At 45.9% G+C, this 121,896-nt stretch overlaps 3 protein-coding genes across 12 annotated transcripts in view; all 3 read left to right on the top strand.

Annotated features, from left to right (window-relative positions):
• The first annotated feature begins 2,540 nt into the window (after positions 1–2,540).
• GRB2 (growth factor receptor bound protein 2) lies at positions 2,541–78,460 on the top strand. Of its 2 annotated transcripts, none has more exons than XM_064582178.1 (6): positions 2,541–2,753; positions 10,350–10,564; positions 66,002–66,099; positions 72,370–72,492; positions 75,371–75,539; positions 76,275–78,460. In XM_064582178.1, exons 2-6 carry the CDS (start codon positions 10,487–10,489, stop codon positions 76,515–76,517), a joined length of 711 nt encoding a protein of 236 aa, XP_064438248.1. In that variant the 5' UTR covers positions 2,541–2,753; positions 10,350–10,486; the 3' UTR covers positions 76,518–78,460. The 2 variants fall into 2 exon arrangements, with proteins under 2 accessions (XP_064438248.1, XP_045744430.1); XM_045888474.2 differs by having other exon boundaries at positions 2,547–2,753; positions 76,332–78,460.
• Positions 78,461–100,495: 22,035 nt separating this feature from the next.
• On the top strand, positions 100,496–119,612 carry SLC25A19 (solute carrier family 25 member 19). Of its 8 annotated transcripts, none has more exons than XR_006793204.2 (9): positions 100,497–100,596; positions 101,081–101,137; positions 103,500–103,669; positions 103,863–104,018; positions 106,018–106,188; positions 114,469–114,652; positions 115,084–115,214; positions 117,557–117,857; positions 119,256–119,602. XR_006793204.2 is itself a non-coding variant. In XM_045888482.2 (9 exons), exons 3-9 carry the CDS (start codon positions 103,538–103,540, stop codon positions 119,281–119,283), a joined length of 933 nt encoding a protein of 310 aa, XP_045744438.1. In that variant the 5' UTR covers positions 100,497–100,596; positions 101,081–101,137; positions 103,500–103,537; the 3' UTR covers positions 119,284–119,601. The 8 variants fall into 8 exon arrangements, 3 of the variants coding, with proteins under 3 accessions (XP_045744438.1, XP_045744435.1, XP_064438247.1); XM_045888482.2 differs by having other exon boundaries at positions 117,557–117,687; positions 119,256–119,601; XR_010408371.1 differs by lacking the exon at positions 100,497–100,596 and adding an exon at positions 100,754–100,772.
• A 71-nt stretch (positions 119,613–119,683) lies between these two features.
• Positions 119,684–121,896, top strand: part of MIF4GD (MIF4G domain containing) — a 4,206-nt gene continuing 1,993 nt past the window's right edge. The window contains exons 1-2 of one of the 2 annotated variants that reach the window (XM_054510709.2): positions 119,684–120,065; positions 120,997–121,128. In XM_054510709.2, the coding sequence (XP_054366684.1) occupies positions 121,041–121,128 (88 nt within the window). In that variant the 5' untranslated portion in view covers positions 119,684–120,065; positions 120,997–121,040. The remainder of the gene's footprint in view (positions 120,066–120,996; positions 121,129–121,896) is intronic. The other variant, XM_045888486.3, reaches the window with a different exon arrangement.

Raw genomic sequence — 121,896 nt, 5'->3', positions numbered from 1 at the left:
CTGACTGTGCCTGCCCCCCTAGCATCCCCCCCTCCCCCATAGGATGGTGTGCCTACAGGATGAAGTGCCTAGTTTTTAGCAGACTGAAAAGGCCCTGCATGAGCCTTTCCAAATGCCTTATCCACTCACCACATTCTTCTTCATCCCAGTTATAAATGGCTTCCTTGAGTCCTTTCTTACTGTCTGGCCTTTGAACATGCTATGCCCTCTCTTAGAACGCTCTTTTCCTCTTGGGCTACCTAGAGTCTCAAACATTCCTCCTCAGACTTCCCTGATCCTGGACTAGGTGAGGTCCCCTGCTGTATGCTCCCAAAGCTGCGAATACAGCAAATGTCATACTCTCAATGGTATGTTCCCCTTTAGGCTGCAAGCTCTGTGACAGGTCATCCTATTCTCTACAAAGTAGATGCTCAGTTGATGTTGTGGGGAGAATGAATGAATACACTGAGCTTTTCAACAGCATACTGATATTTCCACCTGCATGTCTCCTAGAATGATGAACTCTACATGTCCAAAATTGGACATCATCATCTCCTTCCCTGCCTCCTCCCTGCATCACCCCACCCCTGCCCAGTTAGCTACTCCTTTTAGCTGGCAAACTTCTCTGTTGTTCTCCCCACTCAAAACAAAGAAATCCAACTCTTCCCTCACTTCCTCCTCCTCTCTGCTCAGGAGCTAAGTCCTTCCCTTCCATTTCTATTTTTTTCTGGCTACCATTCTAGAATTACAAAGTAATTATAAAGTATCAAAGTGGGAAAAAATGGATTTTAGAACAAGATAGGCCTAGGTTCAAGTCTTGGGTCTACTATACTTGGGTTTCCTTGGGTCAGGTCAGTAAGCTCTCTAAGCCTCAGTTTCTGAATCTGTAAATGGGGATATTTATTATCCACCCTCTAGAAACACTATGCACTTCAGGTGGTAAATAGATAGTCCTCTTATTATTTTCACTACATATTGGACATGTCCTGCTCAAAAACCTTCAGAGGTTGCTAATCACTTGACCATGAACCCTAAGCCATACATCTTGGTCTTATCTCTCATTACTTCCCACCCCACCCCAAATCCTAAAATCTGGGCAATCTGAAATATTGGCTAATTCCGTCACTCTTTCCTCCCTTCTTCCAGGTTGGAGTTCAAATACCAAGTCCTCCCTGATTACCTGAGCACCAAGTAACTGGCTCCCTACTCTGCAGTCCTGTATACAGTTCAGTGGGACTTAAGGCCAACTGTTTTGCCTTGCAGACTAGGCAACTCTCCTCTGGATTACAAACTGCTGACAGCGGAGGCTTTGGTGGGTTCATCTATTACCTTGCATAGTGCCTTCCATGCAGTTGGTGCTCAATAAATGCTTGGTGAAAGAACAACTCATTTTCCTTATTTCAATGGCTTCTTTTCTCTATAGAATCAGATGTTCGGTTATTCTCATCTCAGCACTGTTTTGTTGGCTTCCAGGGAGCACATTACCATTAGATACGTTCTGTTCTCTTTAATTGGAAAGAGCTTTTGGAACTGAAAAATGGGAGTTACATCTTCAAGCCTCATCTACCGCTCCCTCGTACTCACCCGCCTGGTACAGGAATCGAACTACTTAGCATTACACAGAACATGACTCTCTCACACCTCCGTTCCTTTGTACTTGCGTGCCGTTCCCTTCGCCTGGAGAGCCCTTACCCCGACTTCTCTGTCTAGTCGAGTGCACTTCGGCTCCTCTGCAAATCCTACTTTTATAATGACTCCCTAAACAAGCTGTAACTCATGTGGCTTATATGGAGAGCGTTGCAAATGAAAAATACCAGTGCTTTTCTATCCCCTCGCACTGAAATCTTGCCCCGGAGCATTCCAACCAACTGCTCAGAGACTCAGACGTCATCATCACCTTCTCTGGGAAGGCTATTCTGAGATGGGCAGAGTAGCGGTCCTTCCTCCCATCTTTTTTGCTTCCTCAGCATTTTCCCCAAATAATTCTAACATTGCATATGGCTTTTTTTTTTTTTTTTTTTTTTTTTTTTTTACTTTTCTTCCGCTCCTCTAGATCGTGAATTGCTTGAGGGCCAGGATATCTGTTCATTGTATCTTCTATACCCAACACCTATACCTATACCTATGATTAGCACGTATTAGGCACTTGATTAGATCAATGAGCGAATATGTTAATTCCTCTAACAGGGCTGTTTGGACCATATTTTCAAGTATTTCAAAAGCTGGTCCTCTATTTGGAGTGTTTCAGGATGGAGGGAGATTCCCGCACCCCCACCCCCTCCCCCCGCAACTGCCTCGGTTTGGTGGCAGGAGAAGGGAAGTGATTAGGGTGTGGTGAAGAGTTAACTCCTTCAGGGCTAAGCTGTAATTTACCCGCCCTGGCACAGAGAGGGTTACAGCGACCCGGAGGCGGAGCCATGTCGGTGCCACCTGCTCCTGGGCGGTCTGGCGCACGCGCCTTGGCATCTAGATGGTGGCTACCTGCGACGAGGAGGAGCGCTTGCGCTCTGGGCGTTTTCCGCCGGGGGAAGTCTCGCGGGGGCGGGGCGGGGCCGCGCGGGGAAGTTCTCGCGGGACCCCGACGAGGAGCGGAAGCCAGGCGGCTGTGCTGCTTCTGCGAGCGGGCGGCGGCGGCAGCGGCAGAGGCGACGAAGACTGAGGCGGCGACGGCGGCGGGAACAGGCGCTGCCGTCGGGGAGCAGCAGCGCGGTCGGCGGCCGCTCGCACCGCTGCAGAGGGGCCGGCCGGGCGCGGAGCGGAGCAGCTGCGCTACGGTGAGTGCGGCCGGCGGCGGCGGCGCTGCTCCGGTGCCTCTTCCCCCCTCGCTCGGCTGCGGGAGTCGGCCTGCGGGGACCGGGCCCAGCCTACCGAGGGCTGCCGGGGTTCGGGGTCGGGGCGGCGAGGCCTGGGGCGGGGGACGGAGTCCCCGGGGCTCCCGGGCTCCGCGTTTCCCCTTTTGGGGAGCTTTCTTCCTGGGGACCGTCCTCCCCCAGCCCTTAGCTCGGTGCAGAGCCCCGGACCCCAGGGCAGGAGGCCGGTGCTCCTCATTAAGTTTCACGCTTTCTTCCGGAGGGTTTGCGCAGAGGGGTCGGGAGAAGCCCGGGAGCCCTGGGTACTCATTCTGTGAGTCAGTCTGACTTGGCCGGGAGGCGGGGGATTCGCAGCGGCTGCAAATGTGGTGATTGATGCTCTTGCGACCTGCACGGCCACCACGTCACCATCTCCTGGTGTCATTGGGTCGAATTTGGGGAGGGAACCCACCGACCCTATGAATACCGTGAGTTAGAACCTTTGCTGCCGGAGCCAGGCGAGATGTCTAGTTTCTCTTTTTCTTTTTTGAAGCTACTCTGAAAAATACTTGTAAAAGAACAATGAGCAGCAGTTGGTTGGAATGCTCCGGGGCAAGATTTCAGTGCGAGGGGATAGAAAAGCACTGGTATTTTTCATTTGCAACGCTCTCCATATAAGCCACATGAGTTACAGCTTGTTTAGGGAGTCATTATAAAAGTAGGATTTGCAGAGGAGCCGAAGTGCACTCGACATCTATCTTTTGGTACTGTTGACTCAGAAAAGAGTCTAAAAGACACATGAAAGAAGTTAGCGTATCTCTTTGGGTTTCCTGTCTCTCTCTCACTTTATACTTCTCCAGCAGTTGCCTTCCCTTTCTATCTACTTCTATTTTCACTGCGGACACTAAATGCTTACTTGTGTAATGCAAGTCATTTGCCCATCCCTCCCTCCCCCCTTTTTTGCTAATCTACTTCCCCTTCCTCCTTTTTGTCTCTTCTTCGGCATAATTTTTGAGGTTTCTGCCCTTTGGTGCAATTCGTCTTCTCCCTCATTTAAAGATTCCGTTTTCTCTCCGGGGAAGTACCCTCTTTTCTGCTTTATCCTTCACTTTGAAGCGTCCACTGTGTTCCTTCAGTCAGCCAGAAGAGTTGCCAGAGAGCCATGCGAGACTTTAAGTTCTCCCCCTGGGAACTGGGAGGCTCAAAGGATTGAATTCATCCGTAAGTAATCAATACTGCCACTGGGTCACAAGTGTAGCTTGCTTGTGTTATTTGTGTTTTGGTTGTTTTTTTCATTTTAACATTGTGCTTTTGTGTCTGCTTACGCTTTTCTCCCTGTGTCTCTCTTATATTAGTTAAGGAAGATTGGGTCACTTTGGGGCTTGTATGACTTATCTTTTGGCTTTTAGTGGGAGTGGTTCATGTTAAAAAACAAAACCAACCATAGACCTATATTACAATAGAATTAAGATAACATGAAGTATTTGAGGGAATAGAATTTATTTAGACCACTGATGAATTAAAACTTGCCCATTGTGACAGTATGAATTTATTCTTTACCAGGGTTCTTTTTAATCAGGCAACTTTGTTATGTTGTTGGGGTCTTTTCGATAGAAAGAAGTAACTTTATGTGTTCCATTGCTCCTTCCCTTGTTCAAAATTTTCTGAATTCCCAAAAACCAAAGTTAATTCTTATAATCGGCTTTCTTTGATACTAAAAGCAAGCATTTAAATGCTTGAGGCAGTTTACTTCTTTAGCAAGTGTATTCAGATTTGAGGGATTGCTAGGTTTTAAATACTACTAGTTGATGGTACTTAGCAGTTTTTCTGAGAAAAATCCTGTTATGTTGCCTGTTGTGCAGCAGTGGTTCTGATTGTTACCTAGAACAGAAGAGTAATAGATTTTGGAGAAATTAATACAGACTAGAGACCCACCGTGCTCTCCTGAGAGAAATTAATAGTTACTTGCTTAATTAAAAAAAAACTCTCTGGCACTACTGAAAGACTATTGAGAGCCCTTGGTTTTATTTGTCAAAGTTGGCTTTTTCCTAGTTGAGCCAAGTGAATATGCATTATTTTCATTTTATGCAAAGACATTGTAGTGCATTACCTGGAATGCAAAGTTAAAATCTGGTTAAGCACCCTTCCAGTACAGCAGTGATTCTTAAAGTTTAGCATGCATAAGAATTACCTGTGAATCTTATTTCAGGCTCTGGGCCTAAGGCACCCCACAGTGAATCAGTCTCTGAATGGAACGATTTTGATGCAACTAGTCCAAGGACCAAAACTGTTGTTACAGAACAGCTGTAAAATAATGAGGCAGGAATGTGGTTTTAAATTAGTCAACTTAATTTACTTAAATTACACTTTCTGTATGTAGAGTAAATATTTAAAAGCCTAAGAGAATAAGTGACGATACATGTCTTTGTATGTGTAAGTATTTGAGCATTGTTAGGACTCTGATGTGGAGCAATTTAATTTTAAAGTTTATATTTAATAGGGCTGTTAATTTGTCTACCAGAAAGCTCTTCTGAGTTTGCATGTAGATGGAAGAAGATGGACAATGTAGGAACATATGGAACGGTACTTGAAAAGGTGCTGGTAATGCCGGCCAGTTAACACTTCTTAGTACTTTGTGCCAGAGACTCCACGGCCTTTACTCCACTCCAAGGCCTTTATATGTGCTACCTCTTAATCATCAAAATGTCCTATCAGGTACATGCGTTATTATCCCCATTTTCCAGTTGAGGGAAACTAGGATTTAGGGAATATAGGTTCACCCATCTAGTGGTAATGGGACAATTGAATTCAGGTCTAACTCCAGAGCGCCAGTAAGATTTTTTAGTGTTTGTTTTTTCTAACTACAAAAGTAGTGATGAAAATACAATTGAGGTGTGTAGTGCAGAAAGAAAAAATATTGGGGTGCCTGGGGGGCTCGGTTGAGCATCTGCCTTTGGCTCAGGTCATGATCCCAGGGTGCTGGGATCAAGTCCCGGCATCAGGCTCCCTGCTCAGTGGCTTGTGTGTGCACTCTCTCTCTCGCTTACTCTCTCTCTCAAATGAATACAACCTTAAAAAAAAAAAAAAGTGAAAATATTTTGTGATCTTGCTCCTAGAGATAACCTTGTTAACCTTTTGGGTTTTTTCTTTAGCACACACTGATAAATACTATTTTGCTTTATGGAAATGGGATAAACTAATTTTTCGGCATTTTTGTTTTTAATTTGATAGTATCTCTTGGTATTTATATAGGAAGATACTCCATAGATATTCTCATGGATATTGATCAGGTGTATATATATGTATTTGGCACATGGTATTTGTCATTATTTCAGTGAGATAAATCTAGGAATTGGAATTGCTTTTTCAAGGATATGTATTTTAAAATTGTCAACATAAAATTACTATATTATACTACTATAAAATTACTTTCCAGAAAAATTGAACTGATTAATTCCCTGCTACAGTGTGGGCTCTGTGATGGTTTTATTACTATACTACAGTACCAAGCACATTGTCAGGCATATAGTAGCTGCTCAAAATGTTAAATGGATGAACATTGGGTAAAGAATCAGAGTGTGTTCACCCAGAGTATTGCAGAGGCTAAGTATTATAAACCTTTAAAAAATTTGCCAATTAGTAGGTGAAGGAAATCTCGTTTTAATTTGCAGTTTTTAACAGTGAAATTGAACATCTTATGTTTTAAGTAGAATCACATTTTAACTTATCTTGAGTAACTTAATGTCAGGCCCTATTCAAAGCATTTCACGAATATTACCTAATAATGAGTGAATCTTATAAAGTAGGTGATACTATCCCCATTTTACAGATGAGAAATGGGGCTTGTTTAAAAGGCTTGCCCAAAATAATAGCTGGTAAGCATCAAGGTCATTACTTGAACACCGGTCAGCCTGCTTTTTAAAGACCATGCAGACACTAAGCTATATTGCCCAGTGAGTGTTGTGTATTTTATTGTCTGTAAATTTTGGGAAGAAAAGAGTTAAGTGGAAGAAAGAAAATAAAGTCCTACAAATACCTTTAGGGGACTACATTTTAGGATTCAGTGCACATTGCTTGAAATGAACAATTCAGGCTGCGCTTCTGTTCTTTTTTTTTTTTTTTTTAAAGATTTTATTTCTTCACTTGGACAGAGAGAGAGCACAAGCAGGGGGAGTGGCAGGCAGAGGGAGAGGGAGAAGCAGGAGCCCCCAGGAGCAGGGATCCTGATGTGGGGCTTGATCCCACAGGATCAGGACCTGAGCCAAAGCAGATGCTTAGCTCACCGAGCCAGAGCCACCCAGGCACCCCTGCACTTGTGTTCTTCAAATTTGCTGCCTGTGATGGACTGCAGGGTGTATGCTGGAACAGCTTAACCATTCTCATTAGAATTCAGTGTTAAATGTACTCTCAACCCATTTTCTCTGTTAAAATCATTATACATTGCGTCCACTTTCAGTTTTCTTCTTTTGATAATTAGTGTTGTGTATAAGATAGTTTTTTGTGGGTTTGTTGGTTGTTTTTGTTTTTGCCTTTAATGAAACACATCCTTTTGAATTCCTTTAGCCTGTGTGCTCTTTTCTGTGGCTAGCTTGAGAAGCTGAGCCCTTCAGGTTTTCTCCATGAGCTGCTAATTTTTATTTGGCATAGCCAAAGAAGTATCAATTGTGCCTGGTTTTCATTTCTCTCAAACTGTGTCTCACAAAGCAGTAGTTACTTGAAACATGACTTTCAAGAGTGTCTGTTTATGCTTTCTCTAGGAATCCTATGGTAGATGAGTTGGGTCACCGGAGAACCCAGTGTTGAAAACTGTCTTGGTTTTTATGCTGTAGCAGTTCAGTTACACTGCAGTTGTCTGAAATCCTGAATGACCTAGAAATTTATGCCCTGTTACAACATACTACCTTGACAGTGACAATGCTTTGAGTTTCTGATTTTCTGATTTCTGTTTTTCAAAAATGAAACTCCTTATCTTTGTTAGATCTGCTCAGTTCAGCTTCCCGGCATTGATACATAGTCCCAACAATCAGCCCTGGAGACCAATTAAAATAAATGACCTGGTCAGGTAGAAAATATTGAAAGTATTTGCAGGCATGTAGCAGAAATCTTGGAGCATTTGCAACAAATAAAAATAGGTACACACATTGGAAAGAAGGCAAAAAAGGAAAAGCAGTTATTAATGCCAGGAAAAAGTAAAGGATTGTACTAGAGAGGAAGGTTGCTTGTAATATATTTAAATCAGCAGTGAAGAATATTTTGTAATATGAAACTCTGCTTAAACCGGAATAGGTATTACTGGAAGGGGCAAGGGGAAGCTGGCAGGGGTGAATGTCTTGCAAGTGATAGGTCATGGCTGGAATAAACTAAGAAACAGCAGTAAAAGCATATTATTTAGAAATATTGTAAGTAGGGCGCCTGGGTGGCTCAGTTGGTTAAGCGACTGCCTTCGGCTCAGGTCATGATCCCAGGCTCCTGGGATCGAGTCCCACATCGGGCTCCCTGCTCGGCGGGAGGCCTGCTTCTCCCTCTCCCACTCCCCCTGCTTGTGTTCCTGCTCTCGCTGTCTCTGTCAAATAAATAAATAGAATCTTTAAAAAAAAAAAAAAAGAAATATTGTAAGTAAATACAAAGAGAAAGCTAAAAATAAAATTGAGGGTGATTGCTGGTAGGTGTTGGGGTGAGGAACTGCCCCCCCTTTTTTATAAGCCTTTTAAAAGCAGTGACTTTAAAAATTATATACATGGATAAGTTTGATTAAAAAAGCAACTACAGGGAGAATAAGTAAAGGGTGTTTAAGGACACACAAAAATACTCTGAGGGGTGCTTGGCTGGCTCAGTCGAGAGAGCATGGGACTTGATCTTGGGGTTGTGAATTTGAGCCCCATGTTGGGTGTAGAGATCACTTAAAATTTAAAATACTCGAGACTAATCTTCATACATATATGTATATTTTATATTTGCTAGAGCTCTGTCTTCCCTCTTTGCTTTTATATTTGCTAGAGCTCTGTCTTCCCTCTTTTAGAGCCAGCCGCACATGGGATATCGTAGGTATGGCCTGATAGAATAAACATTGGTTTGGTTGATTAGTTTACCTGCAGTAGAATGTTTGGCTTTCAGAATTTGACTGAAGGACTTTTTATTACCAGGTGATTTCTTCCCTCCTTGGTAACACTCATTTCCTTCTTAATATTCCCATCTGGTTTACTGCTTAGTCCATTTGCAGCTATGCTTGATTAATGCCCCAATTGTTAACTTTAGAACAAAAGAATAATCACCCGTGCCCCTCAGATGAGCTTTTTGCTAGATGGTAATTATCCAAGAAGGGTGTCACTATAAATAATCTGTCCCCATTCTGCTACTGTCAATGTTGTTTTCTGCTTTTATTTAGCCTGTATGAAAACACTAACTGAAAACAAGAATGGGACTTTATTTTCCTTTCCTTAGGCAGAGGTCTAGATTATGTCCGTGTTCAGGGCTGGAGATGGTATGCCCACAGCTCACCATCACGTAGTACACTACCTAAGGGTTTTTACAGAATTTTTACCTGCAAAATGCAATTTGGTTCATTTTAGAACCCCTCTGGCTCTGAGAAAAGCAGCTGTTGTCAGGGTAACTGTGAGAGGCTTCTGTTTGATTTACTGGCACCATCTCCCTGCACTTTCTCCAGATAAGGCATCTGGCACCTCAGATTCTGAAAAACGGATTCCTTTCAAGCGTAGTTAGGACTTCAGCTTTGCTCCCTAGGGTAGTTGGAAATAATGTGGAGGCTGCTTCTGGAAATGCTGAACCTCGGACATCTATTTCAAGGGCTATTGGGACTCCGAAGTCTTGGGGGTGTTCAGAGGAGAAGGGTGCCTTAGGCAAGAGCAGGTCTTCACCAACAAAAGGCTCTGACGCTGGATCTCCTTTTTCTGGTTACCTGAGCTTGCTGATCACAGTTTGGAAGTGATAGAGGGAGAGCTGCCTTGCTCAGAATAGCAAATTGAATTTAAAGAAGGAGTTCCGAGGTTCACTTTCTCCTGCTTTCCTAGGAGCAGACCAAGGGTTAGTTTCTGAGAACAGTTCAGGCAGCTCAGAACCAAAGCCGGAATTGCTTGCTTTTGACTGGATAGGGGACCCAACGTTTTCAGAAGACCAGAAAGCTTGGCGGGGAGAAAGGAAGGAAATGGGCCCAGGCTACTGAGAAAAGCGGGGTGCCATCCCCAGGGCGAGGCCTTTCTTTTGAGTGGACTGCATTTCGGGCCGGAGGAGCAGAGAGCGTAAGGGGCGAGGGAGGAAAGGCGGAGACTGAGCGGGTCTCCAGCCGGTTCCTGCACACCGCACACACCCAGCGGGAAGGAAGAGGAAGTGTGTTCTTGGAATAGCTCGAACGGCGGCCGCCATTGGCCGGCGGGGCTGTCAGTCGCCTGGGGGCTGAGACTGCGAAGAGGAAGGAGGCGATCGGGGCTCCTGCCTGCGAGCGAGGGAGGCGGGCCGAGCCAGGCCGAGCCAGGGGGCGTGGGGGCTGGGGCGGCAGGCCGATCGGCAGGGCGGGGCTGCCTTCGGTGCTGGCCGCTTCTCTCACCCATCCCTCTTGTGATTCAGGGTGGCATTGTGTGTCCCGGAGTGCACGAGCGAGTCCCGGGAGAGCGGCGAGGCCGAGCCCAGAGCGCTGGGTGGCTTCGGCAGGGAAGACTCCCTTCCCCCGGCTTCAGGCTGCTGAGCCCTGAGCAGCGCTCAGAATGGAAGCCATCGCCAAATATGACTTCAAAGCTACTGCTGACGACGAGCTGAGCTTCAAAAGGGGGGACATCCTCAAGGTAAGTGTGATGCCACGCAAATGCTGAGATGGCCTCCTCTTGTACTCACCTACCTTCGTTTGCCCTGATAACACACAAAGAAGCCGAGCTCGTCCTTTCTCATTGCCCACTTTTCCCATTTACCGTGGGGCGGGCTCTGGATAGCTGACAGAGATGCTGAGTGGAATATTAAATATGACTTAAGAGGGTTGGTGTGATGTATGGCCTTTAACTGCCTTTGTGTGAATGCCTCGAGTATTTCTATTGCTTGTTGGTTGGTAATTCAAGTAAAGTCAAAGCAGCATGAGTGTATGAGTAGACTGATCTTGTAGTCTTATTAAGCATTGGGGGATTTTTTTTTTTTAAGACTTAAACTTGAAGTATTTATGTAAAAGCACTCAGTCTTACTTTACCTAGTCAAAAGATTTTTGCAATCCAGAACCTGATGCTAGTTGGTTAGAAATGAATTTCCTCTAGTTTAGAGAGGTGGTTAGAAGTATATGCCAAAACTCATTAAAGAACCTCAGTGTCTTTTAATTCTTTGTGAAAAAACTAGTGGAGTTCTAAATCCTAAGGTTCATCTTGCTGTTGTACGAGTCAGATGGCGATTTTCTTAAAAGAAACTTGAGCAATTACCCTGTATTACACTCTAATTGCACAAAAGAAACCTGCTGACAGTTTAAAAATAAGCTGCTTTCCAGTTTGCAGCTCATTCTGAGCCCAAACTATTTACTTGAGGATTCACTTTCCACCTGGCACATGGTAATTATGTTGTTTACCCAATTGACGGCAGCAGCTTGCCCTTTTGGATATGTAATTTATTTTTACAAGGGTGGGTGTTATTGAATAATGTGTCAGCTCTACAGGAGGAGAACCTGAAGTTTAGCGTTTGCATATTCCATGTTCACGGCCTCTCAAGTTCTGACATTTTTTCCTCAGAGGCGTTTGTAGTCTGATGGTTGAGAGTTTGCCACACATTTGTTTACTACCCCTGAGTGAAATTATTAAAATTTTACAAAGAGGAAGAAAGTGGAAACGTAGAAATGTGGTCCCTTATAAAGACCACTGGTTTTTTTTCCCCTTTTTTGAGTCTTGCCGACCTGTGGGTAGTTACTATTTTGCTCTCCTTGCCTGAGACATAGAGTTCCACTCTGGAGTGTGTTGATGTTAGAAATGTAGGTTGTACTTCCTAGAAGGCAATATTCAAGAGTCCTTTAAGGGGAACGAAAGTGTTTTTTTCAGAGCTGTTCTTGTGATGCCAAGCTTCCCGAGGATATTCTCAAAGTCAGCACTGAAGTGTCAGAAAGCAGACAGAACCAGCTGTAGGTTTTAGAGTAACATACGTTTTCTGTTTCTATTTTCTTAGCTAGAAGTCAGAGCAAAGGAGCAAACTTAGACTGTTAAATTACTCTGTATCATTGGTGTACAGAGGAGTAATTTGATGTTTCCATAGGTGATTACTGTTTTCAGCAGATAAACAGTCATGGTATCATCATAAGATTGGCTACTCAAATATTGTACACCTGAAACTAATATAACACTGTATGTTAACTATAATGAAATTTAAAGATTGGCTGCTCAGGTACTCACGTCTGTAGCCTCTACAAAAATCTTGTGGGAACAGTTTCCCCCCCCCCAATGCAAACTTGGGTTTCTCCATTAAGCTCACCCAAGAAACTTGAATCTGGAAGCCTGGTAGTTCATATTTTTCTCTAAGTTTATCCCATTATGTATTTAGCACTAAAGCAACAAAACGAAACTAAGGATTTGAGCTCTATTTTTAATAATTTTTAGGCAAGAACCTTCCCTGTTACCACTGAAGTTTATCCTAGACCTAGACCATGAGCATCTCATAAGTTCTCCAACTTAAATTGGCAAATTCTTGAACAAGTGTGAAACCCTTCTCCCATCCTATAATTAGAGAAGATGATACTGTTTAACATTCCCCCAGAAATTGTTCTGATGGGAGAGTGAGTCAGAGTGTTCACATTTACTTCCAGATTTTCTTTGGGGAGAGAAAAGTGCATATATTTGGTTCTTTCCAATTTGGTAGATAACTGGCATATGAAGTCATAATGTCATTATTACTTTTGAATGGTGACTGACCGTTAGCTATTTATTAGTAATCTTGTGGCTTTACTCCAAAAAAAAAAAAAAAGTGACGATACAGTAGTTGCCCTTTGTCTCGAAATTCTGTGAAACAGCTGAGTGAAAAGGAGGGACATTGCTTTGTCTTAAGAGCTGTTATTTTAAAAAGCAGTGTTTCCTTCATTTGATTGTTCAAGGAGTAACTGGTTTCATTTGAGTGGCTTTGATTTGATTTGATAGCTCTTTAGGATGTTAGCTGTGAGCCAAAACATGTTTAGAAGTGGCTGGCATAGCATTGACCAGTTTGACTTGAATGAAATAGGCCTATATTTGCTCTCTCTCGATAAGGGGGGCCATGTACACGTGGGTACTGAATGCATTTTATTTGAAAGATAATGCAGTAGCAAGGGGCTTGGTGCTCTACCTCTGACTAGAGTTGAGAGGGATTTACTCTTCTCACTGTCTTGGAGCTCCTGGTTAAATTTGGTTAATGTGTACCCCATCTTCCAGCAGGCCACTTGCTTACTTTCCATCTACACATTGACTTGTGCTGCCCTGAGAAAAGAGAGAAAAATAAAAACATTTTACTGGAAGCCTAAAATAGAACTGAATGCTTCAGTATATCTGCTTTTGTTACTGTTCCTCTTATAAAAGCATGTGTTTTTTGGAGGGGAGGAAGAGAAGGGCATTGGGGCAGAGAAATGGAAGGAATTGCTCTTCTGTCAGAGGTTTCAATCTTGCATGGCCAAAATGAACCTAAATTTCCCTGCTGTTGTACTGTAGGCTTCAGATAGTTCCAGGGGTTCTCCACCAAACCAGGCCTCTGAATTCTCTACCCTAGAGCACAGAATACATCTGAACCTACCTTAAAGTTAAATCTGTTTAGGGGTTTATGTACCCATACTTCAGACAATGCTGTGTACAAATTAAGTGACCGTTTTGAGCTCTCAAACCTGTATTCATTGCATTCAAGAGCCGGCAGCTTGTTTTCTATCAAGGCAGACCTTTAATTCTAGAAAAGAACCAACAGTGGATCATCTCAGTGTCTTCTACTTGTCTGGCACTAACTGCCTTTATCAATTTTCAGTACTGATTTAGAATAGGTCTTGGGGGGTCCCTGGCTGGATCATTCGGTGGAGCGTTCGTTCAACTCTTGATCTCGGGGTTGTGAGTTCGGGCCCCATGTTGGGTGTAGAGATTACTTAAAAATCTTAGAAAAGAAGAGAAATAGGTCTTGGGTTCACACTCGGCTCTTTGAAGCTTTCTATCTTGGTGCTGATGACCTGTTTTAATGTCACATTTACTGAGCATCTCCTTGAGCCACATCCTGGGATAAGTTGCTTTGAGAGTTGGGGAAGAAATACTTTCTCCCTTGAGGAACTCTAAAATCAAATAAGAGAAGTGAAATTAACATGTGAAGCAGGATATGGCAGTATACAAAATTAGAGGATTTTTAGAACAGGAGAAGACCTTTTAAAATCTCTTAATTTCAATTTTTATTATTTTTTAGATGAGGAAATGGCCTGTAGAGGTTAAATGATCCATCCAAGATCACAACTATTAGTACTTAGTAAGGAACTGGTATTGCACGGGATGCTGAGTTGTGTCACACACTGTAACTGTCAGAGTAACGTAGGAAGGGCGGTGACTGGTAAGAGCTGACGTCTGAGAGTGCTGTGTGGGGCGTGATTTGAACTGGCCCTTGCCAGAGGGATGGGAGGGGGCGGGGGGGTGCTAGTTTGTTTGAAATAGGAACGCTAGAATGGGGTCATTGACTGTGCCATCGTGGAAAAGAAGGTAGAGTTGGAGTGAGATAAGAAAAACCAGTAAGAATTTGATCTTGTCCTTAGGAAGCCTTTGCAGGCTTTTAGCTGATGATGGAAGTGTTCTGGGATAGGAGGGAAGCCTGGAGCCCCAGCCTGCATAGGTGCTGGAGACTAGGAATGAAGGACGGGAGTGGAGGGTGTTGAGAGATGCTGAATGGACAAATAAGGGGATTTCTGCCTGTCAGCTGGGAACATTGGAATAAATCTGTGTAACTGAGAAACAAATGCCCACTGAGTATGTTCCTGAGAACCAGGAATCGGAACTGGGGTTTGATTGGTAACAGTTTTCATAGCAGCTGGAAGTCCTGAATTTGAGTACAGGAGTCTCCTTTCAGGTGTTTGAATGATTAAACCTAAAAATGGGGTTGGTGTGGGTTGTTTTGTTGTTTTGTTTTTTTCATGATTTCACATTCATTGTACTTGGTAGGAGCATTTCTCTGCCTGTTGATAAGAATTCTTGGAGCGCCTGGGTGGCTTAGTTGGTTAAGCATATGCCTTTGGCTCAGGTTGTGATCCCGGGGTCCTGGGATCAAGCCAGGGACCCTGCTTACCCCACCCCTGCTCATGCTCTCTAATAAATCTTCAAAAAAAAAAAAATTCTTACCGATCTTGACTAAATCCAGAATTTTGCATTTAATCTTTATGAATGAGGATGTTGTTTGAATTCTCTTAGAACAGATAATTTACCTTTCACTATATTCATTTTTTTACCCCTGTCATCTGAATGGACAGTTTCCAAATAGGTGCTAAGAATGAGCTTTCAGTTCCTATACAAGACTCCTTTGGAGGGCCTGGCTAAAGACCAGTCATCCCTGTTAGAGAAAGAAATGAGTAAGGAAATGCAATGTTCCTTTGGGGATCTTTCAGTTTTCACCTCTGTAAGCCATTATAGTTGAAGTCATCCTTGAATAGCTATCATTTATGGAGCATTTACTATGCCACAGAGTTTGACATTATTTCTAATTTGCTTCGTGAAAGGTTGGCCCTCTTTAGCCTCATCCTGTGGCTGCAGAAACAGACACACAAGTTAAGAAATTTGCTCAGATTGACACATGTAGTAAGCGGCGAAGCTGGGCCTTGATCTTAGGTTTGGCTCCCATGCTCCCTCTACAGTACGTTACTGCTCCTCTTAACTGTCAGGTGTGAGGAAACCGGAAATGTGAGGTATCAGTGATCCTGCTCTGCTCACCTGCCAGGCATGGGCAGCTCATTTGTGGTACTCCTTCTACTGAGTGACTGACTGGACATCGAATCTAAAGTAAATTGAGTTCAACAGTGAAAGAAATGGGTAAGATGAGATCATTTTGCCTGTCAGATTGGCAAGAATGATAACAATTGACCCCACCCTGTGTTGGCCAGGATGTGGAGAAATGGACTCTTGTCACTTTCTGCCAGTGGGGGTTGTACCAGTAACACGGTCTTTCAGCATGGTGGCTTGGTGACATGTATCAGAACATAAAACAGCCCAGCAATTCTACTTTAAAAAATTTATTCTTTTTTTTTTTTTTTTTTAAGATTTTATTTATTTGAGAGACAGAGCTAGAGAGCACAAGTTGGGGAGGAGAAGCAGGCTCCCCGCCAAACAGGGAGCCCGACACGGGGCTCGATCCCAGGAGCCTGGGATCATGACCGGAGCTGAAGGCAGCCATTTAACCGACTGAGCCACCCAGGTGCCCCTAAAAATTTATTCTAAGAAAATTCTCATACAAGTTTTTAAAAAATGTAGGCATAAGATACTTACTTCAGTTAATGTATGTACCACCTAGAAAAGAAATTTCTGCTGTTAAATTCTGAAATATGATCATTTGTAAGATGCATTTCAGAGATGTTAAAATGTGTAAAAAGAGGCATCTTTGAATTGATGGAATTACCATATTACCAAAACCCCACCAAAAACCTAAGTAGCCCATAAGTAGGGGGCTACATAAGCAGGTTATGGTGCTTGTCAAATGGAATGCTGTTAAGTTGTTAACATTGGTGTAAATCTGTGTCAACACAGAATAACGTCTACAGTTGGCAGAGAGAAGTGTTTAAATGGATCCTCTTTTTTTTGTTTGTTTTTAATATTTATTTATTTGACAGAGACACAGCGAGAGAGGGAACACAAGCAGGGGGAGTGGGAGAGGGAGAAGCAGGCTTCCCGCGGAGCAGGGAGCCCGATGCCAGGCTCGATCCCAGGACCCTGGGACCATGACCTGAGCCGAAGGCAGACGCTTAACGACCGAGCCACCCAGGCGCCCCATAAATGGATCCTCTTTTAAAAAGTAATGTAACATGTTGAATGTTCAGGATGTCCTTGCACTAAGCTAAATATTTTATTTCCATTCCCTTTTAATCCCCGCAAGAATCCTAACAAAGATGCTGTTATCCCCATTTTACTGATCAGGAACGTGAGGCTTAGGTTAAGTAACTGGCCCAAGTTTACAAGTTAGCATTTGAATCCAGGCCGGTTTGAGTCCAGATTCTGTATTCTTAACCGCCACCCTGCAGGGCCTTTTCATACCCAAATGAGGTCAATGGAGAGGCGGATCGCATTTAGGGTTATTTCTGTTTGCTTATTAAATACATGGACTTCTTTCTAAATGGTCCTCTAAAAGGTAACAGATGCCTCCAAGGAGCTTGATTTTAGGTGATTTTTACTCATTTTTTGTCCTCATTTCTCTTTAATCTATAGTCTTACTAAAACAAAGTTTGGGGTGCCTGGGTGGCTCAGTCGTTAGGTGTCTGCCTTCGGCTCTGGTCATGATCCCAGGGTCCTGGGATCGAGCCCCGCATCGGGCTCCCTACTCCGCGGGAAGCCTGCTTCTCCCTCTCCCACGCCCCCTGCTTGTGTTTCCTTTCTCACTGTGTCTCTCTGTCAAATAAATAAAATCTACAAAAAACCCAAAAAACAAAGTTATATTCAAGTAGTAGTTAACATTTTGCATCTGTTTTATCTGACGGGTATTCCAGGAAGTTAAAGGGCTCTGGTCAGAGGTTGGTTGGTTGGTTTTCTCATGGCTGAGAATTAACCTGCTTTTAAATCTTTAGGCTGAAATCCACTGTGACTCAGTGTCCTAAAACTTAGAGATCCTTTAAAAAGTGATTCAAAATGACTTTAAGGAAAATCATGGTCGTTTCAGCAGATACTCCCTCAGTTGCACCGTATGGATGTGGAATGAGAGACATCTGTAGTATTGTGGTAAAGAACAGGTGCTCCAACAGTCCAGGCTAGACCCACCTGCTTTGAATCCCAGCTCTACAACTGGCAGATCTGACATTGTGCTCTTGGGTGATTTACTTTGTGCTTCGATTCTCCCATGTGTAAAGTGGGACCAAGAGCACCTATCTTCCTAGAGTCACAGTGCAGATTAGAAAAGCCTAATATAGGGGCTCCTGGGTGGCTCAGTCGTTTAAGCGTCTGCCTTTGGCTCAGGTCATGATCCCTGTGTCCTGGGAGTCCTGAGTCGTCATCGGGCTCCCTGCTCAGCGGGAAGCCTGCTTCTCCCTCCCCCCCCCCGCTTGTGTTCCCTCTCTTGCTGTGTCTCTCTCTGTCAAATAAATAAAATCTTTTTTAAAAAAAGAAAAAGCCTAATATATTCATGTGCTTAAAGCAGTGACTGGCCTAAAGTAGACAATGCCAGCTGCCATTAGTTTTGTTTTTTTATTTCTTTTAAAGATTTATTTATTTAAGTAATCTCTACACCCAACGTGGAGCTCGAACTCTATGACCCTAAGATCAAGAGTTGCACACTTCACTGACTGAGCCAGCCAGGCTCCCCTGCCATTAGTTTCATTAATGTTATTCAGGTGCACAGCTTTGATAAGAAGATGTCAGCCCAGCCCCTGGCTCAGGTAACTGTTAAGTCACGAGACTCTACCCATAAACCCAACCAGGTACTTGTCCTGATCCTACCTCAAACTCAGAACTGTTTAAACCTTGTCTCAGAGCTCACCACGGCATTGGTGGAGGGTTGTGTGAAAGACAAGTTGTTTCTCCATCCTTAAAGTCCGGTTTCTGTTGGGATTAAACCCAAAAGCAAGGAGATGGGCACCTGCAGAGCATCCTGCTGGGGCCTCCTGTAGACTTGTGTGGCTGGCTGGAGCTTTGGGGTGTGTTGTTGGCTAATACTGAGACATGTTAGAAGCAGCAGCCTTGGGAGAGCTCGGTATTTTATTTACTGCAGGGGTATTAAGGAGTCCCTCACGGTCTCTAAGTGTCCTCAGTGAGAGAACATTTTCTCTAGTCTGAATGCCAAGAATAGGCAGATTTTCCCCTACATACTGCTTTAATATGTTTTTTTCTTTACCTTGTAGGAAAGCTTAGAGCCTACTTGGGTGTCCCGTTTCTAGCAGTAATTCTTAAGTTTTCTATCCTGATATTTTTACCCAAACAGGTGCTAATGGTTTGCAGTAAAATATTGGAAGTATTTCCTCACTCGAACAAATGGCTTTTTTTTTTTAAGTTTTAATACTTCTTTGATGTCAGTTGGTTTTTTATGTTAATTTTTAACTAATTTATTCTTTAGTTTAACAGTGGACTTTTATTTTTTTGAGATTTTTATTTATTTGACAAAGAGACAACAAGAGAGGGAACACAAGCAGGGGGAGTGGGAGAGGGAGAAGCAGGCCTCCCGTGGAGCAGGGAGTTCGATGTGGGGCTCGATCCCAGGACCCTGGGATCATGACCTGAGCTGAAGGCAGACGCTTAACGACTGAGCCACCCAGGCGCCCTAACAGTAGACTTCTAAAATCTAAGTTTAGGGGCGCCTGGGTGGCTCAGTCAGTTATGCGGCTGCCTTCGGCCCGGGTCACGATTCCAGGGTCCTGGGATCGAGCCCCATGGTGGCCTCCCTGCTGAGTGGGGAGCCTGCTTCTCCCTCTCCCTCTTACCTGCCGCTCCTCCTGCTTGTACTCTCTCTCTCTAATTAAAAAAAAAAAATCTTTAAGAAAAAAAATAAGGGCGCCTGGGTGGCTCAGTTGGTTAAGCGACTGCCTTCGGCTCAGGTTATGATCCTGGAGTCCCTGGATCGAGTCCCGCATAGGGCTTCCTGCTCGGCGGGGAGTGTGCTTCTCCCTCTGACCCTCCCCTCTCTCATGTGCTCTCTCTCATTCTCTCTCTCTCAAATAAATAAATAAAAATCTTTAAAACAAAAAAAATCTAAGTTTAGCAAAATGGCAGAAGCCTTCTGTAGATTTTTTTTTTTTTTTTTTTTAATGTTTTACTTATTCGTTCATGAGAGACGGAGGGGCAGAGGCAGAGGGAAAAGCAGGCTCCTTGTGGAGCAGGGAGCCCGACGTGGGACTCAAACCCAGAACCCCGGGATCACGACCAGAGCCGAAGGCAGACACTTAACCAACTGAGCCACCCAGGCGCCCCTCAAAATAAATAAATCTTTAAAGAAAAATAAAGTTGGGGCACCTGGGTGGCTCAGTTGGTTGGGCGTCTGCCTTCGGCTCAGGTCGTGATCCCAGGGTCCTGGGATTGAGCCCTGCATCGGGCTCCATGCTCTTCGGGGAGCCTGCTTCTCCCTCTCCCTCTGCAGCTCTCCCTACTTGTGCTCTCTGTCAAATAAATAAAATATTTTTAAAAAATAATTTAAAAAATAATAAAGTTAATCTATAATAGACTTAATATTTCCCTATTGCTGAATATTTAGCTTGTTTCTAATAATAATTCATAATCTCAAAGGTTACTCTGCTGTCCAAAAGGGCTGAACAGATTACCTGCTTGAGATCAGGTTAAATGACAATGGCCCAAAATCCATAGCCAGAATATATAATAACAGCACAGCTAACGTCTGCTTCATGTGCCAGTCTCCTTTAACAAAGAACATTATTTCACAGTTTGACAAGTGTTTTATAGGACTGTGGAACCAGATGTGTGAAATAAGGAAATGTCTACTCAGCATCTAAGATACTTGATTGACACCAGCACATAGTTTGTCTGAGGCACATTTTATTTTTTGCTAGTCCTTCTGATTTTTTTTTTTTTTTTAGCTGTGTCAGGTTAAGTCGAGTCATTTTGATAGCTGAGAAATTTGGTGTGTATTTATAGGCGTAGGGTTTTTCCTGTTGTTTAAGTCATCTCTACACCCAACGTGGGGCTTGAACTGAAGGCCCGAAATCAAGAGTTGTATGCTCTTCTGGCTGAGCCGGCCAGGTGCCTCTCATAGGTGTAGTTTTGTTTTTTTTTTAAGATTTTATTTATTTATTTGACAGAGACACAGCAAGAGATGGAACACAAGCAGGGGGAGAGGGAGAAGCAGGCTTCCTGCCCAGCAGGGAGCCCGATGCGGGGCTCGATCCCAGGACCCTGGGATCATGACCTGAGTCGCTTAACCGACTGAGCCACCCAGGCGCCCCTCATAGGTGTAGTTTTAATTCTGTTTTAGTTTCTTTGGCTAAATGAAATCCTTCTAGAGGGTGATCATCCATGCTAATTTATGTTTAGAAAAACAAACCAGGTTTTGTTAGTTGATCCTGCAAATGTTGAGCTTTAGAGCCAGGATCCTCTGCCGAGAGCTTTGACAACAAGGTAGAGTGCCTTACTGAGGCATCCTCACATGTACTGCAATATAAGGAAAAAGAACCATTCTGTTGGTAGCAATTGGTCTTCTCTGGATGTTGAGATTCTGGTGAATTTTCACTCTCTGTAGCATGCATTTCTATCATGGATGTTTTTATAAGCATATATTAGTTTCATAATCAGAAAAGCAGTAAAAAACAAAAGCACTACAGTAATTTTCCAGATTGGGCACCTGGGTGGCTCGTCAGTTAAGCATCTGCCTTTGGCTCTGGTGGTGATCCCAGGGTCCTGGAATTGAGTCCTGCATCGGGTCTCCCTGCTCTGTAGGGAGTCTGCTTCTTCCTCTGCCCCTCCCCCACTCCTTCTCTCAGTCTCGCTCTTGCTTACTCTCCCAAATATATAGATAAAATCTTTAAAAATTTTTTTTCCAGGGGCGCCTGGGTGGCTCAGTCATTAAGCGTCTGCCTTCGGCTCAGGTCAGGATCCCAGGGTCCTGGGATCGAGCCCCGCATCGGGCTCCCTGCTCAGTGGGAAACCTGCTTCTCCCTCTCCCACTCCCCCTGCTTGTGTTCCCTCTCTCGCTGTGTCTCTCTCTGTCAAATAAATAATAAAATCTTTACAAAAATTAAAAAATTTTTCTCCAGATGTCAGTTTACAAATCGACATTTTTTTTTAAAGATTTTTTTTTTTTTTTTTTTTTTTATTTATTTATTTGAGACAGAGAGAATGAGAGAGCGAGAGCACATGAGAGGGGGGAGGGTCAGAGGGAGAAGCAGGCTCCCTGCCGAGCAGGGAGCCCGATGCGGGACTCGATCCAGGGACTCCAGGATCATGACCTGAGCTGAAGGCAGTCGCTTAACCAACTGAGCCACCCAGGCGCCCTACAAATCGACATTTTAAGACCTGTCTTGCTTTCTTTTTTTTTTTTTTTTAAAGATTTTATTTATTTATTTTAGAGAATGAGATAGAGCATGAGAGGGGGGAGGGTCAGAGGGAGAAGCAGACTCCCTGCTGAGCAGGGAGCCCCATGCGGGTCTCTATCCTGGGACTCCAGGATCTTGACCCAAGCCAAAGGCAGTTGCTCAACCAACTGAGCCACCCAGGTGCCCCGACCTGTCTTGCTTTTTTTTTTTTTAAGATTTTTTATTTATTTATTTGACAGAGACACAGTGAGAGAGGGAACACAAGCAGGGGGAGTGGGGGAGGGAGAAGCAGGCTTCCCGCCGAGCAGGGAGCCTGATTTGGGGCTCAATCCCAGTACCCTGGGACCATGACCTGAGCCGAAGGCAGGCGCCTAACAACTGAGCCACCCAGGTGCCCCCATCTTGCTTTCTTACAAGGGAAAAAAAAAATCACTGGGTACACCCTCATGGAGCAGATTTGTTGGATATTAAGACTTTTCTTGGTTCAGGAAGCACAAGTCCTCCACATCATTGAGGGCTGCTACACAGACTTTATTTAGAATGCATGATGGGAAATTAGAAGCATGCTCAGCCCTTTTCCAGATTGGCCCGAAAAATGGTCTTGCTGCCCAGATCTAGCTATTTCTTGCTTATCTTTTCCCTGTACCTGATATGAAAGTAATGTTATGTGCTTTCTTATATATTTAAATGTTGACTTAGGTCAGTCTTCCAACTGGATTAAAATTACTAATGCAGCCAAATTGCAGTTTTTCAGAGGTTTAATTATTCATTTCTCCTTCCTTTTGTCCCTGTTTAGCTGTGGTCAAGATGACATTTTATTATTTATCAACTTCATTAAAATGTTTAACTTAGAAAAATAAAATTAAGAGAGAAAAAGATTTGAAGTTATCAGTGGTTTCTAGTTATCTATTGTGCACTGAAAAGATCAGGTGTCTTCATTTTATTCCTTTTAAACATGTTAGAATTATTTAGTAGAGGGGTGCCTGGATGGCTCAGTTGGTTAAGCGTCTGCCTTCGGCTCAGGTCATGATCCCAGGGTCCTGGGATCGAGCCCCACATCGGGCTCCCTGCTCAGCGGGAAGCCTGCTTCTCCCTCTCCCACTCCTCCTGCTTGTGTTCCCTCTGTAGCTGTATTTCTCTCTGTCAAATAAATAAATAAATCTTTAAAAAAAAGGAATTATTTAATAGAAAAGTGTAAGGGAGCCTGAGTGGCTCCATCAGTTAAGCATCTGCCTTCAGCTCAAGTCATGATCCCAGGGTCCTGGGATTGAGTCCCACATCTGATTCCTTGCTCAGCGGGGAGTCTGCTTCTCCTGGTTCTCTGTCCTCTGGTTCTGTCTCGTGCTCACTTTCCCTCTCTCTCAAATAAGTGAAATTGTTTTAAAAAAGTGTAAAAGAAAGGCCATACTCCCTCCTGTTACCCAGATAACTTTTTTGAAATTAAATGCTGCATTTATGGGCGCCTGGGTGGCTCAGTTGGTTAAGCGACTGCCTTCGGCTCAGGTCATGATCCTGGAGTCCCTGGATGAGTCCCGCATCGGGCTCCCTGCTCAGCAGGGAGTCTGCTTCTCCCTCTGACCCTCCCCCCCTCATGTGCTCTCTCTCATTCTCTCTCTCTCAAATAAATAAATAAAATCTTAAAAAAAAACACAAAAAACAAAGAGCAACTTCTCTTTTAAAAAAAAATGCTGCATTTATTGTCAGAAAAAGTAAAAAAGGAAACTTCTCAGAGAAAATCATTGTTCAGTTTTTTGTGTTTTTTTTTTTTCAGGAAAAAATTAACGTAGCCACAGTTACTTTTTTAATGCTTTCCAGATACAGTGAGAAACACAGTGAAACCGTGTTAAAAAATTTTAATAATGAAAGTAAGCAAGTACTTCAGCTTACTGAAGGGAGGATGCGGTTTCTGTTTAAGTGTACTGTACCTGTTTAGAAAACAGCAGTAGCTCGGAGGATTTCTATGCCAGGCTGTAAGAGAAGATCATAATGATTAAGACTTTCTCAAAGTCACATGTCAAAGCTGAATCGGTAGATCTTGAACCTGAAATTGGTGTCAGTTTTCTAAAACTGTGCTAATATTGTCCATATGAGATATCCAGGTGAATTTGTGACTAGTGGCCACATAGCGCTAGAAGTGGAAACTAGTAGCCCTACAGGTCTTTTCTTGAGATTGACTACATTATTGGCCTTCCAAATTTAGCTTACTGGTGCAGTAGAAGGAACAAGTACTTTGTTTTCATTAACTTGGAAAGTCATACTCTATATGTTCAGAAGCCTTTTATCTGCCTTCTTGGAGCACTTAGTATAGCTACACCCACCTGAACAGCTGTTGTCTTTAAAGGCTGTAGAATATTCAGATTTCGGTGTTTGTTGGTATTGTGTATTAAAGTGTGCCATTTCTGCTTTCCTTTCTATCATTCTCCTCCTTTCCAAATAGGTAGTAAAGGCCTGGCAAAAAGAGCGTGCTTTTCATCTATGTATTCTTAAGTAACCTGATGAAAAATTACCTGCTTTTGGGTTTGGGTTTTATATATGAAATAGTAGCAACATCAATTTGGAATGAACTATAGCCCATCTTTCAATATAAGTATTTACAGCTATAAATTTCCCTCTAAATTCTGCTTTAGCTGCATCCCATAAATTTGGGTGTGCAGTTGTTTTTGTTTTCATTCATCTCAAAGTAGTTTCTAATTTTCCTTGTTATTCTTTGACCCATTGATTATCTAAGAGTGTGTTGGTTAATTTCCACATATTTGTGAATTTCCCAGAATTTCTTCTGGTGTTGAATTCTTTTTTAATTTCATTGTGCATGTAGAACATAATTTGGATTATTTCAGTCCTTTTAAGTATTGATGCGGGGCACCTGGGTGGCTCAGGTCATGATTCCAGGGTCCTGGGATTGAGCCCCGCGTTGGGCTCCCTGCTCAGTGGGAAGCCTGCTTCTCCCTCTCCCACTTCCCCTGCTTGTGTTCCTGCTCTCACTGTCTCTCTGTCGAATAAATAAATAAAATCTTTAAAAAAAAAAGTTTATTGATGTTTGTTCTGTTGCTTCACAAATGATCTTGAAGAATGTTTCACTGTACGCTTGAGATTAATGTTTATTCTGCTGTTGTTGGGTGGAGTTCTTTACATGTCTGTTAGGTGGGGCACCTGGCTAGCAGTCAGTAGAGCACCTGACTCTGGATCTCAGGGTTGTGAGTTCAAACCCCAAGCCTCATGTTGGGCATAGAGATTACTTACTAACTAACTAGAGATGTCTTTTAGGTCTAGTTAATTATTTTTCCCTTGAGTAGTTGTAGAATTTTGTGGGGTTTGTTTTTTGTTTTTTGTGTTTTTTTTAAGATTTTATTTATTTTTTTTTGACAGACACAGTGAGAGAGGGAACACAAGCAGGGGGAGTGGGAGAGGGAGAGAGAGAAGCAGGCTTCCCGCTGAGCAGGGAGCCTGATGCGGGGCTCGATCCCAGGACACTGGGATCATGACCTGAGCCGAAGGCAGATGCTTAATGACTGAGCCACCCAGGTGCCCCAATAGTCGTAGAATTTTGGTGAATTCTTATGACTGCTTATCCAGTATCTTGGTAAATCAAAGGGTACTATGCTTAGGGCAAAGGGTTCAGGATATACTTAATATTTAGTAATACACTATTTTAAGAACTGTGCCAGAGGTATGCACTGGATGTTCTGAATGAAACAGACTTAGTAAGACATGAATTAAAAAAAATTTTTTTTGAGATAATTTAGAAACGCTCAGGACCACTTTGTCATTCCAGATATGCCTGACTGACTGAGGACTTTCTAACATTAGCAAAGCTTACTGTCAGCTCTGAAGAGTTGTTGGAGCTATCCTAGAACACTTTACCTAGGAAGGTTAATGGCCTTTCATTGTATTTGACAGTTACAAGAGTAGACGTGAGAGCCTTGTTGATAAGAGCAAGGCACATGCAAGAGTTTCAAAGTAGGGCGCCTGGGTGGCTCAGTTGGTTGAGCGACTGCCTTCAGCTCGGGTCATGATCCCAGGGTCCTGGGATCGAGTCCCACATCAGGCTCCCTGCTCGGCGGGAAGCCTGCTTCTCCCTCTCCTACTCCCCCTGCTTGTGTTCCCTCTCTCACTGTGTCTCTCTCTGTCAAATAAATAAATAAAAATCTTTAAAAAAAAAAAAAAGAGTTTCAAAGTAATTATGACCCTTCTCTCACATTTTGTTAGACTTTACTTTGTGTCTCTGACACTACCACCCCCTTGAAGGAAATGTTTATGGAAACAGGTTTCTACTATATGTTTGTATGTAGAAAATATTGAATAACATTTTTAAGTGGGTTTATTTTTTTAAGATTTTATTTTTAAGTAATCTCTGTACCCAACGTGGGGCTCGAACTCACAACCTGAGATCAAGAGTTGCACACTCCACTGAGTACTGAGCCAGCCAGGCGCCTAAGTGAGACTACTTTTAACTAGAACTTTCCATGTATTGAAAATAGCATGAACTTAACACCGGTGTTTTAGTAACTTAAGAATTGGAAAGGATTGGGGCGCCTGGGTGGCTCAGTCGTTAAGCGTCTGCCTTCGGCTCAGGTCATGATCTCGGGGTCCTGGGATCGAGTCCCACATCGGGCTCCCTGTTCGGCGGGAGGCCTGCTTCTCACTCTCCCACTCCTCCTGCTTGTTCCCTCTCTTGCTGTCTCTCTCTCTCTCTGTCAATTAAATAAATAAAATCTTAAAAAAAAAAAAAGAATTGGAAAGAATTAAGCCTTTTATTTCCTCCATCATTAGAATATGAATTATATTTAACAAGTGTGTGTGTAGTCCAGAGTTCGTGTATACCTGAAACCTGATTATCTGCATGTTAGTTTCTAAAGTTTAAAAAGTTAGTGGTCAAAGAAGGGGAAAATGGAATACCTTTTCATGAAGCCTTTCTAAAGAAAATTGCTCAAGTAAATAAAGAACCTCAAGATCCCCCTTCATAGACCTGAAAACATTTACCCAATTAATACTGGTTTTTTTTGTTTGTTTGTTTGTTTAACTGCTCATTTTGGGGGTGCCTGTGTGGCTCAGTTGGTTAAGCAACTGCCTTTGGCTCAGGTCATGATCCTGGAGCCCCAGGATCGAATCCCAAATCGGGCTCCCTGCTCAGTGGGGAGTCTGCTTCTCCCTCTGACCCTCCCCACTCTCTTGGGCTCTCTCTCTCTCAAATAAATCTTTAAAAAAAAACAACCCTCATTTTTATTTTTTCTTTTTAAATTTTAAAAAACTTTAAGCTGTATGCTCAACGTGGGGCTTGAACTCACAACTCCAAGAGTCACATGCTCTACCAACTGAGCCAGCCAGGCAGCCCCCAATTAATACTGTCTATTAAAAATAAGCTTGGAAACCCCAAAATTCAGTGTTCTGTGTACAGGGAGGGTAGAACAAGGTATCCGCGCCACTTGTGCTCTCAATAGGATCCTCTCCTTTAAAAGTAAAATCATTAGAGCATCTTTACTGAACATAGTTGTTGTTTTTACATCAGTTTTCAAAAAGTAACTTATTTTAGAACATTTTTAAATTAGGGGCACCTGAGTGGTTCAGTTGGTTAAATGTCTGACTCTTGATTTTAGCTCAGGTCTTGATCTCAGGGTCATGAGTTCAAGCTCAGGTCTTGATCTCAGGGTCATGAGTTCAAGCCCAGCGTGGAGCCTACTTAAAAAAATAAATAGGGGCGCCTGGGTGGTCCAGTCAGTTGGGCATCCAGCTCTTGATTTTGGTTCAGGTCATGATCTCAGGGTCCTGGGATTGAGCCCTTCATTGGACTCCCTGCTCAGGAGGGGAGTCTGCTTCTCCCTCTGTCCTCTTCCCCCTGCTCCTGCAGTCCCTCCCTTTCTCTGTCTCTCAAATAAATCTTTTTAAAAAAATTAGTTCTTCACTTGCATTGGCCGTATTTCAAGATCTCAGCAACTACATATATATGGCTAGTGGCTACTAATATAGATGGTGCAGATATGGGACATTTACATGATTGCAGAAAGTGTGTTTGGACAGTTCTGCTGTAGATTGTCACTACCCAAACAACATTGTTAGTGTTAAAGTAGTTTGGGTTTCACCTTGAAATGCCAGGAATCCTGTCTTCTCCTCTCTTTGCAAAGCATCTGTGGTTACCCTATTCCTTAGAAATGAGGAGTGAGGCCTGTGGGCAGAATGCTGCTGTAGACTGGGGGTTGAGCTGGGGTGGGCTTTGTCTTTCTCAGGAGTTCTTCCCTGTCTGTACTCCTCCCTTTCCTTGTGAACCTTTGATTTCCCAAACCCCCTTCTTCACGGTGCTGCACCCTCCCCACTTCCAGCCTGTGCAGAGGCAGATACTGGGAACCCGTTGCCTACCTGATATTGTGTCTTGTCTAGTGAGAATTGAAGGACCAGAAGAAGAGTGCTCATAGACTAGCTTTGCTGGTGTGACCTATGAGGTTCCCCAGTCTAGTGGTGCCTCTTCTAATTTGGGTTCCTTGTGTCACTGGATGTGTAATGTGGTCTTGAGCTAAATGTGCAGACAGCAGCATCTGAGGCTCATCTAGAGAGCAGAGGCAGCATTTCTTTGAATTCAGAAAAACCATAATTATTGTGTTTTCTTTTCAGAACTGTTTTACGTAAATAATCTTAGAGAAAGTCTTAGTCTTATTGTAGAGTCATTTTGATTCTTTGTGTTAACTTGCACTAAAATTTTGCAGAATTTAATATCCTCACCCAAAAAACTCTTTGTTTTGTTGAACATTTTTGCCGGTAATGTCAAATAATGGGCCAGTTAATCTTTGTGGCTTTTTTGTTTTTTTGTTTTTTTAATTTAATTTATATGAGAGAGAGCACAAGCAGGGGGAGGGGCAGAGGGAGAGGGAGAAGCAGACTCCCCGCAGAGCTGAGCATGAAGCTCAATGCCAGGGCTCCATCCCAAGACCCTGAGATCTTGAGTTGAGCCGATGTCAGACACTTAACCAACTGAGCCACCCAGGCTCTCCCATGGCTGTCTTTAAACAAAATTTGGTCAATTTTCAGTTACTCACATAGTTTCCCTGAACACTTTGCTATTTCACATCTTCTGGTCTTCGGTCATGTTGTTCTTTTCATCTGGTGTAATCTTGGCCATCTCCCATTCTTCCCTCATTACCTAGAGCAACCCCCAAGCTCCAGAAGTCTTTCCTGAGCCTTTTTTCTCCCCTAGGTGCCTCTCCACTGCCTCTTAGCTCTGTTGCGTATATATCTGGCCACAGCGTATTTGTTTCCCCATATCTCAGTAGGGTCCTTTGTCTCAGTGTCTTGCACGGTGCCTAGCAACATCGTAGTTTAGTGGGTGGAAGGGAGGAAGCTTTGAAACCCACACCAAGTTTGTCCTACTCACTATAAATCAAGTCCATAGTTGACACTGTCTTTGTTACCAGCAATGCACTGTCAGAGGTCAGGCTTGGTTCTTGTCAGCTGTTTTTGCATTAATTTAGGTGACATAAACCAGAAATAGGAGTTCTCGAATTTCTATTGTGTTTTCTATTCCCTTATTTTTTGCCGCCACCTTAGTTAGGTTCCTTAGCTACTTTCCCATTGAGTCTTTGTAAAGTATAATTACACTTTTCTGTGCATGTAGTCTAAAGAATATTCTTAGTTTTATTTTTAAGCTACTGTTCAAAAGACATTCCAGTTCCCACCAGTTTTTGGTTTTGGACATTTATTCCAGCAGATAGTCCATATGTGTATAAAAAATACCGCTATAGGAGATTCTAAACACTTAGGCTTTCTTTCCTGAGTCTGTTCTTTATTCTTTAAGTGTATAAGAAAAACAGGAAAAAAATTTTCCAGGGAATAGTTTGAAGTAATCCTGATGATTTGTTCTAATTTACATAGTTTACACAACTCACAGCCTTGGAGAAAGTACCAGCAAATAGCTTTGCAGAGCACTGGATTGCGGGAAGAGGAATTTTTTCTTATCAGATGTTCTCCTGAGTTTACTGCTAAAAAGTGAGGTGAGTTGAAGGGAAGAGGGAAGAAGTTCTTGTTTTTCAAGCTTTGCCAGAACACTTTGCTTACAAACAATTGTTTGAAGTCTTCCTTGTGTCCCTGTACTTCCAGGGATGCTTTCTGACCTCTTATTAGCAACACAGCTAGGAGTGGAGGCATGCTTTGTGATGCCGGGCATGGCTGTAGCCAACCTGGAACAGGTCCAAACCAAACAAGGTACTGAAGTCAGAACGAACAAGTGGTGCAAATACTGTCTTAGAGTCTGGAAAGTCTTCGTGGGAGAGCAGTGCAGGCAGATCTGACAAGCTTCTGAAGATTTGTCGGAGACTGACATTTCAGTTTTTCTAGGCCCTGAGTAGTGGTTTCAGTCAACAAGGCCAGAGTACCTCCTTTTAAATGTACCCATAGAAGGGTGCCTGGGTGGCTCAGTCAGTTAAAAAACATCTGCCTTCAGCTCAGGTCATGATCTCAGGGTCCTGGGATCACGCCCTGTGTCAGGCTCCCTGCGTCAGCGGGGATTCTGCTTCTTCCTCTCTCTCTGCCTCTCCCCCCTGCTTGTGCTCTCTCTGTCTCTGTCCCTCTCAAATAAAATCTATTTTTTTTTAAAGATTTATTTATTTGACAGAGAGAGACACAGCGAGAGAGGGAACACAAGCAGAGGGAGTCGGAGAGGGAGAAGCAGGCTTCCCGCTGAGCAGGAAGCCCAATGTGGGGCTCGATCCCAGGACCCTGGGATCATGACGTGAGCCGAAGGCAGACGCTTAACCGACTGAGCCACCCAGGTGCCCCTAAGATCTTTTTTTTTTTTTTAAGATTTTATTTGACAGATTACAAGCAGGCAGAACCATTGACTCCACGAGTTGATCTAAGCTTCAGCTTTAAGCATTCATTAATTTTAATGGGGCGCCTGCTGGCTCAGTGGGTAGAGCATGGGACTTTTGATCCCCAGGGTAGTGAGTTCAAGCCCCACGTTGGGCATGGAGCATAATTAAACAACAACAAAAAGTTTAAAAAAAATTTTAAGTGTCTGTGCCTCTTCATTAGTAATTTGATGGTTTATGTTTTGAGTAATTAATGCTATCCTTAAAGCAAAGGACTACGTACATTTTGAATTGTTTTTCTAGTAGTGGTAGGTGCATTAAAGAGTCAGAAAAGTTTGGGGTGCCTGAGTGGCTCAGTTGGTTAAGCATCTGCCTTCGGCTCAGGTCATGATCCCAGGGGCCTGGGATCGAGCCCCATGTCGGGCTCCCTGCTCAGCAAGGGAGCCTCTTTCTCCCTCTCCCTCTCTCTCTGCCCCTGCTCGAGTGTGTGCTCTCTCTTACTTGCTCTGTCTCTCAAATAAATAATCTTTAAAAAAAAAAAAAAGTTCTTAAACACCGTCTCTCTCATGACTGGTGCCATTCTGCAGCAGGCTGGTTGGCTAGAGTTGGAAAGTCCTTTGACCAGCCCAGCCCCTATCAGCCCACAGTCCTCGTCTCAGGAGCCTTGTAAAGTGACTAAGCAGCTGAGTTCAGAAGAAGCAAAGGAATAAATTGGAGTTTTTCTCAGTAGAAGGTTGATCAGAGTCTTTTAAACTTGAGTAAAGCACCATATGGTTTGTCTTTGCCTTCTTAAATTTGTCTTTGGGTCATGGCATTGTAGTTTTGCTACCACTTTAAGCTGCTACTCCTTGTCCTAGCATAAAATCATTGAAATGACTTAAAAAGTTCTGATATATCCCCTTTTGAACTCAGGAATATCTAGCACTAAGTTGATGTAAAATGAAGAAAATCATAATTCATTTATAAGATTCTCTTTTCACATACTGTGTTCAGGTCAGTCAGCAAGGTTTTGCATGTGTGCCAAGGAGACCGTTTCAGTGTACTTGGGTCATCGAGTTGGGCTGGTGAGGCTCTGCATCCCTGTGAACCAGTGTGTAAAGGAGACCATTTTTGAAATGCATCTTCTGATTAAACACTGATTTGGGGGTACCTGGTGGCTCAGTCGTTAAGCGTCTGCCTTTGGCTCAGGTCAGGATCCCAGGGTCCTGGGTTCGAGCCCCGCATCGGGCTCCCTGCTCCGTGGGAAACCTGCTTCTCCCTCTGTCAGTCCCCCTGCTTGTGTTCCCTCTCTGGCTGTGTCTCTCCCTGTCAAATAAGTAAATAAAATCTTTAAAAAAAAAAAAAACCCCAAAACAAAAAACGTTGATTTAGAGGATTTATAGTAAGATAGATGTAGTGACTGTGGACTATAACTAAATTTTGGACTCAAGATACTAAGAAGTACTGCATGAGATGGTAGCTACCATCTGAGTAACCAGAGCCTTCTGGGTGGGAGGAAACAGGAGTACAGAGATGGACAGGAATACAGAGATGCCTTACTGAAGTAAAGCTTTCATGGGGCAAGAAAATTAGTCTTGGGAGCCAGGCAGGCTTTGTACCAGGTTCTTCTCTGCTCCTTAATCCTCTCAGCAGCTCAGTGAGAGCATCTTCAAATGCCTTAACACACACTCATAAAGGTTGAGTAACTTGCGTGAAATTGCACAGCTAATGAGTGGGAGGGTAGACATTTGAGCATAACTTGATTGGGTTCCGATTTTGAACTCTGCGCTGATTAGAAGGCAGGCATTTATGTTGGTGTAACAGACAGCAGCATTTTCTAATAGGTCTTGGAACAGTGAGTTCACCAAAGCTGTGTTTTGGAAAGATGACTTTGATTAGTACAGATAGAAGTAGGGAAAGGTTAGAGACAAGATACAGCATAGGGGTGAAGAGCCAGGGCTGGAGCCAGGCAGTCTGGGTTTAGACTTCAGCTGTGCTGTTTGCCATGAGTATGATGTTGGGCAAGTTTTTAACTCCTTTGTGCCAAATTTCCTCACTGTAAAAATGGGGTTGGTAATAATAGTACTTACCCGATTTTTGTGAGGATTAAATGAGTTGAAATATGTAAGTATTTAAAACAACTGTGGAGTTCGTTATTATCAAATAGAAAGTAGTTTTGCAGGCTGCTGATGGAATAAGTTGTCGGGAAGCGAGAAAAATCCCAATTGAGAGGGTGTGACAAGGGGAGAAACACCAGGGTTGGGCAAGAAATGCAGGCAAGTGGGAGGACTGAAAGGCTTTGAGGCTGGGACACCCTGCTACTGCTGGCCAAGGTGGGAAAGGTAGGAATTAGCTAATTGGGGAAAATAGAGCTTGAATGCTGAACTGTAGGAAAAGGTTTGACTAAAAATATTGTGGATTGTTGAGAATCTCCCCAGAGATGAATAAAGTAAACAGTAACAGGAGCCTACCTCCTTGCTCCCCAGGTAACTTCCTTCTGTATCCATGGCATGAGTCACCCCTGTGACTTACTGCTCTAGGCAATTCCTGTTTCACTATCTGTCTTAAAATAGATGGATGGGATCGTGACCCTTTGCGGCTAATGCTGGAATCCACTGGAATCAATTTTCTAAATTGGTTACGGTGGAATGTAATTTTTTTTAAAGATTTTATTTATTCATTTGAGAGAGAGAGAGAGAGCACAAGAAGAGGGGAGAGAGAAAAGCAGACTCTTCTGCTGAGCAGGGAGCTCAATGCAGGGCTCTATCCCAGGACCCCGGGATCATGACCTGAGCCGAAGGCAGACGCTTAACTGACTGAGCTACCCAGGCACCCTGAATGTAATTTTTTAAAAAGATTTATTTAGGGGTGCCTGGGTGGCTCAGTCAGTTAAGCGTCTGCCTTCGGCTCAGGTCATGATCCCAGGGGCTTGGGATCGAGTCCTGCATTAGGCTCCCTGCTCAGCAGGAAGCTTGCTTCTCCCTCTCCAACTCTCCCTGCTTGTGTTCCCTCTCTCACTGTCCCTCTCTCTCTGTCAAATAAATAAAATCTTTAAAAAGATTTTATTTATTTGAGAGAGCATGTGTGCATGCGCACACAACCATGGGAGGGAGAGGGGAGAGAGAATCCCAAGCTGAGTCTGTGCAGAGTCCAGCTCAGGGCTCAATCCCATGATCCATGACATCATGACCTGAGCCGAAACCAAGAGTTGGATGCTCCACCAACTAAGCCACCCAGGCGCCCCTGGAATGTGATTTTTATTTTTATTTATAGCTAATAGTAAGAATAGCATAGCCCTGGGGCACCTGGGTGGCTCAGTCGTTAGGCGTCTGCCTTTGGCTCAGGTCATGATCCCGGGGTCCTGGGATCGAGCCCCACATCAGGCTCCCTGCTCAGCGGGAAAGCCTGCTTCTCCTTCTCCCACTCCCCCTGCTTGTGTTCCCTCTCTCGCTGTGTCTTTCTCTGTCAAATAAATAAACAAAACCTTTTTAAAAAATAAATAAAATCTTTAAAAAAAAAAAAAAGAATAGCATAGCCCTATAAATGAACGATTCTAGTGAGAATTCCGACATCTCAGTGATAAGACCCTCAGTACTGAAGTTTTGTGTTAGTTTTATATTCCTCATCAGCCCCATTATGCTACTGTGCTTATTATGGTAGGCCCAGGAAAACTTCCTGGCTCAGCTAGAATGATTTCAGGTTAAACAGAGCTAATTCATATGGACAGAAGGTTGAGAACACAGGTACTTCTCCATAATTCCAGTGGAGAGGGACAGTTAACAGTGCTGTCAGCTGTGGGGGGGGAGTTGTATTTGCCTCCATGTCATTAGAAATCTTTGTGATTTAAAACCTTATAGCCTTAAAGCCTTATACTCAGAATGGGGCTAGAGATCAGTACCTCCACTTGTGCTGGTGGAAGTGTATCACAGGCCCTTTTCCCTGGGAGTCTTTGGCTTCCTGGTGGTCTGTTTAGTTACTGATTGAAGAACTGTTTGTTGAATCTCTGTTTAGTACTTAACCTGTTTTGGAGGTCACACCTTTGAAACTCTATTAAAAACTATTTCCTGGGGCACCTGCATGGTGCAGTCAGTTAAACATCAAGACTCTTGGTTTCCACTCAGGTCATGATCTCAGGGTCGTGGGATTGAACCCCATGTTGGGCTCCCTGCTCAGTGGGGAGTCTGCTGGAGATTCTCTCTCTCCCTCTCTCTCTGTCTCCCCACCCCCACTCGTGCCAATAAAGAAATAAAATCTTGAAAATGACTAATACAGAAACAGTTATGTTTAAATGTAAGAGCATAAAGTGTCCAGGATGTAGCTGGTGTTATAGCAGGTGTTTAATAAATGAGGTGGGTATTATTACAGTTGCTGCTGTTTAACTGTTGAAGGCATCAAGCATTCAGAGAAAGTAGCTGTTGGGGATTCAAGGTAGGAAGGAAAAGAAAAACTGATCCTAAGTGGCTAAGATTTGGGTAGGTACAGAAAGGTGGTAGTATTCACAGAGGCTTGGTGTGTACATGGAATATGAATTTCAAAGTGATCAGTATGGCAGTCTTTTTTTATAATTAAAAAATATGTGATTGTTCCTGATCACTGCCCAAATCTAGCCCCATCTTCTGCCCAGAAATAATCAGTTTATATTTTATTTTCTTTCCTAGTAATCATTTTTCTAGACATTTTTAAAGTGGAGATCACACCATATGTAGAATTGACTTTTTAAAAAAAATTAATATTTTTCTATTGCGTTAAGCGGCTATTGTTTGCAAATAACAGAATATGCTACTACTACTGATCTAAATGTAGGCTTATGTTATCAGAAAGATGAAAGGTAGGATAAAGATCAGTTATGGTTTGATCAGGGCTCCCGCTCCATGTCTCCATGACTTTTTGGTACCCATGATATGTGTTAGCTTTGTTCTGAGGCTGGCTTCCTTTGTGACTAGTGTGCCTATCACCGATACCCTCGACTAGAAGACACCTTATTAACATTAGCAGGGGAGAGAAGTGTGCCCTTCCCACCTCCAGCAAAAGTCCTGAAATTTGGGTTTGTTGGTTCAAGTAACCAAAGACTAAGCCAGTCATTGGGGGTTAGGGGAGAGTTGATTGGGGGTGCAACCCCACCCAAGCCTCATGGGTGCTACATAGGGGTAGACTGGAGGTTGAGGAGATCACCCAGTGTCAGCTCCACCCATGCTATTATAAACTCTTAGAAGTAACATTGTAACAGCTGCAGACTATCTCATATGAAGGAACCATAATTTTTAGCCATTTCACTACAGTTGGACATTTTAGAATGTTTCCCCTTCCCACTCCACTATGTTAAATAATGCTTAGGTGAACATCCTTACTATATTTAGAGGTTGTTGTTTTTTTAAAGATTTTTATTTATTTATTTGACAGAGAGAGAGACAGTGAGAGAAGGAACACAAGCAGGGGGAGTGGGAGAGGGAGAAGCAGGCTTCCTGCCGAGCAGGGAGCCCAATGTGGGGCTCCATCCCAGGGTCCTGGGATCATGACCTGAGCCAAAGGCAGATGCTTAACGACTGAGCCACCCAGGTGCCCCAATTTAGAGGTGTTTTAAAGGAAAAATAAGACTGGATACCTGAGTCGATGTGAATATGAAAGGGAAAAGAAGTCATTGTGAAAGTGGTATGACCATAGAGTTACAAGTGGATAGTAGGGAGGCTTGGGGGACGATTGGTTTTGATTTCCTCATGTTGAGAGAGATCCATTCCTGTGACGGATCTAGTCATCTTTTTTGGTGTTCCTGGGCAATGGTTATTAATTGTTTCCAGCTACTTTCACCTATTGAAACTTGTAATGACAGTCATTATACTACTGATGGTACTTTTTTTCTCTTACTCATTATTTTCTTTGTCCCCCACAGTCCCGTTATACTTTGATTTTCACCTTTCACCTTGCTAGAGATGGTACCAGATGTTCCTTTTCAAGTCAGACCAGTCAGTCATTACTACCACAGTTGTAAAGCAACTTCTGGCCTTAAAGCCTGTCCCTGCTGTCTCCTTTAGTTTTACTGTTTCACTTCTATTAAAAATGCATAAGTGGGGGCACCTGGCTCAGATGGTTAAGCATCTGCCTTCGGCTCAGGTCATGGTCCTGGGATCGAGCCCCACATCGGGCCCCTGGCTCAGCGGGGAGCCTGCTTCTCCCTCTCCCCCTGCTCATGCTCTCTCTCTCACTCTGTATCTCTGTGTCTCAAATTAATAAATAAAATCTTTTTTAAAAATGCATAACTGATTTATTCTGAGTAAAAGGGCAGGTTAATTTTCTGTACCATTTACAACAAAATAGAATTCATTAAAGAAGGATTGAGAATTTCTTTGATACAAGGTTCTATCTGGAAAGATTTAAATGATTCTAATTTAGAGGGTTTTTGATTTTGTTTTGTTCTGAGACAAAAGTAGGAGATCTGGTATAAGATGAGCCGTTAGCGTCTACTCCCTTCATGGACTTTTTCCCAGTTTAAATGTAAGCATCTGGGCGAGCAGCAGATGGAGCTGCTGTAGGATTTTGGTATCAGACACCTGCCAGCTTACATATGCTCAGTACAGCCATCATTTGATACTAGAACTGCCAGAGAATGTCCTAAAAATAAAGATGGCCAGGAGCAGAGGAGAGGCTTACAAGATAAGTTTGATCTTACTTTGTCTTTATGGTCTGCCATCAAAAGTTTGGTTATTAGGCTCAAAACCACCAAATAAAAAAGAATTTTTATATTTTCAGACTGCCCTGCCTTCCAGAAATTGTGAGGAGTTAGTTACTCCTTTTGAAGACTGACCTAAATAAATAAGTAGTTGGTAGATTTTTTTTTTTTTTTTCCTATGTGGACCTCCAAGAGCTACCTTTTCTGGTTGGCTGGATTTTTCTCTTTGGTTTAAATGGAAAGATTAGGTTGGGTACCAGATACTTATATGCAAGGCAGTTTACAGTAATGCTGTTATTCTGAGCTCATTGTCCATGGCATTCTTAGTCTGAAATAACTCTATTTCCTCAGCTGCAGAAAGTATAAAGTCCTAATAGAGACACAGCTAGATAATTTTGTGAAGTATTGGTCAAAAATGCCATGGACAACACTCTGGGAGGTCTGGTAATGGAAGTGTAAAACAGCACATGGCGGGAAGTATATATAATGATTACACGCATGAACCGTGGAATCGGTCAGACCTGATTTCCAGTCCTCCCTTTTCTATATACAAGCTATGTCTCCTTGGGCAAGTTATCTGGCCTCTTTGGATCCTAGATTCCTCGTTTGTAAAGTAGAATAATACCTACTCACCTTACAGAGTTGTCATGAGGAAGAAATGGCCCAGTAGGTCATGAATCCTGGCACATGATAAATGCTTGATAAAGGTAAGCTGTGTTATTCATTAAAGGAGGGATTAACTCATTCCTCAGATGAGTGTCTCCTGTCTATAGGTGTGTGATGAAACCAAAGACTGGCCTCTGCAGGATGTAGGAATATATGCTTTATGGTGCAGTTAGTTTCGTTTCATTAGTGGAGATGTGTACAGGGTACAGACCTAGAGAGGAGAGTGGTGATGATGGACTTCCCAGATGATGGGCCATTCAGCTACATTTGAAGAGTGAGATTAGACGAGGAGAATAAATATGGAGGTGAGGGCATTGCAGGCAGAGAGCAGAGATGAAATCACACGGAAGGTGGGGGAACCGCAGGGGATTCTGCTGCAGTCACAGTGCAGGGTCTTTGTGGGGAAATGGCAGAGGTAGTTGGAGAGGTAGACAGAAACTGTTTAATTTGGGAGTTCATGTTGAACTTGATTCTTCTAAGAGTAGGAAGTAATTGGAGGATGTTAAGCATGGAAATAACCTCAGAGTTGCATTTTAAGAAAGAAATTGTTGGGATGCCTGGGTGGTGCAGTTGGTTTGTTCCAACTCTTGGTTTCGGCTCAGGTCATGGTCTCAGGGTTGTGAGACTGAGCCCTGTGTCGGGCTCCGCAGAGCCTGGTATTCTCTCTCCGTCCCTCCCCACACCCCCACCTCGTGCGTGCGCTCGCTCTCTCTCCACAATAAATAAAATAAATCTTTTAAAAAAGAAAGCAATTGTTGTAGTAGAGTGGTGAAGAAGGAACTCATTGAGGACATTGCACTCTGTAGAGATTGTGGCCGTTTCGACTGAAGAGGACAACTACTGAAATGACAGGAGAGCTGGACTTGGGGGGAGGTCAGAAAGAAGTCTGATTAAAGGCAGTTGGTGACTGGGTGCTATTCACCAGGACAGGTAATATGGGAGATAGAATATTTTTTTGGAACATCCTGAGCTCCATGTGGTTGATTAAGCTTGAGATGCTGGTGAGACATGCAAGAAAAGAGATTTATTAGTTAAATAGGTTGGTTTAGACTAGAGAGATTTGCTCATATCCAAGTAGAATGGCAGCACCCCGTCGGAGTTTGCGCAGAGGTGAGGTTTTTCTAGAATGAAACTGGAAGGTTAGAACAGTACCACGAAGAGAAGCAAGGAACGTCAGACATCTGAAGAGGAGCTGGCAGGAGCGGGGCCGGGGAAGCACTCCGGCCAGGGAAGCCTGAACCTGAAAGAGGCCCTTGTGAAACTGCAGCGGCAGTATCTTCGGTCATAGTGTTGACTTTCTGGTACACGCACCAGGTCAGTTGTGTCTTCTGTCCTTTAGCTGATTTGCTCCTAGAACAAGCTTAACAAAAATTCAGAGCTGTGATTTCTTAAGAATGAGACTCAGTGTAAAGCATTTTGAAGATCTAGCATCCTTTGCATTTTGTACTTTTGGATTCCTGAGATAAATGATCAAACAAAATACCTGTCACTGTCTTCTACCCAACCCACGTGGTTTTCCAAAGTGGAAGAGATGTTCCAAAGAGAAAGCTTAGAAGCAGAAGGTGCTAGCTACTCTGAGGGGAAATGATAGTAGTCGACTCCCTGGAGCTGATTTTGGAGGTCGAGAAGTGCAAGACCTAGCAGTTACTTATCAGTAGGTGTGTAGTGGGATGTAGGTTGACCAAAGAAGAAAATTTAGATGTTCAAAACCTTTAAGAGAGTATGTCTTGGGGCGCCTGGGTGGCTCAGTCCTTAAGCATCTGCCTCGGCTCAGGTCATGATCCCAGGGTCCTGGGATCGAGCCCCGCATTGGGCTCCCTGCTCTGCAGGAAGCCTGCTTCTCCCTCCTCCACTCCCCCTGCTTGTGTTCCCTCTCTTGCTGTCTCTCTCTCTGTCAAATAAATAAATAAAATCTTTTAAAAAAAAGAGTATGTCTTGATTCTTGAAATCTATGTGGTTGATGGAAAAGACTCTTCCCCCCCACCCCCCAAACAAATAAGACACACATACTTTGTGACAGGCATCAATTATGAAGTGTGGTGTCCAGAATAGACCCTCAGCTGGACACCTTTATTTTCATTTGTTTCTTCCTTCAATTACCTAACTGGAACAAACAGTTTTAAATCTGTTTTTCTGTCTATCCTCTAGACTCACTATTCTTCCTTTCTGTACTCCCAAGATGAGAAAGCCTTTAGCTTTCAAGTGTAGTACTTTATTTAGCTGTCTGTATCTGTCAGCATTAGTAATTGGGTGATCTTGGCTGGAGGTGGGGGGCTGTTCTGCCCTTTTGAAGTTTGGCCCACACACCATTGTACTTATGTACCCACACAGGAACAGAGACAGGCTGGCAGGATTTTGAATGCAAAAGCATGATACTGGGGGTGGGAGTATGTAGAATTTTTAAAGGCAAGGCAAAGCCCATGCCCCTAATGGGGCCAGAGGATAAACTTTACAATAGATAGAAGTTTTATTTGTTTTTCTTATTCTACATCCAGCAACTTAAAATACTAAGAACAGAGATACAGTAAGAAGTATTCAGTACCTGTATGTATTGCTTATTGGTTAAAAAAAAATCAACACATTAAAAAATATCTGCTGGCCCCCAGATTGCTGATACTTGCAGACATGTGTGCGTTCTGAGTAATTTATGGAGGAAATGAGCTGGATCTTGCATTTTCAACAAGGATGATTTCTCCCCCGTAGGGGGTGAAATTTGGTGGTTGGAGGGTGAAAAGAAACCTTACTCTTTTTATGCATATAGTGCATAAATAGGTATACAGTATATCTGTGGTATCAAAATTTCACTGGGAGAGGTGGTGATTTTTTTTTTTTTTTTTAAGGCTGAAGAACGCTGGGCTACCTCATTCAAGTGCCTGTCATGTTCTGAGTCTTGTGTCTATCTGAGGGTGTTAGTGCACCTTTATTTGAGAAAGCTCATGGGAGGAGAGGCGGGAGAGGCCTGAGAACCCTCAGGCAGACTCAACACTTAGCGCAGCAGGGCCTTGATCCCACAACCCTGAGATCATGACCTGAGCTGAAATCAAGTCAGATGTTTAACCAGCTGAGCCACCCAAGCACCCCCAATGCACCTTCTTCATTTTTCTCATCTCTAAAACTGGTCTAAGGGTGATAAAGTAATAACACTTCAATAATCTGAAGTGTTTTCAGAATGTTTATGGGTACTTTTAGGATTTATGTGATTCTAACACTGTATATGTAATGATTCAAAAAATATATAGTTCCCCCTACATCAGGGAATTTTGAGGTTGGTTTAAACATGAGAAAATAAGGGCGCCTGGGTGGCTCAGTTGGTTAAGCAACTGCCTTCGGCTCAGGTCATGATCCTGGAGTCCCGGGATCGAGTCCCGCATCAGGCTCCCTGCTGGGCAGGGAGTCTGCTTCTCCCTCTCTCACTCCCCCTCTTGTGCTCTTTCTCTCTCTCACTCAAATAAATAAATAAAATCTTTAAAAAAAAAAGAAAAAGAAAAAAGAAAATAAGCTGAAAAAAAAAAAAACCAGGGGTGGAAGACATGAATCCTAAAATATTTACATTATAACATAATATTAATGATCTATAGGAGTGAAATTGGCTCAGTTAACAACAGACATTTAATGAGTATAATGTATTTTGCTCTTGAAATCATGTTGTTTTCAGGGATGTTAAAAACTACTAAATTGGGAATTTTTTTTGTCCTAATTTCGTGGGGAGTTCATTGTCCTGCATGCCCACCCTGCCCTCCTCCCAACCACAATACTGAGGGTGGCTCCTCACACTGTTGGGAGTATTAGCCTCATATCTTCATTCAAGATACCTGGTATTTTGCAAATAAATTAATGAGATTAGTACGATGGTATTTCCTGATATATTAGGTGATTGATAAAGAAATGATAGAATTTGGGCGCCTGGGTGGCTCAGTTGGTTAAGCGACTGCCTTCGGCTCAGGTCATGATCCTGGAGTCCCGGGATTGAGTCCCGCATCAGGCTCCCTGCTTGGCAGGGAGTCTGCTGCTCCCTCTGACCCTCCTCCCTCTCATGCTCTCTGTCTCTCATTCTCTCTCTCTCAAATAAATAAATAAAATCTTAAAAAAAAAAAAAAAAGAAATGATAGAATTTATAATGACATTTTTTTTTATTAATTTTATTTATTTTTTATTTGAGAGAGCGAGAACACATGAGAGGGGATAGGGTCAGAGGACGAAGCAGACTCCCTGCCGAGCAGGGAGCCCGATGCGGGACTCGATCCCGGGACTCCAGGATCATGACCTGAGCCGAAGGCAGTCGCTTAACCAACTGAGCCACCCAGGCGCCCTATAATGACATTTTAAAAGAGCCAAGTGTTTGGGCCCATTTTTCTTAGGATTTCCCTATCCTTTTTCATGGTATAGTAGACCATCTTGACCTATTTTTCTGTCCTTACACTGCCTGAAGGAAAAACACTTACTTGTATCTTTGCCACTCTGTAGTTTTGGGGGTTTTTTCCCCCCTTTCCAGGAGGCAGACTAGCAAATGTCTCTTAGAACAAGAGAGACTGTGGTTACATTTTGTATTAACTGTGTTTGTGGCCAAGGCATTTAATGGAAGTCTTTGAGCCCTACTTAGTTCATCTGCAAAATAAAAATACCCTCTCTGGGAAGGGTCATTTTTAATATACATATAAAGGTTATATAACAGACACACAATGTACTGTAAAAAAGTAAAAACAAAAAACAAAAAACAAAAGCAGCTACAGCTAGTATCATAGAGCTCCAGCCCAGGATTCTTACTGTATGAGGGATTCGTGTGAGGCCCAGACAAGCCGGAGGACTGAGGCAAGATTCAGAGGGAGGGACAGCATGGATGCCACTAGGTCTGTTCTTTTCGCTCCTCTACACCTTTCTTCAGTGTCCCATCATTCCTTACGGTGCAGACGCACATGGTACAGCTGGTGGTTGTGTGCGTGCTGATGCTGAGTGAGACCTAGATTGCATTGGTAGTGATTACACTTGCGTGGATTCCTAAGGATAGTTCTGAGGAAGCCTTCTAAAATAGGATAATTACTTTGTCCATATTTGTGACTTCATTTACTAGGCTTTATAATAGGAAAATGGATTGGAAAATCTCCTAAAAGCCCATCTGGTCCTTTGATTTTTGTGTGCGAAGGGCTTACAATTACCAGGAATTATTCCAAACACATACAAAACCAGTCCCTGCTGTCCAGAATTATCTTTTAAGAAGTGGGTGGGTGGGTGGAGAGGGGGTGAGAGAGAGAGAGAGACATACTCTAAATGGCTGCAGTCTGTTGAAACCATATTTTTGAGACTTAAGCTATTGAAACATTTGCTTATTATGAGTAAAAAGAAAACCAGCCATAAAAATTCATTATGTAATAATCACATTTCCTCATTTACACTTGGGAGATAGTTTATCATTTCTTTTAAGAGAGAAAGAACTAGAATATTCCTGTAGTACACTGTTTCTCTTTGCAAGACAAATCAAACTGTCAGACCCTTACCAAATGCCGTTGAGGATACCAAGATTAATAGATGAGGCTCCTGCCCACAAGTAGCTCGATCTCGTAGAGAAGACAGATCATTAAAATCTATTGAGACAAGTATGATGAGATAATTCAAAGGCCAGTGGTAGCAAAGAGGAAGTGATGCTTGAGTCTTGAATTTGCCATTTTTAAGTAGAGGAAACAGCATATACCAAGTCTGAAAATCCTAAAACATCTTGGCAGTTGGGAAGCCACTTGCAGTAGCTTTAGTATTGTTGGAACGTGGAGCTCAGGGCAGGAAGTGACAGCCACGAAGGCTGGAGGGTCCGGTGGGGGCCTGATGCAGAGGAGCTGTGTCACTGCGCCCCAGTCTGGGAGTCTGGGCTCCCACACCCAGTGACTGGCAGTGTTTGCTGTGCTAGTTCCGTGTGAGCTCTCTGGAACTGACCTTCTCCAGCCTCTCACTGCAGTTACTTATTAGATTCACTGCCCACACAGATAAGTTTAGAGGGAGAAAATAGCTTTTATAAGTAAGTATTTAAACTAAAAATTTGGCCATAAAAAAGAGGAGGGGGCACCTGGGTGGCTCAGCCGGTTAACATCTGCCTTCCGTTCAGGTCATGATCTCGGGGTCTGGGGAGCAAGTCCTGAATCCTTCATCTGGCTCCCTGCTCAGCGGGGAGTCTGCTTCTCCCTCTGCCCCTCCCCCCACTCCTGTGCTTTTCCTCTGTCTCAACTAAAGAAAATCTTTAAAAATAATAACAAAAATAAAAATTTGGTCATAAGGCCTATTAAGATGAATGATTCCAAATTATATTTTACCTACATTGTTATGAAAGAAGTCCTTAAATGTAACATTTTGATTAGAATTTTAAAGCTCTAACATACTTGACCAAGTGTCTCCTACATTGTGGGTGATTTGTTGCTATTTTTTAATCCCAATTTGTTCATCTATGGGCACACTCATTCCCCATTCCCTTTCAATGTTTGTTGAGTGTTCAGTACAACATACAAAGAACAGTAAACAGGATCCTTAATTTAAAGGGAGGCCACAGTATGATGAGAGGATTTATCAACAGCTAGAATTGTCATGGAGAATAAGAGACAATATCACTTTTTCTAAGTTGTCTCAAAAAATCTTGTGGCATTGGAAATGGTATTCAGTTCCTCTTCCTGAAGACACCTGCAGCTCAGCCCCTGCTCACTCACTCTAAAGCAGAGTGCTTTTGTTTGCCAGGCCTCACCCGCTTCCGGTTAAGGCTTTTGTATTGCCTCAGTTTAAAACGTGAACACACAACCAAGGAGTACCATACATTAGAGGAATGGGAAACCATTGAAGGATTTTAAGTAGAATGGCAGTCTAGCTTTTTTTTTTTTTTTTTTAAGGGTATTTTCAGAACAGCTTTAGATTTACAGAAACGTTGTACAAAAAGTTTGAGCATACCTTACACCAAGTTTCCTCTATAATTAATATCTGATGTTAGTATGTTGGGGTTTTTGTTTTTTTTCGTTTTTTACAATTAGTGAACCATTGATACGTTATTCTTAACTAGAGTCCATATTTTATTCAGATTTCCTTTAGTTTTTCCCTAATGTCCTTTTTCTGTTCCTGGGTCCCTTCCATGATACCACATTACCTTTAGTTGTCTTGTTTGCTTGGATACCTCCACCGTGACTGAGCTGGTTTACATTTTAATGATGTTATTCTGGATTGCAGAATTGAGAACATTCTGAAAGGGGGCAAAATGAAAGGCATGGGACCGGTTAGGAAGTCACTTTAATAACCAAGCAGACAGGGTGCCTGGGTGGCTCAGTTGGTTGAGCGACTGCTTTCGGCTCAGGTCATGATCCTGGAGTCCCTGGATCGAGTCCCGCATTGGGCTCCCTGCTCCTTGGGAGCCTGCTTCTCCCTCTGACCCTCCCCCCTCTCATGTGCTCTCTCTCTCTCATTCTCTCTGTCTCAAATAAATAAATAAAATCTTAAAAAAGAAAAAAAAAATTATAACCAAGCAGACATAATGGCAGCTTGGACTATAGAGTGTCAGCAGTAGAAGTGGACTGAATGTTGTGATTTGGGATATATAAAAGCCATGAGACAGGATGAGAAAATTAAGGCAGTGTGAATGCAGATGGAGAAGAAAGTAGGTTCAGGGAATGGAGCCCTTGGGGCACTTTAACATTTATTTATTTGAGAGAATCCCAAGCAGACTCTACACTGAGCACAGAGCCCAAAGCCCAACACGGGGCTTGATCTCACGACCTTGAGATCATGACCTGAGCCAAAATCAAGAGTCGGACACTTAGCCAACTGAGCCACCCAGCTGCCCCAAGGGCACTTTTAACATTTAAAAGTTAATGAGGAGGAGTGCCTGGGTGGCGCAGTTATGTGACTGCCTTCAGCTCAGCTCATGATCTCCGGGTCCTGGGTCCTGCTTAGCGGGGGCCTGCTTCTCCCTCTCCCACTCCCCCTGCTTATGTTCCCTTTCTCACTCTCGCTCTGTGTCAAATAAATAAAATCTTAAAAAAAAAAAGTTAACGGGGGGGAAAAAACTGACATTGAACCAGTTAGATAGGAAGAAAACCTAGGAAGCGTTGTGTCCTGGCAGCCAAGGAAGTGTCTTGAGGTGAAGGAAATGATCACCTCTGTGATGTGCTGCTCATAAGCCAAGTCAGAGAAGGACAGGGAACTGACCTTTTGATTCAGCAATAGGAGATCATGAGTGACCTCTCGGGGTAGTTCTAGTGCAGTGGCAAGAGCAAACGCATGCTTGGGAGTGGGTTCCGAGAGAAGGGTGGGCCCAGGGAGAAAACTCGCTGGGGGGTGGAAGTGGTTCTATAAATTTTACACCAAAAGAAAGCACTGCAAACCATACTTAAATGCAGTTAGTAATTGTATGCCAAGGTATTCAGGAGAAAGTGCACTGATGTTTTCAGCTTGGAGATGCATCAGAAAACAAAATCATGGAAGCATGTATTTGATGGATCCATATGTGACGAAGCACGTATTTTTTTTTTTTTTAAAGATTTATTCATTTATTTATTTATTTGACAGAGAGACACCAAGAGAGGGAACACAAGCAAGGGCTGTGGGAGAGGGAGAAGCAGGCTTCCCGCTAAGCAGGGAGCCTAATGCGGGGTTCGATCCCAGGACCCTGGGATCATGACCTGAGCAGAAGGCAGTTGCTTAACAGACTGAGCCACCCGGGCACCCCTGATGAAGCACATATTGTTAATCATTTAGGTAGTGGATAAATGGGTGTTTGCTGTAAATTTTTTTTTAACTTTCTCCAACATTTGAAAACTTTCATAATCTAACGTTGGGGGTGAGAGAGGGAACAGGAGAAAAGGAATTGGGAATATGGACAACTATTCTGAGGAGTCATGATGTAAAGGGAAGGAAAGATAGGAGGCAGTGGAATCAAAAGAACTCTGCTGCTGCCCCAGTCCCAAAGATGGGAGAAAGAACAGCATTTTTAATTATTGATAGCAAAGATTCAGTTGAGACAGAAAAAATTGATGGTGCAGGAGAAAGAAAGGAATATTACTGGATGAATGTCCTGGAGCGGGCAAGAAGAGATGTAGCACAGTAGTAGATTTTTCCTTGATGCCAGCATGGGCAAGAGGAATAGGACGGAGAAGGCAAGGATATGGGCACAAGAAGTTGTATAGATGTGGTAGGAGTTGTTTAAGATGTCTTCTGTTTGCTTCTGTTTTGTCAGTGAGGGAGGAAGCAAGCTCATCTGGGAAGGGTAGCGGAGGAGCTGTTAAGACTTAAGGAGATGGAGGGGCACCTGGGTGGCTCAGTTGGTTAAGCGACTGCCTTCGGCTCAGGTCATGATCCTGGAGTCCCTGGATCGAGTCCCGCATCGGGCTCCCTGCTCGGCAGGGAGCCTGCTTCTGCCTCTGACCCTCCCCCCTCTCATGTGCTCTCTCTCTCTCATTCTCTCTGTCTCAAATAAATAAATTTTAAAAAATCTTAAAAAAAAAAAAAAGACTTAAGGAGATGGGGAGAGGTGTGAAGAGTCAGCTGGGAGAATGAATGTGGTGAGAGCCAGCCCACTTGTGGGCTTTCATTAGGACTAATAACTGACAAACATTTAAAGTTTCAGAAAGAGAACAGTGTAAATGGAAGGAAAGACGATCACATTTTTAAAAAAGAAAGAACTTCTCGTAGCTGATGGATGTGCATTTTCAGGTTGGAAGGGCCCACCCACCAGGTCCCCAGCATAATGAGTAAAAACAGATCCATGCTTAGATATGTTATTGTGAAATTTCAAAATGGCAATAAAAAAGAAAAGGTTCTGGGGCACCTGGGTGGCTCAGTCTTTAAGCGTCTGCCTTCGGCTCAGGTCATGATACCAGAGTCCTGGGATCGAGTCCCACATCGGCCTCCCTACTCAGCAGGGAGCCTGCTTCTCCCTCTCCCACCCCCCCATTGTGTTCCCTCTCTCGCTGTGTCTCTCTGTCAAATAAATAAAATCTTAAAAAAAAAAAGGTTCTAAAAGCATCTAGAAAAAAGAAGTCTCTATAAAGAACTGATAATCAGACTGCCAATAAACTTTGCATGAACAGCTCCAAATACCAGAAAACAATGTCATCCACATTCTGAGGGGAAATGCTGTTCAGCCTAGAATTCTGTGGAGTTCTGCACCTAGTCAGACTAGCATTCAGGTATAAACATAGAATCAAGGCATTTTCAGACCTGCTAGGACTCAAAACGTTTGCTTTCCAAGCACCTTTTCTTGTGAGATTACTTAAGGGTGCACCACAGTAAAAACCAAGAATGAGGAAGGCATGAAATCTAGGAATCAGGACATGCAGCTGAGGAAGGTATTGGAGGAAAACCCCAGAATGATAGACCTATTGAAGAGGGGAATGGGTAGTCCAGATATTTTATATCATCCTTGAAAACTTGCAATAGCTTAAAAGTGAAATGAAGAAGCCAGAAAAAAAATTTGTTTTAAGGCCATTAGAACTCAAGGAAAACGCAGAAGGCCATCCAATAAAGGAACTGTAATTTTTTAAACTAGCTTAACTTTTTCTCCCAGAGGTGCAAACTGTGATCTTGACCATGAAGATACAACTGTAGAAAACATTTTGGTTCTAGTCCGTTCAGATTTGATAGCTTCGTCATTATAGGTCTATTGTGCTCAGCCATTCATGACATTAAAACCCTTTTACTGCACGGAGGGGGGTTATAAAGGCCTAACAATAGCTGCAAATAGTAGCTGCAAAGAGTAGTCATACCTTAGCTGATCGCAGTATGTCTGATCTTTTGGGGAAACTACTCGATATTGCAGGCAAGGGAGGGAAGGAATCCTGTATGCCTGCTTCCCTCTTGCATTTCCAGGCAGCATGGATTAGTTCTGTACTCACTTGGTTCTGTGGCTGCCCCAGAATCGGGGGTGGGGTTGGGGTGGCACCCAAGTTTCCCACTTTAAATGCCACCTGCAACCAGGAAGTTAGTTGTTCTTGTAGTCTGGAATTGAGGGTCTGACACAAACCTATCATTCGCATTAATACATCCTGTTATTTAGTCTTCTGAGTCCCTCTGCTCTGCAGGTTGTGACATTTCCGTGGGACGAAAGTGCTGATTTTCCACATGGAACAGTGTGTAGGTGCTTACAGAGAGAGAAAAGGAACAGGCGAGCAAGGCTGGGCTTGTCATCTCTGACGGTCCCGAGCAGCCGTGTGGCTGTTCCCTGGCAGCCCCACCCCCAGCCCTCCCTCGAATCTGCTCTTTCTGGCTGTGCAGCTGCCTGAGGAAGCCCCAGAGCTGGGTAATCACTGGAGAGGGAGGCCTGCTCTCCCCGGGTAAAGGGAGGGGTAGTCAGTTTAGCCTGCCTGTTAGCGGCCGCAGTATTTCTCTTCAGTTCTGCTAGAGGTGCTGAGAACAAGTTGTCCTGTCCTGGGCTCTTGTGTCCATTTTCCTCATGTCACTTTTGGAAGTAGAGAAAGTTTAATAAGTGAATAAACATGTGTCAGGGTACACTAGTTAAAATTGAATATTTTGGGACACCTGGATGGCTCAGTCGGTTGGGTATCTGCCTCGGCTCGGGTCATGATCCCAAGGTCCTGGGATCGAGTCCCACATCCAGCTCCTTGCTCAGAGAGGAGCCTGCTTCTCCCTCTCCCGCTCCCCCTGCCTGTGCTCTCCTGCTCTCTCTCTGTCAAATAAAATCTTTAAAAAAAAAAATTGAATATTTTCATGGATTCTAAGTTTGCACATTATCCGTTTGAATTGTTGTCTGAGGAAGTAACGTCAGTTTTGTCTAGCTATTTTTAATTGTATAGCAATTAAAATATCACCTGTGTTCTCAGATAACTGAGGGATTATCCCCTTTCCCCTTTTATAGATTTTTTTTTTATGGTGGAAAATACTTAAACTTTATCCAGCTTTTAAATTATGTTACCGTGAGGGACGCCTGGGTGGCTTAGTTGGTTAAGCCTTCAGCTCAGGTCATGATCCCAGGGTCCTGGGATCGAGTCCCACATCGGGCTCCCTGCTCGGTGGGGAACCTGCTTCTCCCTCCGCCTGCCACTTTCTCTCTCTGACAAATAAATACATAAAATATTTTTTAAAAATAAATTATGTCACCGTGAGAAGCCCATGATATGGCACAAAGTTTTCTGTCTCACCCTCTACTGTACTTTGTTCCCTGTTGGGGGATTTTGCAAGGTGGAGGAGTAAATTTAGATTCTTAAAATAATGTGTATGGGTGTTTAAATGTTTATTTTAGAGCTTTTCAGAACCACCAAAATCCCCCTACCCTAGTCTAAATTTCCATCTCCTCCTGCCTGACTTGCTACAGTAGCTTCTTAACCAACTGGTCTTCCTGCTGCCGCTTGGTCCCCATGAAAGCCAGACTCATCATCTCAGAGCAGATTCAGTGCCTGTTCTCCCAGAATCCTCATTCTACTCTCCGAAGGCCTGCCCAGTTCTCTCTCCTTGGCCTCCAGCACCTCCGCTTTGGACATCGTCCCTGGGATTCAGAGGTTCACCAGGAACCTCTGCTCATACTCTTCCCTCTGCTTAGAATCTCTGTGCTCTTACTTGTGTCTTCATACTTAGGTTTCGGTTCAAGTGTTACTGCCCAGGTGCGCTTTCCTTGACACCCATCTCTGCACAGGGTTAGATTAGGTCCCTCTAAGATATGCACCCTGAACTTTTCAGCATATAATTTACCCTACCTGAAGTTCTAATTCCCTTGCCTCCCCCACTGTCAGCTCCTTGCAAGTAAGGATCTTATTCTTTATTGTATCCTTGGCCAGTGTCTAACTCAAAATGGGCACCCGCTGCATTCCTGTCTTCTCCCCGAACCTTCATATACATCTTTGATTATTTTGTTAGGATAGCCCTAAGAATGGCATTACTGGGTTAATAGGTATGAAAATTCACATCTTGAATATGTATGGCCAAATTCCTTGTCATAAAACCATGTACCTTTTTCGAGTCCCACCAGTACCATCCCACCACTATCACTGAGTATTAACTTGTTTTCATCTTTGCCAACATGATCATCCGAAAGGAGGGGAGATGAAGGGCAGGCTGTCAAGTATCTGAGTGATAGAAACAGAAGACTTGGAATGGGCCACTTGATCTGGTTATTCCAGAATGCCCACATGAAGTCCTGTCCCTGAAGCTTGCTGGGCTTTTGGACTGTTCGGCTTCTGGCGGCACTTCCGCCGAGTGGAGGAGGCAGCGGAGAGAGTAGCCGCTTTATCTGTTAGGCAGTATTTCCCTGCAGTGCGGTGGCATCGCCGGAGTGGTTGCCTGTAAGAGGTGACTCTGCTTGACGGAGCCGCAGCCAGCTGTCCAGTGTCTAGTTGAACACATGACAGCTTCGTCACAGGAGGGCATCTTGTAGCCTGGCAGAGGGTCGCAGGTGAAGTGTGATAAACAGCAGTGGCTCCCTCTTTGATTGACCCCCAGTTCAAACATAAAAGGGAAGCTCCGTTTGCTCACTGTATCCTCTGACATACTGAGTTGCTCTACCTTTAGGTTCTTGCTCTATTCCTGGACTCTTTGAAGTTGCCCCTTTTATAGTTCCCAGACAGGAACTGAATTGTCTACATCAGCTATGCAGCTGATTTGGAAACCAATAGCCGTGGCTTCCATATTCAGCTCACAATCAGCAATTTCCCTTATTCCACGTTTAACTCATTCCCTCATGACTTATGTAGACAGCTCCCTTAGCTCATAAGTGCTCCTGAGGGCAAGGGCCATGTCTTTTTTCTTTCTTATTCCCAATGTAGCTTCCTAGCATCACATTTTCAGTGTAACGGACATGTAAACACTAAAGTGCAAGGCAAAGAGGAGAGCTACTATCAATTATTATGACCATCTAGTAATGACCAGATGACGGGCTCTAGATTTTCATACCTTCACTCCCTTTCTCAGCTCCCTGGAACTGTTTGAATAATAAACAAGACAGAATCGTATGGCTGCTTAAGAATGGTGGACCTCGGGGTGCCTGGGTGGCTCAGTCGTTAAGCATCTGCCTTCGCCTTGAGTCATGATCCCAGGGTCCTGGGATTGAGCCCCGCATCAGGCTCACTGCTCTGCAGGAAGTCTGCTTCTCCTTTTCCCATTCCCCCTGCTTGTGTTCCCTCTCTTGCTCTGTCCCTCTCTGTCAAATAAATAAATAAAATCTTAAAAAAAAAAAAAAAAAGGTGGACCTCATAAAGCAAGGCCCTTTTATAATTTTCTTCTCCCAAGTAGTTGGTAGAATTCAGATACTTCTTGCATTCTCCTTGCCCCATAAGAAATGTCACTTTATATCATGAAATGTCTAAATGAGTTCCAAAGGATAGATAACAACTGATTTTGAGAGTCATTTCAGTCAGGGTCCTGGTAGGAAATACATGACACACTTAAATTAGCTAATTTGAGGAGACTTTAGTAATGAGACTCTTTACAAGGTGTAGGCAGGGCTTCTCTGAAAAACCACAGGGGATGGTGCAGTGCCCAGAGCTAGGAACCAGGTTTCCATCTTGAGGCCTGAAGAAGAGCGAGGCAAAGGAAGTAGGGGGAGTTACCAGAACCTGGGGGAGAAAAGGACTGTGTCAGGAGGGCTGAGACCAACAGTTGAAGATCCAGGATTGTCCACAGAAACCCCCGAACTGGAGAGCATCCAGAGCAAGAGATCCTGTAAAGGAGCCTGTTGATGGGGTCCACACAGGACAGAGTAGGGTGTGAGCTAGATCTGGAGAGGCACAGGGGTACCATCTGCCTTTTAAAATTATTCTTTTTATTCATGGTGGCCTTAAAAGAGAGAAAGTTGCCCAGTAGGGCATAGGTTTTTTTTAATGCTTTCCAGAAAAAAACCAGTGGCGAGGAGAGACACCAGTGAGCCACATCTCATTACCAAGCAGTTTGGATTCCACGTCCAAAAAGGTCTTGAATGTGAATCCTTCCCTCTCCTGCACTGCCCCTCCCCGTGCAAACCCTGTCATCGGTGCCCACAGCTATAGTGTGTGTTCCTTGTACTTGTGCAGTGCAGCCAGCAGAACGTGTGGAAAATGTACACCTGGGTGTCACTCTTCCGTGCCTTCTGATTGTCATCCTTAGCCTCCACTTTTCATTCCCCCATATGTACACGATAACCTTCTGCCCACAGCATCCACAGGAGACCCTCTGGATCTCCCCTCAGAGGTCACTCTCTGCCTGCCTCCCTAGCCCTAGACTAGGTTAGGTCCTGTGTTTTGTGTTCCCTCACGCTATACTTAACGATAATCCACACTTTCACCTTAGTATTGTAATTACCTGCCTGCCTGCCTGCACTCGCCTCCACTGTGGGAATAGGAAGTGGGGACTTACCACTCTATCCAGTACCTCTCTCTTGTGATCGCAGACTGTCCTAATTTGGAGCTAGATTCACTGCATGGGAAGTGGAAACACATTGTAACTAGCTTTTTTAGTTCTCAATGTTAACATCCTAGGTGTAAGGACCTCTGGGCTTGAGTTTTTCAGAGGCCTAGATCCTAGATCCTTGGTTTTCTGGTGTGGTGAGGTTTTGTTGTTTTTGGTTTTTTCTTTCAGTTAGGTTCTCTTAGGTGGCTCTCGGGTCACAGAACGACTATAAATCAATAGACTCGGGTTCCCATCTTGAATCAATAAGACCTTAAGTGAAATTTAATAAACTCTACTGTCTTGAATTTTTTGGACGGGGGGGGGGGGTTGTTGTTGGGAGTTCCTGTCTCCTGTTGTATTTATTATGGTGAAGTAGCAGGAAGTAAATAGGTCTCAGAGGGTGGAATTGGTAAATGGGAGCAGGGTTTCCCATCCTTAGAAAATAGTAACTCCTGTGCTCTGGCCTCTCCTTGTTCTTTATTTTGTTTGGTTCTTGGAGGAGAGGGTTGTAGAAATTGACCCAAGATTGAAAGCCTTCTGTTGTCAGTAAACAGTATGGCAAAGACAGTATGTTTTATAAATATATATTGTTAAAGTGAGAGATTATTTTGGTCACTTCCATTTGGGAAATTCTGATACTGTTAGTAAAGTTTTACTTTTCAACTTAAAGAAGCTTAACCAGTCATTTAGTTAATGGCAGCCAAGTGTGGCCAAGAGAATAACCCATCCAGCATTTGTTTGATAGCAAGTTGGGAAGTGTGCCATGTTCCTTCCCCTCACAGTTCTGCATGGGCTGAGCAGAGCTAAAGATGCAGACAAAGAGTGTAACCTAGTTCACACTTTATCCAGGAAGTGTTCCTGTGTCCCCCCCGTGTCCTGGACTCAGGTCTTTTTCTCTTCAGTGTTTGGAACCCAGATATGTTCTGTTGAGTTGATACTTATCATAGTACCCATTATTATCTCCTCTCCTGGCATCCATCTCCCTGTGTTGCACCTAGCAATTTACTAAACTCTAAGCTCCTTGGGAGGTGTAGCCATTGTATCCTCAGATCACATAGCTCAAGGCTTGGCACTCTGGTGACATAGTACTTGCCTGGTACAAGCCATCGTATGATTGCTGAATTTTGCAAACGCACCGAATTTTCTCTCTTGAAACTCCCTGATATCTCTGTCTCTTCCCCTCCCTCATCTCTCCCAACCCCCTGCAGTAATAATTCTGACATTCTGAGAGCATTTTACGCTTCTGTTTGAGCAATCAGCTACACCAATGTAATGTCTTCCATGAGTCACAAAACACAAAAGACAGTTATTTTGAATGGAAACTCTTGGTACCCCTTTGGTAGAAAGAGTTTATTTTGGGGTATTGCCTGTGCATTTAGGTTTCACTGCCTCCAGATTTATCTGGGTGGAGTAATATCACGTAAGTGTGAACTACCTTCCTGTTTTGTTAAAATGTCCTGAGCAGCTTTTCTTAATGACAGCTGAACCTTTAGAGGTTGATGAAAGTATCTGATTTGGTTTTTGAGTTACTTAACTGTTTCTCAGAGAAAGAGGAATATCTGTAATTTGATTGGCCTTCTTAATTGTTCATCTTTTTACACGTATAAATATTATAAAGGAAGTCTTACATTTAAAAACAAATGCGCTAGTGGTCCTCAGCTTTTAATATAATCAGTGTGTGTGTGTGTGTCTAATCATTTTTCTGTCTACATCAACCTAGCTGCCATTCAGTGGAAGAATAGAAAAGTCCCAAGATCTAGGGGCCAGTTGGTTGAACGTCCCACTCCTGGTTTCAGCCCAAGTCATGGTCTCAAGATTGAGCCCCTCATCGACCTCTGCATGGTCTCTGCGTTCAGTGCAGAGTCTGCTTGTCCCTCTGCTCCTCCCGCACCACCACCACTCATGTTCTCTCTCTCAAATAAATAAAATCTTTTTTTAAAAATCATTTAAAAGAATAAGAAAATTCCAAGGTCTTCCAGGCTGTCTTTTAGATTTTATTTATTTACCTGAGAGAGAGAGAAGCTGGGGGGAAGGGCAATGGGAGAGGGAGAAACAGACTCCCTGCTGAGTGTGGAGCTTGATGCAAAGGCTCAGTCCCAGGACCCCAAGATCATGACCTGAGCCAAAGTCAGGAGCCCCTTCCAGGCTGTCTTTTGTAAAAATTTTGCTGGAAAATTTTTAGCTATAAAATAATACCCTGTAAAAATCAGTCAGAAGTCAAACTTGCAGACTGAACCAAGCATCTCCACTTTCCAGGATGTGCTCCCCTGCTGCCCATTAGTATGGATAGGGTAGGAGCTATCCCTCCTCTCTCCCTCATCCACCCAAGTCATCACCTGCTTTTATCCATTTCATACTGAAATTTCCCTTACCTACCTGTCCATCCCCTTTTCCCCACCTTGTATCTTTTTATCTTGGGGAAAGTAAAAGCAGGTAGTCTTGTGGAAAGGATTTAGCACACCCCGTTTTGAGATCCTCCACATGGAAGTCTTTGGGCAGTGGTGCTCATGTTATAGCAAGACTGACTGCCTAATTCTGTTACTTTACTTTGCCTCTCCTTCCTTGGGGAAACAAACTTTTGACGACGGTCCGTCTTTCACTAAGGTCTGTTTAAGAGGCTACTGTTTTTCATCAAGGAGTCTGATGGTGGTGTGTAATCTGTGCTGCTCCTGCCGTTGTTCTTGGACCCAGCTAGCTCTGGGATACAGTATGCGTTACTTTGAACACGGCCCCCATATACAAGTCAATTCCTCAAAATATGCTAGATATCATTCTAAGAACTGTGGGGACCACAGATGAGAATTGGGCATGGAGCCAGCCTCACAGTGTTTGCAGTTTAATTTAGGAGAGGACCATAGCACACCAGTAGTACACAGTACGAAGTATAGTGGTAGACAAGATGTCCTAAGGGATTGTTACTCTTGACCATGATCCTCCATTAAATATTATAAAAGTGAAACAGAAAAGTTGACCAAGATGGTTTGTAAGCCCTGAACGGAATCTTTTTTTTTTTTTTTTTTTAAAGATTTTACTTATTTATTTGACAGAGAGAGACATAGCAAGAGCAGGAACACAAGCAGGGGGAGTGGGAGAGGGAGAAGCAGGCTTCCCACCGAGCAGGGAGCCCGATGTGGGGCTCGATCCCAGGACCCTGGGATCCTGACCTGAGCCGAAGGCAGACGCTTAACGACTGAGCCACCCAGGCGCCCTGCCCCGAACTGAATCTTGAGAGCTTACCAAATAGATAAGGAAAAGGACAATCCAACCAGAGGGAAAACTTGGAAGTCTAGTGTGTTTAGAAGTTGGTGAGTTGACTTGCTTGACTGAACTGAAGGGTTCATTTAGAGAACTAGCTGGTGAGAAGATAGATAAGTAGGTGCTGGCCGAACTATAAAAACTGGAACTCCAGACTAAGGACAGTTTGGGTCTGTAAGAGGCTATTCAGTACTTTCTAAAGAGAAAACCAGTGCTGTTTGAACTGATTTGGGGCATTAAGTAGATTGAGGTAAAACCAGTTCAGCCTTAATGCTTGGGCATTTGGTGCCCCTCGGCCTGCTGACTTGTTGCTGTTCCCTTTCAGACTGATCCCCGTTGATAGCAGCTGCTCAGGGAGAGAACAGAAGTGTAGCTTGAGCAACAGGGAAGAAAATACTGTTTCTGGGGTGCAGATGGTTCATATTCAGATGGCAGTATAAAAGTAATAAGTGATTTTTACCAGTGAAAAATTTGGGAGTTTGAGAGGTTTTTTTTTTTTCCCCTCCTTGCCTTGTTCTCTCTTTTTCTTTCTTTTCCTTTTAAAATTGTTTAAAGGGGCGGGGGGTGAGTACCTCGCTGGCTCAGTTGGTACAGCAAATGACTCTTGATCTTGGGGTCTTGAGTTCGAGCCCCACACTGGGTGTGGAGCCTACTTGTTTAAAGGGCAAAACCTAGCCCTTTCACCATGTTTCACTAGTGGTCAGAAGGTAGACTTCACTAACAGTGCCTGTTGGATTTCTTTACTTTGATAAATGAAATCCTCTCTGAAAACAACATAAGTCAAGGATTTCAGACTCTTCGATCCCCAAAGAAATGAATCTTCTGGAAAGACTCCTTTCAAAGGGGAGCTAAAAAAGCATTTCATGGCACAAATGTTATACTTTCACTGAGAGAGGTCATCACCATAAGGTAAAGTACCCCCTTGTTTTGATGTTACGTGAATACTTTTTTTAATGAAGACTTTCTTTAAACCACTTACTATTTTAAGTAAGCTGTACACCCAACGTGGGGCTTGAACTCACCACCCTGAGATCAAGAGTCGCATGCGCTACTGACTGAGCCAGCCAGGTGTCCCACTTTAAACCATTTAATGAAACAGTATAATTTGATATTCACACACAAATTCATAAATCTAAAATTGGGAGAGTTTTAAAACCTCATAAATGCATTTCATTTCTTCTCAGTGTTCTGGTGTCTAAGGGCCGACTGCCTGTCAAGTGTCTTGACTGAGCTGTAGTCCTTCAGCCTGGAGACTTAGCCAGGCGGCGTGAACTTTGAGAATTGTGCTGTTTGTGTGCTTGGGTAAACAATTGAAGGTTTCTGTGGGACCAGGAACCTCAATTATTAAACTGCCTTTAAGTTGGGCATCTCATCGTTAAAATCAGAATAGCTTGTCTACAGTGTGGGTGTTTTTCATGATTTGGCACACAGTAGAGCAAGCCGCACAACCAAGATGTTTCTCACTTTGAGCAAAACCTGTGACAGACGGAGGTGGTGATTGTAAAGCACTTATCTAAAGTGTCAGCAGTGAATCAGTGCAGTCTGAGACCGAGTCAGTAATCCATGCTCAGGGAGTCTAAAGTGGAGGAGCATTCTCATAGTTACCAATAAAATATGTAACAGGCAGCTGAAGACAGTGGATTTTTAAACGGCTGTCCCAGTGCAGTTACCCTAGCCAGGGCCCTGTCACATTTTTTTAGGGGTTTAAGACTTTAAAAAGTGTGCGTTCTCCCTTTTTTTTTTTTTTAAGAACTTGCAATTAATATGGTAGGATCACCAGATTCTTAATCTGTCTACAGGTCATGGCAGTATTTCATTATCGTTACTGTGGGATTGATTGACCTTGAAGAGCAGGAGAAGCTCACTGGCTTATGTTGAATTTCTTAAATGCAGGGACCTCATATAAGTGGCATTTGAGGGGGGGTGGTTTGTGTAGGAGCCTAAATACATCATTGTTCCTGTCTTTTACATGTGAGTGCCCTTACACAAGCGCTTTACAAATTGATAAAATTTTGGATTGGCGCACTGCTCCATAACTGTACTGCATACTTATTTTTATTTTTATTTATTTTTTATACCAACATCCCAGTTGACATTTCTTATTTTATTAAGATTTTATTTATTTATTTGAGAGAGTGAGTGAGTGAGAAAGAGCATGAGCCAAGGGGGGAGGAGCAAAGGGAGAGGGACAAGCAGACTCCCTGCTGAACAGGGAGCTGCTTAACTGACTGAGCCACCCACTGCCCCTCTTGTTTTGTTTTTTTTGTTTTGTTTTGTTTTGTTTTTATTTGAGAGAGAGAGCACAAGGAGGGAGAGAGAGAGAGGGAGAAACAGACTCCCTGCTGAGCATTGGATCCCAGGACCCCAGGATCATGACCTGCGCTGAAGTAGATGCTTAACCAGCTGAGGCACCCAGCACCCCCATACTTATTTTTTAAAAATCATGATTTCTGGGGCGCCTGGGTGGCTCAGTGGGTTAAACGACGACCACTCTTGATTTTGGTTCATGTCATGATCTCGGGGTTGTGAGATCAAGCCCTGTGTCAGGCTCTGCACCGGGCACGGAACCTGCTTGGGATTCTTGCCCTCCCTCTCCCTCTGTTCCTTACCCCCACCCCTGCTCTTAAAAAAAAAAATCATGATTTCTTTTGATTGTTTATTTACAGATAACTGAATATGTTCATTACAAGAGAATAGCCCCGTAATTCACAGTACAATCTAAACAAACTAGCAATTTATAAACAAAATACTTATCTGCCATTTTCCTAAAAGATAACCTTTTTGGGGATGCCTGGGTCCCTCAGCAGGGAGCCTGCTTCTCCCTCTGCTTGTGCTGTCTCTCTCTCTCTCTCTGACAAATAAATAAAATCTTAAAAAAAAAAAATACCTTTTTCCATAATTTGTGTAGAAAATTAAGTACAGTTCTTATCTCCCAGTATCTGTGTAGAAGAGACAGGGAAAGGAATTAGCTATTGTGATCCTCGAACTGTGCATTTAAAATCTTTCTTGAGGGGCGCCTGGGCGGCTCAGTCGTTTAGCGTCTGCCTTCAGCTCAGGTCATGATCCCGGGGTCCTGGGATCGAGCCCTGCATCGGGCTCCCCACTCTGCAGAAAGCCTGCTTCTCCCTCTCCCACTCCCCCTGCTTGTGTTCCCTGTCTCGCTGTGTCTCTGTCAAATAAATAAATAAAATCTTTAAAAAAACAAAATCTTTCTTGAAGCCAGAGTCTCCTACTGGTGTGTTTTCAGAATAAAACAAGAATCCCAGTCCTCTTAATATGTATGCCGTTGGTGCCCATGAACAGCATTACATTAAAGATACCAGATTTAGTGAAGGTACTATTTAGTCCTCCCAGGATTGCCACTTTTTGTTAGATCTAATACTGCACATGTGTAAGGCAGAGTAAATGTTGTGAAGTAAATTTGTCCACTAAGACAGCTGGAATGTAGCTCTGTACTGATTGCTACACTGCTTATCACGTTCTCTTACTCAGTCACCTCAGTAACCCTGGGAGGTGTAGGTATTACCACCACTTTCTAGGTGGGGAAACCAGAATTTAGACAACAGTCATTTGTCCAAGGTCACAGAGTTCACTGGTAAGATTGGAATTTGAACTCATGTGTTCAGCCCCTTGAATCCAGATCTAAGGGGCCTGAGACCTAAATCTTTGACCTTTTTTTTTTTTTCTTAACTGGAAAGCTTTGAACTTCGTATTGGTATAAATGGAAATTTACATTGCTTTAAGAATAGTCTCAGACTGGGCGTGAGGGCAGCAGTGAATACTGTTATCAAAATCACATAATATTAGAATAGGAGAATCACAAGGTTAAAGAAAGTTTTATTTCTGGAAATTTTTTTTCCATAGAATAGTTATGGTAAGCTATCATTCTGGGGGTTTCTGGAGTCTTACCGTGTTGTTTTCTGCTTTCCTATGTATTTTTTGGGGTGTGAAGTTTGTACCCAAGATGTATGAGGAGGCCCTGGTGTGATTTTCTTATGTGTGAACTGGACCAGAATATTACTATGTTCTCTTGACTGAAATATTTCTAACTTTTTTAAAGATTTTATTTCTTTATTTTTTATTTTTTTTAAGATTTTACTTACTTATTTGACAGAGACACACAACCAGAGAGGGAACACAGCAGTCGGGGAGTGGGAGAGGGAGAAGCAGGCCTCCTGCGGATCAGGGAGCCGATGCGGGGCTCGATCCCAGGACCCTGGGATCATGACCTGAGCCTAAGGCAGACACCCAACAACTGAGCCACCCAGGCACCCCATTTCTAACTTTTTTTAAGATTTTATTTTTAAGTAATCGCTACACCCAACATGGGACTGGAACACACAACTTCAGATCAAGAGTTGGCACGCTCCACCGACTGAGCCAGCCAGGCGCCCCTTAGTTGAAGTATGATATACATATAGAAAAGTTCACAGATCCTGAGTACCCAGTTCAGTGAATTCTCATAAACTGAACATACCCAGGTAGCCAGCATGCAGTCAAGAAATACAACATTAGTGACACCCTGAAAGCCCCCATTGTCCCCCTCCATTGACTGGAATAGTTTTAAATGTCCTGTATAAACTTCACATCATTCCTCATTTGTAGGTCTCTTCCTGATTTGAGTTCTGACATTATTTTCAGTCTTTTTGCAAGAAGAAAAAAAGTCATTGAAACTTGTCACTTCCTCCTTTCATAATCTCATCTCTTGATCAGTTTGCTTCTGTTAAACTAGAGTGTTTTGTGTGGCTACAAAATCCTAATTTGAGGGAATATGAAGGTTCGGATAGAACCTGCAGCTGTGGGGTAAAACCAAAAAACATTTCCTGAGATTTTCAGGACTCAATGAAAATTTGGTTGTTGAACGCCACCACCTATTCGTTCCGGGGGGGAATGAAATGAGTGAGTGAGCGTGCTTTCCATCTTGGGGAATGGAGATGGGGGCGTGTCCTCATTCTCAGAACTCTGACGAGGCTTTTTAAATTATGTGTAATGGACGTGAGTATTCACGTCAGTCCGTAGGAAGTTGAACACCGTCTCTGTAGGTGCAGACTCATCCACACATGGTTCTGGTCCCCTTCTCTGCTCCACTTTGGACTCACTTAGGTTAATTTGTGTCCTTTGCTGTTTTAAGCATTTAGACGTTTGAATAAAACTTAATTTGTAAATATCTGCTAAGTCGTCCCAGCTGCAGGGCTTGCGTGTCATGCCGATGTGAGTGGAGCCACTAGGTCGGAAGACCTGGTCCCTGACTCCCAGGGTGGCCCAGGCTGGCAGGGACGCACTCTCCTGTGCTTTGCCTCCAGCAGAACCAGTGTTCTTTTTTTTTTTTTTTTTTTAAGATTTTATTTACTTATTTGAGAGAGAGAATGAGAGTGAGAGAGCATGAGAGGGAGGAGGGCCAGAGGGAGAAGCAGACTCCCTGCCGAGCAGGGAGCCCAATGCGGGACTCGATCCCGGGACTCCAGGATCATGACCCAAGCCGAAGGCAGTCGCCCAACCAACTGAGCCACCCAGGTGCCCCAGAACCAGTGTTCTTAAGTTCTAGAGTAAAGAAGTTTAGAGGCATGCACAGCAAATTTTGACTTTCTGGTAAAGTGATATTCTAGATACTAGAATATTCCAGAGAACCAACATTTTAATTATTCACATACATTAAAAATAAACTAAGTGCATTAATTCCATATTTTCCTGTCTTCCTAGGGAGAAAAGCATAGTAATCACCTAGTAACACTTTTGTTCTGCAGAAAACCATAGTTCTGAATTGGTGCCAAATCTGCGAGTTGCCCCATGAATTACTAGGGGGAGCATTTTTAGGGGGTTTGCTTCTATCTTATTAAGGTGATAAGAATGTGCAGCTCTATGAACTAGCATGCAATAACAGTTCTTTTCTGCAAGGTTATAGGTCACAAATTAAAATTGGTCTTTTCCAAGTGGTTACCTTAACTCTGTTTTGGTGCCCAGATGGGCCTGAGACTGACTCTACTCTGTCTTCCAAGAAATCTTTAGAGTAAGATATACAACGCACCATTTCAGGAATTTTAAAGACATTTTGAAAAACTCTTCGTAGGCCTACAGGTTCATTATTGTTGTTGTGATAAGATAATGCTTTAGGTGATTACTAGGCCACATTTTTCTTTAAGCCCTTCTTTTTTATTTATTTATTTTTTTAAGATTTATTTATTTGACAAAGAGAGACACAGCAAGAGAGGAAACACAAGCAGGGGGAGTGGGAGAGGGAGAAGCAGGCTTCCTGCCGAGCAGAGAGCCCGATGCGGGGCTCGATCCCAGGCCCCTGGGATCACGACCTGAGCCGAAGGCAGACGCTTGACGACTGAGCCACCCCTAAGCCCTTCTTTTTGGTAGATAAGAGAGTACTGTCCTTAAGCAACTTTTAAAATCTCTCCTTTGCTCTCATGCTGTTGAGTCTTCTGTGACACTGTACAGCAATGGGCTCCCTTCTGAGATCAGTGCATCTCAGGTGATACATATATTGGTTGTATCATTACAGGAGTTAATAAAATATAATGATTTTTTTTTTAAAGGGAAAAACTAATGAAAAGTTTTCATTGCTGAGGCTGCTGGGATTTACCCGTAGCTTTTTTTCCCCCCCAGAGCTCTCTATTCACATTTATTAGCTCTTGCGGGATTTGCCACTTTAGCCAATGTGAACCATTTTCAACTTAAGACCATCACAATCCGAAAATGCATTTAAGAGTGCCTGGGTGGCTCAGTCGGTTGAGTGTCCAACTCTTGGTTTCAGCTTGGGCTATGATCTCGGAATTGTGGGATCAGGCCCCCACATTGGAGCATGGAGTCTGCTTGGGATTCTCTGCCTCTCCCTTACCCCCCAAATAAGCAAATAAATAAAATCTTAAAAAAAAAAGAAAAGAAAATGCCTTTAATATACCCCTAACCTATGAAACACCATAGCTTAACCTAGTCTACCTTAAATGTTCTCAGGACACTTAAAGTAACCTCCACTTAGGCAAAATCATCTTTACACAAAGCCTATTTCATAAATAAAGTATAGACTGTCTCACACAATTTATTGCATACTGTACTTTAAGTGAAAACCAGAGTGGCTGTGTGGGGGCAGGATGGCAGTCAGTGCATTAGTTATGGACCCACACGATTACGTGGCTGACTGGGAGCTTCAGCTGCCCGACATCATGAGAGAGAATAGGACAGTGTATTGCTAGCCCAGGGAACTATCAAAATTCAAAATTTGAAGTACAGTTTCTACTGAATGCCTATTACTTTTATACCATCATAAAGTCAAAGAGTCATAAGTTGAACCATTGCAAGTCAGGGACCGTCAGTACCTACACGACATGCACTCTGATGAAACAGTCCAAGTTCTGATTTGGTAATGAGTACAGCCTTATTCAGCATCTTGAATAAATCATTTTGTAAAGAATTTTACCAACTTTCCTGGGGGCGCCTGGCTGGCTAAGTGAGAAGAACATGTGATTCTTGATCTTTCGGTCATGAGTTCAAGCCCCATGTTGGGTGTAGAGGTTACTAAAAAAAAATAAATAAACTTAAAAAAAAATTTTTTTACCAGCTTTCTTCCAGAACTTTGTTGCATAGTATAGATTAACTGCCAACTGTGCTGGTCCGTCTCCACTTCCTTGTGTTCAGCATTTTGGAGTTGGGCCCATATTTCTTTTTCTTTTTCTTTTTTTTAACATTTTATTTATTTATTTGACAGAGAGAGACACTGCGAGAGAGGGATCACAAGCAGGGGGAGTGGGAGAGGGAGAAGCAGGCTTTCTGCAGAGTGGGGAGCCCGATGCAGGGCTCGATCCCAGGACCCCGGGATCATGACCTGAGCTGAAGGTGGACGCTTAACGACTGAGCCACCCAGGCACCCCTGGGCTCATATTTCTATTTCCTCTCTTAAGTCACCAATTTTTAAAATGCCTCTGCCCGGGGCACCTGGGTGGCTCAGTTGGTTGAGCATCCCGACTCTTGATTTCAGCTCAGGTCATGATCTCAGGGTTGTGAGATCGAGCCCCTCATTGGGCTCTGCACTGGACCTGGAGCCTACTTAAAATTCTCTATCTTCCCTTCTCCCTCTGCCCCTCCCCTCCCGAAATAATAAAAAATAAAAATAATAAAATGCCTTCTGCCCTTTTTTTTTTCTCTTTTTATTTTTTATTTTTAGATTTTATTTATTTATTCATGAGAGACAGAGAGAGAGAGAGAGGCAGAGGGAGAAGCAGGCTCCCAAGGAGCAGAGAGCCCAATGCGGGACTCGATCCCAGGACCCTGGGATCATGACCTGAGCCGAAGGCAGACGCCTAACCATCTGAGCCACCCAGGCGCCCTGCCTTCTGCCCTTTGCCTTTTGTTAGAAATCTAGAATTCAGAGGTGGCTTTTCTACCAAACCTGTTTTGCTCCTTGTACTGCTCTGTGGCATCCTGGCCTAGCCCATTCCTGTAACGAGGAGCAGTCTGGGATCTGTAAATCTGTGTGTGATCCACTAGCTCATAACCTTGGGTAGTCGTGTCACGTTTGTAGAGAATGTTTTCAGTCTGGAGAATGCAGTGTTACAGTTTTATGGTCTCTGTATCTTCCCCCTGAATTGGGCTAGTGGTTGTGCTTCCAGCATTCCCTAACTCAAACACATTGTGGCCTTGAGGGTGAGTAGAGTAGGACTTGCCATGCTTTTTCATTAAAATATGTTTTGTGTATGAGGACACGTGGACAGATGGTGCATGCAAGCAGCAGCCTAACACACCTGTTCGGTGGCCGACCCGGGACTGGATCCCTGTGATCCTGAAGATGGGCCAGAGAAGCTCTGGAGAAGTCTAGAAGCTCTCTTCTGGAGAGCAGGCTTATTTAGTCCCTTCATTCTCCAGCATCAGTGCTTGCTGTTTTCCCAAATCTCCTCGCCCAAACTGTTCATTTCACCTGCCATGCTCCTGTCTGCTTTCCTACTGATGGGTTAGTGCTAGATGTTCAGGGGTCAGACCCTGGTTTTCCGAGACCATTTCTTTTACTTTTTAATTTTAACTGTAAGAGTTGATGTGCTGGTTGTTTGAAGTCACGTGAAGTCTTGCATCCATGTAACTGATCATACTTCAGATAATGCCTTTTACAAACAAACGAAAATGGCAACATAATTGTCTTAGTGGCTGCCTTTTTAAGAGTGTGAAACGGGGGCGCCTGGGTGGCTCAGTTGGTTAAGCGACTGCCTTCGGCTCAGGTCATGATCCTGGAGTCCCTGGATCGAGTCCCGCATCGGGCTCCCTGCTCGGCAGGGAGTCTGCTTCTCCCTCTCCCACTCCCCGTTTGTGTTCCCTCTCTCACTGTGTCTTTCTCTGTCAAATAAATAAAAATCTTTAAAAAAAAAAAAAAAAAAAAAAAAGAGTGTGAAACGGAAATGATTTGATTTTTTCCCCCCCTTGTCTTAATTCTCTTTAGGTTTTGAATGAAGAATGTGATCAGAACTGGTACAAGGCAGAACTCAATGGGAAAGATGGCTTCATTCCCAAGAATTACATAGAAATGAAACCACATCCGTAAGTTGGACTCTACTGGTCTTCCAGGAGTCAGACCCATCTGCTTATTTCAAATAATGTTTTTATTTTATTTTATGTTTTTAAAATTGAGATCCTTGGGATAGGTGTCATACCTTTTACTCTATCTTCCCAGAGAATTAACAAAGCATGTTGATTTTGCATGTTAATAGTAGGACATAATAATACTCCACACCCAGCACAGAGCCCGCTGTGGGGCTCAGTCTCAGGACCCTGTGATCATGACCTGAGCCGAAATCAAGAGTCAGACGCTTAACCAACTGAGCCACCCAGGTGCCCCAGTAGTACGTGTTTTAGATTGATAATGGTTGCTGTTGATATTTAATGAAGCAGTTGTTTCACTTAAAACAATAGTTTATATACTATTACATAATAATAGTACATGTTTTGGATTGATAATACCTGTCAGTAATCTTCAAATAATAAAACTATAGAAATGTTCCCTGATTCTTTTTCATAAAACCCCTGAGGCCAGATCTGTTTCATAATTCTCCATTTTTTGAGTCTTAGGAAGTGTACTTACCATATAGTTTTGTTGATATGTTTGATTGCCCTGTAAGACTGTTATCCTACTAATCTTCGTATCCCCCAAGCACAGTGCTTGGCAATATAATAGGTTCTCAATAAATGCTTATTGTAATTACTATCCTTGCCTACCACTTCGTGTTCCCACTTCAGAGAATTCAAAATAATCTCCTACCCCAGGCTGTTGAGAGCAGTGAACTTTTTTCCTTTTTTTATTCCCCTCCCTCCGAACATCCCCTCCCCCACCCAGTTTATATTGATATGCGACAGACATGGTGGGACCACTCTCCTCCCACCCTCACCCATGACCTCCTTCGCTGGCCCTGCTCCTCCTTCAGAAGCAGTCCCTTCCATCCTGTGTACATCAGGGGGAACTGAGGCTCAGTGCTCAGGCTGGAATGTCATTGAGACACAGAGGAGCAGCAGTTTCTGTCTACTTAATTTAACACAAATGATAAGTAAGACCTTTAGATGACTTGACCCACCTCAAGTGGCAGCCCATTTGTCCCTCTCCTTCATTGTCACTCCTTTAATGTGTGCCTGTCATTTCTCTTCCCCCCCGAGCCACAAGAACAGAGATCTTAACCACATCTTATACACAGAGTTCAAAGGGGCCTTCGATCATCTAGTTCATTCCTCTTTATCTTAAAAATTAGGAAAGTTTCTGGTATTTTTATTTCAGTGCCAATAATTTATGAATTTGGTTCTCATTATAAAAGACAGCGTAGAGGGACCCCTGGGTGGCTCAGTCGTTAAGCGTCTGCCTCGGCTCAGGTCATGATCCCAGGGTCCTGGGATTGAGCCCTGCATCGGGCTCCCTGCTCCGCGGGAGGCCTATTTCTCCCTCTCCCACTCCCCCTGCTTGTGTTCCCTCTCTCGCTGTGTCTCTCTCTGTCAAATAAATAAAATCTTTAAAAAAAAAAAAGTGTAGAAAACCATAGAGCAATATAGGAATTTCTCCCCACATACATACCCCTTTTGGAGGTAACCACCACTGGCAATTAAATGTAAGCCAAATGCTATCTTTTTTTTTTAAGTAGGCATAAAAAAAATCTTCAAAGGTGTATGTGGCAGGGACTCCTGGACCCCCGTCAGTGAATTGATAATGCCCTTCATTTGAAGTCCCTGTAACATTAGATTAGGGGTTTACACACAGCCATGCCCAGGTTACTAAAATGTCGGCACACATGGTAATAACCAAGAAACTCCAAAAGATGAACACAAGACTAGTACAGATGTCCTGGGAAGTATATACTAAGCACAGCTTTGCATTCTTGTAGCCATTTAGTGACCATGTTTGCTTGGGGGACTGTGTAGGCTTTTCACGGACAGCATCACGGAATGCACTCCACGGGGAGAAGCAGTTGGGTAGTGGTTACTGGGAGTGGGAGCTGCTCTTTGGATCATACAGAGTGGGTCCTCCCTCTGTCCATATAAGCTAGATATTCTGTGTACATCTATTCCTTCAATCTATCCTCAAAATAGATGAAGCGTTGGCTAAACTATATGTAAAGGACCAGATAATAAATATTTTAGACTTTGAGGACCATATGCAGTCTCTGTCATTTCACATATTCTTTTTTTTTTTTTTAAGATTTTATTTATTTATTTGAGAGAGAGAGAATGAGAGACAGAGAGCACATGAGAGGGGGAAGGGTCAGAGGGAGAAGTAGACTCCCTGCCGAGCAGGGAGCCTGATGCGGGACTCGATCCAGGGACTCCAGGATCATGACCTGAGCCGAAAGCAGTCGCTTAACCAACTGAGCCACCCAGGCGCCCCATTTCACATATTCTTTTGAATTTTTAAAAATAACCCTTTAAGGGGCACCTGGGTGGCTCAGTCTATTAAGTGGCTGCCTTCGGCTTGGGTCATGACCCTGGAGTCCTGGGATCAAGCCCCATGCTGGGCTCCCTGCTCAGCAGGGAGTCTGCTTCTCCCTCTCCCTCTGCTCTTCTCCCCGCTCGTGTTCTTTGTCTTGCTCACTCTTTCTCAAATAAATAAATAAATCTTTTTTAAAAAATAAATAAAATAACCCTTTAAAAATTTGTAAATATCTTAGATTGTGGGCCATACAAAAACTGGGCATATTTGGGCTGAGGGCCATAGTTTGCTGGTTTCTGTACTCGATCCAGTGATAATGGAAATCAACTTCAATTCCTTTTCATTTTCGTATTTCCAGGCTAAAAGGGAATTCAGCAGAACATCACACTGTAATTTTTATATTAAATAAAATGCCTATGGCTCTATATCCTTGTTTTCGTTCGGATTGTTTAAAATGACATAGGCCTTTTGAATCCGACTGTTGAGAAAAGACAGGAAAGGCCTCCTTCCTCAGAAAGCACAGGTTATTGCCCCAGTTGCCTGATTGCTGGGTTAGCCCTCGAGGAAGACTACTTGTCCTGCTTCGTCCTCTTTAAAGGTCCACTCTAAAGAACTCTGGAATAATAATTGATTGGGAAGCATCCAGGAGAGCCTCCGTGGTGGTGGTTTTTGCAGAGTTTAGCTGAAAGGCAGGGAGTGCTCCCCCGCTGCATGCTCTGAAACAGGAAACCATATTGCTGAAGAGACCATGGCCATGGGCCTGCAGAGTGGTTGGCCTTGCGGGCACACGTCGTGTTCCGGGACTGCTCTGTGACTGGACATCCATAAGTACAGGGTCTGTGTCCCTCCCATAGCGGTGGGAGAGCACAGAGCACCAAGCCCCCCTTCCCTCTCCCCTCTCTCCTTCCTCTCCCCCCACCTTCAGTTTTTGTTAGGAAGAGGAAAGTCTCCAGTGGAGTACGACCTAATACGGCTTTTGAGGTAACAAGTTAAACACAGACTAGGAAGCGATTATCGGCTAGTGTTGCAACACAGATTATTGTGCGTACTGGGGGTGGGTCCATATATGTGCTTTTCACACTGAGTGCATATAGATGGAAGCCTATGGAATGTAGTGAAGAATTAAATTGGAAAATGAGCCTCCTCCTCTGGTTAGCTTTCTCCTTTGCTAAAGATGTTAAAAATTTTGACTGTAGCCATGTAGTTACACCTAAATATCACTGTTTAAATGTCTTAATGGAGAGTGATAGCTATTCTTCATATGGTGCAATATCCCTTATGTTGTGGGACATCCTTGAGAAAAAGAGGGACAGAATTTAGTAAAAATGGAAACAGATATAAAAGAAGTCTTTATTTAATAAAATGGTCTCCAGCTAATTGTCTATTTTTCAGTCTGGGTGCTTATAATGGGTATGTTTACTTTGTAAAAATTCCAATTTGGAGTACTTTATTTCACTGCAGTTTATCGTTTTTCACTGAGAATTAAATTGAGTCCATCTCAAGCTGGGGGCTAGAAAACATGCAGCCGTACCTGTATGTGCGCATCAGATGCGAAGGCCTGAAATCCGAGCAGAGCTGCTAGCACTCGGCTGCCACTGGGGAGCTTGAGGGGAAGTCTTTATTTTTACTTCATGAACATCTAGGCTATTTCTTTAATTCATATTCATTATTTTAAAACAGGGGAAAAGAAAGGAAAATACCTGCTTGGTGGGAAGATCTTGGGGACTTGGGAGGAAAAGAGAGTGGCTGTTGGGTGACTTTACCCCACCCCAGACCGATGCTTATTGCCTGCAAGTGCATCACAAACTTGAAAGCACTAGAGATTTAAAATAGAAAATATTTCAGTGGTCTTAGTATAGTCAGCTGTCCTTTCATTGTTGGAGATGATTCTGTTGTATTAATATGTAATTTCTCTTGTGTGGCCTGACTTCCAGGCACTGGAGGGCTTACACTTGGGTTATTTCTAGAAGCTAGATCCTAGCAGCTATTCAGCAGCCTGGCATTATAGTACTCAAACTGAGAAAGACACAACAAGGTAGATTTAAGAATGTTTAATGATTAATTAATGGCACCTTCTGATCGAATCTTCCTAGCAGCTCACATCTTTCTGTATGAGGGTTTTGGGGTTTTTTGGGTTTTTTTTGTATTTTTTGGTTTTTTTAAGATTTATTGATCGATTCAGAAAGAGAATGTGCAGGGTGGGGGCGGGTAGACTCCCTGCTGAGCACAGAGCCAGATGCAGGGACTCTAGGGCTCAATCCCATGACCCTGAGATCATGATCACAACCTGAGCTGAAACCAAGAGGTGGACACTTAACTGACTGAGCCACCCAGGCGCCCCATGTTTAAATTTTAGCAAAGTCTATTATTTTAGAGATTCCTTGCAATGTAGTTGCTTGTAAAATAGATATGTAAGTTAGATTTATTACTTTAACGGACTATTTGGTACCTTTGTTATTACAGTTTGCATATATAATGAATGTTAGTTACCATGTAAAGAGTCTGATGAAGCATATGGGTCTTTTTTTTTTTTTTTAAGATTTTATTTATGGGGCACCTGGGTGGCTCAGTCGTTAAGCGTCTGCCTTCGGCTCAGGTCATGGTCCCAGCATCCTGGGATCAAGCCCCGCATCAGGCTCCCTGCTCCGCAGGAAGCCTGCTTCTCCCTCTCCCACTCCCCCTCCTTGTGTTCCCTCTCTCGCTGTGTCTCTCTCTGTCAAATAAAATCTTTAAAAAAAAAAAAAAAAAAGATTTTATTTGAGACAGAGCTCATGAGAGAGAGAGAGCACAAGAGGGGGGTGTAGGGAAAGGGAAAAGCAGACTCTTCTTCTGAGCAGGGAGCCCGATGTAGGGCTCGATCTTAGGACCCTGGGATCTTGACCTGAGCCGAAGGCAGACACTTAACCGAGCCACCCAGGCGCCCCAGATAGGTCTTATTAGCTATAAGTAATATCATTGCTTTTTTAAAATAATAACACTTAAAGACAGATTTGAAAAGAGAATATTGTTTTCACAATTGACCCATCCTAATGAGTAATGGTTTTCATGTGAAATAGGCAGCTATGACTTGAAGCTTTTTTCACTGCTCCTGCTCTTCCTCTCCCCCACCTCCTCCCCCTCCCCTTCCTCCTCCACAGGCCACTTGCACTCACAGTTTTGTGTGAATTCACCCACTTTTTCTTGTGGCCAAGGTGAATTAGCCTTGGGAGCAGAAGACTCCATAACATATCCCAAATGAAAAACTGCATCTTGCAACTAGCTGCCTCTGCATAGGATAAATTAGGATGTTCCTGCCGGCTCCTGGGAGCGGACTCTGAGCAGTGATGGCAGGAGAGGCCTCTGAGAGGAGTGACGCCTTTGTGGTGGTAGCAGCTGCTCTCGCAGAGCCTGCACCTCTTCACCCTGGGCTGTTACAAGTAGTAGCCCTGGCTCCAGTTTCTGGGCCTTCCAGTGTCCTGCCTCCATTGCCCGTAATCCCCCTGTAGCCAAGCTTCAACCTTGTCAGTGGCTGGGAGACGGGCCTGTCTCCTTACGTGGTTCTTCCGGTGCTTCATATTGATAGACCTGGGCTTTCCCCCAGGGTGCTGAGTCAGTAGGGAGCCCGGTGGGCTTTGGCCCAGGAGGCCCACCTTTAAGGGCCCACCTCTTTAGGAAGAGTGGCCCACGATCGTGCCTTATGTGTCACTTTCTGGAGAGTAGGGTAGGGGAAAGTCACTTGAAGGGAGATGGTCCGCGTCTCAAGGGAGAAGCTGACTGAACGGCTCTGTGGGGCATGTTGACACTGGAGGGTAAAGAGGGAGGCCCCTTCCTTTGGCAAGGAGTGTTCTGTTACTCACATTTCGAGGCTGGATATCCCGTCTCTGTGTGGGGAAGCAGATGTTGACTGGCTTGTCTTCCTTCCTTAGGTGGTTTTTTGGCAAAATCCCCAGAGCCAAGGCAGAAGAAATGCTTAGCAAACAGCGGCATGATGGGGCGTTTCTTATCCGAGAGAGTGAGAGTGCCCCGGGGGACTTCTCCCTGTCCGTCAAGTAAGTACTTCCCGCCCTGGTCCCCGGGGCCTCTCCCTGCTGGTCGGAATTGTGAAGCCACAGGCAAGCTGTCTGGCTGCACACACCAAAGGTTGCCAACTGGTAGAGGTTTAGCCTAAACAGTATTTTACCACAGCAGAATATTTTACATTAAAATAGTCATTTCTGGCTCCTCTTCAAAATCAGTTCTACCAGTACTGAGTTTAGATTCCCGCATGGTAACAGTCTCTAGCTGGTGAGTAGCGGCCTGGTTTCCCTATTCCCCACCCCTCCTCTGTGCCTTGTGCGCACACAGCTTTTTCCTTGTTTGCCCTCGGTGGGATCCCTTTCGCGCGCCCTGTGGACGTGACTGGTCACCCTGTCAGCCACTTTGTGCACCTTTACCAGATGTCTAGCTTAAATCCTCCCAGCACCATCCTAGGCCTCTTAATTTAACTTTAAATGGTTACCACAAGGGTTTGGGGGTGCTTTGCTTTCCCCAGTGAGAAAATGTGAAGAAGAGCTGGTAAGCAGGGAATGGGGAAGGCAGGGAGTTTGACCACCCTCGGAATTGTGGAGAACATAAGTTGGAACTTTGAGGATTTCAAGCAAATCACTTCTCATCTGTGAAATAAGGATTTTTAATCAAATTGTCATTTCCATATGTGTTTTGACTCAGTCCTTTCTAGTTAATATATTACCACAGGAACCCCTCCCCTGGGAATCTTAGAAAGCACTCCATCATTTATATGACAGCATGATTAGGTTAAAAACTCAGATCACTGGGTGTTATATGTGAGGAATCACAAAATTCTCCTGAAACTAATATTATGCTATATGTTAACTAACTAGAATTTAAATAAAAAGTTGAAGGGGAGGAACTCAGATCAGTGTTATTATAGATTACATTGATTATTTTTAAATGAAGACCCTAAGATAGTTTATTTGCCATTTATACACAATGTAAAGATTTTTCAGTTTTCAAAATTAATTGAATATCTTGTTTCATTGTAGGACCAGTATACGTTTTTTGAAATGTAGATTTAAGCTTAATTTTTGTGTTCTTTTTCTCAGTGAAGGTATGGGAGGTGGTTTCAGGCCATGTTCACAACGTTGCAGATATGTGTCCGGTATGAGTGAGTTTTTTAGTCCCAGCATGGAAAAGTCAAACTGGATCTAATTACTATCTTCTAACAAGGACTTTTTTTTTAATAGACTTCATTTTTTATAGCAGTTGTAGGCTCACAGCAAAACTGCGTGGCAGGTTACAGAGGTTACCTCCCCACCCCCACCCCCCAACAGCGGCTTTCTGATGCACTCAGTTAAACACATGTGAGTGAGGGTCTGAGGAAGAGCATCTTGAGATGCAGTTCTTCATGCTTCTTTGATAACTTGTGTTTCATCATCTGTTTTTCTTACATTTTATACTGACCTGAGTAGAAAACAGTCTAGAACGAGGAGTACAAGCAGTTACAGGTTAATTGAGCGATGGCCAGAGCCACCGCAGCGGGTGGCGTGCAGTGGGGAGGCCTTGATTACTACCAGTCACTGCGCACGCTCATGTGGTAGCTGCTGGCAAGCTCCCAGACCATTCCGTTTTATCAAATAAAAACTTTAAAGAGTCCCGCATTTATTGTTTCAGAAATAAAATTTGAAACAGATGTCATTACCGCCTTTAACAACACAAACACCTTCTCAAAGGAGGTTCAAGAATCCACAGTCTCTAAAAGGTTTCTCTAGTTTGGAGATGTGAGTCAGTAATGGAAAACACCGTGGCAGTTAACAGGTCACTGTCTGGGACCCTGTACACCTTATGGAAACCATCCGCATCGCACCCATGGGCGTGGGCTTCTGTGGAGCCAGAAGTGTGGCTTGAATGTGCCCTCCTTCCTCACTGCACGCACGGATTCTCATGAAAAAGCAACACCGGTTCTGAATGCTTGGGATCTCCTACTTGAAACCCAGTGCTGCCACCTACTGGGTTGTTTTTCAGAAGTTTGTCATTTCCTTCCCCCTGTAAGACTGGAGAGGAGAGACCATGTCCTTCATTTACAGATCTTCATAGAATGCCGTTGGAGGGCTGGCCTCTGGTGTCCATGCTCAGGACCCAGCAGTGAGCAGGACAGGCAGAGCCTTGCTGGGCTGGTGACGCAGCCACATAGCACTGTGGTCAGGGGCGGTCAGCTCCCAGTTGAACTCCTGCTTCTGCGGGCCAGTGTACGGAGAGGCATGTTACCCGGTGATCAAGAAACCTCTGGGCACTGGGTACCTTGGCCTCTGGTATTTATTGGCCCACGACGTTCCGTTCTGAGACCTTTTCGCCCATGAGTAGAACTAAAATCCCTGAATGGAAAACATGATCTATACTCCCAGTTACAGGGGAGTTGTTGAAAGTATGTTCTAGTCCCTCCTCTCTCACCTTCCTCTCCCACCTCTTGTAGTCTTTAAATATCATGTAAGGCTTTAACGGGGGTTTTTGTTTGTTTGGAATCTTTGGTTTTTGCTTGGAAAGTTAATGAAGTCACACTCTTCCCTGAATAAGGCTCTGTTTGATTTGGTACAGTGCAGGGCACGTGGAGACACGCCATAGGTTAGGACATTATTTTACAAACATCTTCCAAATTAACCTGATGGACAGGGTTTCCCTCTCTGACAAGGATTCTTCCTGTTGTCACTGGTAATCATCAGTCCACTGGAGGGATCTCAGGGGCACTCAGTGTCCTGACTCCAGCCAGGGAGTCGTGTTGTGCTGCAGGCCGGGGCCCCTCGGGCTGTGAGAAGTGTTGCCAGAATACTAGTTCTCATAAGACGCCCCCTTGATTTGGTGGGCACGTGGCCCCCAGGTAGCTGGGACAGAGCCCCCTGACCTGTTCCCGTGTGTGTTCTCTGCCCTCCCCAGGTTCGGAAATGATGTGCAGCACTTCAAGGTGCTCCGAGATGGAGCTGGAAAGTATTTCCTCTGGGTGGTGAAATTCAATTCTCTGAATGAGCTGGTGGATTATCACAGATCTACATCTGTCTCCAGAAACCAGCAGATATTCCTCCGGGACATAGAACAGGTGCCCCAGGTAAGCCTCATAAGAGAGATCGGGATCGTTTTTCGCAATTAAGAATAGCTCCTCAGGCAGACACGTACCTTTTCAAAGGATTCCTTCTGGGGCTTCTGTGCTCATTATTCAAAATATTACGTGTAGTTTGAAACAAAATGGTGCTGCCTTTCCCAGAGGCTGCCTTTCTGAGGCGGTGTGTTGCCAGTTACCACCTATGTCTCTGAAGGAAAATGGTCTTTGACACGCTCCAATACTGTATTCCTGGAAGCAAGTAAGGAGGAAAACCTTGCTTGTGAGGGAGTGGAGTCCACACTCATTCCTGTCTTCCTGTGAAGCCTAAAGCCCCAGGCCTGTGTTAAGGGGAGCTCCACCTTATTTTAGTCAAGCTCTTGACCTTTTGACTCTGTAAAACCTTAAGGACTTTATAAGCAAGAAACCGATTGCTTGAAAAGGAACTGAAGCCTTTTCAAAGCTTAGGGTTGTAAACCGGAGTCTGACTGCTGTTTCCTGAGTTTCTTTCCTGACAAGCAGCACTTGCTTCCGTGGTGTGGCGCCTCGGCCGCCATGGCGGGATGTGCCCTTGCACGTTCTAGCCTGTTGTGAGCCCTGGTGAACGTACCCTGCTCCCACATAGAGTAGACCTAGAACCTGGAAGGATAAACGAGTGGGGGGCAGAAATGGAAGGTTGTCTCGGGAAACATGTAGGAGTCGGCACACGTCTGTCGCACCCTTGTGACTAGTCCTGCCCGGCAGGGGGCTGGCCATGAGCAGAGACCCAGCGGGTGTTCTCTCCCTGCCCCTCTTCTGCAGCAACCGACGTACGTCCAGGCCCTCTTTGACTTTGATCCCCAGGAGGATGGAGAGCTGGGATTCCGTCGGGGAGACTTTATCCACGTCATGGATAACTCAGACCCCAACTGGTGGAAAGGGGCCTGCCACGGGCAGACCGGCATGTTTCCCCGCAATTACGTCACCCCTGTGAACCGGAACGTCTAAGAATTAAGAAGAGATTATTTAAAGAAAGTGAAAAATTTAAAACACAAAAGAATTAAACCCACGAGCTGCCTTAACAGCAGCCCGTGAGGGAGCTCAGAACACCTGGCTGGGTCACCTGGTGACCCTCTCACTTTGGTTGGAACTTTGGGGAGGGGAGGGGGCGTTGGATATAAAAATGCCAAAACTTACCTATAAATTAAGAAAAGAGTTTTTATTACAGATTTTCACCGCTGCTCCTGTTTCTCCTTTGTCCTCTTTTTCATCCTTTTCCTCTTCTGTCCATCAGTGCATGACGTCTAATACTACATATAGTCCTAGCTGATGCCAATAATAAAAGAAAAGAAACCAAGCGGGCTGGTATTTTCTCTATGCAAAATGTCTGTTGTAGTCGGAGTGACTGCAGGAAGGACAGCCGTGGCCGTGTTCCTCATGCACACACAGAGGAGAGGGCAGGCGGCCGGCAGCCCTTGCTGGTCAGCTTCTGCCAAATGGGGGCAGCCCCCGGCCGCCAGCGTCTTGTGACAAAGTTGAAAATGGAGCGGGGACAAAAGGAAGGACTGTTACCCCTCATGGCTTCCTGAGAAAAGTCAAGCTAAAAACCTTTGTCTCTTTTCTACATTGTTTTCCCTTCCAAATGGTATTATTGAGCATGTTGATTTTTCATAGTGCCTTTTTCCTTATTTCAAGAGTTGCTTATGAGTGGTGTTTTTTTATTTGTTTTAAAATAAGTTAAAGACAGTCCAGAGCTTTTTTAGCCAATTTGTCTCCTACTCTGTGTAAATAGTCCTCCCCTGGGGGGAGGGGAGAGCGGGGTAGAGCCGCAGAGAAAGCTCAGGTGGGGGTGTGGCCATTCTGCCTGTTCTCAGCCACAAGTCTTTAAGGTTCAGCTTTAATATTTGTCAGCCCTCTGGAGTCCGCCGTGGCTGCCCCAGGGGAGCAGTGCTGCCAGCCGCTGGGGAAGGAGGAGACTGTCCAGCTCTTCCCACCTCGGACTGGATCTGGCTGGGGGTGGGGGGTCAGAGTCCTTGACCTTGTGATCCTGGCTGTTGTCTGCCCCTCCTCAGCTCCAGAGCCCCCCAGAGAAAACACCCTGGAGCCAGCAGGTTTCAAACACAGGAAAGCCCGAGGAACTTCAGCTGTCGCTCTGTGGCTGTATCGGGTTGTATACTGTGTTCCCACACCGGGGTGGAAAATGGGAGCTTTCGTTTTTCTTGCTCTGAAAATCAGAGGTATCTGTTCATGGCTTTCATCTGCTGTGTTCCCTGCCTGACCTGCCCAGGTGAGCACTAGGGCACCGTTCGAGAAGCAGCTGGGTTTTTGTGTCTCCGTTCCCAGTGGGCCATGTCTATAGCCGCTCCGCCCTTCCCCCCAAGGAAATGTCTCAGTGAAGCAGGGACAGTTGGGGAAGGATGAGTGGGAAATATAGGAAGGCCGAGGGCATTGCAGAGCTCTCTCTGTCCGCCTTGTCAGCTGCTTGTCCCTCGTAGTGATGTGCCTGTGAACTTTCTCCACCCGATCCCCTGCCCGCAACAAACATGGGGCTGCCCGGGAGTTGGTGATGGCCTTTGGGTTCTGACGTGGTCGGTTGGAGTCTCCCTTGGACTCTGGTTATGGAGCCGGACTCAGCCTGGAGTACTCAGAGGCCCCGGAGGCAGCTGCTCTTCTGGACAGAGCACCCACCCCCTCGCTCCCTTTCTGGTAGCTTCTTTCCTCGGTGATGATAAAAGGAATCTCCGGCATTCTACACCTGGACCATTTGATTGTTTTATTTTGGAATTGGTGTATATCATGAAGCCTTGCTAAACTAAGTTTTGTGTGTATATATTTAAAAAAAAAATCAGTGTTTAAATAAAAAGACCTATGTACTTAATCCTTTAACTCTGCGGATAGCATTTGGTAGGTAGTGATTAACTGTGAATAATAAACATAAAATGAATTCTTCACTCTGTATCTTTTCTCTTTTCTCCCCCCCCCCCCCGCCTTACTTAAAATAAAAACCTGAAAGCCATGTCAGGTGTTAGGACTCCTGTGTCCTATTTTCCGACTCACCTAGCTCCTTGGGGGTGCATGTGGGTCTTGCTGGGCCCCAGGAGTCGTGATTGCGCACACGCAGCCGCTCGTCAGGATCCCTGGGGGGCTCGTTCACAGTGTGGATGCCCCCGCCCTCAGGTGCTGCGAGATGGTGGTTAAGGACAGACAGACAGGCCTGGTGCTTCTGACAGAAGCCATAGGCCGCACTTTGGAAACTCTGGTCTAGACCCAGAGCATGGCTTGCTTGGTTCTCATCCCCTCCCTCCCTCCCCCCCTTAAAGGACAGAAGCCCAGAATGGTCTGTGTTAAAGCAGTGTCCATGTGCCAAGGAGCTGAAGCATACTTGCCTGCTCAGCTGGCTGCTGTGGGGTGAGACCAGGCCTGACCACACCACACTGGCCGTCGTAGACCAGACAAGAGCGTGAACAGAAACTAAACCCAAGGAATTTCCACTTATAGTCTTGGTCCAGTTCGTAAACGGAGTCCAGCACCACCTCATTTGCGGCTGCCCTGCTTGGGTGCTATGTAGTTTCTGCTTGGCTTTTCTACGATGACCTCAGTGAGAAGGAACTTGAGCCAGCACCGTCCTGCTGGATGCTGCTGGTCTCAGACCACCTATGAGCTACTCTGAGGCTGCACAGATGCTTCTAAAGTGGAGCCATTTAAGTGAAAACTTCAGGCAGTGACTGTCCACCTCGTTGAGACTTTTTGCTCTATTTGACTCATGGCCTCAGAATAACATCATAATCAATGGGAAGGTTGATGCTTTTGCACAGTTTGGTCACAGGCTTCTTGGTGATTATATCCCCTCCCACCATGGATCTGTAATTCCTGGGAAGGCATCTGGGTGGGAGCACCTTGGGGAAGACTCCACCGTGGAAAGCTCATCTGCGATTGATGACTAAGAGTTGTAGGTGGGCAAGTGGCCTTGAGGCCCCCGCTTCCTGGGCTCACCTCTAGCCCCGAAGCAGCTGGAGCTCGGGCACCCCCGGCTCACGGACCTGAGAGTTTGTAACAGACTTATCTTCAAACATGATTGCCAAGGAGATGGTGGTGACCGCTCCTACCAAGTGCTTCAGGGCAGTCTGCAGCCCCAGACCCCACCTTCAGGTACTCCAGGATGGTGGTTGAGGGCACAAACAGGCGTGGCATGTTGGAAAGAGGTTAAGGCAAGGGGCACAAGTGGTCTTGACCTGCTGACAGTAGGGGGTCTTCAGGCTGAACTCTGCTTTACCAAAGTACCTGTTGATAACTGGGGAAAATGAAAGTGGAACGGTACCACCCAGAAATTCTTTCATTCCTAAGACACTGTATTTCCATGAAATGCAAATTCTCCAGGTCTGAGCTCTATTTTACATCGAAGCACAAGGAGATAATGTGTATGTTCTTGGAGTGTGTGTTCATTGGGGGATTCTTAAACTTAGTCCCGGGGGCCATAGGCCCCGCCCTCCAGCCAGCGCCCTGAGGCAAATGAGTCCTGTGCTTACTCCCAAGATGGCTGGCATCAAAATCCTGAATTACCGTTATATCTTAGGCTGTTCATCACTGTTAAGGCAGGAAGAACAGTTCTGTGTGCCAACAGCACAGATACGTAAGTACTAGATGGTAGTGTTGTTGACTAACCCACTTGCTACTCAGAGCCTTCCAAACACTACTTTTAAAACATTTAAAACTGATGTCATGAGGTGGGGTTTTATATATATATATAATGAGATGGAATTTTAAGGTGGTTTTTTTTTAAGATTTTTATTTATTTGAGAGAGAATGAAAGGAGGAGAGCATGAGAGGGGGGAGGGTGAGAGGGAGAATCAGACTCCCTGCCAAGCAAGGAGTCTGATGCAGGACTCGATCCTGGGACTCCAGGATCATGACCTGAGCTGAACACAGTCGCTTAACCAACTGAGCCACCCAGGCGCCCAAGTTCTTTTTTTCTTTAGAGAGAGAGAGAGTGGGAGCGTGTGCGTGGGGGGTGGTTGGGGGGCAGAGGCAGAGGGAAAGAGAATCTTAAGCAGGCTCCACGCCCAGCGCAGAGCCCAGTGTGGGGCTCAGTCCCACCCCCTGAGATCGTGACCTGAGCTGAAATCAAGTCAGTCACTTAACCGACTGAGCCACCCAGGTGCCCCTAAAGATTTTTTTTTTAAGATTTTATTTATTTTAGAGCGGAGGAGTAGAGGAGGAAGGAGAGAGAATCTGAAGCAGACTCCCTGCTCAACATGGAGTCCAGTCCAGGGGCTCCATCCCAGGACCCTGAGATCATGACCCGAGCTGAAATCAAGAGTCGGCCACTTAACCAACTGAGCCACCCAGGTGCTCCACCTCTAAAGATTTTATTTTTAAGTAATCTCTATACCCAATGTGGGGCTTGAACTCACAACCCCAAGATCAGAGTCATGTGCTCTCCCAAGAGTCATGAGCCAGCCAGGTGTCCCCAGACATGTGGGGACTTTTATTAAAATTAGACAACATTACTGATTAGAACAAAATACTGTCTGCGGCCAGATTCTGCCATGTTACTTTTTGCTACATTGTAGCTCTTCAGTTTATTTTTTTTCCATCATTGCACAATACTGTTTTCTGTTACTATTGACATCGTTAGTTTACTTTTTTTAAGATTTTATTTATTTAGAGAGCGCATGAGTGGGGGTAGGGAGGAGCAGAGGGAGAGGGAAAGAGAAAATCCCAAGCAGACTCTGCACTGAGCACAGAGCCGGACGCGGGGCTTGGAGCCCAAGGCAGGGCTCGATCCCACAACCCTGAGAACATGACCTGAGCCCAAATCAAGAGTCAGATGCCCAACTGACTGAGCCACCCAGGCACCCTAACATCATTCGTTTAAAAGGCATACTATATCCCATCTGAAAGATATTACTTGAAACTAGTATAACCTGTATGTTAACTGGAATTAAAAACTTAAAAATAAGGGGCGCCTGGGTGGCTCAATCACTTAAGCGTCTGCCTTCGGCTCAGGTCATGGTCCCAGGGTCCTGGGATCGAGCCCCACATTGGGCTCCCTGCTCAGCGGGAAGCCTGCTTCTCCCTCTCCCACTCCCCCTGCTTGTGTTTCCTCTCTCGCTGTGTTTCTTTCTGTCAAATAAATAAATAAAACCTTTAAAAAAAAAAAAACTTAAAAATAAGATTACTAAGACAGCCTTTCAAGACTTGATTCTGACCCATCCGATAAGCAACGCTGGTCTTAGGTCTCCAAGGACAGTCTTATTTTTAAATATTGCCTGCCCCTGTCAGATGTATCCAGAACTCCGGTTTAGAAAGCAGGGTCGATACAGCTATCCTGAGTCTGATAGGCCTCCAACATGACAACTGGTGTGTTTGCCCTGGGCTTGTGTAAGCGCCCTGAAACATGAAGGGTCCAGGCCTGGGTCCTGCTCTCACTCCTCCCCTGGTCCCATCCTGTGCTAAGGAGTCAGGCACTGGGTGCCCCGTTTGTTATTTACCCCCTTTCGGGCCTGTTGAGCACTCCTGGGAGCCATTTCCATGGTCGGCTTGGTTCCTGGGGCGTGTGGTGTTTTCTGACTCGAGCTAGTGGCATGCACCTGCCGCTCTAGCTAGAGACTGAGGGGAGCCCATTTCCTTTCCACTACCGCTCTCAGTCAGCCTGAAACTGGAAATTAGCCCACTTCAGGCTTCTATGCCATGATACCAATGCTGTCTCTGTAGAGACTCCGCTATTGGTATGCAAGCCAATGCAAGAGAGAATTTCAGAAGTTGGTGTGGGGTGTGGAGAATGGGGCAGATGGGACTTGAGCCAGGTCCTGGGGGAGGCTGTCTTGGGTGGGACAAGTAGGCTGCGCCCACACACAGGAGCTGCAGTGTTAGGAGAGGTGTGGGCTGGAAACCAGTCAAGCGTGGTGTCTGGATGCTGGTATAAAGGAACCTGAGCAGGGACGCCTGGGTGGTTCAGTCGGTTAAGTGTCTGCCTTCAGCTCAGGTCATGATCCCAGGGTCCTGGGATCAAGCCCTGAGTTGGGCTCCCTGCTGAGCGGGGAGCCTGCTTCTCCCTCTCCCTCTGCCACTCCCCCTGCTTGTGCTTCTCTCTCTCTCTCTCAAATAAATAAAACTTCCAAAACATAAAGGAACCCAAGCAGCCTCCTGCAAGGAGGAAGGACTCCAGGTGGGTTCACTGGGCTTCCAACACAGACTGAGCAACGCCCATCTCGCTGTGGACACGAAGGGTTCCACTGGTCTTGTAGATGAGTGGCATGAGGAAGCATGAGTTTGAGGAAGACCTGACAAGGTGCCCAGAACAAATCAGGACCGCCTGAATGAGGCAGATGAGGCCGTGGTAGTTCAAGGGCGTAGAGTGACAGCAGAGCCCAGCCTGGTTCTCGTGCCTTCTAGTCAGTCAGCTGGACCTTGTCCCAGCCTCCTTGCAGTTCCATGTGGCCGTGTGACGTCCTGGCATGTGACATGGGCCACTTCGAGGCTTGGCTGGCCCACATGGCCCCCCTCATTCTCTCTTCCCACCGCTGGCTGGATGCACGTGCTGTACTTGACCATGCCGCACCGCTGACGTCAGGGGCTCTTTGTTAGAGCTGTCGCCCTAGCCTGACTCTCCAGGAGCCACGCTTGGGAGTAGTGAGCAAGGGAGAAACGTGAGAGGGCTGAAATGTTCAGTTTGGAGGAGGAAGCGGGATTGCTCATCAGGACCTAAATGTAAGCAGCAACGACAGCCACGCTGACACTGCCCCGAGACCAGCCTGGGACCAGCCTGGGACCGTCCTCCAGCGGACTCTGCCAGTACCCTGGGGCTGCGCTCCTCTCCCTGGGCGGGGGCGCAGCTCAGGAGCGCCGCCTACCTGCCCGTTTCTCTCTTCCTAGTCTGACCCTCCATCTGGGGTCCTTGTTCGGTCACTGGGTTCGAGTTTGTTGAGATGGTCATGTGGCTCATTCAGGCCTCTGCTCAAGTACGAGTCCTCGGCTCAGAGAGGCCCTCCCGAAATATAGTTGGTAATCACCTCGCCTCCAGCACCTTCTGTTCCTTACAGTGCTGTTTTTCTTTACAGCCCTTCTGGCTACCTCCCGGGCTTCTTACAGAGTGCAGACTGTCTTTCTGCCCATCTCCCCCACCAGACTATACGCTCGGTGGGGCTGGAGCTCAGGCACTGTTGCCCCCCTCATACTTAGAAGAGGGTCTAACACATCCCGAGTGTCCATGGTATTCATGATCTGATTATAAAATACTGCGTCCCAGACGCTGCTCCTCAACAAGGTCAGTGACACCAGTGTTCCCCACCTTCCCGTCTGGGGGGGGGGGGGAAGCAGCCAAATAGTGACTCAGTGGGAGGAGTGGCCTGATTAAGGGAAGTGTAGGAGTTGGGCGGGGACGTTCAGCAGCGGCTCCCACCTGTCTAGAGCTCGGGGAAGACCAGACAGGCAGACAAAAGCTGGATGGGATGAATGCTCTGTGGAGAGGGGAAGGGATGTATTCCAGGGAGGAAGCCTTGGACAAGTCAAGTTCCAGAAAGAGCTGAGTGTGGGGAGGGAGGGAGACTGGGGCCCAAGGGGGAAGCTGGTGCAGGGGCAGAGGTCAGGTAAAGCAGGGCCGTGGAAGCCACAGGCAGGAGCGGAGAGTGGGGAGCCCGAGCGGCTTGAGGTTTGGGGGTTTTTCCAAGGATAGCTTTATTGAGATACAACTCATTTCTCACCCATTGGAAGTATCCCCTTCAATGGTGTTTAGCGTTATCCATGGAATTAGGCAATCAATTTTAGAACATTTTCATCACCCCAAGAAGAAACCGTGTACCCCTTCTCAGGCACCTGCCACTTCACCCAACCCCTCTGAGCCCCTGGCGACCACCAGTAAGTGGACTTACTTTCTGTCTCCATGGATTGGCCTGTTCTGGACATTTCGAGCAAACGGGGTCAGTCCATATGCAGCCTTGTGTGCCTGGTGGCTGTTGCCCAGCATTGTGATTTCAGGGTTCATCCGTGTGGGGGCACGTGTCAGTTTTTCATTCCTTGTGACAGCCGGATACCATTCCGTGGCATGGACACACATCTTGTTTATCCATGCGTACCCGTGGACCTCTGGGGTTGTCTCCACTCCAGCGAACAATGCTTCTGTGAACATCCGTGTGCAAGGTTCTATGAGGACATACCCTGAGGGATTTTAAGCAGAGGAGTAGCCATGGTCCTGCTTGGCTTGGACAGTGGAGAAAGGGGACAACGTAAGAGACACTTGCAGTTATCCTGGTGACAAGAGGGGGTTGGCAGGAAGAGCAAAGAGAAGCTGGTTGATTTTAGCCGTATTTAGGAGGACAGGTTGGCAAGACTTGGGGTGGGGGAAGGGAAGGAGGGTGTTGTGTGCAGGTCTCAGCCCATCAGTAACCAATGTTGTGGCTAGACAGGCCCTCGTGGTTTATTACAAGGCACCCTTCAGCAATAACCATCAGGAAACTTGGAAAAAAATAAAGATTTGCCACTTACAGGACCTGGAAATCCCACAGCACACCTGGGGCCACATAGTGAGGGCATGGGAAGAGAGAGAAGGGGGCAGGGGCCTGGGGTTTTGCTTTAATTGGGGTCAAGGGTGGAGGCCTAGGATCTCAAGGAGTGGGAATTTAAAGCCCAGGAAGAGAAAAAAACAAGTGACTGGAATCAGTCATGGAAATCAACCAAGATCGTTCAAACAAAGGAGCCTCTGTGCTGGGGGCGCAGCAGGCTCTTTACCTCCTTCTATCCAGTCATGGGGCTGTCAATGTGCTTATTCCAGAGAACCCTCTAAAGTGGATCAGCAATCAAAGCTCAAGCCAGTCACTTGCGTTATAAGAGAGGAGCGCCCCGAATCGGGCTTCGTGCTAGGCCTAGAGCCTGTGGATAATTCTCTCTCCCTCTCCCTCTGCCCCTCCCCGCTTGCTCGCACTCTCTTTCAAAAAACAAAAATGAAACAAGAGTGGAAACCTGTTGGAGCTCACACTTCAGAAGGGTGGCAATGACCTTAAAGATCCTTGCTTGAGCACTGGGGGCTGGCGGCTGCTGTGGGTTGAGACAGGGAGCCCTGGAGTAGGGGGAGCAGAGGTGGGGTGGGGAATTGGAGGTGCCGGCGGACAGATGTCCTGGGCAGCAGGACATCTTCACCTGTGGCTCAGGGACACAAATATGAGCAGGGGACCCGGGATGAGGGGTTGTGGGCATGGAGGTGGCCCCAAGCCATGGCCCTAGCTGAGACCCCACACTCACCACTCTTGGTGAGGGAACAGGGCAGGATGCGGCGGAGCCCGCGGAAGGCCGGGCCCGGAGGGCTGGACAAGGGGAGAACAGGAAGCAGCAGAGGAAGAGGGGAAGAGGTAAGAGGCAGCCGCAGGCGCAAAGACACGAGGCCATCCTCTGCCGGCCCCTCGGCCTCCACCCCAACCTGACTGTGGCTGACCTGCTGAGAAACCTTCCCCAACTTCCAGGACACAGGGCAGACTCCTGACCCTCAGGAACCGTGTGATGTAGGGGAAAGCGCGAGACAGAGTCGAAGGCCCAGGGCTCTAATCCAGGTTGTATGACCTTGGGCAGGGCCTTAAACTCCAATCCCTTTGTCCAGCTCTTTAAAAAAAAAAAAGCTGTGGGGCGCCTGGTTGGCTCAGTCAGTGAAGCGTCTGCCTTCGGCTCAGGTCATGATCCCGGGGTCCTGGGATCGAGCCCCGCATCAGGCTCCCTGCTCGGCGGGAGCCTGCTTCTCCCTCTGCCTGCCGCTCACCCTGCTTGTACTCTCTTGCTATCTCTCCCTCTCTTTCAAATAAAATCTTAAAAAAAAAAAAAAGCCACTGTCACCAGGTTGGCCTGAGGATCCAAGGTGATTGTGTGTAGGTGTTTTCAAACTATTAGGTGCCCAGGGACCAATACTGAGTACGATCTTGGCATTCAAGGCCTTTTATAGTCTGAGCCTGGTTCTCTGGGCCAGTTCTCCAATTCTTTGGCCCCCTTCGTCCCTTCTGAGTGTCTCCGGCTTAAGCCAGCATCCACTTCTCTCTCTGATCCGAGGCCAAGGGCTCTCTCCCTCTCTGCCGTCTACTTACCCTCAGCCTGACGGAGAACTGACTCCACAGACCTCACACCCTCTGAGAAGCCTTTCCTGACCAGTTTCTAGCGAGCTCCTGGTCTGCCGTGGCCTCAAAACCCCAAATGCCTGCCCTTGCTCCAGCTGAGGTGTCGCTGAGCTCTTTGTCCAACTGAGGAGCTACTCCCTGAAGGCAGGACCCCTCCTTGATCCACCTGCGGCCCCGCCCTCCCACTCCACCAAGTGCAGCGCCCTGCATCAGTAAACAGCCCCCCGTGCTCACTCGCTCACTCTCTCTATAACAGATAAATCTTTAAAAAAAAAAGGGGGGGGGCGCCTGGGTGGCTCAGTTGGTTAAGCGACTGCCTTCGGCTCAGGTCATGATCCTGGAGTCCCTGGATCGAGTCCCGCATCGGGCTCCCTGCTCAGCAAGGAGCCTGCTTCTCCCTCTAACCCTCCCCCCTCTCATGTACTCTCTCTCTCTCATTCTCGCTCTCTCAAATAAATAAATAAATCTTTAAAAAAAAAAAAAAGTCCATTGTCAGCTCTCAGATTTGAGAGGATGCATTTAACACACTGAGTTTCCATTATGGTGAGGTCCTCTTTCTGGGCACGCCCACCACGCTCATTCCTGAGGCTTCCCAGCAGGTTTGGGTGTCCGATGGGCCACTCCTCTCCGACCTCTCTCCCTTCAAGAGTTTTCCTAGCTCTTCTGCTTCTTCATGCTTTCAATGTAAACTTCAGATTCTCTAATTCTAGGGAAAAAAAAAAGACTTTGGATGTTTTTATTTGGATCATGCTCAATTTATAAACTACCTTTGGAAGAATTGACATCTTTATGATGTTCGGTTTTCCTTTCCAAGAACACAGCACATTCTTTTCAGTTTCATGTCCTTTGGGAATGTTTCAGAGTTTTCCTCAGGGAGGATTTGCACGTTTCCTGTAATGTTTATTCCCAGATACTTTATCTGTTTTGTTGACATTGGAAATCAGACCTCTTCCATCATGCCATCTCAGTGCTGGGTGTTTGTATATGGGAAGGTATCGATTTCTTGATACAGGTTTTGATCTCACTTTCCTACTGAATTCCCCGACTGTTTGAAGTGGTTTGATAGTTGGTCTCATAGGGACAAAATTGTGTTTAAACTCAAGTTTAAACCCCACAACTAGGCCAGCTCTGAGAAGGGTCTTCCACTGCTTCTAGGTCTCCTTGCACTGGGACTGGCCCCACAGCATTATGTTATTTTATTTTATTTTATTTTATTTTATTTTATTTTATTTTATTTTATTTTTATGTTAGAGAGGAAGTATAAGCAGCGGGGGGCGGGGGGGAATTAAGGGCAGAGGGAGAGAGAGAATCTTAAGCAGGCTCCATGCTCAGCATGGAACCCAACGCGGGGCTCCATCTCATGACCCTGAGATCATGACCAGAGCCGAAAGCAGGAGTCAGACACTTAACTGACTGAGCCACCCAGGCACCCCCCACACACAGAATTAATTTAATAAGCAAGTGACTGTGTCTAAGAGATGCAGGGCGAAATGAGATGCTTGATGACTCCGGTCATGAAATCTGGCTATCTCTGTGCCAAAATCTGATTTGCACAAAATTCTAAACGTTTTTTTTTAGTTGAAAACATTCTGTTCTGAGTAAGGGATACAAGTTCTTTTACAAATGCTTTTTGACCATAAAATTACAAACACTTCTGTAGCCTGAGAAAAGTAACCTGTGAGGAGAGGTTTCCTTTTCCAGAACAGAATGTCAGATCTGTCAGGATGGCTGTTATCAGGGGGGAAAAAAAAAAAAGGCAAAAACAACAAGTATTGTGAGGATGTGAAGAAATCAGAACCCTCATGTACTGTTGGTGGGGATACAAATTGTGGGGTACCTGGGTGGCTCAATTGGTTAAGAGTCCGACTCTTGGGGCGCCTGGGTAGCTCAGTTGTTAAGCATCTGCCTTTGGCTCAGGTCGTGATCCTGGGGTCCTGGGATCAAGCCCCGCATCAGGCTCCCTGCTCCTCGGGAAGCCTGCTTCTCCCTCTCCCACTCCCCCTGCTTGTGTTCCTGCTCTCGCTGTGTCTGTCTCTGTCAAATAAATAAATAAAATCTTTAAAAAATAAAAATAAAAAAAGAGATGAATGGATAAAGGATGTCACACACACACAGACACACACACACACACTGGAATGCTATTCATCCTTAAAAAAAGAAATTCTGCAATACGGGGATAACATGAGTGAACACTGAGGACATTTATGCTCAGTGAAACGAGCCAGTTACAGGACAAATACTGCCTGACTCTACTCACGTGAGTCTAAAGTAGTCAAGTTCACAGAATCAAACACTAAAATGGTGGTTAATCAGCAGGCATTGGGTTTCAGTTAAGCAAGATGAAGAAGTTCTAGAGATCTGCTGTGCAACATGGGACGTACAGTCAACAATAACGTATTGTACACATGAAAATTTAAGAGGGTAGATCTCATGCTAAGTGTTCTTACCATAATAAAATAAAAAAAGAAATGAACAGGGGTGCCTGGCTGGTTCAGTCAGTAAGGCACGTGACTCTTGATCTCAGGGTCGTGAGTTCAAGCCCCATATTGGGAGTGGAGCTTACTTAATTAAAAAAAAGGGGGGGGGAGAAATAAACATTGTTGGCTATAATAGCTGGTTCTGGAACCTCACAGAAATGGGAAAGTAGGAAATACACACGTAAGAAAAAAATTTCTTTGCAAAGCTCCCCGAAGAGTCTACTGCAGGATGAGCCCTACTCTAGCCCACCCTCCTCCTTAGATAGGATGGGTGAGGGATTGGATGCCCAGAGGCAGTATTTTTTTTTTTAAGATTTTATTTATTTATTTGAGAGAGAGAGAATGAGAGACAGAGAGCATGAGGGGGGGAGGGTCAGAGGGAGAAGCAGACCCCCTGCTGAGCAGGGAGCCTGATGTGGGACTCGATCCCGGGACTCCAGGATCATGATCTGAGCCGAAGGCAGTCGCTTAACCAACTGAGCCACCCAGGCGCCCGCCCAGGGGCAGTATTGAGGGACTTGTTCAAGCGCTCAGAGCCTTACTTCTTCCTTGTACAGTCAGTGCCGTGAGGACCAGACCAGTGACAACACTGTCTTCCTGCTCTTCAGCTGTACCCCTTACCCTAAGAGGTGAAAACAAGGGGCAGATGCATTTAAAAAATATTACTGTGTTTCCCCCAAACCCTTGCTGCCTTTCCTGGCCTGGCAAGCTTGGCCTGAACTCCGGCAAAAAATGGCTGAACTTCTCTCCCAACCTTCCACCCTCTATGACTCCCAAGGTAGCTGGATGTGGTGGGAAGAGTTTGAAGTCTGTCTCAGCCCGGGGCTGCTATACCAAAATACCAGAGACTGGGGAGTCCAAGATCACAATGCTGGCAGATTCAGTTCTTGGTAAAGGCTCTCTTCCTGGCTTGAGACGCTGCCACCCTGCTCCCTCCTCACAAGGTGGAAAGAGAGATCTGGTTATAAAGGCACTAATCCCTCATGAGGACCCTGGTCCCATAATCTCACCTAGATCTAATTCTCTCCCAAAGGGCCCACCTCCTCATACCATCGCACCGGGGGTTAGGGCTTCAACATCTGGATTTGGCAGGGTTGCGGGGGCACCCACATTCAGTCGATGGCAAAGTTTGTAGTCCTAGCTCTGGACAGTTGTGTAACCTTGGGTGAATTACCCAACGCCTCTGACTTTGTTTCCTCATCAGTATGTTGGAAGATGGTGTCTGCCTCCTAGGTTTTTGGGAGAAGTGAGTAATATATACAACGTCAAGCATGATGCTGGAAATATGGTATTTGCTCAATACCTCTTTTTCTCTGTCCATCTGCAGTGGAGGCTGGCTAGCCGCCATTTTATCCTCTTCTCTTCCTCAATAGTAACAGGATGCTCAATTTGTATCTTGTACATGACTAGCCAGAATAAAGACCATTTGGCTCAGCCACTCTAGCTTTTAGGTGTGGCCCTGTGACTAAGTTCTTGCCAATAGGATTCAAGTGAAAGTCTCATGTGGCAACTCCAGGTAACCTCCCAGAATCCCCTTCGTCAGTCCTTCCTCCATCCTCTTGCTGGAATTCCAGCTGCAGCCTGGGTCAGACAGTGAGGGCCACACCTAGGATGTTGGCGTGGTGAACTAGGAGTCTGTGCCCCTGGGAAGTTTGTGAAGACAGCTGCCAAACCAGCCCTGGACAGCCTACCCTGGACTTTGATGAATTTAACCACTGTTACTGTAGGGCTCTGTCACTTTCCTTGTGGCTGAATCTAATCCTCATACCCTGCTATTCATGCATGCCTACCAAAGGCTCATTCCCCACATTCCCTGGCATCTCCTTTTTCTCCAGAGTTCAAGGGCGAGGTGGGGGGGCCGGGGGCAGGGGGGTGCGGTGTGGCCGGGACACACCAAAGGTGAGCAAAAAAAAGTCATCCAAAGATGCCCCACAGTCTCTCCCCATTCAACTCTCCTGCATGTATAATTCCCCTCCACACCCACATTCCCCTGTCTATAAATACTTTCTGAAGGCTGTGGAAGAGGAAAATCATTTCATTCTGAGCCAGAGCAGGGTACTGTTTCTTCCATCCCTGCATTCCACAGTATCAACTACTGAGCATTTTGTTTTGTTTTCTTTTTTAAGATTTTATTTATTTATTTGACAGAGAGAGACACAGCGAGAGAGGGAACGCAAGCAGGGGGAGTGGGAGAGGGAGAAGCAGGCTCCCTGCTGAGCAGGAGCCCGATGTGGGGCTCGATCCCAGGACCCCGGGATCATGACCTGAGCTGAAGGCAGAGGCTTAACCGACTGAGCCACCCAGGCTTCCCGACATGGGTGTTTTTGAGACATGCGTCTTGTGGTGTGTATCGTTCTTTCCCCTTTATCACCAAATAGCAGTCCATGGTGTGGATGGATTGCATCCTATGCATTCTGTTGATGGACATCTCAGAGCTTTCCAGTCTGGGCTGCACTGAACATTCTTACACAATCTTTTTGTAAACATGTTTTCATTTCTCTTGGATAAACCTAGAAGTGGGATTGTTGGTCACAGGTGTATAGATGTTTAACTTAATAAGAAACTGCCTGACCTCTTCTCATGTGTTTGTACCATTTCGTAATCATACCAGCACTGTGTGGGAGTTCCTGTTGCTCCACAGCTTTGCTAACGTTTGGTGTCATCAGTCTTTTAAATTTCAGCCATTCTGGTGGATGTGTGGTGGTATTTCATTACAGTTTTAATTTGCACTTCCTTTTGGCTAATGATGTTGAGTGCTTATTTGCTTGCTTATTACCCATTTGTATCTTTCTTTATGAAATGTCTGTTCAGCTCTCATGCCTAATTTGCTTATCGGGTTGTTCATCTTTTTATTGTCAACTTTACATCCAAGTGTGACGTTCCCAGAAGCAGTCATCCTTGAGTCTGGTGAGGTCGGAAGTCGTGGGGGAAGAAGAGGGGCACGCCAGCCCTTCCTTCATGATAGAGCTGCACATACTCTCCCTCTGAGCACCGGCTGGTGGGTGAAGACTGGCTTCCCACGGATACCCCAGGAAACACCTTCTCAGGGGAGCTCAGAAATGGGTGACAGGTGAGGTGTTGTCACCCACGAAGGTGGATGATCTTGTCAGAGAGAACCAAATGCTGAAAACCAGAAAGCCGGAAGCCCAGAGACCCCTCCAGCAAACTTGGAAAGCTTTCTCTTTGGGCTGACATTGACATTCCTGATAGCCTCTTGACGTTTGGCTCTGCTGAGGAGAGCAGCAGAAGAAAGTTGAAATGCATAAGAAATCAGCTCTTGAAAGTTACTGGACAGTGAATCCTCTTTCTTTCTTGGCTTTTTTTTTTTTTTTCCCTCACCCTTTGGTTAGTTTACTGGTGTTTGAGTCATTTGCTGAGTAAATCTGAAAGGACAGAAAAGGGAACTGGATCAGACATGTCTCTATCTTTGGCCCCATGTACGCTGTCAGAGCTTCCTCCAGAACCCTCTTAACAGTTGTTGCTTTTTCATGATTTTCTCAAACTTAACAGCCCCAAAGTTTAAAAAATAAGCATGTAAAAATGATGGCAACTTACATGCACTCAAAAACCCACATGCAGATATTTCCAGAAGCTTTATTCATAATCACTGAAATGTGGAAGCAACCAAGATGTCCTTCCCAGTAGGTGAATGTGTGATACACCCAGACAGTGGACAATTACTTAAGTGCTAAAAAGAAGTGAGCTATCACGCCACAGAGAGAGATGAAGGGACCTTAGATACATATTTCTTTTTTTTTTTTTTTTTTACTTTAGATACATATTTCTAAGTGAAAGAAAGTCATCTCCAAAAGGGAAGAAATTCGGATTTGTTCATTGCTATATCCCTAGCATCTAAAACAGTGTCTAGCCATGCAGACCCTCAATAAATAGTTGATGGAAAAAAATGATGGGACATAGAGGTGCTTCATCTCATCCTGAGTCATAAGAAAGAGGAAAGAAACAAGGGGAGCCTAGGATGATCAGCTAAAATGTGTACCCCTAATTCAATGTCCATCCAAATATGGGCCACCAACCAAAATGCTTATTCCTGGGCCCACATGCTAGACCTGCTTGATCGGGATGAGTGTCCCTATGGAGGGGTATCTGCATTTTTAAATAAGCATCCCAGACGATTAGCTGAAGTTGAGAACCCTTGGATGCCCACTAAAAATGCAGATATTTTAGGCCTTTGGAGGGATAGAGGCAGCAAAGCCTGGACACCCTTAGTCCAAAGCCTCCATCTTCATAGGTGGAGAACCTGCAGCCCAGAGAAAGGAGTGCTTCGCCACAGGACCAGAGCAAGTCACCTCCTGGCTCTCAGGCTCTTCCAGACGGCATGACTGACCAGCCCCCTCGGGCAGTAAGAGACTCTTTCACCTGTGATTGAAAAGATTATCGGTGAGGCAGCTGATAAATACCAACTCTATTTGGTCAAGGCCAATGAGGTATTTACTTCCTCTGAGGAGGCAGGGGAAGTCCAAAGAAGCTTTTAATAGGTCTCTTTAGGGTAAATTTTTGATGAAGTTACAGAAGGATTCACTTCCCCAAGCTGACGGGAAACATTTTTCTCTGGTTTCTCTTTTCACATGATAGGACTTACTTAGTATATTTAACTGAAAATGAAATGACCAGATTTTAAATATGCAAAAACTGGAGCCAAGGTGGAAGCCCAGGAAAACTGGCACCTGCCATGGATCTCATTTCAGCTGGGCCAGGAATTTGCCATCTGACCTCGAAGGACCTTGGGCACATGGACTAGCCCCTCTGGGCCGTGGCAGGACTAAGTGATATCCATGAGTCTTTCCAGTTCTCATGATCTGTCGTTCCCTGAGTCTCATTCACTCCACGATTAGCCAGTAGCCAAAGTCCTGCTGGCTTAGCTGTGGAGTGACCATCGGGAGGTCTCTTCTAAAATGTGGGGTGCCTGGGTGGCTCAGTCGGTTAAGCGTTTGCCTTCAGCTCAGGTCTTGATCCCAGGGTCTTGGGATCGAGCCCCGCGTCAGGCTCCCTGCTCCACAGGAAGCCTGCTTCTCCCTCTCCTACTCCCCCTGCTTGTGTTCCCTCTTTCACTGTGTCTCTCTGTCAAATAAATAAATAAAATCTTTAAAAATAAATAAATAAATAAAAATAAAATGTGGGCTTGTTCTAGTCCAGAACAAAATAGAACCAAAGATCTCTCAAGCTGAGGAGATTGTGTGGGAGAGGTAGCAGTCAGTCCACAAAACTGATGAAAATAGAGATACAACACAGAGGCTGAGTTTCTTGGGGAAATAAGGCAATGCCCAAGCAAAGAGACAGAGGAGATGAGTGAGGACAAAGTGGGGGACATTTTCAAGAAGGACAGAAAGTCAAATTTCTGTACCTGGTTCTGTCCACTGTGGGCCACCTTAACATTTTTTTCCCTAAACAGGCTCAACGCGGGGCTTGAACTCACGAACGTGAGATCAAGACCTGAGCCGAAATCAAGAGTCGAACGAAGTCAAGAGTCACACGCTTAACCAACTGAACCACCCAGGCGCCCCCACCTTAACATTTTTAACTCTCCTTTGCTCATGTGGACAATGCTTATCAGCACTTATGCTGAATGAAGAGAAGCAGAAGTCAAAATGTGCATGTATCAATAACTGATTTTCAACAAAAGTGCAAAAGGCAATTCAGGGGAAAAAGAATAGACTTTTCAACGAAAATAGTGACTTCTAGGGGTGCCTGGGTGGCTCAGTTGGTTAGGCGACTGCCTTCAGCTCAGGTCATGATCCTGGAGTCCCGGGATCGAGTCCGGCATCGGGCTCCCTGCTCAGCAGGGAGTCTGCTTCTCCCTCTGACCCTCCCCCTTCCCGTGCTCTCTCTCTCATTTTCTCTCTCTCAAATAAATAAATAAATAAAATATTAAAAAAAAATAGTGACTTCTAGGTGCTGAAAAAATGAAATATCCAAATGCAAAAAAAAAAAAGGAAGAAAAACTTCAATGCATATCTCACACATACACAAAAATGAACCCAGGGATGCCTGGCTGGCTCAGTTGGTACAGCATGCAACTCTTTTTTAAGTTTATTTTTTTTAGTAATCTCTACACCCAATGTGGGGCTCAAACCCATGACCCTGGGACGCCTGGGTGGCTCAGTCAGTTAAGCGTCTGCCTTCGGCTCAGGTTATGATTCCAGGGTCCTGGGATCGAGTCCCACATCCAGCTCCTTGCTGAGCAAGGAGTCTGCTTCTCCCTCTGCCTGCCTCTGTCTCTCTCTCTCTGATAAATAAAATCTTAAAAAAAAACCACAAAAACCCATGACCCTGAGATCAGGAGTCACACATTCTTTCAATTGAGTCACCCAGACATCTTGCTTGTGACTCTTGATCCTGGGGTCATGAGTTCAAGCCCCATGTTGGGCCTAGAGCTTACCTTTAAAACAACAACAACAACAAAAAACCCCAAATGGATCAGAGACCTAGATGTAAAACCTAAAACTATAAAATTTGTTATTAGAAAACGTAGGAGAAAAATCTTTATGGCCTTTGGCTAGGCAAGGAACTCTTAGGTATGATATCAAAAGCATGATCCATAAAGAAAAAAAAATCAATAAACTGGACTTCATTAAAATTAAGAACTTCTGGGGCGCCTGAGTGGCTCAGTCGATGGGTATCTGCCTTCGGCTGGGGTCGTGATCCCAGGGTCCTAGGATCGAGCCCTGCATAGGGCTCCCTGCTCAGCGGGAAGCCTGCTTCTCCCTCTCCCACTCCCCTCTGCTTGTGTTCCCTCTCTCACTGTCTCTCTCTCTGTCAAATAAATAAATAAAATCTTAAAAAAATAAAGAAATAGATAAAATTAAGAACTTCTGCTCTTTGAAAGACATGAGTGAAAACACAAGCCACATAAATAAAGATAAGCTACATATATAATGGTAAGGGCTTAGATCCAGAAAACAGAAAACTCCCAAATTTCAACAATAAGAAACAAAGCAATCCAATTAAAAATGGGCAAAAGAGTTGAGCAAATTCTTCACCAAGAAGATACAAGGATAGCAAGTAAGCACACAAAAAGATACTCAACCTTAGTCACTAGGGAAATGCAAATTAAAACCACAATGAGATATTACTACATATCTGTTAAAATGGATAGATTAATAAAGAATGACCTCACCAAGGATGTGGAGGAACTAGAAATTGTCATTCTGCAGGCAGGGAGGTGAAACAGTACAATCATTTTGGAAAGGTTTGGCAGTATCTTTTTTTTTTTTTTTAAGATTTATTTATTTATTTATTTGACAGAGAGAGAGATAGCCAGAGCAGGAACACAAGCAGGGGGAGTGGGAGAGGGAGAAGCAGGCTTTCCCGCTGAGCAGGGAGCCCGATGCGGGACTCGATCCCAGGACCCTGGGACCATGACCTGAGCCGAAGGCAGACGCTTAACGACTGAGCCACCCAGGCGCCCCAGTTTGGCGGTATCTTAAAGAGTTAAACATACACTGACCCTATGATCCAGTCCTTCCACTCCAAGTCTATACCCAAGAGAAATTAATGCAGATGTCCATACAAAGGCTTAGGAATGAATATTTGCAGCAACTTTGTTTGTAATAGCCCTGAACTGGAAGCAACCCAAATATTCATCCACAGGTGAATGGATAAACAAATTGTTGTCGATCCATACAGTGGAATACTACTGAGCAAGAAAAAGGAATCAACTCATGATACACACTACATGGATGAATCTCAAGATAATTATGCTGAGGGAAAGGAGCCAGACAAAAAGAACATCATGTATAATTCCATGTATATAAAGTTCTATAAAATGCAAAGTAACCTACAATGACAGAAAGATCACTGATTGCCTGGGAAAGAGGGAAGAAGAAGGTGGGATGGTAAAGGAGGACGAGGAATCTTTTGGAGTCACGGGCACATGTTCACTATTGTGTGGCAATGTGCACCACACATCAAAACATAAAATTGTTGGGGCGCCTGGGCGGCTCAGTCGTTAAGCGTCTGCCTTCGGCTGAGGTCACGATCCCAGTGTCCTGGGATCGAGCCCCACATCGGGCTCCCTGTTCCGTGGGAAGCCTGCTTCTCTGTCTCCCACTCCCCCTGCTCGTGTTCCCTCTCTTGCTGTGTCTCTCTGTGTCAAATAAATAAATAAAATCTTTAAAAAAAACCATAAAATTGTTCACTTTGAATACATGTTGTCAGTTGTGTGTCAATTATACCTCAATAAAGCTGTTTTAAAATTGTGATGAGCCTAGAATATCTTGTTACACCAGAAAGTGAGAAGGCTAGTCATTTTGTCAAAAGGATTCAGGTGCCAACGTGAACAGGCACCACTAGCCAAAAATGGGAAATGTAAGTGTCATTTAGGATACTAACTAGAATGGATTGAAAGAGAACAAATAGGTTTAATTATTTTATTTTATTTTCTTAAAGATTTTATTTATTTGACAGAGAGAGAGAGAGCACAAGCAGGGGGAATGGCAGGCAGAGGAAGAGGGAGAAGCAGGCTCCCCGCTGAGCAGGGACTCAATCCCAGGACTCTGGGATCATGACCTGAGCCAAAGACAGACACTTAACCGACTGAGCCACTCAGGCGCCCCTTTATTTTTTTACAAGATCTTACTTATTTTTAAAAAAATTTTTTCAAGGTTCTATTTATTTATTTGACAGAGAGAGAGGGAACACAAGCAGGGGGAGTGGGAGAGGGAGAAGCAGGCTTCCCACTGAACAGGGAGCCCGACCCGGGGCTCAATCCCAGGACCCTGAGATCATGACCTGAGCCGAAGGCAGACGCCTAATGAGTGAGCCACCCAGGCACCCCAGATCTTATTTATTTATATGAGAGAGATAGAGAGCATGAGCAATGGGAGGGGCAGAGGGAGAAGGAGAAGCAGACTCCCCACTGAGCAAGGAGCCCAACACGGGGCTCAATCCCAGAATCCCAGGATCATGGCCTGAGCCAAAGGCAGACGCTTAACTTACTGAGCCACCCAGGCACCCCAATTTTATTTTTTTAAGGAACTCTATACCCAACATGGGGCTTGAACTCACAACCCCAAGATCAAGAGACGCATGTTCTATCAACTGAGCCAGCCACATGCCTTGAGAACAAATAGTTTAAATCCATGTGTTCATAATGATAGATATAAAATATGTTTTATGTTGGCACCTGGCTGGTTCAGTCCACAGAGCATGCAACTCCTGATCTCAGGATTGTGAGTTCAAGCCTCATGTTGGGTGTAGAACTTATTTTTAAAAAATTAAAAATAAATAAAACAAAATAAGTAAAATATTTTGTGGTCATAATGATAATAACAAAAAATCTCATTGATCAATAACCTTTGGAATATACTAGGGAACCAATTAATTATTTTGAAAACTGCTAAAAATAGAGTCACGAGTTTATCCTGCCTTTCTTCTATGACATGTACCTCATGTAATCAATTAATCAATGAAGGGATGTTCCTCTTACAGATATTCCAGCATAAATGGTGAAATGATGTCACCATTTATAGCCCCTAATCAATGCAATAATATTAATGGCTGCAAACACCACAAAATGAGACATGAGCACTCATTGTGATTCTCCTTATGGAGGTACACAATTCCACATAAGTAATCTTGTTTAAAAAAAAAAATCAGAGGTGCCTGGGTGGCTCAGTCGGTTAAGCATCTGCCTTCAGCTCGGGTCGTGGTCCTGGGGTCCTGGGATCGAGCCCCACATCGGGCTTCCTGCTCAGTGGGAAGCCTGCTTCTCCCTCTCCCACTCCCCCTGCTCATGTTCCCTCTCTCGCTATGTCTCTATCTGTCAAATAAATAAAATCTTAAAAAAAAAAATCAAACCTGATCTGATGAGACCCCTTAGATCTAACTACCAATATGCAGAGAACACAGGAGGCAGAGGAAGATGTTAAAACAATTCCATGCAGATGCCACCAGCAAGATCCAGCCTGGGGAAAACTCAACAGGACAAACCACCTACTTTCTTAAAAAACAAATAAATAAAGAGAGAAAGAAAGGAAAAGAAATGAGAAGAACATGAAAGAAATTGCAAGCAAAAGGGCGCCTGGGTGGCTCAGATGGTTAAGCGTCTGCCTTCGGCTCAGGTCATGAGCCCAGCGTCCTGGGATCGAGTCCCGCATCGGGCTCCCTGCTCCTCGGGAGCCTGCTTCTCCCTCTGCCTCTCTCTCTCTCTCTCTGTCTCTCATGAATAAATAAATAAAATCTTAAAAAAAAAAAAAAGAAAGAAATTGCAAGCAAAAAAAAGAAGAGGGAAACCATAGATTTGAAAAGACTTGAGATATATTAACCAGTTGCAATATATAGTCTGGATCTCAATTAGACAAACTTTAAAAAATGACATTTATAGGCCAACCAGGGAAATGTAAGCACTAATTCAATATTTGATGGTATTAGGAAAATCATTGTTAATTTTTGGGGGGCGGGATGATAGTTTGGGGCATATGCTTTAAAAGGGAATGCTTGTCTTTTAAGGATACATTCTGAAATGTTAACTGGTGAAATCATATGATGTCTGGTATTTACTTCAAAATCATGTTGGGGGGAATGATGTTTTAAAATTGTGTGTCAGGGGCACCTAGGTGGCTCAGTCGTTAAGCGTCTGCCTTCGGCTCAGGTCATGACCTCAGGGTCCTGGGATCAAGCCCCGCATCTGGCTCCCTGCTCAGCTGGGAGCCTGCTTCTCCCTCTCCCACTCCCCCTGCTTGTGTTCCCTCTCTCGCTGTCTTTCTCTGTCAAATAAAAAAATAATAAAATTGTGTGTCAAAGTGATTGCACTAATGAGAAAAATGCAATTAAAAAATCAGGAAGAAATACTGTCCTGCAAAACACTGATGCTACTTGGCGTGAGAGCGATAGGATGAGTCATTTCCCCTTTCGTTTCTACATTTTCTGTAGCGTCTGTAATGTATTTTTATATTATTTTTATAATGAGAAATTATGCATAATAAACCCTAGGGGGAAACAAAACTACATTTTTGCCGTCCTCTTCCTGGTTTCCCAAAAACCCATCTACTCTCTCTCCCAAGTCCTCCAGGCTTTAGCTGAACTTCCCGCCATCTTTCCCAAGTTTAGATTATCCGGGTTCTGGGACTACGAGGGTTTTGAGGAAAGCAGGTCAAATTCACCGCACCCAACCTTCCCTCCGCTCGAAGGAGGATAGAGCCACACGCCACTTAGCGCTGCGACCTCCCAAGGGCCACAGCCGTACTTCGGGACGCGCCACCCTCCCACGAGTGAATAACCTTCGCGCACGCGCCCGCAGTCAGACTACATCTCCCAGAAGGCTCTGCGCCTACCACGGGGACCGCCTTAGTAGCGGTGGACTACATTACCCAGTGACGCCTTGCAAGATGGGTGTTGCCCATCTATGACTATACAACTATTGGTCCAGCCTCTGTCGGAAGCTGCACAGTGATTGGTCCGGGAGCCCGTCAGTTACTGCCGGGCGCAATTAGTTTTGCTGCTGCATGAGGAGGTAGGAAGAGAAGCCCGCGCGGAGTCGGGCCGCGCCCTTCGTGCCGGGTGAGTGACCTCTACTTTCTCCTTCCTCGCCGTGCGCTCGGGGACTGGGGTCGCACACATGCGCCGGTACTCACGTGGGGGCAGGGTCTGTACGCGCACGTGTCACGCCTGACCTGAGAAGCATCTTCAGGGACGCAGGGCGCAAAACCTCGCACACATTCGGGACACCCATACACGTGGGTGCCTGCTTCGCGGGCGTCTTCTCGGACTTGGGGGGAAAACGCCCCGAGGCACGGCTGGACACGTGTGTCCACACGCGGGGACGTCTGCGGGGACCCCCCAGCTGAACACATGGGCACACGGGCACGCGAGCTCACCGCTCGTAGCCCAACGCCAAGGGTTTCCGCAGTAAGAGAAGGGGGGTGGCGTAGGCAAACTCTCTCCCACACCCCGCCCACCCTGACTCACTCCAGGGTCCGCATCTCTAGATGTTCTGTATGTCATGCACATACAGTCATACTTCATTTTTATTTTGTCTCTTTAGGTTACTACAAGGCTTACTGGTACAAGAAGGAAATTAGAACAAGTGGGAAGAAGTAAGGTAACTATGGAACTATATTTAACCAGCCCTTTCATGTATATTAGACTTTTACCTTTTTTACAAAGCTTGCCACATATGATGTCTTGCATGATCATCCCAGCAGTCTGGGCTAGGCAAGGCAGACATCATTCCCATTTTCCAGAAGAGAGAGAGGAACCCAGGTTAAATAAGCCTCCCAGGATATTAGGGAGAGGCAGAATTTGAACTCAGGCCTATTGATATGTCCAGCTAGGCAGATCTGCTTATTTATAGAAACGCCTCATTCCCTCCCTGATGGCAGGGCACCCACCCTGCTCAGTGTGACCTCAGCTGTTCCCGGGTGGCCTCTGGAGAGGCTTTGCCTCTCAATCACCTGCCCCATGGTTAAGCTGCTTCTCACAAGTGCCTGGAGAGAAGCAGCTTGAGTTAATGTCACAGAGAAGTCGACGGAAAAGGCCAGGTGTCCTCCTTTGAGAGTGTGGAGGAGGAAGCTGCTGAGAAATGGGCACATTCCTGGCAGGGGTGGGGAGGCTTCATACCATCAGACTTTTTTTTTTTTCTTTTAAGATCTTGTTTATTAAGAGGGAGAGAGAGAGTTCGCATGCGAGCAGGAGGGGGAGGGGCAGAGGGAGAGAGAATCTCAAGCAGATTCCTCCACGAGCACAGAGCCCGTTGTGGGGCTCGATTTCATGACCCTGAGATCATGACCTGAGCGGGAGTCGGAGAGTCTGCCGCTCAGCCACTCAGGCGCTGTGGTTTTAGAATACTTTGCTGGTATAGCCATGTAGAAGTGCCTTGTTAATTTTAAGGATGGCTTGGAGCAATACTTTTGTACTTTCAGGAAGTGAGTTTGGGGCTGAGGGAGTGGTGCAGACAGAATTCCAGAGGAAAAAAGAATCGGTGGTGGGGTGGAACTTGGCCCTGTGTGGGCACTGACTTTCCTGTTACTATTGGTATCCAAGAAGTAGGTTAACTCTGCGGCCCCTTCTAAAATCATTTTATATTTAGTTTTAGTTGTTTTGGGGTGCTTTAGTTGCCAACCCTTTCCCCAGAGGTAATTTTACCAACTTGTCGGTGTGTGTGCTGATAACAGACTTTTCCCCTGTGCTTTCTACTACCGTATGGAGTGTATATAGATATTACTGTTTTTCTTGTGCAAAAATGGGGTTATACTAGACATACTGTTCCTGAAACGTTTTTCCCACGTTTCAGTGTATTGTGGACATCTTTTCAAGTGTGTGTATCGCTCTGGCTTGTTCTTTTTAATCGCTGCATAGGATTCCATTGCTTGGATATGACTTAGTGTATTTATCCATCCCTCTATTGATAAGCATTTGTGTGATAATCCAGTTTTACAAACAGTGACATAATCCATGACATTTTACACATCCATGGTAGTGTTTCTCTAGAACAGTGGTTCCCAACCAGGAGCAAGTGCTGTGAATGCTAGAGAGGACATAAGGATGACCCCTGGAGGGGAGGTGCTCTTTAGCTGAGCCCTGGTGCATGGGAGGGGCTAGCCTGGGGAAGAGTGAGTGGGATATATGGGGCGGGGGGTGGGGAGTTGGGGGGAGGGAGAGCCCCTGCATTTCAGACATGGGGAATAATAGTAGGTGCAGAATTAAGGTTGGCAGATAGGACCTCAAGCAGTGTTTTCTGGGAACTGGTCAGGAACAGAGCCCACCGTAGTTGAAGTGGCTGAAGAGAGGTCCAGAGTGAGGTTGAAGAGGTCGGTGGGGATCAGGTGGGCTAGGGAACGTCGTTTCAAAGCATAGCATGGCTCCATGGCTGCAGCTGGGCCTGAGGTGTGCAAACAGTGGGGAGGGGATGCAGGAGGACCCAGGAGTTGCTGGGTTCTTCCTTTGGATCATGTGGGCTTGTTGGGGAATCCCATGGAGTGCTCCTGGAGCCTGCATGTCGGACGTCGCCCTCGGTGCTCAGCTGCAGTGGGCTCTGCTCCCACACTGGGACTTTACCTCAGGCAGGAGTTTGCCATAAAACCAGGTGTCTTGGAAAGCAAGCTGATCTCTGGAAGTGAACGATTTCCTACCAAGGCTGTTGGTTCATTCAGTCAACAAATGTGAGCACTCACCACGCTGGGCTCTGTTCCAGGCACTGGAAATAAAGGGATGGGCAAATGAGAGCAAGGCCGTGTTTTCACAAGTTCGCATTCTAGTGGGGGAAAGTGGCAAGAAACAGATGTCCAGAGTAAATGTCCAGTATATTAATGCTATGCAGAAGAATAAAGCAGGGCAAGGGGATAAAAGGGGATGTGGGTGCTGTTTTAGATGGGGTGGTCAGGGAGGGCTGCTCTGAGGAGGTGGTTGTGAGCAGAGACCCTAAGAACTTGCTCTGGTGTTAACTCCATGTCTCTTCTTTTTAGATTGAAACTGATGGACGTTGTATGGGCCAGCGGCAGGGATGGTTGGCTATGACCCCAAAGCTGATGGCAGGAATATCTCCAGTTTTGAGGTGGCTGTGGCTGGGTCTGTGTCTGGACTTGTCACGCGGGTGATGATCAGCCCCTTGGATGTCATCAAGATCCGTTTCCAGGTGCCCTTTCCCCCTTTTTTCCCCATGTAATGGGCTGGAGGACAAGTTCTCTCCTTCTTGTTAAAGCAGTTTCCAGATCTTGGAGTTTTGTCAAGGAGAAGCGCTTTGCTGCCCTTGTTACATTTTCCAAAATTTCTCCTTCTCACCCCACACCTGTCCCTGTTGTCCTGACCTTTTCGATTTTGATTCCTAGCTTCAGATTGAGCGCTTGTCTCGCAGCGACCCTGCTGCAAAATACCATGGGATCCTACAGGCTGGGAGACAGATTTTGCAGGAGGAAGGCCCCACAGCATTCTGGAAAGGACACGTCCCAGCGCAGCTTCTCTCTATGGGCTATGGAGCTGTCCAGGTAGATGGCAGGGGAATGGGCCAGGGCTCTGGGTTCGTGTTGCTCAACAGGGGAGCACAGGGAAGGTGGGGCCTGTGGGAGATGATCACCACACTTCTACTCATCTTAACTGGGGAACTACATGAAGCTCGAAGTCTGAAAATGAAGACAGAGTTAGACCAAGCTGTACCGTATGGGCATTCCCTTCCACGCGTCCCCCCACCGTGGGGACTTAGCCCCAACTGAATATTAATTAGATGTTGTCCCGAGGAGACTGTCCTGACGTCATGCCCCCAGTGGGCTTGGCAAATGGTGATACAAATGCTTTCATTTTTCAGAATAGCATTTTCACATCTGTACTTCCTCTGAACTCCCAGCAGCGTTGTGAGGAAGGTAGAACAGGTGTTTCGTGGGTCACAGAGAAGGGGAAGTGAGCTGCCAAAGGCCACACAGCCTGGAGGTGGTGGGACCAGGATGAGAATGCAGGCTCCTTAACTTTGTTTCGCATGTTCATGCCGCTCAGCGCCGGTTGATTTCTCCTTTTTTTTTTTTTTTGAAGATTTTATTTATTTATTTATTTGAGAGCGAGCGAGAGAGCCTGTGCGAAAGCAGGGGGAAGAGCAAAGGGAGAGGGACAAGCAGACTCCCCGCTGAGCACGGAGCCCGACTCAGGGTTCGATGCCACGATCCCAAGATCATGACCTGAGCTCCAACCAAGAGTCGGACGCAGAACCGACTGAGCCCCCCGGCACCCCGGCACCACTCGGTTTCCTGGTGGGTGGTGCGGACGCCGGCGCCACAGCAGTTGCCGGCCGGGATGCGGTACTCGGGGTGAGCCGGGCCCCGCGGCAGGCACTTGGCGTGTGTTCCCTCACCGCGGTCCCCCGGCGGAGGCTCTGTTGTCGCTCCCGTGTTACCGACAAGACGAGGCAGAGAGCCTAGGTAGTGAGCCCAGCCAAAGGCACCAGCTCGAAAGCCGGCAGGGTCAGGATTCCCACCCGGACGGCTGGAGCCAGAGTAGCCCCTGCCTGCCCGTCCTGTGACGGCCCGGCGATGGCTCGGGTCAGGCGCTCATGGGTTGACGCGCCTGTGTGGCCAGCCCTCCGCGGCCACCGCGTGCTCGCGGGACGCCCAGCTGTCTCGAGCTGCCCGCAGAAGAGCTCCGCGGCGGGGGCTTTGTACCATACAGTACGGAGCACGTGGAATTGTCCCGAGCGAGTGTCTGTCAAACACTGCTGTCACTGGCTGTCCTGAAGGGGGGCCTGCACCGATCCACAGCGACTCTCCCCTCCCGGCCCCAGGGACATGCAGCTAATGAGTAGAACTTAACTTTTCTTTTCTTTTCTTTTCTTTCTCTCTCTCTCTCTCTGTCTCTCTCTCTCCCTCCCTCCGTCCCTCCCTTCCCTGTCTTCCCTCTTAGATTTTATTTATTCAGTTGACAGACAGCACAAGCAGGGGGAGCAGCAGGATGAGGGAGAAGCAGGCTTCCCGCCGAGCAGGGAGCCCAATGTGGGACTCGATCCCAAGACTCTGGGATCATGACCTGAGCCAAAGGCAGGTGCTTAACTGCCTGAGCCGCCCAGGCGCCCCTGAGTACAGCTTTCTGATATAAAAATTTCCCCTCTATTTTATTTTATTTTATTATTATTATTTTTTAAGATTTTATTTATTTATTTGACAGAGAGCACAAGTAGGCAGAGAGGCAGGCAGAGGGAGAAGGAGAAGCAGACTTTCCACTGAGCAGGGAGCCCGACGTGGGGCTCGATCCCTGAAGGCAGATGCTTAATAGACTGAGCCACTCAGGCGCCCCTCCCCTCTATTTTCTTAACCCTCTGGGTATTTGGCTCTACTCAAATAGAGTATAAAATGCCGTGTGCGCTTTGCACAAAGTTATATGTTCATTATATTCTGTGACTGCTCAAGGAGAGTATTCCCTTGTCCATAGAACTGGGCCCCACCTGGGTCGTGGTGGTGTATTTGGGGGGGTGTTTGTCAATTACTTTGTCACGTGCTCTTGTAGTTTCTGTCGTTTGAACTGCTGACCGAGCTGGTGCACAAAGCCACCACGTACGATGCCCGCGACTTCTCAGTGCACTTTGTGTGTGGAGGCCTGTCCGCCAGCGCCGCCACCCTGGCCGTGCATCCCGTGGACGTGCTGCGCACTCGCTTTGCAGCTCAGGGTGAGCCCAAGGTGAGTGGCCGGGCCAGAGAAGGGGTGCCCGCGTAACAGAAGGTGTTCCACGAGTTGGGGCTCTTTTCTTTAGAGGGAACAAAACCCCCAGGCATGCTGGGGTCTGCATCCCCTCTGTCGGTCCATCTGTAAGACCTGTAACTGCTGAGCACCATGCCAGGTGCTCGCAGCCTCACGAGGGAAACGGAACCTACGGGTGGGAAACAGAACAAGTAATGAACAGTAGGTTGGACAGTAAAGGCATCCGGGAGAGTGAGACTGGAGATCATATTTCTGGGTTATTGTGAGAGTGTTTTTGGTTTCCACAAAGAATGGATAGAGGAAGTGGGACAATTGAGTCAGATTCCAGGAAGAACTTACTGAGTGAAAGGGAGGGATTAAATCCTGAAATAGACCTCCCCACCATAATCTTTGTTTCCAAGAAAGAGTAATTTTTCTGTCTCCCTTCTGCTTTAGGGTATTTTTGTGGGGAATGACACTGCTTAAGAATTTGATGTGCTTTAGAATAACTGTGGTTTCAGTTCAGTTCAGTTGCCTGGGGTGGGGATCCTGGGCTGGTGGAGCTCTTTTGTTTAGGAGACATCCTGATGGCTTTTTTGGTTTAGAAGGGCAGAGTGTCCTGGGAATAGTCTGTAAGCAAACGAATGGGGCATGAGAGCTAGATCCTTCTGTATGGCACTTCAATGGGAAATAGAGTTTTCTCCTGGTGGTGAAATGAGATGAGGGTCCCTGGGCACTGAGCAGAGAGATGGGGGGGAAGGGTGTTTGTAGTTGGAAAAGACAAACAGCTTTCAGCAACATGGTGGCTGCTGGGATGAAAAAAAAAATGAGTGGTGGTGCTCCATCAGCTTCTCTGCTCTGGGCTGCTGGAGTCCTCTTCTATGACTTCCCAGCCCTTAGTAAAAAAAAAAAAAAAAAAAAAATCTATGAGAAGGTACATTTGAAACTAATATAATACTGTATGTCAATTCTACTTCAATAATAAATTTTAAAAAGAGGTCTGTGAGAAGGAAAGGTACAAGAGAAAAGAGAATAACGTATTATCTCTCTGGCTTAGACGACTGAGATATGGATTCTAGATTCTGGAATAATCAGGAAATCGTCTGTGTGTAAAAGTGAGTGAAAGAGATCTGTTTAAAAGCTGTGGACCCTCCACCTTTCGTAGATCAGTAGCAGCCGTGGTGTCAGTCCTCACCTTTAAAATGTTTCTTAGGGGCGTCTCTGTGGCTCAGTCGGTTAAGCATCTGCCTTCAGCTTAGGTCATGATCCCGGCGTCCTGGGATCAAGCCCCGCATCAGGGCTCCCTGCTTTGCAAGAGCCTGCTTCTCTCTCTCCTCCCCACTTGTGCTCTCTCTCTCACTATCTCTGTTGCTGTCTCTGTCTCAAATAAATAAATAAAAATCTTTAAAATGTTTCTTGATTAGGGGTGCCTGGTGGCTCAGTTGGTTGAGCATCCAACTCTTGGTTTAGGCTCAGGTCATGATCTCAGGGTCATGACATCAAGCCCTGCATCGGGGTTCCTCAGAATGGAGGCTGCTTGAGATTCTTTCTCCCTTTCCCTCTGTCCCTCCCCCTGCTTGTGTGCACTCTCTCTATGTCTCTAAATAAATAAATAAAATCTTTAAAGTGATTTTTCATCAGTGATCTATAAGGTGTATAAAAGTTAAAAAGACATGTGGTTCTGCATGAATTATAACAAACACTTAACAGCCACCCCGATTCCAGTCCCCAGAGGCAACCACTTTTTTTTTCTTTTTTTAAGATTATTTATTTATTTATTTGACAGAGACAGAAACAGCGAGAGCAGGAACACAAGCAGCGGGAGTGGGAGAGGGAGAAGCAGGCTTCCCCTCGAGGAGGGAGCCCGATGTGGGGCTCGATCCCAGGACCCTGGGATCATGACCTGAGCCGAAGGCAGACGCTTAACGGCTGAGCCACCCAGGCGCCCACAACCACTTTTTTTTTTGAGATTTTTTTTTTTTTAAGATTTTATTTATTTGAGAGAGAGAGAGAGAACGTGCACAGAGGGGGAGTGCAAACCCCGCTGAGCAGGGAGCCCGATGTGGGGCTCGACCCCAGGACCCTGAGATCATGACCTGAGCCGAAGGCAGCTGCTTAACCGACTGAGCCACCTAGGCACTTTTAATACTGGTGGCTCGCTCTTCTCTTATTTACTTCCTAATTCTTAGTAACATGCTTATACTACTAGTTCTCTCTCTTTCTTTTTCTTTCTCATTTTTAAATTGTAGACATTAGCTATCAATAGCATCTGTGGAAGATGAGAGTTTACCTCTTCTACCATAACTCGCACGTGTGCTTGCGCTTCCTCTGATGTCAGTATGACCAGTTTATAGACTTTGGCTAAATCAATACTGGGTGTCTATGCTGTTATGATTTGTAAATGTTACTGCTGAGCCTTGAAATACATTATGATTACATTTTCTATCTTTGTCTTACCTGAAATTAGTGATTGCCTTGTATTTTATTTAACAGCTTTTCGCATGCTTATCACAAAGTTACCCTCGGGTCGCCTGGGTGGCTCAGACCATTAAGCGTCTGCCTTTGGCTCAGGTCATGATCTCTGGGTTTTGGGGTCTAGCCCCACATCGGGCTCCCTGCTCTGTGGGGAGCCTCCTTCTCTCTCTCTCTCTCTCTCCCTCTGCCCATCCTCATACTCGTTCTCTCTCCCTTTCTCTCTCTCTCAAATAAATCTTAAAAAAAAAAAAGTTACCCTCAAACAGTCTTGATAGGGTCAGCCTGTGGTCATCAGTCCCACGTTATTAGGGAGCCTCTCCTGGAGCCCCCAGCTCTAGCAGCCTTCACCCTCTGGCATCGTTATGGACTCTTTGCTCTAGGACTGTTACCAGCTGTTCTGTTAGGAATTCTCTTGTTGGATCCTGTGTCTTCTTTTTCTTGATTAATCCCTCATTTTGGTGGAGATTTCCAGAGATAACAGCTTTTTTAGAGAAGCCTTGATAGAAAATGCCTACTTACACTTGACTCATGATTTGGGTATAGAATTCTAGGTAGCTCTCAGTGTTGCTGTAGAGAAGTCCAGAACCACGCCAATTAATGATCCTTTATATGAAACTATCACCCCTCCTGCCTTGGGAACTTTCAGGATCCCTTCTTGATTCCTGGCATTCTAGAGATTTACCAGTGACGTGCACTGGTCTGTGTCTCTTTCATTCATTGTGATGGGTACTTCTGGACCCTTTAGTCTGAACACTCCTGTTCCTCATGCCTAGAAAATGGTCATGAATGGTTTATTCACAATTACTATTTTCCATTTTTTTCTTTTCTTTCTGTAATTCATGTCAGTTGGGTATTAGACATCCTGGGTCTATCCTCTGGTTGACTTATCTTTTCTCTACTATTGTCTAGCTCTCTCTCTTTCTGTCCTACTTTCTGGGAGGTATCCTTGCTTTATCATTTGGGGCCCTCTGTTGAATTTTAAAAATGCTTGCTAATGTATGTTAATTCCTAAGAGCACTTTTTTGGTTTGCTTTAGTCTAATTTAATGAAACATCACTTACATACGTAGTAAAATTCACTCTTTAGTATATACCTCTCTGACTTTTTTTTTTTTTTACTTCTGGAACTAATTTTTTTCCTTAAAGATTTTATTCATTTATTTGACAGAGACACAGTGAGAGAGGGAACACAAGCAGGGGGAGTGGGAGAGGGAGAAGCAGGCTTCCCGCTGATCAGGGAGCCCGATGTGGGGCTCGATCCCAGGACCGTGGGATCATGACCTGAGCCAAAGGCAGACGCTCAACGACTGAGCCACGCAGGTGCCCCTCTGACTTTTTTTTAAGATTTAATTTAATTTATTTATTTGAGAGAGAGCACGAGTGGGGTCGAGGGGGTGGGGGAAGGGACAGAGGGACAAGCGGGCCCTGCTAAGCATGGAGCCCGACACGGAGCTCCATCCCAGGGCCCCGAGATCATGACCCAAGCCCAAGTCAGACACTTTTTTTTTTTTTTTTTTAATTTATTTGAGAGAAAGAGAATGAGATAACACGGGGTGGGGGCTCAGAGGGAAAAGCAGACTCCCCGCTGAGCAGGGAGCCCGATGCGGGACTCGATCCTGGGACTCCAGGATCATGACCTGGGCCGAAGGCAGTTGCTTAACCAACTGAGCTACCCAGGCACCCCTCTGAGTTTTGATGAATGCACATAACCACTACTATAATCAAGATATAAAACAAAAGTTCCATCACCCCCAAATGTCTTCCTGCCCCTTTATAGTCAGTCCCTCTCCATTGCCAGCCTCTGTTAACCACTGGTCTGTCTTCTGCCTTTTTCGGAATGTCAGATATAGGGAATTAGGTCTTACGTAGTTGTTTGAGTAGGCACTCTTCACTTGGTGTCTGCATTTGAGATTCATCCATGCCGCATGTGTGAGTGGTTGGTTCCTTTTTCTTGCTGCATAGTATTCTGTCGTGTGGCCCTACCATGATTTGTTAATTGGGAGATGTCACGGTTGTTCTCCAGTTTTTTGGTGATTATGACTAAAACCACTACAAACATTCACATACAGATTATTGTGTGAACATTTTGTTTCTCTTGGGTGAATACCTAGGCGTGGGGTTGCTGAGTTGTACGGTGAAAATGTTTAATTTTGAGGAAAAGCCAACCTGCTTCCTACATGGCTGTGCCGTTTTGCATTCCCACCAACATTTCCAGTTGTTCCTTATCCTCACAATACTTCGTATTATCTGGTGTTTGGTTTTATTTGATTCTTTTAAAAATTTTTTTTATTTCAATTTAAATTCAATTAATTAACATATAATGTATTATTTGTCTCAGGCATACAGGTCTGTGGTTCATCAGTCTTATATAATACCCAGGGCTCATTACAGCACATACCCTCCCCAATGTCCATCACCCAGTTACCCCATCCCTCCACCCCTCTCCCCTCCAGCAACCCTCCGTTTGTTTCCTATGATTAAGAGTCTCTTATGGGGCGCCTGGGTGGCTCAGTTGGTTGGGCGACTGCCTTCGGCTCAGGTCATGATCCTGGAGTCCCGGGATGGAGTCCCACATCAGGCTCCCTGCTCAGCGGGGGGTCTGCTTCTCCCTCTGACCCTCCTCCCTCTCATGCTGTCTCTCGTTCTCTCTCTCTCAAATAAATAAATAAAATCTTAAAAAAAAAAAAAAAAAGAGTCTCTTATGGTTTGCCTCCCTCTCTGGTTTCGTCTTCATTTTTTTTCCCCCTCTTCCCCTATGGTCCTCTGCCTTGTTTCTCAAATTCCACATATGAGTGAAATCATATGATAATTGTCTTTCTCTGACTGACTTATTTCGCTTAGTATAATACCCTCTAGTTCCACCAACAATTTTATTCTTTTCTAAAGGTTTATTTATTTATTTGAGAGAGAGAGAGAACGAGTGTGCCTGTGAGCAAAAGGAGGGGCAGAGGGAAAGAATCCCAAGCAGACTCCCCGCTGAGCATGGAGCCTGACGGAGGGCTCAGTCTCATGAGCCTGAAGTCATGACCTGAGCCGAAACCAAGAGTTGGGCGCTTAACTGACTCAGCCACCCAGGCGCCCCTATTTTTATTTTATTCTTTTAAATTTTAGCCACTCTACTAGATGTGAATAGTGGTATCTCATTGTGATTTTACCACAGAGATGTTGAATGTATTTTTATGTGCTTATTTGCCCTCTGTGTACCTTCTTTGCTGAAGCAATCTGTTCAAATTGTTTTCCCATTTTGGTGGTTTGTTGTTTTTGTTTTACACATTTTTTCTGAGTCCATGGCTGTGGCTGTCTTCACGTCCTTATAGTCTGTTTTTTGAAGAACAGATGTTTTTAATTTTCTTTTTTTAAGATTTTATTTATTTGTGGGGCGCCTGGGTGGCTCAGTTGGTTAAGCGACTGCCTTCGGCTCAGGTCATGATCCTGGAGTCCCGAGATCGAGTCCTGTATCGGGCTCCCTGCTCAGCGGGGGGGTCTGCTTCCCCCTCTGCCCTCTTCTCTCTCATGCTCTCTGTCTCTCATTCTCTCTCTCTCTCAAATAAATAAATAAAATCTTAAAAAAAAAAAGATTTTATTTATTTGTCAGAGAGAGAGCAAAAGCAGGGGGAGCGGCAGAGGCAGAGGGAGAAGCAGGCTCCCTGACGCGGGGCTCGATCCCAGGAATCTGGGTTCATGACCTGAGCCGGAGGCAGACGCTTCACCGACTGAGCCACCCAGGTGCCCCAAAAAAGTCCTAATTTATCAATTTGTTCTTTTATGCATTTTGCTTTTGGTATTTTATCCAAGAAATCTTTGCTTAAGGGCACCTGGGTGGCTCAGTGGGTTAAGTGTCCAACTGTTGGTATTGCATCAGGTCATGATCTCGCAGTTATGGGATTGAGCCCCGCACAGGGCTCTGTGCTCAGCATGGAGTCTGCTTCAGATTCTCTCTCCCTCCCACTCTTGCTCTCTCTGTCTCTCAGATAAATAAATACAATCTTAAAAAAAAAAAAAAAAAGGAAATCTGCCTAACCCAAACTCACAAAGATTTTTTCCCTTAAAACAAGAGTTTGTCTTGTTCTCTGAATCTTACCTCTTTTTTATTTTATTTTATTTATTTTATTTTTTAAAAGATTTTATTTATTTATTTGACAGAGAGAGAGAGATAGCGAGAGCAGGAACACAAGCAGGGGGAGTGGGGGAGGGAGAAGCAGGCCTCCCGCGGAGCAGGGAGTCCGATGCGGGGCTCGATCCCAGGACCCTGGGACCACAACCTGAGCCGAAGGCAGACGCTCAACGACTGAGCCACCCAGGCGCCCCCTTACCTCTTTTTTAAATCGACTCTTTCCTTTTATCACGGAGGTGATGCCTTCTCTTTGGCCTGAGAATATCAGTTCTAATTTTGTAGTTGGCCTCTGTTTCCTTTGGTTTCCTTCTTCTGTCTACCCTGTCTCTTCCTTCCAGATGATTTCTGTGCCCTCCCCCCCCCATTGATCATTTTGGTCTCTGGATTTTGTTTTTTGTTTGTTTGTTGTAGCCACTGTGGGGCTCAAACTCATGATCCTTAGATCAGGAGTCACACACACTGGTGACTGAGCCAGTCAGGCGCCCTGGTCTCCATTTTTTTTTTTTTTAAGATTTTTTTATTTATTTGACAGAGAGAGACATAGAGAGAGAGGGAACACAAGCAGGGGGAGTAGAAGAGGGAGAAGCAGGCTTCCCGCCGAGCAGGGAGCCCGATGCGGGGCTCGATCCCAGGACCCTGGGACCACGACCTGAGCTGAAGGCAGACACTTAACGACTGAGCCACCCAGCCACCCCTGGTCTCCATTTTTTATGAAGGCTTTCCTCAGATGTCTGGTGACCCTTGGCTGCCAGCCTGGTGTTAAAGGGGGCACAGGGAAGCAGAGGGGGACTGTGGGTGCGTGGCGGGCTTGTGGCCCAGTGGCCTTTCTCCAAATCCTAGCCCTTTCTTGGAGGTTCCCAGGGTGAAATCCTTCAGTGTGGCTGCCAGCGTCCGGGAGCCAAGAGGCGAGGAGGTAGCCAGCATCCTCCCTTCTCGGTACAGCATGCCTCCCCCAGCTGCCCTGTCATTGCGGTGCCTCGCCGCGCCCACTGCAAAGAATGCGTCGAAGGGAAGGGTACTAAGAAAAACCAATGCCCGGTGGTCTGCCTGCATGGAGATCGCCTGATGACAGGTTTCAAAAGGTTAAATATATGCACCTGGCAAAAAATCCAAATAGCGTAAAATGGTAAATCTCCCTCTTCCCCTGCCCCGGCTTTCCCTCCATGGAGGTCACGCTCACCCTTCCTCATTTCTCATGTATCCCTGGGGGCGAGGGGGTAGTAAATCCCTTCATGGTTTGTTCCTCCACAAGCACTAAACCCGCTCTTCAGCCTCTCACTGTGCTCATTCAGCTCTGTGTTTGGGGGATTAGTCCCGATCTGTTGTGTAGATGGCGCGATACCCTTTCCATGGCTGCTCTGTGTCCGGAATGGGTGTGTCATCATGTATGTAACCAGTCACCCAAGGGCGGACGCTGCGTCTTTGCTCTTCCGCAGGACACGGTGGCAACTGTCCTCGGACATGTACTCTCGTGCACTTGTGCAGACATACTGGTCTTGTAAATAGCTAGAAGGGGAGTTGCTGGAAAACGCCGCCTTAGGATTTTTGTCCAGCATTTTCTTTGTGCCCTGGGCAGGAGAAGTCATGCTCCCGGCAGCTGGGATTTTGGCCGAGGGGAGGTGCACGTGATGGGCTGCGATGCCGGGCCAGACCGCCCCGCGCACTCACTTGAGCTGCCTGTGTGCCGTCCAGGTGTATAAAACCCTGCGAGACGCCGTCGTGACCATGTACCGGACTGAAGGCCCCTTGGTTTTCTACAAAGGCTTGAACCCCACCTTGATCGCCATCTTCCCCTACGCCGGCTTCCAGTTCTCCTTTTACAGCGCCCTGAAGCACATGCACAAGTGGGTCCTGCCCGCCGAGGGAAGGAGGAACGGTGAGAAGCCCTCACACGAAGAGAATCCGGGTTTCCACTGTCCCCCTCCCCCAAGCCGGAGCATCTCTTTCTGATCCTTGTAGGAGCTAAGGCCTTCTGTCAGAGGCTAGGACTTCCCGTTCTCTGAACCCTGCTCTGTCGCACTGTGAACCAAACCAACCAAGCCAGCAGCTGGCAGACCCTTTCAGCCCTTGCCACCCCAGCAGTGGCACTGTCAACATTGATTCTCCTCCCAAGCCTTGAACCGAGTCACACCGCAGAGCCTGCAAGCTCCTCCTTCCATTCCCTCCTTCCTGCCATTCGACCCAGAGTAGCGTGTGTGGTTCTCCTTGGAGATTCAGGGTGCTGGTGGGTCTTAGTTTTACGGTGGAGGCTTGTCTTCCCCCGATTGCACTTTTCCTCATTTCCCCCCTCAATCCCACTTGGTTCAGAGAACCTCAGAAACCTGCTCTGTGGCAGCGGAGCTGGAGTCCTCAGCAAGACCCTCACATACCCCCTGGACCTCTTCAAGAAACGGCTGCAGGTCGGAGGGTTTGAGCGGGCCCGAGTCACCTTTGGCCAGGTGAGCTGTCCCCCTGCACAGAGCTCCGAGCCTTGCCCCTCACCTGCCCATTGGTCAGCATTAACCCCCACAGCCCCTCCCTGGGGATCCCCAAACACATAGGAAAGCCACACACAGCCCTGTGCATGTTGGACACTGTGGGATGATCCAGGCGAAGGAGGGTTCAGTGTTTGCTCGTAAAAAGTGTTCAGTTCAGGGCGCCTGGGGGGCTCAGTAGGTTAAGCGTCTGACTTTTTTTTTTTTTTTTTTTTTTAAGATTTTATTTATTTATTTGAGAGAGAGAGAACACATGAGAGGGGATAGGGTCAGAGGACGAAGCAGACTCCCCGCCGAGCAGGGAGCCCGATGCGGGACTCGATCCCGGGACTCTGGGATCATGACCTGAGCCGAAGGCAGTCGCTTAACCAACTGAGCCACCCAGGCGCCCCAAGCGTCTGACTCTTAATCTGAGCTCAGGTCTTGATCTCGGGGTCGTGAGTTCCAGCCCTGTGTTGGGTCCATGCTGGGTGTGGAGCCTACTTCAAGTAAAAAAAAAGAAAAGTGTTCAGTTCAGTTTGGGACCAAGAATATAATCATATAAGAAAGGTCCCCAGGGCGCCTGGTTGGTGCAGCTGGTTGAGCGTCTGACTCCTGGTTTTGGCTCAGGTCGTGAAATCAGGGTCATGGGTCAAGCCCTGCATTGGGCTTTGTGCTTAGTGTAGAGCTTGCTGGTCCCTCTCCCTGTGCTCCTCCCCTGCTCTCGAGCTTCAGTGCATGCTCTCTCTTTCTCAAATAAATCTTAAGAAGAGATAGGTCCCCAAAATACTAAAGAACCCCGAGGAGACTCCCACTGGTGCATGAGGTTGTTTGCTTTATTCTGTAGGGGTTCCTGGAGAGGGGTGAATGAAATCTGATCAACTAAATTATATATATATATTTTTTTAAATTTTTTAAAGATTTTATTTATTTATTTGCTAGAGAGAGTGAGAGTACAAGCAGGGGGAGCAGCAGGCAGAGGGAGAAGCAGGTTCCCCGCTGAGCAGGATCCTGGGATCATGACCTGAGCCGAAGGCAGCCGCTTAACCAACTGAGCCACCCAGGCGTCCCTAAATTATATTTTAAAGGCACTAGAAGCTTTGTCATTCACAGAAGCCCCCATTGTAGGTGATTTTGTAATGTTAATAGTCATTCCTAGTCGGCTTGGATTTTGCAAACTGGATTTTCACCTGCTGCTTTGGGGGCACCATCCAGTGGTGGGCTAGGGGTGGAGCAAGGGGGGAGTAACTCCAGCACTTTCCCCTCCGGAATCTGGGAACCTGGGACGTCTGCGCAGGAAGAAACATGCCCGACAGATGTCAGAAAAGAGTGGCCTGCAACCGGAGACAGAAGGGAGGGAGCACTCCTTACTTGGGGGAGGGGAAAATATTGAATTAGTTGTAATCCATCTTTGTAGGAAATTCAGAGAAGTCCTGGAGACAAAAAGATAAAACTGACATGTAACTCCCAACACCACCCCCCGCAGAGGTAATCAGGCAGAACCATTGGCTGTAGTTTTGTTTCTTTGCATAAACATACGTGTACATTTTAACACAGGGTGGAATACAAGATTTTATAACCTCCTTTTTCCACTTACGAACTTGTCCTGAAGGAATGGTTTGAATTTGCACAGGGAGAGTTGCTGAGAGCCCAGGACAGAGGAGAGAGCCTTGTTCCTAACAGATTTTGTGGCCAGTTTGGTGGGAGGACCAGTGGAGGGTGAGGGCAGATCAGGGAGGGAAGAACACCAGGCTGTGGAACTTGGATTTGATCTTTTTTTTTAAAGTAAGCTCTACGCCCAGTGTGGGACTTGAACTCACGACCCCGAGATCAAGAGTCCCACACTCCACCAGCCGAGCCATTGATTCTTTATTCTTTATAATGATTGATTATAATGATTCTTTGATCTTGATTCTTTATAATGTCATTGTCATCACAACGGGAAATTAGTGGAGATGTGGAGAGAGCGGGTCTTGGGGACGCCAGTCTGGCGGCGGTGTGTGGCAAACTGCAAAGGCCGGACTAGAGGCCCAAGCGAACAAGGGCCAGATTCAGATCCGCTGCCCCAGGCGGGCCAGGCGGGCTGGGGAAAGGGCCCTTAAGGGGCCCAGTTGGTAGGCACTCTGTCCAGTGCTGATTTCCAGGCACTGCCTCTATTCAGTCTGAATTATTAGTCCACTTGGAAGAGAAAGAAAAGGTTAACTGCTCTGTCCTTTTTGCCTTCGTTGCTTGTCCAGCCAGTGTTGACTGGGAGCTGTGATGTGCCAGGTGCTGGGCTGACGGAAGAAAGAGCCAGCATCCGTGTGTTAATCTCTTCCTCTGCCCAGGTTCGCAGCTACAGGGGCCTCCTCGATTGTGCCCAGCAGGTGATGCAGGAGGAAGGCCCCACGGGCCTCTTCAAGGGCCTGTCCCCGAGCCTGCTGAAAGCTGCTCTCTCCACTGGCTTCGTGTTCTTCTGGTACGAGCTCTTCTGTAGCTTCTTCCACCCCATGAAGAAGGCGGACAGCTAGCCCCCAGGGCAGGAAGGGCGGCCTCCGGAAGGAAGGCAGACTCCCGTACCATCTCCTGCTGCACCGAGGGCTGCTGCCCGCTCCCTGCCTGCCAGGCGGCTCTGGCATCGCTAGAAGGGTAGGGGCCTTCTCGGGGGGATGCAGGGCTTGGCCTGTGGGGACGCAGCCGTGTCGGTCAGAAGGAGCTTGAGGTGCTTTCTCTGTGTGGTCCTGGCTCGCAGGAAAGGCGGCAGCGACCCCCCTGCGCTTCTCAGCACCTTCTGCCCAGAACTGTCCGGGCTCTGGGGGTGGGGGGCCACGGCTGGAGCCCGAGGGCTGGGATTGGGCCCTTCGCGGGGGCCTGGTCCTCTCGTGTGCCCTCTTACTCCCACCAGCTAATTTAACGCACACCGAAGCTACAAGCACATTCCTTATTTCGCTCCATCTTCCCTTCCACATCACGTCCCTCCTCACAGGGTATGAGGGAGGGAACCCTTGGCTTCCTCAGATTCCATTTTTCTCAATACTTGCATCCCTCATGCAGCTTTGCTTCTGGTTCTGAGGGGAAGAATTAGTCACTTTATAGCCCCCGCCCCCCATGCCCAGGTCCCCCTGTCTGTGAAGTTCCGCTCAGGCTGTTCTCTCCCCTGGGTGGGACAGAGCGTGGCTAGAGGGCCTCTGGGGAAAACAGATCCCGGCGGCCCACAAAAAGTGGGGGCTGTGCTGATGGGGAGGAGCTGTGGGTAAAGGTGGCGGCCTTTTCCCCCAGTCTGCCTGGGGTCACTCCTCTTCCGGGGGCTGGGGGCGGGAGCCTTACAGCTGGGCCTGTTGGCATCGGCTGCCCGCTCAGCGTCCCCCTCCATGATCAGCGTGGTGCTGTGTGTATCCTCTGTCACCCCAGGAGGGCCACAGCTCTGAAGCAGCCTCATGAAGGGGGTGGGAGAAGGAAAGGGTTGGGCAACCAGCCTGCTGAGGGCGGTGGTGTGTCAGGGGCTTGTCAGCACAAGAACTCACAACAGCTACTCGTCTGGGCACAGAGGAGAAACTGCAGTAAGGGCGTGAGACCAGGAAATCTACAGAACACAATCACCACCCTTTCCACCCAGTTCTGGCCCCCGGCCCTTCAGGGGAGCCAGGATGGAGGAGCAGCAGAGCCCCTTGCAGGACTTCACCCAGCCCTCAGTCTGGGCTCTGGCTCCAGCCTCTGTACCCACTGAGGAGGAGAGCAGGGGCCGGGAGCAGGCCTGTGTGGGTGTCATGGCCCTTGGACCCCTTCCGTCATCAGAGTGGTTTTGGCTCTGGCCTGGGGCTTTGTGACGTGTCTGGGACCCTGAATCCTGAAGCTTCCCTACTCCCGGCTGCTGGTTATGAACATCCAGGCTGTGGGGAGGGGGGTGTTCCAACACCCACAGAGTTTGGGGCACTGGGCTTGGGGCTGCAGGAAAGCTGCCTGAATGTATTTTTTAAGAAACTCCACTTTAGTGGAATAAAGTAAACTTTATTCTCTTCATCTCTCCTACTCATTATTTTGCTGCAGCTGCTCTTTCTCATCCATCTGCTGGTGACCACTCTGGCCAGCCCTTTTGACAGAAGAACTACTTGGCAACAGGAAACCGCGGTGGCCATTTGACTGTGCGACCGGAAGAGGCGCCTTTCCAGCCCCTTCTGGCTGCCCTCCTGCAGCCCGGGGCCGGCGTCAGGAAAGGCCCTCGGCTGCTGGGCCCCGCCTCTTCCCCAGCCGCAGCCACGACCAAGTCAGGGGCCTGCCCAACTTGTCACTCCCGGCATCTGGCGGTGGCAGGGGGGCGGGGGTCCTTACTCTTGAGCTGGCCCATTGGTTTTCAACTTATTCTACCAGTACCGTTTGTACTTGGAGTAGGAGAGGGGGGAGAGGGGGTTGATGCAGCCCTTACAGGAGGCCCCCGGCCTTCTCTCGCGGGGGGGGAGGGTAGGAGGGGGGGCAGGCGGCCGCCACCTATGCGTTCCTGCCCCTCCAGCCACGCCGCGCGGCCCACCCAGTCTCCTCTCTGGATCCCGTTTTAACCCGAGCCCCGGGCGTGAGGGCGGGGCGGGGCCGCCGCCGCTGGCGACCGAGGGCTTCGGGCCGGGGAAGGTCCGGCGCGCCCGCCACGGACCTCGGGAGCCCGCGCGGCGAGGAGAGCGTCGCCGGGACTCCGGCAGGTGGCGCCGGCGAGACGGCCCCGCCCCGGCGCCGCGCTCGGAAATGACCTAAGCGGCCGCGAGGCCCGGCGGGTCGCTCCGGCTCTGCGGCGCGGCGGACGGGGGGCGCGAGCACCATGCCCGCCGAGCGGCCTCCAGGCCCGCGGGCGCGGGGCCGGCCCGGCAGGTGGGTCCCGGCGCTCGCAGGGCACCGCACCGCCTCTCCGGCCCGCGGGACCCGGGACGGCTCCCCTGCCCCGCCCGGAAGGGCATTCGGGCTTGGGGAAGCTGCCCGGTTCTGGAGAGTCCCCGAGGTCGTCCTTTGACCAGGGAGGGGCTCGGCGTCCGGAGAGGGGACTCCAGCAGGGGCTGCCTCTGGGAGACGTGTCATCCGGCTCCCCTCTTCTTTAAGAGGAAGGCTCCAGAATGGAGCTCAGGAATTAGAGGAGTCTGAGTGGGCAAGGCCGGGTTTCTGCCGCTCGGGAGGCCAGTTTAACCAGTCCGTCCCGGGGAGAAGTTGGCCTGGACAGGAGCAGTTCGGCCCCGCACCCGCCCACACAGGCCAGGCCAAAGGTTGGGGGGGGGGGCGGGTTTGGGGACTTAGAAGGACTCTGACTAAAGCCGAGGGAGGGGTCGGGGCCAGGGGATTGGAACCCTGCTGGGACAGACTTCTCCGGAGCCCCCAGCCCTGTCACTCGCCCGAAGTCGTGCTGGGCCAGCAGCTTCCAGGCCGGTTTACATAGGCAGGGCAAGTGTTTGATATGCCCCTGTCCACACCCCCAGTGCAGCTCATCGCACCCCAACCTTAGAATCAATGGAGAATATCCCTGCCTACTATGGAGACTGGACGGTCGGCACGTTCACCTTTACGTCTCTACTCCCGTGTAATCCCAGAAGCTACAAGGGTTCCTAAACTGAGCAGCAGGTGCCTGGCTGGTGCCCAGTCTCCACCAGAAGCCAAGCTTGCTGGGCCCTCAGCCAACCACCCAAGGCAATGGACTGGCTGGGAGCACCTGTCCCGAGCGCTGGCCAGCCCTGGCCGGGGCCTGCAGGACTAGAAACCCTGACCCCACGCTGCACACCTGAGGCCTCTCTCCTTCACCTCTCCTCCTCCCCAGGTGCTGTCATTAGTCCCACCTCAGTAAAGAGCTGCTGGGGCTGAATGGTCATGGGGGATCCTGGTAGAGAGGAGTATAAAATTCAGTCTTTTGATGCAGAGACTCAGCAGCTGCTGAAGACAGCACTCAAAGGTGAGCATGGGAGCCCTCCTGAGCTGCAGAGAAGGGGCCTAGTGGACAGGCCTGGAGGCCTGAGCCTTAGCCAGGGAATGCCCAACCCTGTCCCTTTGCTTTCTGAGAATAAAAGTCAGCAACATCACTCTTGGACTGGAGGACAAGTTACATTTAGGCCAATAATTGAAAGTATGAATCATAGAGTCACCTCTCGGGCAGTAAAGCCATTTTTTAAAGTACCCATGAGAGCGGGGTGGAGCACAGAGAAGGGAATTCTCGTCTCCAGAGCCCTTGCATTGGCCCTGGCTTCTGTATTGCCACAGCAGGTGGTCTTGCATGTGCAGAGAGGGCTGACTTGGGACAGAGGATGGAGCATTCTGCTTGGCAGAGAAGATGCAGTCATTGTCCTGGATCAGTGCCTTCCGCAGCACTCAGAAGTTTGACTCAGCTAACAATTAGTAATGCCCATCACATGCCAAGCTAAGCCTGTTGGGGAGGCCCTGCCTGGCCCGCCTTGTCAGGTGTTCATGTGTGTATATTGTAAGAACACTTTCTTCCGTGAAATTGCTGTCAAATACATCGTTATTCAGTGCTCCTTCCGCAACCTAGTGCCAAGAAACACGTGCCCTAAAAAACTAGCATTCTTTGACTAATCTCTAACGGCCACCTGTCCTGGCCATTAGTCGCCCAGTGGAGCTGCTCTGATGTATGGCTACTTCTGGTTATTTTCTGGTCTTTTAAAACATAAGTGTATCACAGGAGTGCTCTTTTGTAGAAACATCTCAA

The sequence above is a fragment of the Mirounga angustirostris genome, unplaced genomic scaffold (genome assembly GCF_029215605.1).
Source record: "Mirounga angustirostris isolate CCGP_5_RB_7025 unplaced genomic scaffold, mMirAng1.0.hap1 SCAF_17, whole genome shotgun sequence".
Taxonomy (NCBI): Eukaryota; Metazoa; Chordata; class Mammalia; order Carnivora; family Phocidae; genus Mirounga; species Mirounga angustirostris.
This window is presented reverse-complemented; position numbering and strand designations above follow the sequence as displayed.

Bases quoted from the DNA above. Each gene is read 5' to 3' on its own strand.
- GRB2 (XM_064582178.1), top strand. From the start codon at position 10,487: ATGGAAGCCATCGCCAAATATGACTTCAAAGCTACTGCTGACGACGAG. The intron at 66,100-72,369 runs GTAAGTTGGACT...TTCCTTCCTTAG, and splicing joins ATAGAAATGAAACCACATCC to GTGGTTTTTTGGCAAAATCC. The intron at 75,540-76,274 runs GTAAGCCTCATA...CCTGCCCGGCAG, and splicing joins ACATAGAACAGGTGCCCCAG to GGGGCTGGCCATGAGCAGAG.
- SLC25A19 (XM_045888479.3), top strand. From the start codon at position 103,538: ATGGTTGGCTATGACCCCAAAGCTGATGGCAGGAATATCTCCAGTTTT. The intron at 106,189-114,468 runs GTGAGTGGCCGG...TGTGCCGTCCAG, and splicing joins CAGCTCAGGGTGAGCCCAAG to GTGTATAAAACCCTGCGAGA. The intron at 114,653-115,083 runs GTGAGAAGCCCT...CACTTGGTTCAG, and splicing joins CGCCGAGGGAAGGAGGAACG to AGAACCTCAGAAACCTGCTC.